At 35.2% G+C, this 144,179-nt stretch overlaps 1 protein-coding gene across 2 annotated transcripts; it reads right to left on the bottom strand.

Moving 5' to 3' along the window:
• Positions 1-22,558: 22,558 nt before the first annotated feature.
• Positions 22,559-91,428, bottom strand: LOC123559596 (phospholipid scramblase 3-like). Of its 2 annotated transcripts, none has more exons than XM_045351556.2 (7): positions 91,273-91,428; positions 82,363-82,530; positions 76,202-76,285; positions 72,710-72,908; positions 49,478-49,595; positions 38,465-38,558; positions 22,559-33,821 (listed from the first exon to the last, which is right to left on the bottom strand). In XM_045351556.2, exons 2-7 carry the CDS (start codon positions 82,496-82,498, stop codon positions 33,721-33,723), a joined length of 732 nt encoding a protein of 243 aa, XP_045207491.2. In that variant the 5' UTR covers positions 82,499-82,530; positions 91,273-91,428; the 3' UTR covers positions 22,559-33,720. The 2 variants fall into 2 exon arrangements, with proteins under 2 accessions (XP_045207491.2, XP_045207490.2); XM_045351555.2 differs by lacking the exon at positions 91,273-91,428 and adding an exon at positions 91,044-91,101.
• Between the last annotated feature and the right edge of the window lie 52,751 nt (positions 91,429-144,179).

Below are 144,179 nucleotides of genomic sequence, written 5' to 3' on the forward strand. Positions count from 1 at the left end.
CTCCAACATGTGAATTACCAATAGGCAGCTTACTTCAACACGTAAACAGTATAATAAAGACAGACTTACTATTCAGATCATTAGGCAGTTGTAGGAGACATGCACTTTTCTCAAAAGCACCTCTAGTTGTTAATCTGATTTAGAAAAATGGTTTTCAATCAATACTTTAGAATGAGTAGCTTTCAAAAAGACTGAAATTCAATTGCATTTGAGAGCTTTTTGCATGAGTAAGACAAGATTTATGGCCCTTTGTACATTACATGTATAGTTTTATTCCATTTTGTCCATCCAGAGTCATATCTCAGACGATGGTTGAAAGGATTTCAGTAAAAGATGGTAGAAATGTTTACTGCTATAGGGTAATGCAGCCGTGCAAGTTTCATTTAGATTAGTCGAGGAAGAACAGATTTATGGCCCTTTGAAATTATGTATAGTGTTTTATTTATAGAAATGTTAACTGCTACAGTGCAATGTGGCCCTACAAGTTTCATTCAGTTTGGTAGAGGAAGACTAGATTTATGACTCTTTGCAGTTATATATACATTGTTTTCATTCGAGTTTTTGTCCGTCTAGAGTCAGATCTCGGAACTGGTTTGTAGGATTTCAATAAAGCATGGTAGGATATTAACTGCTATTTAAGAAATGCAGCCCTGAAAGTTTAAATTTGATTGCTTGAGGAAGACAAGATTTATGGCCTTTGTACTTACATAATATTATATAGTACATAAATAGTCCATTTTCTGTCTGTCTGGCATGATTGGAAGGATTTCAATAAAACGTGTTTGCTATGGTTTTAGATGTATTTTGGGTTGCTAAGGTCAAGGTCAATATTATCATTACTAAAAATCAGTGGGGAGGATGTATGGTGGTATGCTGTAAGGATTAAGTGAGCGAAATGTATCGCTGTAACAAAAATGGGGGAAATTTAAACATAAAATACAGTTTGCAGACCTATTTTTGACAGGTAAGTGGGTTTTTGCTTCACATTTCACGAAATTAATACGCCAGTGCTGTGGCGCAAAGCCTATTCTTTAGCTATATTGTCTTTACAGTCAGATAAGTATAAAGACAAAAACATTTTTTGCAAGGTTTTGAGCTTTGGTGCAGTGTTCACAAATAAAAAAAAATGTCTTGATTTTTGACGTAATTTTGCCCTTTTCCCCTGTAAATATGACACTTTTTTGCACGTTATACGCATCCAATCATGTAGTTGTACCTATTTGCCAAAATTGATGGTTCTACTTAAACTATCCACATTTTTTGGCCATTTTGTTTTTACTGTAAGCCCTGTTTCGGTAGAGTGAAAACACATTAAGCACGTTTAATCTGACTGTAAACAAAATTATGTTTGTGAAAGCAGCTTTGTTTTTCAGATATTTCTGTCACTTCCAACAAGTATTTGAGGCACCGCATAGATATAATGGCTAGATCTTCTATTCCATGAAGCAATCAATCAACCTGGATATTTAGCATTTAGTTTAAAATTAAATGACATTGTCTTGATTAAATATGTATGTGGATAATGATCTTTCATAGTACTCCTGGTGAACTAATGTGGCCTCCCACCATCAGTCTGTTCCTTCCTATTTTCTAAAAATGATATTTCTGCATCCTCTAAACTAAGAAGGACTGTTCCACTAACAGATTGCTCCCTTGCACATAGAGACACAAGGGCTAAAGGTTAGAAAGTATTGAATGTCTCCGCTACTGCTTTCTATGTTAAAATAATTTTCATCAGCATTTCCAGCCTTTCACTTCTTGAGAGACTACCCTTGTCTTGAAGGTCTGTCTATATGCAATTTAAATGTACCCAAAAATATGGCTTTAGTCATGTGACTCAGACACGTGATAAAAACGCTAGGTAGACATCAGGAATGTCTTCAGGTGTCTCAGATTATCAGGGTAGATAACTCTGGACTGATTTTATTTCAAATTACCTCCCACTGTCTTTAATTAAAATGAAAATATTTTGGTAACTACTTGCATGATTGGTTCCAAATTCCATTTTTTTGATCAAGTGGACCTAGACAATCAGGGTAGACAACTCCAGAGTGAATGTTTGACAAATAACCTCCCTTTATTTTAATTTGAATGGATATTTCTCAGTAACTTCTGACAAGACTGATTAGAAATTTCATCAGTGTTATCAGGGTACTCAGATGATCAAGTTCATTGCCAACATTCCAATACACTGACCAGTAGTCTGGCAAAAGTAGTCTCCCTTGAATATACATGGATCGCGGACCCGATAACGTTTATCGATAAGCAGTTTTACTATAGATTTGTATAGGAAAATATATTTCAAACATTAAAAACGTATTTTTATCGTTATTTAACAAAATTTTATAACCTCGTGAAGTAATCTTCATGTTTTGCCCTTTATTTCAATATATTTTTTATCGATGTGATACAAAAACTTATTGCTTCCATTTTTGTTTGAAGTTGATGACTATGGTTTCTATGTACTTCTATATAGAAATTTTGAAAAGATCGGTTATGTCAGGATTTAAAAGGCTATAAAAACATTTTCTATCAAAATGACATTATTTTATAACCTCGTGAAGTATTCTCCATTGTCTGAACATTGTCTGGGTATTTTTTATTTTAAAATTGAATTATGACAAATTGCTTCCATTTTAATTTGAAAATGAAGTAATTGCAATCTTGAGCACGCTTTTCACAAATATTAATTGACTTAACGGTACGACAGCAGAAGGCAATGCTTATCAATGTGTTGCATATCTATTTGAGCATTTTATTTATTTATTTATTTATTTATTTATTTATTATGATTAAAAGTAAAACTTTTTTGAATTGGCAAACTTTAAGTCACATCTTTAATTGGAAATAAATTGATCTTAAAAAGTCCGCATTAAATTAAAAAGGCAATTAGAATTAATTCTGTGTAATTGCTTTACAAACTGTGTGCCGGTATAATTTTTGACGATATTACAATAAACTGTTCAATAATTGAAACATTTCGCGAAAATTTTGTTATGTATGGGCCTTAAATATTACATACAACCATGACTTATTTACGTTCACTGATCACTGCGTGAATGAAAAAGTATAAATTACAAATTTATGAATGATGGTCATATTAACTGTGGTGATGATTTGATCTTTTACCCATGCGAACATTTCAGTAGAAGATGAAAAAAGGTACACTTTACGAAACTTATTATTCAAATTGAAAAAAACAACAGATGTATATTTATCAAATACAATAATCACTTTCACCGGTATATGACCTTTTTCATTATCATGATATTGGCAGAAATCTTTTATGAAAACAAAGACATTTTTATAACTATATTATTATTCTACATTCCATAAAGAACAAGAGCTGTCTCTATAGGATGACACATGCCCCCGATGGCACTTTGAATGAATAGTTATGGCTGATGTTAGAGTTTAGGACCTTTGACCTACGGAGCTGGGTCTTGCGCGCGACACGACGTCTTACAGTGTCACACATTCATGCATAGTTATTTTAAAATCCATGCATGAATGACAAAGATATGGACCGGACAGGCCCATCAATGCACTATCATGAAAAATGACCTTTAATGTCTAAGTGTGACCTTGACCTTTGAGCTACGGACATGGGTCTTGCGAGCGACACGTCGTCTTACTGTGGTACACATTCATGCCAAGTTATTTGAAAATCCATCCATCGATGACAAAGATATGGACCGGACACGCCCATCAATGCACTATCATTTAACGTCTAAGTGTGACCTTGACCTTTGAGCTACGGACCTGGGTACTGCGCGCGACACGTCGTCTTACTGTGGTACACATTCATGCCAATTTATTTGAAAATCCATCAATGGATGACAAAGATATGGACCGGACACGCCCATCAATGCACTATCCTTTAACGTGTAAGTGTGACCTTGACCTTTGAGCTACGGACCTGGGTCTTGCGCGCAACACGTTGTCTTAATGCGGTACACATTTATGCCAAGTTATTTGAAAATCCATCCATCAATGACAAAGATATGGACCGGACACGCCCATCAATGCACTATCCTTTTATGTCTAAGTGTGACCTTGACCTTCGAGCTACGGACCTGGGTCTTGCGCGCGACACGTTGTCTTACTGTGGTACACATTCATGCCAAGTTATTTGAAAATCCATCCATCGATGACAAAGATATGGACTGGACACGCCCATCAATGCACTATCCTTTAATGTCTAAGTGTGACCTTGACCTTTGAGCTACGGACCTGGGTCTTGCGCGCGACACGTCGTCTTACTGTGGTACACATTCATGCCAAGTTATTTGAAAATCCATCAATCGATGACAAAGATATGGACCTGACACGAAAATTGCGGACAGACCGACAGACAGACGGTTCAAAAACTATATGCCACCCTTCGGGGGCATAAAAATTAATTCCTACTCCACAAATCTTCATGGTCCACGGGGACCCCTGTTGTGAAAAATTGCCCATCAATTAGCGACTATTACATAATTGCTGATAAGCAGCAGATAAGACGGGGGTTTTAGATTGGATTATCGTGGTGCACTACGACTTCACAAATGTTTTATGGTCTATTTGCGAATATTGTGAAACAGTGAAGTTTTATTGTAATACAATAATTTTTAATAGCAAATAGATACTTTAGGTTAATTGTAAAATGTAAGATAGTATGTGTTTTAGACAATTATAAAATGTGTTTTTTTTTAACAAATGTATGTATAATATAAATGTGCACAAAGATGACTCAAATGAAATGTTGAACTTATATAGTAGTGGATCTAGGCATTAACACACGACACTAGAAATTGCCAAAATTTATATATGTGTTTAATTCAGTTTAGGTAGTATTGTCCAGCTGTTCGAAACTATTCTGAAACAAACTGCTTAACCATCACCTAAATTTCTGTTATAATTTTCTACACCCATCTAAAATTTTATGCAAAAAGTATAACAAGTAAAAAAAAAAAGTACATCTATGATCAATTTTCCGATAAATAATTTAATAAATAAATATCTGTTATGAGAAGATATATATGGCAGAACATCTCTACTTTATGTCTCAGTTGATTATTTTTATTACAGACGTATTTTGGGGGTAATTAGCATAGCCTGGGGTGTTTAACTTATCTCCATCCGGTGTATTCACAAAGGTCCATAAAATGCGTAAAACACTTACAGTCAAATGCAGTAATTGCCAAAATCGAAATTTTCAGAGCGATAAATTAAAAAAAAAAATAACTCGAGAACATAATTTTATAACATTACATTTCACAGCAAAAAGGGGAAATGCTTTCAAAAGGGATTTGAAAGAAAAGGTATCGTTTAGTGTGATGTTTTATGTATATCCTTTACCACTGAAAAGTGGCATTTTTTATTTTTAAATTTTTGGTCCATGCATTCAACGAAACTTATAACTTCACTTAGCATATACAGGACAGAAAATCAATATTACATACGCATGATAAACAAGTATTTTTACTGTAAAATCGTACATTTTACTTATTGTTTAATATAATAGAATCATTTATAACTTGTGAAATAATGTCAGTATCTAGCAAAGTCCATAAAATACAATTAATTACAGTAGCTTAAAGATGTGTTATATTCTGCTTTAATTAGCATACTTCAATAATTCTGTCTAACCAAGATGCATTGCTCGAAAATGTAGAGCCGAGTTTACCTATAAATGCCAAACAGCAGGTTTATCGATATTTTAGTGTAAAGGGAAACAACTACAACGGCGCACAAGGCAAAAAATCAATACCGACAAGAGTTGTGGTTCTCGTATATTTCACGTTCAAAGTTGGGGATGAGAAACCTCTGGACTGATTTAGGTCAGATTATCTCCCTTTGTTTTTAGCTCACAATGATTATTGTAAAACCTTGATAACACTACACTCACCATTGCATTTCTATTCCCAGTTCGTTTGTTTTTATGTATGTCATATGATATACTTCCACTGACACAAATATCACTTGGCCCTCTTGTTCTATTATCAGCTATGGAGGCCACTAAAAGAAGCCGAGTTAAACCATTTGAACAAACTTGATAAAGATCCATGCCAGGATGCTACTGACCAAGTTTGGTGTAATTCTAACCAGATTATTCAAGATAACTACTGAAATCTGTACGAACAAGGAGCTGCGTTCAATAAACACTTGATGCCCCCGGTGGCATCCTTGTCGATACAAAGCAACCAAAGACGAAAACGAGGTCAAGGTCAAACTGAGGTCAGGTGATGTTTGAAGATGAGGAATGGTCACAGGTTACATCTGTATTAGTATCAATTCATTCTTGTAAGCAGTATTGATGCTAGACGAAACGGTCCCATTTGGTTAACCATTAGAGATGGCCCATATAAAGCAACCTAAGTCCAAAATGAGGTCAAGGTCAAGGTCAAACTGAGGTCAGGTGACGTCTGAAGATGAGGAATGGTCACAGGTTACATCTGCATTAGTATCAAGTCATTCTAGTAAGGGGTATTGATGCTAGACTAAACGGTTCCATTTGGATAACCTCGTACGGATGGACGAACGAACGGACGGACAGGACAATCACTATATGCCTCCCACATCAGTAGATGCCAGGGGCATAAAAATTATACATGTGGCCAAAATTACTTTGCTAAAGCTTCAAAAACACAAAAGTAGGTCAGTTGGTTTGGGTTTAGAATATCAAAGATGAGTATCAAAATATATCTACGCTTTACCTTCAAAAACAAGAAAGGAGGTCAGTAGGTCGACTATTCAAGACAAGTATTGAAATCTGTATCAAACATTATACATGTGGCCCAAATTTCTATGCTGTAACTTCAAAAACAAGAAAGTAGGTCAGTAGGTCACAATTAAGACTATTCAAGACAAGTATTGAAATCTGTATCAAAAATTATACATTTGGTCCAAATCTCTTTGCTGTAGCTTCAAAAACAAGAAAGTAAGTCAGTAGGTCAGGGTTTAGAATATTAAAGACGAGTATTAAAATCTGTATCAAACATTACACTTGTGGTCCAAATTTCTTTGCCATTGCTTCGAAAACAAATGTCTATGTACAACAAGGGACCACATGTGTGTGGCCTATATTGACCCAGAGTCATGATTTGAACCACTAGAGCATGCCACATACCAACTATCTAAGCTCTGGGCCTTATGGTTTCAGAAAAGAACTTTTTAAAAGTTTTTTCCCTATATAAGCCAATGTTAAAACTGTTGACCCCAGGGTGATGGAATCTTGCCAGTTTTCGACAGGAACCGAGATATTATGCCAATACAAGTTGTGTGCAAGTTTGATTAAAATTGATTGCAAAGTGTGGTCTCTATCGTGTTCACAAGAAATTGTGGACAGACGACGGACGGACGGACGATGGGTGATCACAAAAGCTCACCTTGTCACTACGTGACAGGTGAGCTAAAAAGGCTGATTTTGGGTTATTCAAGGGCCATAACTCTGAAGTGCCTCGGGTGATTTGGCTAGTTAATGAACTTGGCCGAGGAATTATGGTCAAAAACATTTGGTTCAAGTCTGGTGAACTTATCGGATGAAAACTGTTCAACTTAGAGCGCGGACAAGAGTAAAAAGGCTGATTTTCGGTAATTCAAGGACCATAATTCCGAAGTGCCTGGGCCGATTTGGCTAGTTATCGGACTTATAGATAAATACATTTTGTTCAAGTTTGGTGAAGATCGGATTAAAAATGTTTGACATTTGGTTCAAGTTTGGTGAAGATCGGATGAAAACTGTTCGACAAAAGTAAAAAGGCCGATTTTCATTAATTCAAGGGCCATAATTCTGAAGTGCCTGGGCCAATTTGACTAGTTATCGAACTTGGCAGAGGACTTATGGTCAAACACATTTTATTCAAGTTTAGTGAAGATTGGACTTAGAGCTCATGTACATAAAGGACCCCAAAATAACTCCTATACTACTAATGATTAGTAGTATATGGGTCCTTTTGGGGTGATTTATGTGCCAAAGACCTGAGCGTTTTTCGTTAATTCAAGGGCCATAACTCGGAAGTGCCTGGGCCGATTTGGCTGGTTATCGAACTTGGCCGAGGACTTATTGGCAAACACATTTTGTTCAAGTTTGGAGAAGATCGGATGAGAAATGTTCGACTTAGAGTGCAGACAAGCTTTGAGACAGACAGACAGACAGACAGACAGACAGACAGACAGACAGACAGACAGGAGTAAATCAATATGTCTACCACACCACTGTGTGGTGGGAGACATAATTATCCAGCTTTCAGACAGACGGACGGACGGACGGACGGACGGATGGACGGACGGACGGACGGACGGACAGACAGACAGACAGACAGACAGACAGGAGTAAATCAATATGTCTACCACACCACTGTGTGGTGGGAGACATAATTATCCAGCTTTCAGTCTAAAGGTGACTGTGACCATGGCATTTGACCTACTGCCCGACGCAGGCAATCATCCGATGAAGTTTGACACATGTAGGCCTAAGGTTTCTTCAGTTATCAATCGGAAACAGACAGATGGATGGATGGCCTGACAAATTTTAGGGGCATAAAAACAGCACATTTAGATAATGAACTCCATGAACACACACATTTTTTTAATCAGCACATTCAGGTGATGAACTCCGTGAACACACACAATTTTTTAAAGAAAAACATGACAAACACTGCAGTAAAAAAATTTTTTTCATTATACTAGTATATAATTAATATGTGGCTTTAATTATAATACAATATAAAATATCTAATTGACATAAATAAAACAGACAATAAAAAATACTACATTTTTTTAAACAATGTTCTGTACAATACAGTTATATATTTGAAATTGATTAGTCATTCGCTAGAATGACAGCATTTCAAAAAAAATCAAAAAAAAATCATCTGCTCTTATGTACAGAAAAAATCATCCAAATTTATCTTTTTTTGACTGAGTGACCAATCAATAATACTAGAATGTTCAGTAAACAGGTTTTAAATATTATTTCTGATCTCTTAAAATATTAGTTTGATGTTAATCATAATTTTACGGAAATGAACTTTATATAGGTAAACTTGTCACTTGATAAAAGCGTACAATCTAGAAAAATGACTATACTGGATAATGTCAAGACTGATTAGTTTAGTTAACTTTGAATCACTCTTCCAGTCACCTGTACATTTACTCTCCCAGTCACCTGTACAGTCACTCTGTCAGTCACCTGTACAGTCACTCTGTCAGTCACCTGTACAGTCACTCTGCCAGTCACCTGTACATTCACTCTGCCAGTCACCTGTACATTCACTCTGTCAGTCACCTGTACAGTCACTCTGCCAGTCACCTGTACAGTCACTCTGCCAGTCACCTGTACATTCACTCTCCCAGTCACCTGTACAGTCACTCTGCCAGTCACCTGTACAGTCACTCTGCCAGTCACCTGTACAGTCACTCTGCCAGTCACCTGTACAGTCACTCTGCCAGTCACCTGTACAGTCACTCTGCCAGTCACCTGTACAGTCACTCTGCCAGTCACCTGTACATTCACTCTGCCAGTCACCTGTACATTCACTCTGCCAGTCACCTGTACATTCACTCTGCCAGTCACCTGTACATTCACTCTGCCAGTCACCTGTACATTCACTCTGCCAGTCACCTGTACATTCACTCTGTCAGTCACCTGTACATTCACTCTGTCAGTCACCTGTACATTCACTCTCCCAGTCACCTGTACATTCAGAAAAAAAATATTTTAATATTCTTAATCTGCTGATATAACTACAACTCTATTTAGATGTTACATGGAAAAAAAGTAGCAACAAAACTTAATGAAGTATTTGTTAGAGAAAGAATAAGTGCACCAGAATATTCTGCCTAAGAGCGATTTAATAGGCAATGGCTTTATTGAAATACCCTGCTGGAACTTTATGTTTTGTGGTTTTAATTGTATCCATTCAAAAGACATGAAGTTTGATATTGTACATGTGTAGTTTACATAACCGAAGATTTGGCATTAGATTCAATCAGTATTAAAGTGAAGAATCATTGTACATGCATTTGTCAAAACGTCAGTTGCAAAATATTTGTTGTAAAAGAGAATAGTCACCAATAGTACTGGTAATAACAGGGGTGTGTGTGTGCGTGCATGCGTGTTTGCCATGGTTGTGACAGAATACTAAAGGGCAAGAAACTAAATGAAAAAAAAACCCAACTTTTTGACAAGGATGGAGGTGGGGTTGTAATGTAGATTGTTGCAGTCTCACCACCTGCCTATATTCGAAATTTCAAGTAAATATCTTTTAAATAATAGTTTTTAAGTTATGCTCTGGACAAGAAATGTACTGGGCAGATTTGATCTTGATGTAACCTTGACCTTTGACCTACCACTCTGGTTTATGCACTCTGCATATCCTCTCATCACCACCTACCTACATTCCAAGTTCGAAGTCAATACCTTGAACGGTTAATAACTTATGCTCCGGACAGACGAACCTTTGAGCTCAATTTGTGACCTTGACCTTAAACCTACAGACCAGTTTCATGTTCTCTGCACATTGTCTCATCACTACCTACCTACATCCCAAAGTTGAAGTCAATACCTTGAATGGTTAATATGTTATGCTCGGATCATAAAATATGACATACTGATTTGACCTTTGAGCTCAATTTGTGACCTTGACCTTTGACCTACAGACCCGGTTCACATGCTCTGCATATCATCTCATCGCCACCTACCTACATGTCATGGTTGAAGTCAATACCTTGCATGGTTATTTAGTTATGCTCCAAACTCAAAATATGATGGACAATTTTGACCTTTTAGCTCAATTTGTGATCTTGACCTTTGACCTACAGAGCCTTTTCAAGGTACCTGCACATTGTCTCATCGCCATCTACCTATATGCCAAGTTTAAAGTCAATACCTTTAATGGTTATAAAGTTATGGTTCGGAGATGAATTAAGATGGACAGACAGACGGACGAACATACGCGCCATCACATAATACGTCATGTTTTTCGGAAACTGGGCATATAAAATAACAAGAGGGTCACCTGTGTACAAGGCTTCAAGTGTGTTTGTATAAGTACAGAGTTTGGTTTCTTCTATGTTAGCCTATATTACATACATGTCAGACACATTTTTGAACCTAGGGCAATAATTTGGACAGTAACGGTAGACATTACAAATCTGATATCACACGCCAAATATCAAGGCTTCAACCGCCAAATATCAAGGCTCTAGCTATTATTGATTCAGAGAAGCCTATAGTAAGTACATGTCAGACATAGGGGCATGGCCATTTTTTGACCTTAGGGCAATAATTTGGACAAGTATGGTAGAGACTCAAACCCTTATATCACATGCCAAATATCAAAGCTCTAGAGAAAAGGATTTTAAAGTCTGATAGCTGAGAACCTATTTTTAACCAAAAAGACCTGTATGTTCAATGAACTGGAACCATCTGAACAAAGAGGGCTACCCAGCGATCAAATGTGTAAAGTTTCATCAAAATCCATTCAGTGGTTTTGGAGGGGGTGTCTTTTAAACACAATTGTCGATGACAGATGGAAGGACGGACAAATGGATGCACGACGGACACAGTGTGATCACAATAGCTCACCATGAGCATTGCTCAGGTGAGCTAAAAAAATATCCTGCTTGCTTCATTAAAAATGTACCTACCTCTCAAAAAGTCACAGTTAAGAAATATAAAATCATTTTTCAAAATATCCGACCCAAAAAGCACAAGTCAAACAGGAAATTGTAACAGAGTAACCAATTTTCACAAAATATATTGCCAATCTGTACAACATCTTCAAAGGATTGGGGGCGACATATCAAAATGTCTATAAATCATAACTGTATGTCATATAAATTCCTGAAGAGGTTCCTAGTTATTATCTATAATATATATAATATAAATATTACTATAAGAGATAAATAATCCAATTACTTTTATTTTTAATTGAACATGCTGCACCAAGAAACAGAAAATTGTTGACTTAATATTCTTAATATCCTGTTCTCACATTTATTTTTTTCATTTAAAGCATAATAAATTTCATCTTTTTTCACAAGAATGCTTATACCTGCTACACTAACTAGAAGATGCTTTTGTAGAAAAGCGAATATCTCCCCAAATGCATAGTCGTATAAGCAAGAAGTCAACAGGGGACATGAGCGGAAGTCAAAGCGGCAATGGTTGGCTACAAAAGGGATCATCTACTTGGCATGTCCAATCATCCCACTAAGTTTCAACATTCTGGGCCTAATGGTTCTCAAGTTATGTATTGGAAACTGTTTTCTATGTTCAGCCCCTGTAACCTTGACCTTTGATTGAGTGACACTAAAATCAGTAGGGGTCATCTACTCTGCATGTCCAATCATCCTATTAAGTTTCAATATTCTGGGTCAAGTGGTACTCAAGTTATTGATTGGAAAGCGTTTTCAATATTTAGCCCCCTGTGACCTTGACCTTTCATGGAGTGACCCCAAAAATAATAGAGGTCATCTACTCTGTATGTCCTATCACCCTATGAAGTTTGAAGGTTCTAGGTCAAATGGTTCTCAAGTTATTGACTGGAATTGGATTTCCATGTTCTGTCCACTGTGACCTTGACCTTCAATAGAGTGACCCAAAAATCAATAAGGGTCATATACTCTGCATGTCCAATAACTCCATGAAGTTTCAACATCCTGGGTCAGGTGGTTCTCAAGTTACTGACCGGAAGTGGTTTTCCATGTTCATGCCCCTGTGACCTTGAACTTCAATAGTGACCCTAAAATCAATAGGGGTCACCTGCTCTGCATGTCCAATCAAAGTATGAAGTTTCAACATTCTGGGTCAAGCAGTTATCAAGTTATTGATCGGAAATGGTTTTCCATATTCAAGCACCTTGACCTTTAACAGAGCGACCCTATAAAATCAATAGGGGTCATTTATTCTGCATGACCAACCATCCTATGAAGTTTCAACATTCTGGGTCAGGTGGTTCTCAAGTTACTAACCGGAAATGGTTTTCCATGTTCGGGCCCCTGTGACATTGACCTTTGTTTTCATCTGAGATGGCCATCCAGGTATTTGCTAGCGCCATTTATTTTCATTGTAGAGTGATCAGGATGGTTGGGACATTTTACATCAATACATTTTTTTGTGATTTTGAAGCATTATTACAAACCTTAACATCAACATAAACTCCAATTATTTTTTTAATTTTTGTATTATCTTCACACATTGTTGTGGCAACAACAGTGCCGGCTTGAAATGATGTGTTTTCACAGTTGATTATTGGGTTGTTACAATAAGAATCACCTTCAACATTTACTTTTGAACTCTCAGTGTAAACACATTTTTAATTTTTATACCTCAAGTTTTGTCTTATTTTTTGCATATTATCTGCATTTAGCTTTTCTACCCCTTTTTCTACTTTCTTTTTGGCCTTTTGCATTGAGTTTACAGTAGGAGGAATAATATTTGCATGGGCAAGAATTCTAGTCGCACCTGAATTACTAATTGGGGCCGACATCAGGCCGATGTAACAGTCAGTTTTTTCCCTAGTCAGTTTCTTCCCTGGGGGTAACAACTGACTAGTCAGTTTCCCCCCTCCCCCACCTAGTCAATTTGATCATTCTTATGGGGCAGAAAAAACTAAGTAGTCACTTCTTCCCCCCCCCCACCCTCATCAATCTTCCTGGCTAGTCAATTATTTCCCCTGTTAGTGAATTGGAACTGGTTATTCTTGGTTATTCTTAACTAGCCTGTTTTTTTATTTCTGATAGTTGGTTTTCATTTACATTTCATATAAAATAAGAAATATGTTTCATATTTTGTGTAAATTAAAAAAATGTTTTTAAATGAACTTATTTTAATTTCTATTATATTTTTTTAATTGATGGCCTTTTTCCTGTTTCAATTTCTTCTAAGGTAAGGAAATAACTGCTGGTCAGTTCTTTTCCCACCTAGCCAGTACTTGACCAGTAAGGTGGGGGAAGTAAATTGACTGGTCAGTTCTTTTCCCCCATAGCCAGTATTTGACCTGTAAGGTGGGGAGAAGAAATTGACCGGTCAGTTCTTTCCCCCCTAGCCAGTACTTGACCTGTCTGGTGGGAAAATGAAATTGACCGGTCAGTTCTTTTCCCCCTAGCCAGTACTTGCTCTGTTAGATAAGGGAAGAAACTGACCGGTCAGTTCTTTCCCCCTAGCCAGAACTTGACCTGTCGGTTGGGAAGAAGAAACTGACTAGTCAGTTTTTTCCCCCCATCATATATCAGGTGGGGGAAGAAATTGACTGGTCAGTCCCCTCTAGCCAGTTTTTGCTCTTTTAGGTGGGGGAAGAAAATGACTGATCAGTCCCCTCTAGCCAGTTTTTGCTCTTTTAGGTGGGGGGAGAAGAAATTGACCAGTCAGTTCTTTCACCCCCTAGCCTATACTTGACCTGTCAGGTGGGGGAAGAAATTGACCGGTCAGTTCTTTCACCCCTTGCATATACTTGACCTGTCAGGTGGGGGAAGAAATGGACCAGTCAGTTCTTTTCCCCCTAGCATATACCTGACCTGTCAGGCAGGGGAAGAAATTGACTGGTCAGTTCTTTCCCCCCTAGCCAGTACTTGACCTGTCAGGTGGGGGAAGAAATTAACCGGTCAGTTCTTTCCCCGCTAGCCAGTACTTGCTCTGTCAGGTGGGGGAAGAAATTGACCAGTCAGTTCTTTCCCCCCTAACCAGTACTTGACCTGTCAAGTGGGGAGAAGAAATTGACTGGTCAGTTCTTTCCCCCCTAGCCAGTACTGGACCTGTCGAGTGGGGAAATGAAATTGACCAGTCAGTTCTTTACCACCTAGTCAGTACTTGCTCTGTTAGGTGGGGGGAAGAAATTGACCGGTCATTTCTTTCCCCCCTAGCCGGTACTTGCTCTGTTAGGTGGGGGAAGAAAAGTCTGGTCAGTTCTTTCCCCCCTAGCCAGTACTTTACCTGTCAGGTGGGGGAAGAAATTAATCGGTCAGTTCTTTCCCCCCTAACCAGTACTTGACCTGTCAGGATGGGAAAACACTGACTAGTCAGTTCTTTCCCCCTAACCATTACTTGACCTGTCGGGTAGGGAAATGAAATTTACCAGTCAGTTTTTTCCCCTCTAGCCAGTACTTGCTCTGTTAGGAGGGGGAAGAAATTGACTGGTCAGTTCTTTCCCCCTAGCCTGTACTTGCTCTGTTAGGTGGCGGAAGAAACTGACTGGTCAGTTCTTTTCCCCCCTTGCCAGTACTTGCTCTATCAGGTGGGGGAGAAACTGACCAGTCAGTTCTTTCCCCACTAGCCAGTACTTGACCTATCAGGAGGGGGAAGAAATGGGTCGGTCAGTTCTTTTTTTTTTTTTTTTTTTTTTATTTGTCAACAGTGGGTTACAGCATATAGTATAAGAAATATTCTGTAAGTAGGTAATTACATACCGAGTTATTTGAAAAAGTTTGTATTATATAAAACTTGTATAAAGCCCTGACCCTTGCCATGTTAGATTTCTTTAAAGAAATTGTCTGTCCTTCAATTCGAACAGTACTATGGAGATTACAAGATGTTTACCGAAAAATACTGACCAATAGGCGTAAAAACAGCACAGATCTTGATCAAACTGCACTGCAGGCTAATCAAGATCTACACTGGTCTCAATAGCAGAAACCAATTGTGTTAAACAAAACAAGGGTCAAAGCAATACCATAGTATAATAAACAAAACAAGGGTCAAAGCAATACCATAGTATAACAAGCAAATTCAATGAATTGGTATCCCCCGCCGAAAGGGTTTGGGTGAGGAATGGCAAAAAGATATATCCGGCAAAAAATTAAGGATGTTAATCAGAAGAAAATAATTTCATTAGTCTAAATCAATTTAACAGAAAACAAATGTTTAATTAAAGAGTACATAATAAATGTATGATACTTTGATCCTGACTAAAGAATTTATTTTGAATGGGATATGCTTACTGTAATAAGCTTAGCTTTTAAAATTAAATGCAGTTAATTGAAATGTGAGCTTTAAGTTTAACTGGAATGAAATATTGTCTTTGAGTGGTTTGGCACCAGGTGTTGCTGTTTTACATGTACATTTGAACTTAAAAGATCAGATGTCCTTAAAGGCAAAGAAAATCTCCTATATAAGTGACCCCCCACCCCCCCGCCCCCAAATACCAGACTTTTTAATCCCCAATATACAAGATCCTGTCTGGTCCAGTCTGATAAGGGTCCATAACACAGGTAAGATATCTTGAACATGGCTGAGGGCAAGGTTTGCGCAGTCACAACTTAACATGTTGAAGGTTTGAACATTTAACAAAAAAAAAAAAGGAATGGAAATATATATATCTATATATAGATATATGTATATATTTATTTTTTAGGGGGTGGGGGTGCAGGGGAATGGGAGAGGAAACAAAATTTCACATGTTGATTATAAATATTGATTGAAAATTAACAAGAGTGCCAGAATGTCACAATATACGCCCGTCACAGCAAATTTCTTTACTCTAGCACCTGTATTTGCAAATGGAATTTTAATTTTGTGGTTGTTTAGTAATCATTGTAAGTCATTTGTTTTTCTAAGTCCACAAAAAAACTCCTTACCAGGTAGAGATACCTTAAAATACCTAAAATTTGAAAGTAACATCTATGTTGTACCACAGAAAAGTGGTCTTGTTTTTTCCCTACACTCAATTATAAAAAAGTTACAATATAAGTTATTGATAGTAACAACTAAGGGAAGATAATCTTTAAAAAAAAAAAAAAAAAAAAAAAAAATCCAAAAAAAAAATTGTAAGTCCACACAAAAATCTTTACCAGGTAGAGATTGGTCAAAATACACCTCATAATTGGATGTAGCATGCATGTTGTACTACAGAAAAGTGGTCTCGATTTTTCCTTACGACTAGTAATGAAAAAGTTACAATATAAGCTATTTATAGTAATAACAAAGGGAAGTAATTCTAAAGAAGGGAACTGCTCATGACACTTTGTCTCATGATGGTGTATAATTGTGCCAAGTTACATCAAAATCCCTCCATGCATGAAGAAGAAATGCTTCGGACAAAGTCATTCTTGTATCTGACCTTTGGCCTCTAAGTGTGACCTTGACCTTTGACTTAGGGACCTTGTTCTTGCGCATGACACTCCACCTCATAGTGGTGAACATTTGTGCAAAGTTATATCAAAATCCCTCTATTCATGAAGAAGAAATGCTCCGGACAAGGTTTTTATTCTTGTATCCTTTGACCTCTAAGTGTGACCTTGACCTTAGACCTAGGGACCTGGTTCTAGCGCATGACACTCCGCCTCGTGGTGGTGAACATTTATGCCAAGTTATATCAAAATCCCTCCATGCATGAAGAAGATATGCTCCAGACAAAGTTTTCTTTCTTGTATCCTTTGACCTCTAAGTGTGACCTTGACCTTAGACCTAGGGACCTGGTTCTTGCACATGACACTCCGTCTCATGATGATGAACAATTGTGCCAAGTTTCATCAAAATCCCCCCATGCATGAAGAAGATATGCTCCGGACAAAGTCATTCTTGAATTTGACCTCTAAGTGTGACCTTGACCTTAGACCTAGGGACCTGGTTTTTGCGCATGACACTCCGTCTCATGATGGTGAACAACTGTGCCAAGTTTCATCAAAATCCCTTCATGCATGTAGAAGATATGCTCTGGACAAAGTCTGTGGACGCTGCCCGCCCGCCAGGGGCGTTCCCATAATAGGGGGGGGGGGGGCAGAGGATGCATGATCAGTGGTGGGCATGACTGGGTGGAGAAGTGAGGTGGGGGAATGGTACAACTTGGAAGGTTTGAAAAAAATCTAAAATAAGAAATGAAAAAAAAAAAATTGGGGGGAGTGGGGGGGAGGGGGTTGGGAGGGGGAGTGGGTGTGACCAAGGCAAGTGGGTGACCAGGTGTGGGTGTGCAACTTCACATGTTTATAATAAATGTTCAAAGAAAAGAATGAAAGAAATTTAATGAAATTCTGCCAAATGGTAAGTTTGTTATGTACAAATATGTGGATTTTTAGACAATTAAAGGGCAATAACTCTGAAGTTACAAAAAGAAATCCGTACAAAACTGTCTGTGCACAACCACATTATAGTGCTCTAAATTCTGTTAAAGTTTCATAGTTCTAGGTCAAATATATCAAAAGTTATGATGCAGAAATTGGCATATCTATAGATCTATAGTACCCTATATAGTTAACACTAGAAACTTCTAAGGGCCATAACTCTGGTGTTACTTGGGCAATCTGTCTGAAACTTGATGAGCCCCATAACCTCATAGTGGTGAACATGTACATGTATATGAAGTTTGTTTGAAAGAAATCTAAAATAAGGAATGAATTTTTTTATATTTTTTGGGGGGGGGGGGGTGTGGGGGGGGGGTGTCGGGGGATAGGGGGGGGGGGAGGGGTGTGATCAAGGTAAGGGGGTGACCAGGTGTGGATACACAACTTCACATGTTTACAATAAATGTTCATGGAAAAGAATGAAAGAAATTTAATGAAATTCTACCAAATGGTAAATTTGTTATGTACAAATATGTGGATTTTTATACAATTAAAGGGCAATAACTCTTAATTTACAAATAAATCCAAATGAAATTGTGTGTACACAACCACATTGTGGTGATCTAAATTCTGTTTAAGTTTGATAGTTCTAGGTCAAATATATCAAAAGTTATGATGCAGAAATTGCCATATTTATAGTACCCTATATAGTTAACACTAGAAACTTCTAAGGGCCATAACTCTGGTGTTACTCGGGCAATCTGACTGAAACTTGACGGGCCGCAAGAATTCATTGTAGTGAACATGTACATGAAGTTTTAAATAAATATTCCCAACCATTTCCTAGATATGGCTCCGGACGGACGGATGGAAAGACGGAAAGACGGACGGAAGGACGGACAACGCCAAAACTATATCCCTCCGACTTTCGTCGGGGGATAATAAGTACTATTTGAGCTACATAAAGGGAAATAATTCCTACAAGTATAATAAGCTAATCAAAACACAGTTATTCATCTTTCTTGTTTGTAATACGTACTTCTTATAACCTTAATAAAGAACAAAAATAAAAGATACCAGATCGGCATGAGAGGCTATGCAAAATATCATGAGAAAAAAAAAGTGGGGGGGGGGGGGGGGAGGAAGGGACAGAAACAAAGTAGGGGTTGGTGGTGCAGCACTGGGGAGATTTCGAAATGAGCTGTACAAAAGAAAGATCAGTTGTCTGGTGAAAGCAGAGATAGACAATCACTCCATTTTACATTGAATTTGTTTAATTTGTTTTCTTTCTTAGCATTAAAAAGTTCAAGTTTCAATAGCATTTCCATTTGTGTTTTGAATAACTGAAAGCTTGGAAATATGTTTCTAGTTCGACATTGATATATAGTAAATTTCGCATTTAGTAATATGTTCATTAATGCAATGCTAAATTTTTCGTTACCTAGAATAATATCTGTCTTTGACCATTCAGTGGAAATATTCAGACAAGTTTCGTTTATCCATCTTTTGACCTCAGTCCAGTATAAGTTACTATAACGGCAATCATAAAATAAATGTTGGAAAGTTTCAGTTTCTGTATTATAGAAAGAACATAACGAATCATTTCTTAAACCCATTTTTTGGAGAGAGTAATTTGTTGCAATGACTCTATTATTCAGTCTGGATTGAAACCATTGCAACTTTGTATCTTTAGTTGCAATGAAAGGGAATTTATATATATATTTCCAGTTAAAAAGCGCATTTAAATTTAATTTATCAGTCCAATTTCTCCTTGAAGAGAGGAATATTTTTGGCCTGGCAAGTAGGGAAGCATAGATTTCTCTACATCCTTTTATTTGACTACTAATTATTTTTACTGCAAATGGTTGTAAAGGTGAGGCTTCCCTTCTTGCATAATGTGGAAATCTAACCTTGTCAATGAAATCTCTTATTGATGCGATGATACTTTGGTATTGTAAAAAATTTGTTCTGACTTCATATTTATCAATAAAATCATTATACAACAGAAAATTTCAATTTCTATCTAGAAAATCGTTGACTAATAAAACTCCTTTCCTTATGAACATGGGATAGTGAAATCTAACACCACCAGTTTTAAAATTACTGCTGTGCCATACTGGCAGTGCACAAAAATCACTCCAGCTTTTTGGGTATTGATCATTTACTCGTATGATTCCTTTAAAGACATCATTCCAAAAGTAATTTCATTTTCGTAGGACTGAATAATAGTACTTCTTTTTACCTTATCCTGACCATTCCATAAAAATGTATAAAAAGAATTTTGCAAAGTTTTTATGATGTCATTATTTGGATTTGGCAAACTGAAAATAAGGTGATTGGTTTTTGGTAAAGCTAGTGTTTTTATGACTATATTTCTACCTATTGGACTGATAACCCTTTTATTCCAGTGAGCCTTTTAATTTCTTCAATTTTTGGTAAATAGTTAGTATTTGCCATATTTTTGAGGTCATTTGTGAAAGTTACTCCTAGTAATTTAAAACTATGGGACTCCCACTGAAGTCCTAGTTCTGGACAAGGTAAAAACCTGCTATTTTTTAAAGATCCAATCAGAACAGCTTTTGTTTTATCTATGTTTATTTGTAATCCTGATATTCTTGCAAAGAAGTTTGTATTGTGTTTTTTAAGGACTTTTCAGTTCCGTCTAATAATACAGTTGTGTCATCCGCATACTGTGACAGGAGAAATTCTATATTATTTATTCTTATCCCTTTAATATTTTTGTTTTGTTTCAATATTGCCGCTAATACTTCCGCACACAGAACAAAGATATAAGGGGACAGGGGGTCCCCCTGACGGCAACCTCGCTGGACCCTAAACCAGTCTGACAGGTGACCATTTATACTGACACAAGACTGTATATCATTATAAAACAATTTAACCCAGTTTATAAAGTTTTCACCAAAATTACAATACTGTAACACCTTGTACATAAAAGACCATGAAAGGGAATCAAAAGCTGTTGCAAAATCCACTAACAATAACATTCCTGGTATTTGTTGTTCTTCTGTGTGGAACATTACATCATACACTAGTCTTATATTATCTGCAATAAATCTTCCAGGAAGAAAACCAGTTTGGTCTGGACTAATCCGATTTGGTAGGACATTTTTTAATCTTTGAACAATGCTAGCAGAAGCGATTTTGTATGAAACATTCAAAAGAGAAAGGGGATGCCAATTTTTAATGTAATGTTTATCCTTATCTCCCTTTGGGATACAGGTTATAACCCTTGTTTAAGAGAAACCGACAGATCCCCCGAATCAAAGGCATAGTTAATTGATCTTACTAAGAAATGGCCAATATCCGACCAGAAAAATTTAAAAAAGCAGTGGTAAACCCACTACTGCTAGGCGCTGTGTCATTTGACATTTTTTTAGACTGTTCAGCATCTCACTGTATGTAAGATGTCCTTCTAAACCTTGTTTCTCATTTTCACATAATTTTGGGATACTACCATTTTGTAATACTGTGAAATCATTTAATTTCGTGGGCATGAAATTTCGTGGTTTTGGTCAAAACGGCTATTTCGTGGGGATATGAATTCGTGGATTTCAACTTTTGAACATAAAATGAATGGGAATTTTACTTTTTCGTTCGGATTAAATTTCGTGGATTCACTCAACCACGAAATCCACGAAAATTAGTCCCCCACGAATATTAATGATTTCACAGTATATGGTCTAATTCTACTGTTTCAGTCTGTCTTACTGAATATAAGTTTTTATAATGGTTAACAACCTCATTCATAATTTCCTCTTGCTTTTGCAGGTGGGCTACTGATGTCGAGTACAAAGAGTTCATTAACTTAGAAACAAAATTCCTTTTTTCTAGACCGCAAAAGTATTTTGTGGGTTTTTCGCCCTCAGCGATCCACTTAGCTCTAGACCTTATATAGGCACCCTGCAATTTTTTTGATCTCAGATCTACCAATTCTGTTTTTTTACTCTGTAATAAATCAAAGTTAATATTATTTTGTTTTTCAAGGGTACTAATCTCAGTTGTAAGTCTCTTGTTTATTATCTTCTTGTTTTTTCTTAAAGGAGGGGAAAGCTATACTTTTTCCCCTAATCTCCATTAAAAGAACCTCAAAAAAAAGTTTATCATTTATGATCAATATTAATTCTTCATTACTTATATTTTCTACTGGTTCTTGTGAAGATTATTCTTCTGAAGTGTATTGTCTTTTAATCTGCATTATAAGTTGCTTAGTTTGTTCAACAAATTGAATATCCCTTAACAAAGAGTTGTTGAATTTCCAGTATGAGGTACCTTTCTTAAACTTTCTGAATTCAAAACTTAATAAAATCATTGAATGGTCTGTTCTATAGCCTGGTAAAATTGACGCATTACTCAAGTCTGTGTATAAATTACTGGAAATTAGGAAAAAATCTAGTCTTGCTTTTTTAACAGGATTTCTCTTAAACCATGTATACTGTTTTTCTTCAATGTTTTGTTCTTTCCATGCATCAATTAAGTTACATTTGATCATCATTTGAAGCACTGTTTCTCTTGCTTTAGGATTATTACATTTATATAATTAAAACAATCAATGTCTGGGTTTAACACTATATTATAATCTCCAACAATTAAACAATGATTTTCAGTTTCTACCACTTTTCTTTCAATATATTTATAACAACAGCTGTCTCCATAGGATGACACATGCCCCCGATGGCACTTTGAATGAATAGTTATGGCCGATGTTAGAGTTTAGGACCTTTGACCTACGGACCTGGGTCTTGCACGCGACACGTCGTCTTACTGTGCCACAAATTCATGCGTAGTTATTTTAAAATCCATGAATGAATGACAAAGATATGGACCGGACATGCCCATCATTGCACTTTCATGAAATATGACCTTTAACGTCTGTGACCTTGACTTTTGAGCTACGGACCTGGGTCTTGCGCGCGACATGTCGTCTTACTGTGGTACACATTCATGCCCAATTATTTTAAAATCCATGCATGAATGACAAAGATATGGACCGGACACGCCCATCAATGCACTATCATGAAATATGACCTTTAACGTCTAAGTGTGACCTTGACCGTTGAGCTACAGACCTGGGTCTTGCGCGCGACACGTCGTCTTACTGTGGTACACATTCATGCCAAGTTATTTGAAAATCCATCCATGGATGACAAAGATATGGACTGGACACAAAAATTGCGGACAGACCGACAGACGGTTCAAAAACTATATGCCTCCTTTTGGGGGCATAAAAATCAGGGTTATCTTTATTTGGGCCATATATACAAAACATCGAAAGATTAACATCTGCAATACAAGCATGAAGAACTAGAGCTATCACTAAGGGTGATGAATGTACCCCCCACATGCATTGACACAGTACATTGCAATTTGACGCACACAAGATTGCATAATTATGTGGACTGTATGTATATAGACTGTATGTATACAGTATAGTAACAAAAAACAAAGTCCCATAACTATGCAGAATATTTATCTAAAAGAATGTAACATGCACCATGCACCCCCCACATGCATTGACACAGTACATTGCAATTTGACGCACACAAGATTGCATAATTATGTGGACTGTATGTATATAGACTGTATGTATACAGTATAGTAACAAAAAACAAAGTCCCATAACTATGCAGAATATTTATCTAAAAGAATGTAACATGCACCATGCACAACTAGGGTTGGTACTGATCACTTGTGTGAAGTTTCATTAAATTGTGTGCAAGGGTTTGGTAGATTAGGCATGCACAAGATTGCATATGCAGACTGTATGTACATAGTATGTTAACAAGAAACAAAGTCCCATAACTCTGCAAAAAATTTTTCTGAAAGAACCTAACATGCCCCATGAACAACTACTGTTGTTACTGATCACTTGTGTGAAGTTTCATTAAATTGTGTCAAGGGGATGAGGAGAGATGGTGCGCACAAGATTGTGTCTATGTATATAGTATAGTAACAAAAAAACAAAGTCCCATAACTCTGCAAATTTTTTTTCTAAAAGAACCTAACATGCCCCATGCACAACTACTGTTAGTACTGATCACTTGTGTGAAGTTTCATTAAATTGTGTCAAGGGGATGAGGAGAGATGGTGCGCACAAGATTGTGTCTATGTATATAGTATAGTAACAAAAAAACAAAGTCCCATAACTCTGCAATTTTTTTTTTCTAAAAGAACCTAACATGCCCCATGCACAACTACTGTTGGTACTGATCACTTGTGTGAAGTTTCATTAAATTGTGTCAAGGGGATGAGGAGAGATGGTGCGCACAAGATTGCGTCTACGGACAGATGGACAGACGGACAGACAGACAGACAGACAGACAACCTGAAACCAGTATACTCCCCCTTACAACTTTGTTGTCGGGGGGTACAATAAGAAGGTTGCCATTCTGGTTGGTTTCCATACTAGAGAATTTATAGCTAAAGTTATTATTTATAAATATTGCTACCCCACTAGACTGACTATTAAAGTTACTAAAATAACATTCATAGCCCCATTGTGCGCGAATGTACTTAATTTCTCTATCTGTAAAATGTGTATCTTGGAGAAAATAAATATTATATTTTTTCTCTTTCAGGTAATTAATAACATCTTTTTCCCCTGTCACCTAGTCCATGTACATTCACTGAGACGAAAGTTATATTCTCAACCATAGAAAACTAGAGCTATCACTAAAGGTGATGAATGTACCCCCCGCATTGCAATCTGACGCACGCACACAAGATTGCATAATTTTGTGGACTGTATGTATATAGACTGTATATATACAGTATAGTAACAAAAAACAAAGTCCCATAACTATGCAGAATATTTATCTAAAAGAACGTAACATGCACCATGCACAACTAGGGTTGGTACTGATCACTTGTGTGAAGTTTCATTAAATTGTGTGCAAGGGTTCAGAAGATTAGGCGCGCACAAGATTGCATATGTAGACTGTATGTACATAGTATGTTAACGAAAAACAAAGTCCCATAACTTTGCAATTCTTTTTTTGAAAGAACCTAACATGCCCCATGCACAACTACTGTTGTTACTGATCACTTGTGTCTATGTATATAGTATAGTAACGAAAAACAAAGTCCTGTAACTCCGCAAAACATTTTTTTGAAAGAACCTAACATGCCCCATGCACAACTACTGTTGTTACTGATCACTTGTGTGAAGTTTCATTAAAATGTGTCAAGGGGATGAGGAGAGATGGTGCGCACAAGATTGTGTCTATGTATATAGTATAGTAACAAAAAACAAAGTCCCATAACTCTGCAATTTTATTTTCTGAAAGAACCTAACATGCCCCATGCACAACTACTGTTGTTACTGATCACTTGTGTGAAGTTTCATTAAATTGTGTCAAGGGGATGAGGAGAGATGGTGCGCACAAGATTGTGTCTATGTATATAGTATAGTAACAAAAAAACAAAGTCCCGCAACTCCGCAAAATATTTTTCTGAAAGAACCTAACATGCCCCATGCACAACTACTGTTGTTACTGATCACTTATGTGAAGTTTCATTAAACTGTGTCAAGGGGATGAGGAGAGATGGTGCGCACAAGATTGTGTCTATGTATATAGTATAGTCACAAAAAACAAAGTCCCGTAACTCTGCATTTTTTTTTTCTGAAAGAACCTAACATGCCCCATGCACAACTACTGTTGTTACTGATCACTTGTGTGAAGTTTCAATAAATTGTGTCAAGGGGATGAGGAGAGATGGTGCACACAAGATTGTGTCTACGGACAGACAGACAGATGGACAGACAGACGGACGGACGGACAAACAGACAGACAACCTGAAACCAGTATACCCCCCCTTACAACTTTGTTGTTCGAGGGGTACAAAAACTAAACAAATCATGGATGAAAAGAAAGAATAATAAAAATACTCTGCTTCTTATGTAACAGCAAAAAAACAAAACAAAAATAAACCACAGTGCTGCACCTGAATAATAGTAAAAAAAAAAATAATAAATTCAGTTTATTAAGGAACATACGAAAATGTAGTTCTGTTTTTGAAGTGAAAAACTGAGGGAAAGAACATAAATTTTTATTTTTGTACACAATATTTAGACATCAGCCTTAAACAAGAGGGCCATGATGGCCCTATATCGCTCACCTGTTATCATTGCACTTGAGGACAAGAAGGTCCTCAGAAAAAATATCTAAAACCAAAGGACAGGAACAACAAAGGGAAGAATTTAAACAAAAAGAAAAAAAAATTCTTACAAGGTATAGATGTGTCAAAATACACCTAAAAATTGGAGGTACCATTCATGTTGTACCACAGAAAAGTGGTCTCGGTTTTTCCCTACGGCCAATAATTAAAAAGTTACTAAAAATAAGCTATTTATAGTAACGAAAAAGGGAAGTAATTAAAAAAATATATATATATTGTAAGTGAACAAAAGAAAGATCTGCCAATAAATCTGTTGACATAAATGAAATTTAAGATCAGTATCTTCATTAGTTACGGAGATATACCCATTTTAGTTTGAAATAAAGGGAGGTAATTTGACATAAAATCAGTCCATAGTTATCTACCCCGATTGTCTCACTCCAACTAATAACAATAATGAAATTTCAAATACGTCCTATAAGTACTTACTGATATAAATCCATTCTGATTACAATCAGGGGAGGTAATCAGATATAAAATAACTCTGGAACCTACGATTGGATCTGATTTGTCATGGAATCCAAGATTTATTGTTGTTGAAGACATTTTGGAAGTCTGTATCAAATAAAACCATAAATGAAGTCTCTATATGGCTGCAAAAGCCAAAACAGCCAATTTTGGACCTTTAAGTTTGTTTGTTTGTTTTGGGTTTAACGCCGTTTTTCAACAGTATTTCAGGCATGCAACGGCGGGCAGTTAACCTAACCAGTGTTCCTGGATTCTGGACCAGTACAAACCTGTTCTCCGCAAGTAACTGCCAATTTCCCCACATGAATTATCAGAGGTGGAGGACGAATGATTTCAGACACAATGTCTTTTATCAAATCGTCACGGAGAACATACGCCCCGCCCGGGGATCGAACTCATGACCCCGCGATCCGTAGACCAACACTCTCCCTACTGAGCTAAGCGGGCGGGCTTTGGACCTTTAAGGGGCCATAACTCTGGAACCCATGATGGAATCTGGCCAGTTCAAATTAGGAACCAAGATCTTGTGGTGATACAAGTTGTGTGCAAGTTTGGTTAAAATCAAATAATAAATGAAACTGCTATTGTGAAGACAAGGTCAAAATAGCTAATTTTGGCCCTTTCAGGGGCCATAACTCTGGAACCCATTATGGGATCTGGCCGGTTCAAGAAAGGAACCGAGATCTTATGGTGACACAAGTTTTGTGCAAGTTTGATTAAATTCAAATCATAAATGAAGCTGCTATTGTGCAGACAAGGTCAAAATAGCTAATTCTGGCCCTTTCAGGGGCCATAACTCTGGAACCCATGAAGGAATCTGGCCAGTTCAAGAAAGGAACCGTGATCTTATGGTGATACAAGTTGTGTGCAAGTTTGGTTAAAATAAAATCATAAATGAAGCTGCTATTGTGCAGACAAGGTCAAAATAACTAATTTTGGCCCTTTCAGGGGCCATAACTCTGGAACCCATAATGGGATCTGGCCAGTTCAAGAAAGGAACCGTGATCTTATAGTGATACAAGTTGTGTGCAAGTTTGGTTAAAATAAAATCATAAATGAAACCACTATTGTGCAGACAAGAAGTTGTTGACGCACGCAAGCACGCACGGACAGACTTACGACGGATGAGGGGTGATCACAAAAGCTCACCTTGTCACTATGTGACAGGTGAGCTAAAAAGACAGTCTATCATAATAGTATATACAGTGAAACACCGCTCGCTCGAGCATCGAAGACTCGAGTACCCGGGCTCGCTCGAGCAATTCATGTGGTCCCGGCCGATTTCCTTCCATTTTCTATGTGAAATTACCATGGCTGGGTCGAGCATCGATAACTCAATCGCTCGAGCATGACATCTGGTCCCCGTGTATTAATTTACTCTTTGTTGTTTCTGGCAAACTCGAGCAATGGTGTCGAAATTTTTTAGTTTGGATTTACTGTCACAAGACTTTATGTACAGCAAGCTTATCTGAAGACTTAGCTTTGGATGGAATATAGCCTTTTCAAAAAATTGAGAAGATAATTTTGATATGCACTTGTTGATAAATAAAAATAAATAGTCCTTGTTGTTTTTCACAAGTCCCATTTACAAATTACGTATTGAAATGTCTATCTTAGATAACATTTTAAATACGTTTTTTTTGAAAATGTCACAAGTATGTTATTATTACGCATCACCGTTTACTCTGCCAATGGTCGCGATGACAACTGGTATTGGTAAAACAAACTTCAATTTTCTTCTTATGTTGGTCAATGTTCGGGTCGCTCGAAACCATGGATAATTCGAGCATTTTGCCCATCCCCTTGCGACCTCGAGCGGGCGGTGTTTTACTGTATAAAGACGGCTAATAATAATTCATTTTGACTTTTTACCTTAACCAATAAAAGCAAAAAAGTTCACAAAATACCTAAAAAACTAAGATACATGTAGGTGTTTGATGATATTTTCTAGAATTTATGCGCCAATGTTTAGACATTATCTTTTGAACAAGAAAAGGAACAGCCTTTCATAAAGTTGTATATAAAAATAACTATTGGTAGTCAATTTTGGATTTTCTTTTTCTTTGCCTCAACAAAGGAAACAAAAAACACGAAATATCCTGAAACTAAGATACCTGTAGGTTTCTGATGTTACTTTCTAGTGTTTAGACACAATTATAATCATTTTTGATTTTTTTTCTTTTTCTTCCCCAACAAAGAAAACCAATTCACAAAATACCTAGAAACTGAGATACATATAGGTTTCTCTGCAAAATGGGTATGTGCAGCTATATCTCTATTTTAATCCAACAATATCTTCTTTGTAAAAGAAAGGAATGACAAAAATCTAACGTTTTTGTTTTTTTTTTTTTTGTTTTCTTCTCTCTTCCCAATTTCACAATAACGGAAAAAAGAAACAAAACACCCTCTGCACGCAGAAAGAAAAAGTCACATGACTCTTCAAGAATACAAAATGCTGACACATAGAAAACTCTTACTGCAAAAGTGTCTTTAATAGAGTATTTGCGTGCATTTTGTGTGCCAGAAGAAAAAGTCACACGACTCCTTCAAGAATACAAATTTTTTTTTACTTAATTTCGTAAAAAAAGAAAAAAGATACGACACCCTCTGCACGCAGGAAGAAAAAGTCACATGACTCCTTCAAGAATACAAAAGAGAAAATTCTAAACATAGAAACGTCTTAATGCAAAAGTATTTTTAAACAAAGGACCATGATGGTCCTGAATCGCTCACCTCTTCCCACATGACCCAGTTTTGAGTATGACGTCGTTTTTTCTATTATTTGACATAGTGACCTAGTTTTTGAGCTCATGTGACCCAGTTTTGAACTTGACCTAGATATCATCAAGATAAAAATTCTGACCAATTTTCATGAAGATATGTTGAAAAATATGGCCTCTAGAGAGGTCACAAGGTTTTTCTATTTTAAGACCTACTGACCTAGTTTTTGATCACAGTTGACCCAGTTTCAAACTTGACCTAGATATCATCAAGATGAACATTCAGACCAACTTTCATACAGATCCCATGAAAAGTATGGCCTCTAGAGAGGTCACAAGTTTTTTTTTTATTATTTGACCTACTGACCTAGTTTTTGACGGCATGTGACCCAGTTTCAAACCCTAGATATCATCAAGGTGAACATTCTGACCAATTTTCATGAAGATCCATTCAAGGGTCACAAGGTTTTTTTCTATTATTTGACCTACTGACCTAGTTTTTGATGGCATGTGATCCAGTTTCAAACTTGACCTAGATATCATCAAGGTGAACATTCTGACCAATTTTCATGAAGATCCATTCAAGGGTATGGCCTCTAGAGAGGTCACAAGGTTTTTCTATTTTAAGACCTACTGACCTAGTTTTTGATCGCAGTTGACCCAGTTTCAAACTTGACCTATATATCATCAAGATAAACATTCAGACCAACTTTCATACAGATCCCATGAAAAATATGACCTCTAATGAGGTCACAAGGTTTTTTCATTATTTGACCTACTGACCTATTTTTTATGACACGTGACCCAGTTTCGAACTTGACCTAGATATCATCAAGATGAACATTCTGACCAATTTTTATGAAGATCCATTCACAAGTATGGCCTCTAGAGAGGTCACAAGGTTTTTCTATTTTTAGACCTACTGACCTAGTTTTTGACCGCACGTGACCCAGTTTCGAATCTGACCTAGATATCATCAAGATGAACATTCAGACCAACTTTCATACAGATCCCATGAAAAATATGGCCTTTAGAGAAGTCACAAGGTTTTTCTATTATTTGACCTACTGACCTAGTTTTTGATGGCACGTGACCTAGTTTCGAACTTGACCTAGATATCATCAAGGTGAACATTCTGACCAATTTTCATGAAGACCTTGTGAAATATGTATCAGGTCGAGGCTGATATAGGCTGGAAAGGGTGAGGGAACCGAACCCCTTCCACCCATATCAGCCGAGACCTGATAACATTGGTATCAAAATACAGTAGCCTGTTATTCTATTTATCATGAAACTCATACAACTGCATAGAACAACACATGTCCTCAACTCTTATTTCGTAAAAGATGACTTCTAAAGCAAAAAATTATTAGATCTAAATTTATATTTTACGGATTTGAAAATTCATCCGCCCCTGAAACATCTGAACGAAACAATATGGCAGCCATGTTGAATTCAACTTCGACAATGTTTTTTTTTGACTTTCTGCTATTCTTTCTTATAACAAGAGATCACAGAGTGATCTTGGCGCCCACCAATGTGCCATTTTTGAGTGTTCCAAATTTCAAGACTTACTGACTAGCTCAAGGTCAAATTTCATTTCAGTACACAACACAAATCTATGCAAGTGGTCCAAATTTGAAGGCTGTAGCTTGAGAAATGTAAAAGTAGGTCACTAGGTCAAAATCCAGGTCAAATTTTACTCCGAAATACAAAACTATGCATGTGGTCCAAATTTGAAGCCTGTACCTTCAAAAATGTGAAAGTAGATCACTAGGTCAATGTAAAGGTCAAAGTTTGTTTCGGTACACAAAACTATGCATGTGGTCCAAATCTGAAGGCTGTAGCTTGAGAAATGTAAAAGTAGGTCACTAGGTCAAAATCAAGGTCAAATTTTATTTCGGAATACAAAACTATGCATGTGGTCCAAATTTGAAGCCTGTACCTTAAAAATGTGAAAGTAGGTCACTAGGTCAATGTAAAGGTCAAAGGTCATTTCAGTACACAAAACTATGCAAGTGGTCCAAATTTGAAGGCTGTAGCTTGAGAAATGTAAAAGTAGGTCACTAGGTCAAAATCAATGTCAAATTTTATTTCAGAATACAGAACTATGCATGTGGTCCAAATTTGAAGCCTGTACCTTCAAAAATGTGAAAGTAGGTCACTAGGTCAATGTCAAGGTCAAAGTTTTTTTCGGTACACAAAACTATGCATGTAGTCCAAATTTGAAGGCTGTAGCTTGAGAAATGTGAAAGTAGGTCACTAGGTCAAAATCAATGTCAAATTTCATTTTGAAACACGAAACTATGCATATGGTCCAAATTTGATGCCTGTACCTTCAAAAATGTGAAAGTAGGTCACTAGGTCAAAATAAAGGTCAAAGTTTTTTCCAGTGCACAAAATTATGCATGTGGTCCAAATTTGAAGGCTGTAGCTACAGAAATGTGAAAGTAGGTCACTAGGTCAAAATCAAGGTCAACTCATGTCAAGGTTCATCTTGCCACTCAAAAATATACATGTGGTCCAAGTTTGAATGTTGTAGTTACTGACAAGAACATTTAAAAGCTTTTCCCTATATAAGTCTATATGAACCATGTGACCCCCGGGGCGGGGCCATATTTAACCCTAGGAGGATAATTTGAACAAACTTGGTAGAGAACCACTAGATGATGCTACATTACAAGTATCAAAGCCCTAGGCTTTGTGGTTCGGACAAGAAGATTTTCAAAGTTTTTCCCTATATAAGTCTATGTAAACCATATGACCCCCAGGGCGGGGCCATATTTGACCCTAGGGGTATAATTTGAACAATCTTAGTTGAAGACCACTAGATGATGTCACATACAAAATATCAAAGCCCTAGGCGCTGTGGTTTTGGACAAGAGGTTATTCAAAGTTTTTCCCTATATAAGTCTATATAAACCATGTGACCCCCAGGGCGGGGCCATATTTGACCCCAGAGAAATAATTTGAATCATCTTGGTAGAGGACCACTAGATGATGCTTCATACCAAATATCAAAGCCCTAGGCTCTGTGGTTTTGGACAAGAAGGTTTTCAAAGTTTTTCCCTATATAAATTATAGAAATAAACAAAGGGCCATAACTCACTCATAAATTGTTGAACCAGTCTGATTTTCAGGGGGACACAACTAGGGTACCAATACATCATTCTGACAAAGTTTGGTCAAAATCCCCCCAGTAGTTTCTGAGGAGATGCGATAACGAGAAATTGTTAATGGACGGACGGACGGACGGACGGACGGACAGACGGAATGACGGACGGACGGACCACGGACGCAGAGTGATTTTAATAGCCCACCATCATCATGATGGTGGGCTAAAAATAACAATGAAATAAACTCTTACCTGCGTAAAAATCAAAAACCATTCTCTCGAATTAACCAGAACATGCTTTATTGACTCAGACAACTACATGTCCAAAGCGCTCAGTAAAAATTTCACTTCCAGTTCCAGACTGAAGTCACAGACACAGATCTATACTTTAAAGTTTAATCACTAAATTTACACTAATCCAAGAGTTATAATTAACTGATCCAAGAGTAATAATTAACACAAATACTTTTGCTAATAATTAATAAAATGTGCATGCCTTAAATAAGTCATAAATCAAGAATAAATTATACATTGTCAAATGTATTGTAAACCTTTTCAAGAATCGATCCATGTTAACATTTTGATGTCATGATGAACGTTTCACAATGACGTTATTCAGTGCTATTGTCTGTGTGATAAATGTAGAGACAACCTTATTCAAGGAAATTTGTTGAGATTACAGAATCTATTTAGAAAAAAGTTGTGCATCATCAAAACTGCACTTTGTAATGAAATTCAATCTGGAAAGAAGCTGGTGTAAAAACTAGTCCGTCAATACGGGAGGAGCTTAATTTTGATATCAGGTCAATGACTTGATATCAAAATAAAATATCAGGCAAGTGATATCAGGCACTTTGCATAGTAGTTGCATGATAAAAAGGAAACAATAGAAGGCATTGAGGTATCTATCTAGTGCAGTTACCTAAGTGATTCTAACCAAATTAACATTAGAACTTTGTGTATCTATTCAATAATCATGAAAGAAGAAACATAATAATGCATTTAGAAACAAATTTAGTGCAGCTATCTAAGTGATCTTACAGTGTAAATTTGTCTTGTTGAAGGGGCTCTTTCACAAAAAGGGTATGATAACTAAAAGAAACACATTAACATGACTTGCACAAAATTACAAAATATCATCACAGGCATTCACCATTTTGGTTACAATAAAACAGATGTCACAGTTAAAAAGAATAAAGCAAAAAAAGGCACAAAAAACAAGGATTTCAGTAGCACTCAGCAACAGCATCTGTTTTGTCTCTCAAAGTGGTGAAAGTCAAGCAGAAACATTGCTCCAAGTAATATCACTTTCTCCATCAATCTCATATCTTCTATATCTAAAAAACAAGAGGTTTATTTTACTGGGATTTAGTTTCAACAGTATTTCAAACATGTACATTGGTTAGTTGTTCCAGAATTTCTTACCAATACTAACCTGTTCCCTGCTAATAACAGACAACTTCCCTACATGAATAAGAGATGATGGAAGAATTACCATCAGTCTATCTCCATGGAGAACATGATAATTATACCTTGCTTGGGATTCAAACCTATGACCCTAGCTTTATGCAATTTTTGAACTAACTGGGCAGTTTAAGCTAATGGTTGTAAAATGTATTTCTTGACAATGTCTTGGACTGCAGAGCTACTTCAAAAAGAAAGGTTGTGAGCTAAAGCCTGCTAGAAGGTAAAATGCTTTCCTTGACAATCTAACAGGTGTTATGGCTGAATTCTATGTTTCATATGGAAAAGACTTCAAGCACATGCTGCCAACTAGTTAATGACTGTAAGAAAATAATTACACTGAAAGGTTAAAGAATTCCATTCAACCATTGTATTAACAACAACAAGTCAGTACTAGATACCCATGGGCAAGCTGTCAAAAGGAGTCCCCGACTAACATTTATGATACTATTTGGCAGCAACAGAACTGACTGCAGCAAACATTTCTGCCTAGTTATTTAAGAACATCTCCATCCATTGCTAAGATACAGCCCAGACAAAAAAACTGCATCAACTTTTGACCTTTGACCCCTAAGTGTGACCTTGATCTTTCAACTAGTTACGCCTGACAGACTGTCTCATTTCGGCAAACAATTGTACCAAGTTATTTAAGAAATACTCAATTCATGGCTGAGTTCCAGCCCGGACAAGGGAAACTGCATCAACTTTTGACCTCTGACCTTTAAGTATGACCTCAACCTTTAAGCTACCAATCTGGTTGTTGCACTTGACTCATCATCTTATCAAGGCAAACATTTTTGCCAAAGTATTTAAGAATCCATGGCTGAGTAACAGCCCGGACAAGCAAAACAACACCAAGTTTTGACCTTTGACCTCAAAGTATGACCTTGACCTTGAAACTACCAATCTGCTCTTGCATGCAACACACCATATCATTGAGGCAAACATAAGTGCCAAGTTATTTAAGAATCCTTTGATCCATGGATTAGTTACAGCCTGGGCAAACTTGGACAGATGCACGCACATACACCGAACACCATTGTGACAACTATGTCGAGCTCACCTCTAGCGGGCTCGACAATAAAAATCCTTGGTGAGGTTTCATGGAGATCAAGAATAAAATGTGGCCTCTAGTATATGAACAAGATTTTTCTATGACCTAGTGACCTTGTTTTTTTATCTCAGCTGACTGAATTTCATACTAAGCAAGGTTTCTTAACTAGATGCCCACCGGCAACATATTGAGCCCTTTGACCCCTAACTGTGACCTTGACCTTTGAGATCAAGTCCATCTCATTGAGTTAACATTCATGCCAAACATAAACAAGATTCCTCAATGCATGTCAAAGTTATGGGCCAGAAAAGACCTGACATGACCTTTGACCTCCAACTGTTACAACAACCTTTGAGATAGGCACCTGGGGTTTGCGCATGATACTCTGTCTCACTGAGGTTAACATTCATGCCAAATATAAACAAGATTCCTCAATGCATGTCAAAGTTATGGGCCGGACAAGATCTAACATGACCTCTGACCTCCAACTTTGACCTTGACCTTTGAGATAGGAACCTGGGGATTGTGCATGACACTCCGCCATGCCAAATATAAACAAGATTGCTCCATGTATGTCAAAGTTATGGTCCTGACAAACAAATCTAGACTGACGCACGCATGCACGCATGCACGCATACACACAAGCACATGCACCAAACAGCCATTTGGACAACTATGTCTTCGCTTCTGCAAGTGGGCTCAACAAAAACAAAAGGTGTCATAAAGTTTTATGAAGAACAGGTAGAAAAATGGCTTTATGGGAGGTAAACATGATTTTTCTACAAAGTACCCTTGTGACCTAGTTTCTGACCCCGGAACACCCATTTTGGTACCTGACCTAGACTTTATACAGACAAACATTCTGACCATGTTTCATATAAGTCAAGTAGAAAATGTGACCTGAAGTGTGTGAACAATTAGAGTTTCTATGATTTGATCTAGTTTTGATCCCAGGTGACCTAGTTTAAAACTTATCCAAGATTTTAAAGAGACCAACATTTTGCCATAGTTTCTTCAATCAAGTAGAAAATGTGGCCTTGAGAGCGTAAACAAGATTTTCCTACAATTTGACCAAGTGCACTAGTTTTTGACCCCAGGTTATCTAGTTTTAAACAGGACATACCTAGATTTCATACAGACAAACATTCTGACCAGGTTTTATATAGATAAGAAAGAAAATAAGGCCTACAGGGTTTTAACAAGGTTTTCTTTGATTTAACCTAGTGACATAGGTTTGGGCCCCAGATGACCTAGTTTCTGAATTCACCTTAACTTCATGGAGACAAATATTCTTGTAATGTTTCATACAAATTTTTAGGATCTGACCTAGTGACCTATGTTTTTATCCCAGAGAAACTGGTTTCAAACTTATTTAAGGCAACCGTTCTGACCAAGTTTTATGAAGATTGCTCCAAAACTATGACCGAAAGAATGTTCACATTAAAACTATTGACAGACAACACATGACAAATAATAACAGACACAGGGGTATCACAATAGCTCGCTCATCTTGAGCACATTTTGCTTATGTAAGATAAAAACAACAAGAGATGTTTGTAAAACATGTATGCCTCCATGATTGGTTGTCCCACTTTCAGTCCCATGTTCACTATGACCTTGACCTTTGACCTACTAACCCCCAAAACAAAAGGGGTTATCAACTTTATAACCCCAATCATGCTATCAAGTTTGAAGATACTGGGTCAAGTGCTTCTCAAGTTGTTGAGCAGAAACAGGTTTCAAGGTTCTGGTCCCTGTGACCTTGACATTCGACTTACTGACCACAAAAACAATAGGGGTCTTCTACTTCAGCCCAATCATGCTATCACCGGTGAGGGTACGAAATTTCACATGTTGATAATATTGATGAAAAATAAAAAATGAATATTTTTTTTTTTGTGGGGTGGGGTGGGGTGGGGGGGCAAGATGCACCCTGGATCGCTCACCTGAGTAATATGAGCTACATGTTTCAAATGTCAAACTGATGCTAAAATACTAAGAAAGTAGGTCAGTAGGTCACATTCATGGTCACTGAAAGTCAGTGTCAAGATCGGTGTGCAAAACTGTATATGTCATCAACATTTCAAGACGGTATCTTAAAAAACAAGAAAGTATGTCAGTAGGTCAAGGTCACAGTCAAGTGACCCCTAATTACTTGTGGTCATCAAGTAATTATAATTAAACAGTCTAGGAAATATGATCAGATAATTTTTGAAGTATTTTTTTCCTATATAACTCATATACAAGTGACCCCCGGGGCAGGGCCTCTTTACACCTCAGGGTCATAATTTGAATAATCTTGTTAGAGAACCACCTGGCAATGCTATATACCAAATATCAAAGGCCTAGGCCTTGAACTTTCAGACAAGAAGATTTTTAAAGTTTTTTCCTATATAAGTCTATGTAAAACTTGGAACCCCCAGAGCAGGGCCTCTTTTCAACCAAGGGGCATAATTTGAACAATTTTGGTACAGGACCACTAGGCAATGCAACATACCAAATATCAAAAGCCTAGACCTTGCAGTTTCAGGCAAGAAGATTTTTAAAGTTTTTTCCTATACAAGTCTAGGTAAAACTTTGGATCCCCCGGGCGGGGCTTCTTTTCACCCCAGGGGCGTAATTTGAACAATTTAAATGATGTCCACATGCTAAATATTGAGGCTCTATGCCTTGCGGTTTTGGACAAGAAGATTTTTTAAGTTTTTCCTTGCGGTTGCCATGACAACCACAGTTCTGTGTGGAATTCAATTCTTTGGACAACTTTGGAAGGGGACCACACAAGGAACATTCAGGCCAAATTTCATCAATTTCCACCAAATGGTTTCAGAGGAGATGTTGTTTAACGGGAAAGTGTGGATGCACAGACGCTGAGCGATCACAATTGAGTAGAAATAGTTTTCAAGATTCAGGTCCTAGTAACCTTGACCTTTGACTTACTGATCCCAAAAACAATAGCAGTTATCTACTTCATAAGCCAGTCAGGTTCTGGGCTGATGGGTTCTCAAGTTACTGGGAAGAAACTGTTTTAAACTGTTTTCAAAATTCAGGATCCTGTTACCTTGACCTTTGACCTACTGACCCAAAAAACAATAGGGGTCATCTACTTCATAAGTCCAATCCTGCTATCAAGTCTGAAAGTCCTGAGTCATGTGGTTCTCAATTTATTGAGCAGAAACAGCTTTCAAGGTTCAGGCCCCTGTGACCTTGACCTTTAAACTAGTGACCCAAAAAAACAAGAGGGGTCATCTACTTCATGAGCCCAATCATGCTAGCAAGTTTAAATGTTCTGGGTCAGGTGGTTCTCAACTTATTAGGCTAAAACAGTTCACTCTACAGACAGACTGTTCGGCCGGCGAGACTGACAGGTGCAAAGTAATATACCCCCACTTCTTTGAAGGGGGGCATAAAAATCAAGAATGATGCAAGATGTTTTTCCAATTTTCAGAATTCCCATCTACTTACATTTTATGGTAAAGTTATTTCTCAGGCCAATACATTCTCCACAATTTGCCTGTTTTACTAACTCAGCAACTTTGTGTCCATTTGTATCTCTAATCTGAAACAAGAAATATCAGTAAAACCAATGAATGAAGAACAAAAGTGAAATTCAGCAACAGGGCACATATCGTTTACTAATGTTAAATAACCAAAGGGCAATATCTCATTGAAAAATCATCCGACAGGAACAGGAAGATAATATGTGCATGTCATCTTCAGAGTAAAGCTTTGCATGAAGTTTCGATGAATTCCAGCCAGTGGTTGCTGAGGAGTACTCTGGACAAGAAATGATACAACATTATACTATATTTAGTACTCAGTGAAAAATGATCTGAACGAATCAAGAGGACAATATGGGCATCTCCTCTAGAGAGTGAAGCTTCCTATGAAGCTTGGCTAAATTCTAACCAGTAGTTGCTGAGAAATACTCTGGATAAGAATTGTACACTATAGTATACTAATATTAAATAATCAAAGGGCAATAACTCATTGAAACAAGAGGGCCATGATGGCCCTATATCGCTCACCTGAGTTTAGTTGCTTGCTTGAACAAATTTCTTTGCTAAAGCTTCAAAAACAAAAGAGTAGGCGAGTAGGTGACAGTAAAGATAATTCAAGATAACCACTGAAATCTGTATGAAAAATTATAAAGGTGGTCCAAATTTCTTTGCTGTAGCTTCAAAAACAAGAAAGTAGGTCAGTAGGTCAGGGTTCAGAAATTAAAGATGAGTATTGAAATCTGTATAAAAAATTATACACATGGTCCAAATTTCTATGCTGTAACTTCAAACAAGAGGGCCAAGATGGCCCTTGGTTGCTCACCTGTGTAACACACCATAACAGTGTAAACATGTTTTACCTAGTGATTTCATGGAGACAAATATTCTGACTAATTTTCATTAAGATTGGACCAAAAACTGTGGCCTCTTGAATGTAAAGAAGCATTTTCTTTGATTTGACAAAGTTACCTAGTTTTTTACCCCACATGACCCAGATGCGAACTTGTCCAAAATTTCACGAAAACAAACATTCTGACAAAGTTTCCGGAAGACTGGAGCAAAAAAGTGGCCTCTACAGTGTATACAAGCTTTTCTTATGATCTGACCTAGTGACCTAGTTTTTGACCCCACAAGACCCAGATTTGAAATCGTCCAAGACTTCATGAAACATTCTGACCAAATTTTATGTAGATATAATCAAAAATGTGCCCCCTATGGTGTAAACAAGCTTATTCTTTGATTTGACCTGGTGACCTAGTTTTTGACCCCACATGACCCAGATAAAAATTCATGCGATATTTCATGCAGACAAAATTCTGACCAAGTTTCATGCACATCAAATGAATACGAGTGTTAACAAGCTTTTCCTTTGATTTGACAGGGTGACCTAGTTTTTGACCCCATATGACCCAGTTTCAAACTTGGCCTAGGAATCATCAAGATAAACATTCTGACCAAGTTTCATGAAGAAAGGGTCATAAATGTGGCCTCTAGATTGTTAACAAGCTTTTCCTTTGATTTGACCCGATGACCCTAGTTTTTGACCCGACATGACCCAGTTTCGATCCAGGCCTAGAGATCATCAAGATAATTATTTTGTGCAAGCTTGTATCAAATCAAAGCATAAATGAAACCTCTATATGGCTGAAAGGGCCAAAATAGAAAATTTGGCCTGAAGAGTGTTAACAAGCGTTTCCTTTGATTTGACCTGATGACCTAGTTTCTGACCCCATATGACCCAGTTTCAAATTTGGCCTAGAAATCATCAAGATAAACATTCTGACCAAGTTTCAAGAAGATAGGGTCATACATGTGGCCTCTAGATTGTTAACAAGCTTTTCCTTTGATTTGACCCGATGACCCTAGTTTTTGACCCGACATGACCCAGTTTCGATCCAGGCCTAGAGATCATCAAGATAACATTTTGTGCAAGCTTGTATCAAATCAAAGCATAAATGAAACCTCTATATGGCTGAAAGGGCCAAAATAGAAAATTTTGCCCCTTTCAGGGGCATCAACTCTAGGACCCATGAAGGAATCTAGCTGGTTTTCGAAAGGAACTGAGATCTTATTGTGACTTAAGTTGTGTGTAAGTGGGGTTAAAATCAAATAAACAAGAGGGCCATGATGGCCCTATATATCGCTCACCAGAGTTGATCTGGCCTAATGACCTAGTTTTTGATACCACATGACCAAGAGTTGAACTTGACCTAAAGATCATCAAGAGAAACACTCTGACTAAATTTCATAAAGATTTGGTTACAACTAGTCACCTCAGTGCAAGAAGTGGATAACTGCATTGATCTAAAGAAGGACTTATTGACTTCTTGCACTAAGGTGATGTTAATTATTTTATTTATAATTTTAAATTTAATTTATTATTTTACTGTAGCCTCTAGAGTGTTCACAAGCTTTTCCTTTGATTTGACCGGTGACCTAGTTTTTGACCCCACATGACCCAGATTCGAACTTGACCTATAGATTATCAACAAGAGGGTCATGATGACCCTAGATCGCTCACCAGAGTAATATGAGCTACATGTTTCAAATGTCAAACTGATGATTTTTAGAAATATTTTGGAAGATTTTCCAATGTACAATCAAGTAACCCCTGGGGCGGCGCCAATTTTACCCCAGGGGTCATGATTTGAATAAAGTTTTTAGAAGTCTACTAGGCAATGTTACATATCAAATATTTAAGATCTAGGCCTTCTGGTTTATTTTTAGAAAATTTTTGAAGATTTTCTATGTAAAATCAAGTGACCCCTGGGGCGGGGTCAATTTTGACCCCGGGGTCATGATCTGAACAAATTTTGTAGAGGTCCACTAGGCAATGCTATATGTCAAATATCTAAGCTCTAGGCATTCTGGTTTATTTTTAGAAAATTTTAAAGATTTTTCTATGTACAATCAAGTAACCCCATGGGGCTGGGTCAATTTGATCCCAGGCGTCATGATTTGAACAAATTTTGTAGAGGTCCACTAGGCAATGCTACACGTGAAATATCTAAGCTCTAGTCCTTCTGGTTTATTTTTAGATTTTTTTTAAAGATTTTATATGTAAAATCAAGTGACCCCTAAGGCGGGGTCAATTTTGACCCCAGGGTCATGATTTGAATAAATTTTGTAGAGGTCCACTAGGCAATGCTACATGTCAAATATCTAAGCCCTAGGCCTTCTAGTTTATTTTTAGAAAATTTTGAAGATTTTTCTATGTACAATCAAGTAACCCCATGGGGCGGAGTCAATTTGACCCTAGGGGTCATGATTTAAATTTTTTTGTAGAAGTCTACTAGGAAATGCTACATGTCAAATATCTAAGATCTAGGCCTTCTGGTTTATTTTTAGAAATTTTTTGAAGATTTTCTATGTAAAATCAAGTGACCCCTGGGGCTGGGTCAATTTGACATCGGGGGTCATGATTTGAATAAATTTTGCAGAGGTCCACTAGGCAATGCTACATGTGAAATATCTAAGCTCTAGGCCTCCTGGTTTATGTTTAGAAATTTTTTGAAGATTTTCCTATGTAAAATAAAGTGACCTCTGGGGTGGGGTCAATTTTGACCCAGGAGGTCATGATTCAAACAAATTTTGTAGAGGTCCACTAGGCAATGCTCCATGTCAAATATCTAAGCTCTAGGCCTTCTGGTTTATTTTTTAAAAAAATTTGAAGATTTTCCTATAGAAATCTATGTTAAATCAAGTGACCCCTGGGGCGGGGTCAATTTTGACCCCGGGGTCATGATTTGAACAATTTTAGTAGAGGTCCACTAGGCAATGCTACATGCCAAATATCTAAGTTCTAGGGCTTCCGGTTTTTGAGAAGAAGATTTTTTAAGATTTTCCTATGTAAAATCAAGTGACCCCTGGGGCGGGGTAAATTTTGACCCCGGGGTCATGATTTGAACAAAATTGGTAGAGGTCCACTAGGGAATGCTTCACACCAAATATCTAAGCTCTAGGGCTTCTGGTTTTTGAGAAGAAGATTTTTAAAGTTTTTCCTTTCGGTTGCCATGGCAACCAAAGTTCTACATGGAATTCAATTCTTTGAACAATTTTTGTAGAGCTTCACCCAAGGAACATTCCTGTGAAGTTTGGATGAAATTGGCCTAGCGGTTTATGAGGAGATGTTGTTTAAAGTAAAAGTTTACGAACGCCAGACATCGGACGCCGGACGGTGAGTGATCAAAATAGCTCACCCTGAGCCTTTGGCTCTGGTGAGCTAAAAAAAACATTCTGACTAATTCTCATGAGTTTCAAACTTAAATTGTGGTCTCTAGAGTGTTGAAAAGATTTTCCTTTCAACTGACCTAGTGATATAGGTTTTGACCCCACATGACCCAGATTCATATTTGACCTAGAAATGAATAAGACAAACATTTTGACCCAGTTTCATAAAGATTGAGTCACAAATGTGGCCTCTAAAGTGTTCACAAGCTTTTCCTTTGATTTGACCAGGTGACCTAGTTTTTGACCCCACATGACCCAGATTCAAACTTGACCTAGAAATCATCAAGCCAAACTTTCTGACTAAGTTTCATAAATATTGGGTCACAACTGTGGCCTCTAGAGTGTTCACAAGCTTTTCCTTTGATTTGACCAGGTGACCTAGTTTTTAATCCAACATGACCCAGTTTCAAACTTGACCTAGAGATCATCAAGACTAACATTCTGACCAAGTTTCATAAAGATTGGTCACAAATGTGGTCTCTAGAGTGTTCACAAGCTTTTCCATTGATCTGACCTACTGACCTAGTTTTTGACCCAACATGACCCACTTTCAAACGTGACCTAGAGATCATCAATACTAACATTCTGATCAAGTTTCATAAAGATTGGGTCAAAAATGTGGTCCCTAGAGTTTTCACAAGCTTTTCCTTTGATCTGATTTACTGACCTAGTTTTTGATCCCACATGACCCAGTTTCAAACTTGATCTAAAGATCATCAAGACTAACATTCTGACCAAGTTTCATAAAGACTGGGTCACAAATGTGGTCTCTAGCATGTTCACAAGCTTTTCCTTTGATCTGACCTACTGACCTACTTTTTGACCCCACATGACCCAGTTTCAAATTTGACCTAGAGATCATCAAGACTAACATTCTGCCGAAGTTTCATAAAGATTGGGTCAATAATGTGGTCTCTAGAGTGTTCATAAGCTTTTCCTTTGATCTGACCTACTGACCTAGTTTTTGACAAACATGACCCAGTTTAAAACTTGACCTAGAGATCATCAAGACTAACATTCTGACCAAGTTACAAAAAGATTGGGTCAAAAATGTGGTCTCTAGAGTGTTCACAAGCTTTTCCTTTGATCTAACCTACTGACCTAGTTTTTGACCACACATGACCCAGTTTCAAATGTGACCTAGAGATCACCAAGACAAACGTTCTGACCAAGTTTCATAAAACTTGGGTCAAAAATATGGTCTCTAGAGTGTTCACAAGCTTTTCCTTTGATCTGACCTACTGACCTAGTTTTTGACCCCACATGACCCAGTTTCCAACTTGACCTAGAGACCATCAAGATTAACATTCTGACCAAGTTTCATAAAGATTAGGTCTAAAATGTGATCTCTAGAGTGTTCACAAGCTTTTCCTTTGATCTGACCTACCGACCTAGTTTTTGACCCAACATGACCCAGTTTCAAACTTGACCTAAAGATCATCAAGACTAACATTCTGACCAAGTTTCATAAAGACTGGGTCACAAATGTGGTCTCTAGCATGTTCACAAGCTTTTCCTTGGATCTGATCTACTGACCTAGTTTTTGACCCAACATGACCCAGTTTCGAACTTGACCTAAAGATCATCAAGACTCACATTCTGACCAAGTTTCATAAAGACTGGGTCACAAATGTGGTCTCTAGCATGTTCACAAGCTTTTCCTTGCGCCTGACCTACTGACCTAGTTTTTGACCCCACATGACCCAGTTTCAAACTTGACCTATAGATCATCAAGGATTAACATTCTGACCATTTCATAAAAAGAATGGGTAAAAAATGTTGTCTCTAGATTGTTCACAAGCTTTTTTCCTTTAATCTGACCTACTGACCTAGTTTCTGACCCAACATGACCAAGTTTTGAACTTGACCTAGAGATCATTAAGACTAACATTCTTACCAGTTTCATAAAGATTGGGTCACAAATGTGGTCTCTAGAGTGTTCACAAGCTTTTCATTTGATCTGACCTACTGACCTAGTTTTTGACCCAACATGACCCAGTTTCGAAACTTGACCCAGAGATCATCAAGACTAACATTCTGACCAAGTTGAACAAATTCTGTAGAGGTCCACTAGGCAATGCTACATGTCAAAGATTTCCCTATGTACAATCAAGTAACCCCTGGGCCTGGGTCAATTTGACCCTGGGGGTCAAGATTTGAACAAATTTTATAGAGGTCCACTAGCCAATGCTACATGTCAAATATCTAAGCTCTAGGTCTTCTGGTTTATTTTTAGAAAAGTTTGAAGGTTTTTCTATGTACAATTAAGTTACCCCATGGGGCGGGGTCAATTTGACCCCGGGGTTCATGATTTGAATAAATTTTGTAGAAGTCTACTAGGCAATGCTACATGTCAAATATCTAAGATCTAGGCATTCTGGTTTATTTTTAGAATTTTTTTGAAGATTTTCTATGTAAAATCAAGTGACCCCTGGGGCAGGGTAAATTTTGATCCAGGGGGTCATAATTTGAACAAATTTTGTAGAGGTCCACTAGGCAATGCTACATGTCAAATATCTAAGCTCTAGGCCTTCTGGTTTATTTTTAGAAAATTTTGAAGATTTTTCTATGTACAATCAAGTAACCCCATGGGGCGGGGTCAATTTGACCCCAGGGGTCATGATTTGAATAAATTTTGTAGAAGTCCACTAGGCAATGCTACATGTCAAATATCTAAGTTCTAGGCATTCTGGTTTACTTTTTACAAAAATTTTGAAGATTTTCCTATGTAAAATCAAGTGACCCCTGGGGCGGGGTCAATTTTGACCCCAGAGGTCATGATTTGAACAAATTCTGTAGAGGTCCACTAGGCAATGCTACATGTCAAATATCTAAGCTCTAGGACTTCTGGTTTTATAATTTTTTTTAATTTTTTTGAAGATTTTCCTATAGAAATCTATGTAAAATCAAGTGACCCCTGGGGCGGGGTCATGATTTGAACAACTTTAGTAGAGGTCCACTAGGCAATGCTACATGTCAAATATCTAAGCTCTAGGGCTTCTGGTTTTTGAGGAGAAGATTTTTTAGTATTTTCCTATGTAAAATCAAGTGACCCCTGGGGCCGGGTCAATTTTGACCCCAGGGTCATGATTTAAAAACAAGAGGACCATGATGGTCCTGAATCGCTCACCTCTTCTTTTTTCTATTATTTGACATAGTAACCTAGTTTATGAGCTAATGTGACCCAGTTTTGAACTTGACCTAGATATTATCAAGATAAAAATTCTGACTAATTTTCATGAAAATAAATTGAAATTTATGGTCTCTAGAGAGGTCACAAGGTTTTTCTATTATTTGACCTATGGACCTAGTTTTCAAAGGTACGTGACCCTGTTTTGAACTTTACCTAGATATCATCAAGGTGAACATTCTCACTAATTTTCATGAAGATCTCATGAAAAATATGGCCTCTAGAGAGGTCACTAGGTTTTTCTATTTTTATATCTACTGGCCTAGTTTTTGACCGCACGTGACCCGAAACTAACCTGGATATCATCAAGGTGAAGATACAGATCAATTTTCATGAAGATCCATTGAAAAATATGGCCTCTAGAGAGGTCAAAAGATTTTTCTAATTTTAGACCTACTGACCATGTTTTTTACTGCAGTTGACCCAGTTTCAAACTAGACCTAGATATCATCAAGATGAACATTCAGACCAACTTTCATACAGATCCCATGAAAAGTATGGCCTCTAGAGAGGTCACAAGGTTTTTTTATTATTTGACCTACTGACCTAGTTTTTTAGTGACCCAGTTTCAAACTTGACCTAGATATCATCAAGGTGAACATTCTGACCAATTTTCATGAAGATCCATTCAAGGGTATGGCTTCTATAGAGGTCACAAGGTTTTTCTATTTCAAGACCTACTGACCTAGTTTTTGATCGCAGTTGACCCAGTTTCAAATTTGACCTAAATATCATCAAGATAAACATTCAGACCAACTTTCATACAGATCCCATGAAAAATATGGCCTCTAGAGAGGTCACAAGGTTTTTTCATTATTTGACCTACTGACCTACTTTTTGATGGCACATGACCCACTTTCGAACTTGACCTAGATATCATCAATATGAACATTCTGACCAATTTTTATGGAGATCCATTCACAAGTATGGCCTCTAGAGAGGTCACAAGGTTTTTCTATTTTTAGACCTACTGACCTACTTTTTGACCGCACATGACCTTGTTTCAAACTTGACCTAGATATCATCAAGATGAACATTCAGACCAACTTTCATACAGATCCCATGAAAAATATGGCCTTTAGAGAGGTCACAAGGTTTTTTTTATTATTTGACCTACTGACCTAGTTTTTGAAGGCACATGACCCCCTTTCGAACTTGACCTAAATATCATCAAGATGAACATTCAGACCAACTTTCATACAGATCCCATGAAAAATATGGCCTTTAGAGAGGTCACAAGGTTTTTTTTATTATTTGACCTACTGACCTAGTTTTTGAAGGCACATGACCCACTTTCGAACTTGACTTAAATATCAGACCAACTTTCATACAGATCCCATGAAAAATATGGCCTCTAGAGAGGTCACAAGGTTTTTCTATTATTTGACCTACTGACCTAGTTTTTGACGGCACGTGACCCACTTTCGAACTTGACCTAGATATCATCAAGGTGAACATTCTGACCAATTTTCATGAAGATCTCATGAAATATATGGCCTCTAGAGAGGTCACAAGGTTTTTTCTATTTTTAGACCTACTGAACTAGTTTTTGACTGCACGTGACCCAGTTTCGAAACTGACCTAGATATCATCAAGATGAACATTCAGACCAACTTTCATACAGATCCCATGAAAAATATGGCCTCTAGAGAGGTCACAAGGTTTTTCTATTATTTGACCTACTGACCTAGTTTTTGATGGCACGTGACCCAGTTTCGAACTTGACCTAGATATCATCAAGGTGTACGTTCTGACCGATTTTCATGAAGATCTTGTGAAATATATGGCCTCTAGAGAGGTCACAAAGTTTTTCTATTTTTAGACCTACTGTCCTAGTTTTTGAAGGCACGTGACCCAGTTTCGAACTTGTCTTAGATATCATCAAAGTGAACATTCTGACCAATTTTCATGAAGATCCATTGAAAATTATGGCCTCTAGAGTAGTCACAAGGTTTTTCTTTTTTTAGACCTACTGACCTACTTTTTGGCCGCATGTGACCCAGTTTCGAACTTGACCTAGAATTTACCAAGATGAACATTCTGACCCATTTTCATAAAGATCCCATGAAAACTGTGACCTCTAGAGATGTCACAAGGAAAAGTTTACGCACGGACAACGGACGCTGCGCGATCACAAAAGCTCACCTTGTCACTTCGTGACAGGTGAGCTAAAAATTGGTAGAAGTCCACTAGGGAATGCTTCACACCAAATATCTAAGCTCTAGGTCTTCTGGTTTTTGAGTAGAAGATTTTTAAAGTTTTTCCTTTCGGTTGCCATGGCAACCAGAGTTCTGCATGGAATTCAATTCTTTGAATAATTTTTGTAGAGCTTCATCCAAGGAACAATCCTGTGAAGTTTGGATGAAACTGGCCTAGCGGTTTATGAGGAGATGTCGTTTAAAGTAAAAGTTTACGGACGGACAACGGACACCGGACGGTGACTGATCAGAATAGCTCACCCTGAGCCTTTGGCTCTGGTGAGCTAAAAATTAATAAATTATTATCCAATTCAAAACCATGAAACAAACATGATGAGATTCATCCTTTTTCAGTTCATAAAAATGTTCAGCAAATTTTAACAAGAGCTGTCCGTAAGACAGCGCGCTCGACTTTTCTCAGTGATTGACTCTGAATTAGAGCTTTGCCAGTAAAAAAAATTCTATGTTAAAAAGGGACATAACTCTGTCAAAATTCAAATCAGAGTTATGGGAATTGTGTCTCCTGGTGTAGACTTTGATAGTAAGTAACTATTTTGGGTTTCAAGTCAAAAGCTTTAACAGTAACAGAGATATTTGACTTTTAACAAAAAATTCTAAGTTAAAAAGGGGCATAATTCTGTCAAAATTTAAATCAGAGTTATGGATATTGTTTTTCCTGGTGTAGACTTTGATGGTAAATAAGTATTTTAAGTTTGAAGTCAAAAGCTTTGACAGTATCAGAGATATTTGACTTTATCAAAAACTTTAACCAAAATTCTCAGTTAAAAAGGGGCATAATTCTGTCAATATTCAAACCAGAGTTATGGAAATTGTGTCTTTTGGTGCAGACTTTGATTGTATATAACTATTTTGAGTTTCAAGTCAAAAGCTTTAATAGTAACAGAGATATTTGACGTTATCAAATTTAAAAAAAAAAATCTAAGTTAAAAAGGGGCATTATTCTGTCAAAATTCAAAGCAGAGTTATGGGGATTGTTTTTTCTGGTGTAGACTTTCATGGTAAATAAGTATTTTAAGTTTCAAGTCAATAGCTTTGATAGTAACAGAGATATTTGACTTTATCAAAAACTTTAACCAAAAATTCTAAGTTAAAAAGGGGCATTATTCTGTCAAAATTCAAAATCAAGTTATGGGGATTGTTTCTCCTGGTGTAGACTTTGATAGTAAATAACTATTTTAAGTTTCAAGTCAATAGCTTTGATAGTAACAGAGATATTTGAATTGATCAAAAACTTTAACCAATGGCGACGCCGATGTTGGGGCGAGTGCAGCAGCTCTACTTTTTCTTCGAGCTAAAAATGTTATAACTATAAAAATACATGTTTTTCAATATTACTTACATCAATATGATTATCACAGCAAAGCACAGATTTACAGGTTTGACAGACTAAACTAAGAGAAAATATCACTTGACTGTCAGCACTCATAATATCATAGGTGGGCAAACAACATGTTCTCCTGAAATATAAAGCAGAAAACTTATAATAAAGAGTGAACAGTAAAAATAAAAGGCAAACAACATGTTCTCTCAAATATTTCACAGAAAATTGACTGTCAACACTCATAATAATGGACAAACAGTTTTCAAAATAATGAGGCAAAAGTGTGACATAAGGGTTGAAATTTCAAATCTTATTCCTAATGTGGTCACCTATTTTATATGATATCAAATACTTCAAATTACAAGGAAACAAGTGAATGAAGTATTGCCATGCAATACAAAGTCCCCAACTGGAAGGCGCCTAATTTTACAGTAACAACAAAGGGAAATTAATCCTAGACAGGAGGGTCATGATGACCCTGAATCGCTCACCTGAGTAATATGAGCCACATGTTTAACCCTTTTCCAATCATATCGCCCCAATCCGCCCTTATCGCTTATCCAATGAAACGCCTCAATCCGCCCGTGCTGTCTACAAACGATTCGCCTGAAACCGCCCGGATAATGCACTGTTTAATATTTGTCTTTTTCCGATTGAAAACGACGAAAACTTATTGGTTTAAAAGTTTAAATCGGTTAGGAAAGTTCATTTTACGATCATGCCAGAGTCTTGCTTTCAAAACGTTACTATTTATACAGCAAATTTTGGAAATCCCCAACTCATTTTCAGAAAATAAAATTGTACATGTACCAAAATGGTGGATAGCGATAGAGATTTCGGACAATTTTGTCACGACGATATTTTCGAAATTCTACGTCGGGATCCAGATTCAGATGTGAATATTAGTGATATTTGGTCGGAGAAATTATCAAGGGACTCCGATACGTCTGAAATAGTAGAATTATACTCGTGACAAATAGAAAATAACTCGGAATGTGACACCCCTTTGGAAGACCTACGACCGTTGATGAATTATTGAAATCTGACTCGAATATTTCATCGAGGTATGTTAGGACTTTATTCGTGATGGCGAACAAAATTTTACTGAAATATCAAATAGATTTTACAATTTTTTTGACACAAAGTTCGATTCATTTTTTTTAATGATTGCTGAAGAAACCAAATTTTTTATGGTACTGGTACAAGGCAAGAAAATCATTATAAACAACAACAGTTTTACTGAAGGGATGATGATGTTTGGGAGGCTCAGGGAAAAACAACAGCAAATGAAATATGGACTTTCTTCTTTGGTTATGATAATCGTCAGAAAACGTAACATTATGTGAAATATTTCTGGAGCTCCGATGACCGACTTTGAGTAGAGGGTTTTACCAAAACATACCTATTCAACGTTGGTGTAAGTTGAAAAATCATCTCAAATAACCGTGATCAGCCTGATCCAGCTGATAATATCGTGACAGGTTATTCAAAGTCTGGCCACTTATACACCTTTATAACAGAAATTTCAAGAGTGATATTACCCATCCAAGTCGTAATCTGTCAGTTGATGAAGCAGTGATTGGTTTCAAAGGCCGGTTTTTGCTGAAACAGTAAATACCTAACAAGCCGACAAAATGGGGACTCAAATCACAAATGTCAGCAGACTCTATTTATTCATTTATTAAATTTTATTTATCTATTTATTTATCATAGTTTTCGTTCAGGCAATCTCATAGCTTTTCAAAGAAACATTTGGTCAGGTGTCAAATTGAACTACTTGCATATGAATAAAATCTGTATTAATTTTGTTGATCTTTTTTTTAATTTAATAGAAAGTACAAAAAAACAAGTGAATGAAGTATTGCCATGCAATACAAAGTCCCCTACTGGAAGGCACCTAATTTTCTCTACTGCAGTATAACATAATGAACTGATATCTGTCAATGATATATAAACAATATTGTACTACATATACAATATCTTATAACAACACACTTGGATTAAAATGTGCATATATAAAAACCCACAGTTGTTTTCATATTGAATTTTTTTGGCTGATTATAAAAATGTTATCATGTAAGTTATTTATAGTAACAACAAAGGGAAATTAATATTTAAAAAAAAAAAAAAAAAAAAAAAAATCTATATAATATAAGTCCACAAGAAACTCTTTACCAGGTAGAGATAGGTCAAAATACACCTAAAAATTGGATGTAACATGCATGCTGTACCACAGAAAAGTGGTCTCGATTTTTCTCTACCGCCAGTAATAAAAAAAAAACAATAAAATCTATTTATAGTAACAACAAGAGATCACAGAGTGATCTTGGCGCCCACCAATGTGCCATTTTTGGGTATTCCAAATTTCAAGACTTATTGACTAGCTCAAGGTCAAATTTCATTTCTGTACACAACACTGTGCATATGGTCCAAATTCGAAAGCTGTAGCTTGAGAAATGTGAAAGTAGGTCACTAGGTCAATGTCAAGGTCAAAGTTTGTTTCGGTACACAATCCTATGCATGTGGTCTAAATTTGAAGCCTGTAGCTACAGAAATGTGAAAGTAGGTCACTAGGTCAATCTTAAGGTCAAAGTTCATTTCGGTATACAAAACTATGCAAGTGGTCCAAATTTGAAGGCTGTAGCTTGAGAAATGTAAAAGTAGGTCACTAGGTCAAAATCAAGGTCAAATTCTATTTCGGAATACAAAACTACGCATGTGGTCCAAATTTGAAGCCTGTACCTTCAAAAATGTGAAAGTAGGTCACTAGGTCAATGTTAAGGTCAAAGTTCATTCCAGTACACAAAATTATGCATGTGGTCCAAATCTGAAGGGTATAGCTTGAGAAATGTAAAAGTAGGTCACTAGGTCAAAATCAAGGTCAAATTTTATTTTGGAATACAAAACTATGCATGTGGTCCAAATTTGAAGCCTGTACCTTAAAATTGTGAAAGTAGGTCACTAGGTCAATGTAAAGGTCAAAGTTCATTTCGGTACACAAAACTATGCAAGTGGTCCAAATTTGAAGGCTGCAGCTTGAGAAATGTAAAAGTAGGTCACTAGGTCAAAATCAAGGTCAAATTTTATTTCGGAATACAAAACTATGCATGGGGTCCAAATTTGAAGCCTGTATCTTCAAAAATGGGAAAGTAGGTCACTAGGTCAACGTGAAGGACAAAGTTTTTTTCAGTACACAAACCTATGCATGTTGTCCAAATTTGAAGGCTGCAGCTTGAGAAATGTGAAAGTAGGTCACTAGGTCAAAATCAATGTCAAATTTCATTTTGAAACACGGAACTATGCATATGGTCCAAATTTGACGCCTGTACCTTCAAAAATGTGAAAGTAGGTCACTAGGTCAAAATCAAGGTCAAAGTTTTTCCAGTGCACAAAACTATGCATGTGGTCCAAATTTGAAGGCTGTAGCTACAGAAATGTGAAAGTAGGTCACTAGGTCAAAATCAAGGTCAACTCATGTCAAGGTTCATCTTGCCACTTAAAAATATACATGTGGTCCAAATTTGAATGTTGTAGTTTTTGGCAAGAACATTTTAAAAGCTTTTCCCTATGTAAGTCTATATGAACCATGTGACCCCCGGGGCAGGGCCATTTTTGACCCTAGGGGGATAATTTGAACAAACTTGGTAGAGAACCACTAGATGATGCTACATTACAAGTATCAAAGCCTTAGGCTTTGTGGTTTGGACAAGAAGATTTTCAAAGTTTTTCCTTATATAAGTCTATGTAAACCATATGACCCCCAGGGCGGGGCCATTTTTGACCCTAGGGGTATAATTTGAACAATCTTAGTAGAAGACTACTAGATGATGTCACATACAAAATAGCAAAGCCCTAGGCCCTGTGGTTTTGGACAAGAGGTTATTCAAAGTTTTTCCCTATATAAGTCTATATAAACCATGTGACCTCCAGGGCGGGGCCATATTTGACCCCAGAGAAATAATTTGAATCATCTTGGTAGAAGACCACTAGATAATGCTTTAAACCAAATATCAAAGCCCTAGGCTCTGTAGTTTTGGACAAGAAGGTTTTCAAAGTTTTTCCCTATATAAATCTATGTAAAATATAGAAATAAACAGAGGGCCATAACTCACTCATAAATTGTTGGACCAGTCTGATTTTCAGGGGGACACAACTAGGGTACCAACACATCATTCTGACAAAGTTTGGTCAAAATCCCCCCAGTAGTTTCTGAGGAGATGCGATAACGAGAAATTGTTAACGGACGGACGGACGGACGGACGGAATGACGGACGGACGGACCACGGACGCAGAGTGATTTTAATAGCCCACCATCTGATGATGGTGGGCTAACAAAGGGACGTAATTCTTAAAACAAGGGTGCCTCATGGTGGTGAACATTTGTTCCAAGTTACATCAAAATCCCTCCATGCATGAAGAAGAAATGTTCCGTACAAAGTCATTCTTGAATTTGACCTTTGACCTCTAAATATGACCTTGACCTTAGACCTAGGGACCTGGTTCTTGCGCACGACAAGTTGTCTCATCCAGGGGAATATTTGTGCCAACTGATATCTAAATCCTGCTTTGCATGACAAAGTTATAGATCGGACAGGAAAAAAATCCTCTTGACCTTTGATCTCAGTGTGACCTTGACCTTTAAGCTAGGGTACTGGGTGTTGCGCATGACACGTCGTCTCATCATGGGAAACATTTGTGCCAAGTAATATTAAAATCCTTTCATGGATGGCACAGTTATGGACGGGACAGGAAAAAAACTCTGTTGACCTTTGACCCCCAATTGTGACCTTGACCTTTGAGCTAGGGGTCCGGGATTTGCGCATGACACTTCGTCTCATCATGGGGAACACTTGTGCTGAGTGATATTAAAATCCCTTAATGAATGTCAGAGTTATGAACCGGACACGAAACAGACCCTGTTCATGCTATGTTAACATTTGACTGCTTAGTGTGACCTTGACCTTTGAGCTAAGGGTCTGAAAGTTGTGCATGACACATCGTCTTATTATGAGGTACATTTCTGCCAAGTAATATTAAAATCCCTTCATAGATGGGAGAGTTATGGACCGGACAGGAAAAAAGCCTTGTTGACCTTTGACCTCCAATTGTGACCTTGACCTTTAAGCTAGGGGTCCAGGTTTTGCGCATGACACGTCGTCTCCTCATGGGGAACATTTGTGCCAGGTAATATTAAAATCTCTTCATGGATGGGAGAGTTATGGACCGGACAGGAAAAAAGCCCTGTTGACCTTTGACCTCCAATTGTGACCTTGACCTTTGAGCTAGGGGTCCGGGATTTGCGCATGACATATCATCTCATCATGGGGAACATTTGTGCCAAGTAATACTAAAATCCCTTCAAGGATGGAAGAGTTGTGGACCGGACAGGAAAAAAGCCCTGTTGACCTTTGACCTCCAATTGTGACCTTGACCTTTGAGCTAGGGGTCCGGGTTTTGCGCATGACACGTCGTCTCATCATGGGGAACATTTGTGCCAAATAATATTAAAATCCCTTCATGGATGACAGAGTTATGGACCAGACACGAAATTGCGGACGGACAGACAGACGGACGGACGGACGGACGGAATGACGGAAAAGTGCATTCCTATAGTCCCCGAAACTGGTTTTCAACCAGTAGGGGACTAATAAAACAGTAAACAAATCAAGGAAGTGTTAAATGTAAATATCAATGGGAGGTATTGTTTAGTCATGTATATAGACAAATATTTCAACTATGATATATATAATACAATTTCATTTACAGTATATAGTATATATTTTATGTGTTTATATATAATTATGAATGTATTGCAAGTTTGTACATAATCAGAATTTAATTGTGCATAAATAATGTCAGTGTAAGATGTGATAAAATGGAAAATAAAGCAATAAAAAAGGAATTTATATCAGAGGAAATCAGCAAATATCAACTAAGTGTCAATGACTGGAAATTATCAGTGTTAATTGAGTGGGGATTAAATAGACATACTCCCTACTAAGATCTTAGCAAGTGTCATCTACTGTAAATTTATTTAATTATCTCCCATCCTGTGCATGTGTTGTTATGTTTTTTGCATGGCCTTTGTTACTTTGAATAGTTTAAAGTGAAACACCCCCTCATTTTTATGTGAATAACTGGCAAAATATTATCATAGGCAAATATCTCTGTTCAGACAGGCTTATCAGATCACACAGATCTATGTTCCCAGTAGGTATAGGTTTCCGGTGGAGTACTGATTGGAAAAGGGTTAAAATGTCAAACTGATGCTAAAATATTACAATGTAGGTCAGTAGGTCATATTCATGGTCACTGAAAGTCAGTTTTAAGATCAGAGAGCAAAACTGTACATGTCATCCAAATTTCAAGGCTGTATCTTAAAGAACAATAAAGTAGGTCAGTAGGTTAAGGTCACAGTCAGGTGATCCTTAATCATTTGGGGTCATCAGGTAATTATATTAAAACAGTCTAGGAAATATGATCTGATAATTTTTTAAGTATTTATTCCTATATAACTCGTATATCAAGTGACCCTCAGGGCGGGTCCTCTTTTCACCCCAGTGGAATAATTTGAACAATCTTGTTAGACATCCACTAGGCAATGCTACATAACAAATATCAAAGGCCTAGGCCTTGATCTTTCAGATAAGAAGATTTCTTTTTCCCTGTATAAGTCTATGTTAAACTTGGGACCCCCAGGGCAGGGCCTCTTTTCACCCCAGGGGCATAATTTGAACAATTTTGGTAGAGGACCTCAAGGCAATGCTACATACCAAATATCAAAAGCCTAAGTCTTCTGATTTTAGGCAAGAAGATTTTTAAAGTTTTTCCCTATATAAGTCTATGATAAACTTAGGACCCCCACTGTCCCAGGGGTATAATTTGAACAATTTTGGTAGAGGACCTCAAGGCAATGCAGCATACCAAATATCAAAAGCCTAGGCCTTGCAGTTTCAGACAAGAAGATTCTTAAAGTTTTTTCTATATAAGTCTATGTAAAAATTGAGAACCTGCGGGGCAGGGCCTCTTTTCACCCCAGGGGCATAATTTGAACAATTTTGGCAGAGGACCATAAGGCAATGCTACATAACAAATATCAAAAGCCTATGCCTTGCAGTTTAAGGCAAGACGATTTTAAAAGTTTTTTCCAAAATAAGTCTATGTAAAACTTGTGACCCCCGGGGTGGGGCCTCATTTTACCCCAGGGGCACAATTTGAACAACCTTCATAGAGAACCATTAGATGATGTCACATGCCAAATATTAAGGCTCTACGCCTTGCGGTTTTGGAAAAGAAGATTTTTTAAGTTTTTCCTTTTGGTTGCCATGGCAACCAGAGTTCTGCATGGAATTCAATTCTTTGAACAATTTTGAAAGGGCCACCCAAGGATCATTCCTGTGAAGTTTGGTGTAATTCTGCCCAGTGGTTTTCAAGAAGAAGATTTTTTTGGAAAATGTTGACAGATGCACGACGGACGACGGACAATGAGCGGTCACAAAAGCTCACCATGAAAAACCCTATTGACCTCTGACCTTCAACTGTGACCTTGACCTTTGAGCTAGATGTACGGGTTTTGCACATGACACCTCGTCTCATCATAGGAAATATTTGTGCCAAGTAATATTAAAATCCTTTAATGAATGACAGAGTTGTGGACGGGGCACGAAACACCCTGTTCATGCCATGTAAACATTTGACTGCCAAGTATGACCTTGGCCTTTGAGCTAGGGGTCTGAAAGTTGTGCATGGCACATCGTCTTAATATGAGGTACAATAAGATTGTGCTAAGTAATATCAAAATCCCTTCATGGAGTGCAGAGTTATGGACCGGATAGGAAACAAGAGGGTCATGATGACCTTGGATCGCTCACCTGATAATATGAGCTACATGTTTCAAATGTCAAACTGATGCTAAGATATTAAGAAAGTCAGTAGGTCATATTCATGGTAAATGAAAGTCAGTTTTAAGATCGGTTTGCAAAACTGTGCATGTCATCCAAATCTCAAGGCTGTATCTTAAACAAGAGGGCCATGATGGCCCTATATCGCTCACCTGTTATCATTGCACTTAAGGACAAGTCTTCAAGGTCAAAAGATCATAATAGAAATCAATCAAAAGAATTATGAGAAAATATAGTTGAAATTTTCTTTAAGTAACTTTAAAAACAAGATTTGAAAACTTTTTGTAGAGGTCCACTAGGCAATGCTACATGTCAAATATCTAAGCTCTTCTGGTTTATTTTTAGAAAATTTTGAAGATTTTTCTATGTACAATCAAGTAACCCCATGGGGCAGGGTCAATTTGACCCCAGGGGTCATGATTTGAATAAACTTTGTAAAAGTCTAATAGGCAATGCTACATGTCAAATATCTAAGATCTAGGCCTTCTGGTTTATTTTTAGAATTTTTTTTTAAGATTTTCCTATGTAAAATCAGGTGACCCCTAGGGCGGAGTCAATTTTGACCCCGGGGGACAAGGTTTGAACAAATTTTGTAGAGGTCCACTAGGCAATGCTACATGTCAAATATCTAGTCTCTAGGCCTTCTAGTTTATTTTTAGAAAATTTTTGAAGATTTTCCTATGTAAAATCAAGTGACCCCTGGGGCTGGGTCAATTTTGACCCAGGGGGTCATGATATGAACAAATTTTGTAGAGGTCCACTAGGCAATGCTACATGTGAAATATCTAAGCTCTAGGCCTTCTGGTTTATTTTTAGAAAACTTTTGAAGATTTTCCTATGTAAAGTCAAGTGACCCCTAGGGCGGGGTCAATTTTGACCCCCGGGTCATAATTTGAACAACTTTAGTAGAGGTCCAATAGGCAATGCTACATGTCAAATATCTAAGCTCTAGGGCTTCTGGTTTTTGAGAAGAAGATTTTTTTAAATATTTCCTATGTAAAATCAAGTGACCCCTGGGATGGGGTCAATTTTGACACCGGGGGCCATGATTTGAACAAATTTTGTAGAGGTCCACTAGGCAATGCTACATGTGAAATATCTAAGCTCTAGGCCTTCTGGTTTATTTTTAGAAATTTTTTGAAGATTTTCCTATGTAAAATCAAGTGACCCCTGGGGCGGGATCAATTTTGACCCCGGGGTCATGATTTGAACAATTTTAGTAGAGGTCCACTAGGCAATGCTAGATGTCAAATATCTAAGCTCTAAGGCTTCTGGTTTTTGAGAAGAAGATTTTTTAAGATTTTCTTATGTAAAATCAAGTGACCCCTGGGGCGGGGTCAATTTTGACCCCGGGGTCATGATTTGAACAAAATTGGTAGAGGTCCACTAGGCAATGCTTCACACCAAATATCTAAGCTCTAGGGCTTCTGGTTTTTGAGAAGAAGATTTTTAAAGTTTTTCCTTTCGGTTGCCATGGCAACCAGTGTTCTGCATGGAATTCAATTCTTTGAACAATTTTGAAAGGGGGCCATCCAAGGAACATCCCTGTGAAGTTTCATCAAAATTGGCCTGTTGGTTTAGGAGGAGATGTTGTTTAAAGGAAAGTGTGGACGGACGTACAACGGACGGACGTACAACGGACGGACGTACAACGGACGGACGGACGGACAGACGCCGGACGGTGAGCGATCACAATACCTCACCCTGAGCACTTTGTGCTCAGGTGAGCTAAAAACAAGAAAGTATGTCAGCAGGTAAAGGTCACAGTCAAGTGACATCATATTACTTGGGGTCATCAGGTAATTATAACTAAACAGTCTAGGAAATAGGATCAGATAATTTTTTAAGTATTTTTCCTATATAGCTCATATAATAACTAAGTGACCCCGGGCTGGGCCTCTTTTCTCCCCGGGGGCATAATTTGAACAATTTTAGTAGTGGACTACTAGGCAATGCATCATACCAAATATCAAAAGCCTATGCCTTGCAGTTTCAGGCAAGAAGATTTTTAAAAAAAATTATGTATAAGTCTGTGTAAAACTTGGGACCCCCTGGTTGGGGCCTCTTTTCATCCCAGGATAATAATTTGAACAATCTTGGTAGAGGACCACAAGGCAATGCTACATACTTAATATCAAAGGCCTAGGTCTTGTGGTTTCAGACAAGAAGATTTTTAAAGTCTTTTACTATATAAGTTTACGTAAAACTTGGGACCCCGGGGGATAATTTGAACAATCTTGGTAGAGGACCACTAGATGATGCTACAAACCAGATATCAAAGCCCTAGGCCATATGGTTTTGTACAAGAAGATTTTCAAAGTTTTTCCCTATGTAAGTCTATATAAACCATGTGACACCCGTGGCGGGGCCATATTTGATCGTAGGGGGATAATTTGAACAATCTTGGTAGAGGACCACTAGATGATGCTACATACCAGATATCAAAGCCCTAGGCCTTGTGGTTTTGGACAAGAAGATTTTTTAAGTTTTTCCTTTCAGTTGCCATGGCAACCAGAGTTCTGCATGGAATTCAATTCTTTGAATAAGTTTTAAAGGGGGCCACCCAAGGATCATTCCTGTGAAGTTTGGTGTAATTCTGCCCAGTGGTTTTCAAGAAGAAGATTTTTTTAGAAAATGTTGATGGTCACACAACACATGTGTAACAAAAATGTGTGGGGCAATAAGTTTTTCTATAGATATGCACAGATATTAAATTCTAGTGTATTATCATTATTTGTACTGAATAAAGTTCAACAAGAGTGTTCACACGGTACGCAGATGCGATAATAGTCACATGTTACATAAAGAAATAGTGTGTAAATTCGTATTTACGGCCAAAGTGAAACTGGACACGAAAATTATAGGTTTGTTGTAAGGAAAAATTTAATCCTGTATACTAATATTTGCGGAAAGGTGGCTTCCAGGAGTATAGCAAAAATAAATTGGGTGTGAATATTAATTGGTTACAGTATATGATACCGTATAACGGGTACTTTTTACTTGATGCTTTTGATGATTTTTTGGAAAATTTTAAGATGTACAATCAAGTAACTCCTGGGGCGGGGCCAATTTTACCCCGGGGGTCATAATTTGAACAAAGTTTGTAGAAATCTACTAGGCAATATTACATATAAAATATCTAAGATCTAAGCCTTCTGGTTTATTTTAAGCAAATTTATGAAGATTTCCCTATGTACAATCAAGTAAACCCTGGGGCTGGGTCAATTTGACCCTCGGGGGGGGGGGGGGGGGGGGGGGGGGGCGGGGGGTCAAGATTTGAACAAGTTTTGTAGAGGTCCACTAGGCAATGCTACATGTCAAATATATAACCTCTAGGCCTTCTGGTTTATGTTTAGAAAATTTTGAAGATTTTTCTATGTACAATCAAGTAACCCCATTAGGCGGGGTCAATTTGATCCCGGGGGTCATGATTTGAATAAATTTTGTAGAAGTCTATCAGGCAATGCTACATGTCAAATATCTAAGATCTAGGCCTTCTGATTTATTTTTAGAAATTTTTTGAAGATTTTCTATGTAAAATCAAGTGACCCCTGGGGTAGGGCCAATTCTGACCCCGGGGGGTCATGATTTGAAATTTTTTTGTAGAGGTCCACTAGGCAATGCTACATGTCATATATCTAAGCTCTAGGCCTTCTTCTGGTTTATTTTTAGAAAATTTTGAAGATTTTTCTACGTACAATCAAGTAACCCCATGGGGCGGGGTCAATTTGACCCCGGGAGTCATGATTTGAACAAATTTTGTAGAAGTCTACTAGGCAATGCTACATGTCAAATATCTAAGATCTAGGCCTTCTGGTTTATTTTTAGAACAATTTTGAAGATTTTCCTATGTAAAATAAAGTGACCCCTGGGGCGGGGTCAATTTTGACCCCGGGGGTCATGATTTGAACAAATTTTGTAGAGGTCTACTAGGCAATGCTACATTTTTAGAAAATTTTGAAGATTTTTCTACGTACAATCAAGTAACCCCATGGGGCGGGGTCAATTTGACCCCGGGGGTCATGATTTGAACAAATTTTGTAGAAGTCTACTAGGCAATGCTACATGTCAAATATCTAAGATCTAGGCCTTCTGGTTTATTTTTAGAAAAATTTTGAAGATTTTCCTATGTAAAATCAAGTGTCCCCTGGGGCAGGGTCAATTTTGACCCCGGGGTCATGATTTGAACAATTTTAGTAGAGGTCCATTAGGCAATGCCACAGGTCAAATATCTAAGCTCTAGGGCTTCTGGTTTTTGAGAAGAAGATTTTTTAAGATTTTCCTATTTAAAATCAAGTGACCCCTGGGGCGGGGTCAATTTTAACCCCGGGGTCATGATTTGAACAAATCTGCTAGGGGTCCACCTGGCAATGCTTCAGACCAAATATCTAAGCTCTAGGGCTTTTGGTTTTTGAGAAGAAGATTTTTAAAGTTTATCCTTTCTGTTGCAATGGCAACCAGAGTTCTGCATGGAATTCAATTCTTTGAAAATTTTTGAAAGGGGGCCACCCAAGGATCATTCTTGTGAAGTTTGGTGTAATTCTGCCCAGTGGTTTTCAAGAAGATTTTTTTAGAAAATGTTGACGGACACACGATGCACGACTGACGACGGACGACAGACATTGAGCGGTCACAATAGCTCTACATGAGCCTTTGGCTCAGGTGAGCTAAAAAAATTATTGTAAGTGAACCAAAGAAGGATCTGCCAAATAAAAACAAGAGCACTGCAATGCAACGCAAATGCAGCGCAATATACATACAAAACAAAGTCATATGACCTTTGACCCCTAAGTGTGACCTTGACCTTGAATTGAGCCATCTGAAAATGCCGCTCTGCACATCATTTCAATGAGGTGAACATTTGTGTCTGGTTTCTTTGAAATCCTTCAATGGGTTCAAGAGTTACAGAGCGGAAGGGAAATTGCTAACCAACAGACAGACAGACAGATGGACACCGAGGCAATAACATAATACATCACTTAGGGCGTATAAAAAGGAATCAAGTTCTTATGGTGATACAAGTTGTGTGCAAGTTTGGTTAAAATCAAATCATAAATGAAGCTGCTATACGGGATCTGGCCAGTTTAAGAAAGGAACCAAGATCTTATGGTGACACAAGTTTTGTGCAAGTTTGATTAAATTCAAATCATAAATGAAGCTGCTATTGTGCAGACAAGGTCAAAATAGCTCATTCTGGCCCTTTCAGGGGCCATCACTCTGGAACCCATAATAGCATTTGGCCAGTTCAAGAAAGGAAACAAGATCTTGTGTTGATACAATTTGTGTGCAATTTTGGTAAAAATCAAATCATAAATAAAGGTGCTATTGTGCAGACAAGGTCAAAATAGCTAATTTTGGCCCTTTCTGGGGCCATAACTCTGGAACCCATAACGGAATCGCTCGCCTGACCCCACATGAACTGAGTATGACATCGTTTATTCTGACCAATTTTCATGAAGATCCATTAAAAAATATGGCCTCTAGAGAGGTCAAAAGGTATTTCTATTATTTGACATAATGACCTAGTTTTTGAAGGCATGTGACCCAGTTTTGTACTTGACCTAGGTATCATCAAGGTGAACATTCTTACCAATGTTCATGAAGATCTCATGAAAAATATGGCCTCCAGAGAGGTCACAAGGTTTTTCCATTTATAGACCTACTGACCTTGTTTTTGACCACATGTGACCCAGTTTTGAAAATGACCTAGATATCATCAAGGTGAACATTCTCACCAATTTTCATGAAGATCCATTGAAAAATATGGCCTCTAGAGAGGTCTATGTTTAGACCTAGTGACCTAGTTTTTGACCGCAGTTGACCCGGTTCCAAACTTGACCTAGATATCATCAAGATGAACATTCAGACCAACTTTCATACAAATCCCATGAAAGATATGGCCTCTAGAGAGGTCACAAAGTTTTTCTATTATTTGACCTACTGACTTAGTTTTTCACTGCATGTGACCCAGTTTCAAAATTGACCTAGATATTATCAAGATGAACATTCTGACCAATTTTCATGCAGATCCCATGAAAAATATGGCCTCTACAGAGGTCACAAGGTTTTTCTATTATTTGACCTACTGACCTAGTTTTTGACCGCACGTGACCTAGTTTCGTACTTGACCTAGATATCATAAAGATGAACATTCTGACCAATTTTAAAAAAATATGACCTCTAGAGAGGTCACAAGGTTTTTGTATTATTTGACCTAATGACCTAGTTTTGGACCGCACGTGATCCAGTTTCAAACTTGATTTAGATATCATCAAGTTGAACATTCTTACCAATTTTCATGAAGATCCGTTGAAAAATGTGGCCTCTAGGGAAATCACAAGGATTTTCTATTTTTAGACCTACTGACTTAGTTTTGGACCCCAGTTGACCCAGTTTCGAACTTGACCTAGATATCATCAAGATGAACATCCTTACCAATTTTCATGCAGATCCCATGAATAATATGGCCTTTACCAAGGTCACAGATTATTTAACCTACTGACCTAGTTTTGGATCGGACATGACCCAGTTTCAAACTTGACCTAGATATCATCAAGATAAACATTCTGACCAATTTTCATGCAGATCCCATGAAAAATATGACCTCTAGAGAGGTCACAAGGATTTTCTATTATTTGACCTACTGACCTAGTTTTTGACTGCAGTTGACCCAGTTTCAAACTTGACCTAGATATCATCAAGATGAACATTTTGACCAATTTTCATGCAGATCCCATGAAAAATACGGCCTCTACAAAGGTCACAAGGTTTTTCTATTATTTGACCTACTGACCTAGTTTTTGACTGCATGTGACCCAGTTTCGAACTTGACCTAGATATCATCAAGATGAACATTCAGACCAAATTTCATACAGATCCCATGAAAAATATGGCCTTTAAAGAGGTCACAAGGTTTTTCTATTATTTGACCTAGTGACCTAGTTTTTGATGGCACGTGACCCAGTTTCAAATTTGACCTAGTTATCATCAAGGTAAACATTCTGACCAATTTTCATGAAGATCTTGTGAAATATATGGCCACTAGAGAGGTCACAAGGTTTTTCTATTTTTAGACCTACTGACCTAGTTTTTGACCGCACGTGACCCAGTTTCAAACCTGACCTAGATATCATCAAGATGAACATTCTGACCCATTTTCATAAAGACCCCATGAAAAATGTGACCTCTAGAGTGGTCACAAGCAAAAGTTTACGCACGCACGCACGAACGCACGCACGCACACACGGACGGACGATGGACGACGAACGCTGCGCGATCACAAAAGCTCACCTTGTCACTTTGTGACAGGTGAGCTAAAAATCAAATCATAAATAAAGCTGCTATTGTACAGACAAGGTCAAAATAGCTAATTTTGGCCCTTTCAGGGCCCATAACTCTGGAACCCATAATGGCCAATTCAATGGAACCAAGATCTTATGGTGATACAAGTTGTGTGCAAGTTTGGTAAAAATCAAATCATAAATAATGCTGTTATTGTGCAGACAAGGTCAAAATAGCTAATTTTGGCCCTTTCAGGGGCCATAACTCTGGAACCCATACTGGGATCTGACCAGTTCAAGAAAGAAACCGAGATCTTATGGTGATACAAGTTGTGTGCAAGTTTGGTTAAAATCAAATTATAAATGAAGCTGCTATCGTGCAGACAAGAAATTGTGGACGGACGACGGACGGACGGACTATAAATGAAGCTGCTATTGGTCAAAATAGCTAATTCTGGCCCTTTCAGGGGCCATAACTCTGGAACCCATAATGGAATCTGGCCAGTTCAAAAAAAGGAACCTAGATCTTATGGTGATACAAGTTGTGTGCAAGTTTGGTAAAAATCAAATAAATAAAGCTGTTATTGTGCAGACAAGGTCAAAATAGCTAATTTTGGCTCTTTCAGGGGCCATAACTCTGGAACCCATAATGGGATCTGGCCAGTTCAAGAAAGGAACCAACATCTTATGGTGATACAAGTTGTGTGCAAGTTTGGTTAAAATAAAAGTATAAATGAAACCACTATCGTGCAGACAAGAAATTGTGGACGGACGACGGACGGACGGACTACGTGACAGGTGAGCTAATAAAAAGGGGAATCCGATATAACTCATAAAATATTTGTGCCAGAGTTACTGACCTTGTGTCATATGATGAGGATGATGTCTGGAAAAAACTACTGTGAAATCATTAATATTCGTGGGGGACTAATTTTTCGAGGATTTCCCGGTTGAGTCAATCCATGAAATTTGATCCCAACGAACAAGTAAAATTCCCATTCATTTTATGTTGTAAAGTTGAAATCAACGAATTCATATCCCCACGAAATTTCTGTTTAGACCAAAACCATGAAATTTTATGCCCATGAAATTAAATGATTTTACAGTAATTTAAGTTCTAATCAAATTCATTAAGTAATGACAAAGATATAGTGCAAGTGCACCACAATCAACCTGATTCTAAGTAAAAAGGGGGATAATTCATGAAATACTGGTGCGAGAGTTATGATCCTTGTGCCATATGATGTAGGTGATGATAAGGAATAACTATTTTAAGCTTGAAGCAAATCCATCAATAACAAAGATAAAGAGAAAGTGCATTAAAACTTTAATCAAGGTACAGACTATATTATCCATTTTTCAAAACTAGAGACTACTTTTGTAAAAGTGCATGCCCTCCCATACTGCTTTTTTAATGGAAGTGGTAACTAATATGTAATTTTGGGGTAATTTTTAGGTTAAGGTTTGGTCAAGATAGTATATTATGGACTGGACAGGGAAAAAACACTATTGAACTTTCTTTGTGTGTGACCTTGACCTTTAAGTTTGGGATCTCGGTGTTGTACATGATATATCATCTCATTATGGGAAACATTTGTGCCAAACAACATTAAAATCTCTTGATGGATGACAGAGCTATAGACCAGAGAGGAAAAAAAACTATTGACCTTTGACCTTCGTCTGTGAACTTGATCTTTGGACCAGGCATCTGGGTAATGCCCATGACAAGTTGTCTCATTATCAGAAAAACATTTGTGCCAAAAAATGATAAAATCCCATAATGGATGTCAGAGTTATGGACCAAACTGGAAAAAAATACTATTGATCTTTGACCTCCAAGTGTAACCTTGAACTTTGACTTAGGAATCTGGGTTTCATGCATAATATATTATCCCATTATGAGAACTATTTGAACAAATTTAAAAAATCATGTATGTGAAAATTGGACCAGTAGTTTCATACAAAAGTTTTAAAGTTTCTACTACATACATACAGGGGAAAGTGCCAATTCCCTCTGGTTACCATGTTTGTTTTTTTAATAATTTGAATAATCTTGGTAGAGGAACATACAAGGATCATTTGTGTGAAATGATTTTAAATTCAGGCCAGCAGTTTCATACAAGGGGATTTTTTAGAATTCTGCTATTCACATATATGGAAAATAGACCACACCCTGTGGTGGCCATGTTTTTTTGTGTGATTTTTTATGAATCAGAATAATTTGAACACTCTTGGTAGAAGGTTACCTTTTTGTAGAAAAGTGTGAATTGACAGACAGACTGACGATGAGTTATCATAAATGCTCAATTTGAGCACTTTGTACTTTGGTGAGCTAAAAATTTGAATATTCAAGGGCCATAACACTGCTGAAAAACACCAAAGCTGAACATGCACTCAATATCTAGGTTTGGCAATGATCAATTTTAAAAAGTGTTATGTAATTCTTCCTGGTGGTATTGGAGCAGTTGACAACACAAGGTAAAATGCAACAAATATAGGGCCATCACTCCACTGAAAATCACTGAACTAGAACATGCCGAAAATATACACAGTGAGACTTGGCCCTAGGCACTCCTGTAAGGTTTGGTGGAAATCTGCCCAATAACATGAGAAGTGGCCAAAACATCATAAAATTTGATGAATCAAGGGCCATAACTCTGCAGCTAATCATCAAACCAGAAATGCCCATGATATGCACAACTAAGCCTGGCAATTATCATTCTTGTGAAATTTGATGTAAATCTGTCCAGTGGTGTCAGAGTTGTCTGGTCAAACTTTGTGATAGACAGACAGACTGACTGACAGACATACATCACTAAATCAATAAATCCCATTAAATGGGGATAAAAAATTCATGAAAAAATTGGTGTAAAAATTATGGACCTTATGTTATATGATCTGAGTGATGATGTGGAATAACTATTTTAAGTTTGATTCAAATCCATTTAGTAACAACAGAAGTAAAGTGAAAGTGCACCAAAACTTTAACCTGAAATTCTAAGTAACAAGAGGGTCATTGACTCTAAAGCGCTCACCTGTGTACAAGGCTTCAAGTGTGTTTGTATAAGTACAGTCTCAGTTAGGTTTCTCTTATGTTAGCCTATATTATATACATGTCACACACACTTTTGAACCTAGGACAATAATTTGAACAATTACGGTAGACATTACAAATCTGATATCACACGCCAAATATCAAGGCTCTAGCTATTATTGATTCGGAGAACAAGATTTTCAAAGTGTCTTATATAAAAGCCTATAATAAGTACATGTCAGACACAGGGGCGTGGCCATCTCTTTTTACCTTAGGGCAATAATTTGGACAAGTATGGTATACATAAAGGGAAAAGTGACCACGCCCCCTAGGGCAGCCATGTTTTTTGACGAATCAGAATAATTTGGACAATCTTGGTAGAGGGTCACACAAGAACCATTTGCGTAAAATTATTTTAAAATCATGCTAGCAGTTTCAAACAAGAAGATTTTTAAAGTTTCCACTATATACATATAGCGAAAAGTGACCATGCCCTCTGGCGGCCATGTTTTTTGACAAATCAAAATAATTTGAACAATCTTGGTAGAGGGTCACACAAGGACCATTTGTGTAAAATTATTCTAAAATCGGGCCAGCAGTTATAACATAAGAAGGTTTTTAAAGTTTCCACTATATACATATAGGGAAAAGTGACCTCTGGCGGCCATTTTTTTTTGCGAATCAAAATAATTTGAACAATCTTGGTAGAGGGTCACACAAGGACCATTTGTGTAACATTATTTTAAAATTGGGCAAGCAGTTTCACAAAAGAAGATTTTCAAAGTTTCCATTATATACATTGCTCCGTTGCATACATGCAATATACCTGTATATGGTGATTGTGGCAGGTTCCCATTACATATTTATTCATCTAAATGTTGCTTCGAATGTTACGAATGCCCATCGTTATGTTAAAAAATGTTATGGAATACTAAGAGTGTATGATGAATTAGGTTATGACAATTGGGTTACCCGACTTCATAAAAACTTGTTTGAGAATGGTTTTGGGTATGTTCGGGAGAATCAGTTTGTAAGCAATGAAAAGCTTTTTGTCGTACAATATTTACAACGTATTAAAGATCAGTACTTACAATTATGGTGGTCCAAATGTGAAATAAGTTCAAAAATGACAACATACAGAATATTTAAACAATCTATTGCTTATGAACCGTATCTTAGTATTTTAAATTATAGAAAGTTTAGAAGAGCTTATTTATGTTTTGGAGCATCTGCTCAAATTCTTGAAATCGAAAGAGGTCGTTACAAAAATATAGATCGAAATTTACTTTTTTGCCCTTCATGCACCTGTACTGTTGAGACTGATTTTCATTTTTTATTAGTTTGTCCATACTATGTTGAATTAAGATGTAATTATCTACCACAAAAGTATATTGATAATCCAACATTGATCAAGTTTCAAGCAATTATGACTAGTAAAGATGAACAATTGGTTAGGAATGTGGCAATGTATATATCTTTATATGCATCTGAAAAATGTGAATGTTTAATGTAAGTTGGTTTTTTAATAACTGCTGCTAAACAAGTTTACTGTACTGTACTGTTTATTGTATTGTTTGATTGTATGTTTAGTATATATTACCTGTACCAGGGCCGGTGGCCATATAGTAATAAAATGTTTGAGTTTGACTATATACATATAGGGAAAAAGGACCATGCCCTCTGGTGGCCATGTTTTTGACGAATCGGTATAATCTGAACAATCTTGGTCGACCGAACACCGAAAATATCATCTGAAATAAACTCATTTCTAGACTACCTAAAAAAACATAAATTATTACCTACAGAATCGATTAATTTCTTAAAACCGAAGAACTGCAGAACCCCAGTGTTCTATATGCTCCCAAAAATACACAAAGCTAATAACCCAGGCAGGCCCATAGTCTCGGCATGCGACAGTCCGACGGAAAGACTATCTCAATTCATTGATTATCATATCAAACCCTTAGCACAGTCTGTTAAGTCATACATTAAGGATACAAATGACTTCCTTCTCAAAATTCATAAACTGAGCAACGTCCCTAAAGACTCTCACTTAGTCACAATCGATGTTTCAGCGCTCTATACATCTATCCCTCACCGAGATGGAATAATAGCTCTCAAAGAAGCACTGAATAGACGTCCAACTCAGGAACCTAAAACATGGATCATTCTAAGACTAATGTTGTTTGTTTTACGGAAGACATGCTTTAAGTTCAATGGAAGATTCTACGAACAGATCTCGGGCAAAACTATGGGAACGAAATGTGCACCCAGTTACGCCATTATTTTCATGGGATATCTGGAGTCAAGATTTATACTTACTCAAATGTTGAAACCTTTAGTCTGGTGGAGATTTATTGATGATATCTTTATGATATGGCCTCACAGCAGACAGGAATTGTATTCCTTCATGGCCTGCCTTAACAACTTTCACGACTCAATTAAGTTTACACATGAGATCGACTCAGTTTCTGCAAACTTCTTAGACACACACATTACGAAAGACAGTACGGGCCTACTTCACACAAGCCTATACACAAAACCGACGGATGCTCATATGTACTTACACTACACAAGTTTTCATCCGGAACACCAGAAAAGAAGCATTCCCTACAGCCAGGCGGTACGTATACGTCGCATTTGTAGTGATAACCAGTCATTCAAAACTTGTACTGAATATTTGTTCCAGAACTTAACAGCACGTGGATATCCTGCCAGTCTTGTACAACGAGCTATAAATAAAGCCGGCCAATTAGACCGATATACTTTACTGTCTAAACAGAATAAGATAAGAGATAAAGGGAATGTGATACCTTTCATTACCACATACAGCCCATTTATCCACCAGCACAACGGATCCTCAACGTACATTTACCGATCCTTAGGGCAAATATTTCTACAACCTTCATCAATAATACAAAAATTTTATCCGTACACCAAAGATCCAAAAACGTAAGAGATATGTTGGTTAGGTCCGACGTAATACATAATAAACTTAAACGGGGCAGCTATACATGTGGCAGAAATTGTATAATTTGCAAGCACATGTCTAACTCTACTGATTTCACAAGTACAGTAACTCAAGAAACGTTCAATATTAATGGACATCATACATGCACAACGGTCAGCGTGATCTACTTAATTACATGTAAGCTATGTAAGTTACAGTACGTTGGCCAAACAGGCAATACACTGAGGGAAAGATTCTATGGACATCTCGCCGATATTAGAATGCAGAACGACGTAAAACCGGTTTCCCGCCACTTTAATAGCGCGGGTCATAACGCTAACGCAATCGACGTCATAATCATCCAACAAACAGGACGTGATGTCAATAAACGATTAAGAACCGAGGAAGTTTGGATAAAAAAGCTTAGGACTAAATCACCAGAAGGTCTTAATTTGCAACAATGACAGATCCAATATATTTCGCTACAAAATTAGAAGATTTAGAAAGGAAAAACAATGACAAGCCAGAATACGTATACCTATGTGAAATCTGTGGAAAAGAATGCACAACTAAACATCAAAAATACAAACACAAAAAAACCCATGAAGACCCACAACATAAAATACAAATGCTCATGGTGTGAGAAATTATATGTCAGGAGAGACACCCTTAAGCACCATTCCACCAGGATACATGGTTTTGAGGAAAAAGAATTTGTGAAAGTCACAGTGATGAAACACGACAAAGTGGTAACCTTTCCCAGATTACAAAACCCTACTCACAAAACTCTAATGAAGACACCTAAATTTAGGATCATGCTGGGAAAAACTGGAATGCCGTATGTCAAGATGACACCCAAGATGAAACTTAAACGTAGCAGGAAGTCCGAGGAAGAACCACCAGTCGGAACACTTACATTCAATATACCATCGCCCTTGTCGCCAATCCAACCAACACCCTGTTCCAGCACGGATACCTTATGCCAGGACGAGTACGGAATGTTCAGTAATGAGAATGAACAATTAATTAGTGTCAACAGAGTTTACGGAATATTTAATTAAGTTAAAATTATTTCTTCTTGTACAAAAACTCTAAAAACAGACTCCTTTTACATTTGGACCGATGCCAACAATTTTTGGACAGTTGCCAGAACCAATCTATTTATAGTAACAATTAGTCATCAAAGTCGTCCACATTTTATATACTTCAGTGTAGAAATTTCTTTATATTTTATCCTGATGAAGGTCATTATATGACCGAAACCGGTAGATTTTATTAAATTTGTTAACTACACCCGGTGTTTGATGTGTTGTTCCTCTTAACTCTCTTTTATTATTAGTTCAATCTTGGTAGAGGATGACATAAGGACCATTTGTGTGAAATTATTTCTAAATCAGACCATCGGTTTAGAAGGAGATGTTGTTTGAAGATTTTTATATTTTTAGCTCTGGCGGGCCCTTATGTGCAACCAAGTGGAACCATTTGAACAACTTTAGTAGAGGACCATCCAAGGAACATCCATGCCAAGTTTCATCAAAATCCATTCAGTGGTTATGAAGGAGATGTCTTTTAAACAAAATGTTGACGAAGGACACAGAGATGCATGACGGACACAACGTGATCACAACAGCTCACCATGAGCATTGCTCAGGTGAGCTAAAATGGGGGAATACTTCATGAAATATTAGTGTAAGAGTTATGACTCATGTGTCATATGATGTGGGAGATGATGAGGAATAGCTATTTTAAGTTTGGAGCAAATCCATGAAGTAAAGTGCATTAAAACTTCAATTAAGGTGTGGATGTGAATCCAGTGCCAACACCTAGTCGAGTAGGATAGTTCTCCATATACTTCGCATAGTTGAGCTAAAAATCTCTTGATGGCTTATTGAGTTACAGACCATACAGGTCTTGCTGACTTCTGACTTCCAAGCGTGACCTTGACTTTTAAGCTAGGGGTCCAGATTTTGCACATGACATGTCATCTCATTATGAAGAACATTTGCGCAATCCTCTAGTCCCCAAAACTGTTTTTAACCAGTACGGGACAAATAACATTTCAAGTTAACAGCAAAATGAATATACCTTTCTATAATTGTTCCAACTGTGCTGCCTGGAGGGGTTTGAACATCAAGTGTAGGAAGTGTGCAACAGATGCCACATGAACCTCTTGAACATGTCTGAGGTCGCACCACTTTTATAATGTCTATCATTTCATCATCACTAAATTTCAGGGAAAAACCTCGTGCTGCACCCATTATTTGTCTTGCATAACATTCTGATACTGAAAAAATAAGTCAACATCACCATCTACATAGGCATTGGACCACCAAGGCAAGTTAAACAACACAGAATTACCTTCCTGTATTTTAGCAGAGCTCTGCACTTTTCTGCCATCTATATAGGCTTTGTACCACCAAGGCAACTTAAACAACACAGAATTACCTTCCTGTATTTTAGCACAGATCTGTACTTTTCTGTCATCTATGTAGGCTTTGTACCACCAATGCAACTTAAACAACACAGAATTACCTTCCTGTATTTTAGCAGAGCTCTGCACTTTTCTGTCATCTATGTAGGCTTTGTACCACCAAGGCAACTTAAACAACACAGAATTACCTTCCTGTATTTTAGCAGAGCTCTGTACTTTTCTGCTATCTATAAAGGCTTTGTACCACCAAGGCAAGTTAAACAACACAGAATTACCTTCCTGTATTTTAGCAGAGCTCTGCACTTTTCTGTCGTCTATATAGGCTTAGTACCACCAAGGCACATAAACAACACAGAATTACCTTCCTGTACTTTAGCAGAGCTCTGCACTTTTCTGTCATCTATATAGGCTTTGTACCACCAAGGCAACTTAAACAACACAGAATTACCTTCCTGTATTTTAGCAGAGCTCTGCACTTTTCTGTCATCTATATAGGCTTTGTACCACCAAGGCAACTTAAACAACACAGAATTACCTTCCTGTATTTTAGCAGAGCTCTGCACTTTTCTGTCATCTATATAGGCTTTGTACCACCAAGGCAACTTAAACAACACAGAATTACCTTCCTGTATTTTAGCAGTGGTCTGCACTTTTCTGTCATCTATGTAGGCATTGTATTCCTAGTAGACAAGGTTCGAGATCATCTGAAAATTCTGAATGTCGTTATGTTGTTCCATACAACAAGTGCACAACGTTCAATGATAGAAGTTTCTGTACTATTGGTCCAAAACTGTGGAATGAACTGCCGTTAGAACTACGCAAAAGTAAATCACTCGATACATTAAAAAAAAAATCTTAAGACACTGTATTTCAGAGATTTTGTGGCATTGTTTTAAATTTTTTGATAACTGTTTATTATGCAAAAACAGCAGGTGATAGTTCTTAAATTTTTGTAAAAGGTTTTACAGTTCAACATTTATATTTCCAAGGATTGTTTAATTAAACACACTTGTTGGTAAGACTCTATGGGTAGGGTAGTGTGTAGTATTTCTTTCTTAAATAGTATATGATGGCACCATTAACTGGGGGATTTGAACCTCTATATGCAGCCCGTCTGGGTGTACCATGTGATGCTTTAAGCACTGGTATTCACAATAGGGGTAAAATTACCACAAGGGGTGGGATGCGTTCATGACTGTTTGTTACAATAAGGCTGTTATTATTATTATTGTCATTATTAATATTATTATAATAATTATTATTATTACTATGTACAACACCATTGAATATATTACTGTATAAAAATAGGCGTTTAATCAAATTATTCAGTTTCAGTTTCAGTTTGTACCACCAAGGCAACTTAAACAACACAGAATTACCTTCCTGTATCTAAACCAGCTGCACTCTTCTGCCATCTATATTGGCAATGTTACACCATGACAAATTAAACAACACAGTATTACCATCCTGTATTTTAGCAGCTGCACTTTTCTGCCATCTATATAGGCACTGTACCAACACGGCCTGTTTAACAACACAGTATTACCTTCCTGTATTTTAGCAGCTGCACTTTTCTGCCATCTATATAGGCACTGTACCAACACGGCCTGTTTAAACAGCACACTATTACCTTCCTGTATTTTAGCAGCTGCACTTTTCTGCCATCTATATAGGCACTGTACCAACATGGCCTGTTTAAACAACACAGTATTACCTTCCTGTATTTTAGCAGCTGCACTTTTCTGCCATCTATATAAGCACTGTACCAACATGGCCTGTTTAAACAACACAGAATTACCATCCTGTATTTTAGCAGCTGCACTTTTCTGCCATCTATATAGGCACTGTACCAACACGGCCTGTTTAAACAACACACAAGGCAACTTAAACAACACAGTATTACCTTCCTGTATTTTAGCAGCTGCACTTTTCTGCCATCTATATAAGCACTGTACCAACACGGCCTGTTTAAACAACACAGTATTACCTTCCAATATGCAAAGCATCTACTTTTTTCTACTACTTTCACAGACACGGTACTTACATGGCCAGTTAACACAGAATTACTTTCCTGTATGTAAAGTGCTATCTACACAGATATTGTACCAACATGGCCAGTTAAAAAAACATGGTACTGTAAATTCAGTGATATTTGTGGGGAGCCAATTTTCATGGTTTTCAAGGTTGAATCAAGCCATGAAATTTAACCTCAACAAACAAGTCAAAGTTTCATTCATTTTATGTTCCAAAGTTAAATTCCACAAGTTCATATCCCCAAGGAATACTGGTTGGCGACCCAGATTCAGACAATTTTACAGCCTTTTCAGTTGTCATAGTCTCATTTTTAATGCAAGATCCATGAAATGTTACCTGAATCAAGTTCAGTTCTTCCGTGTTACAAAACGCGAATTTGTTTGTATCTAAAAATAAATTGAACACGTCACTGAGGCCCGAAAGAGGGTACATGAATTTAATGCTTTTAGCGTGTTGCAGGACCCAGAAATCGGACAGTAGGAAAACACTAATTATCGTCATTTCTGTCTCACAGAATCACTTTTAGGTCGGTGTTAATGATAAAAAGACATGTTTACCTTGTTTACATTCAACTATTAATGTTTGATATAAGGCTGCCAAGAGTTAAGAAAATTCAGCTGGCCTATATACAACACATTTTTTTAAATAATGGTCATAATGATTATCTTCTGGAAAATTTAGTTCAAGCCTGGCACTATCTACCCATTGTGGTCATTTTTAAACACACAATTTTCTTGTCTGCGTTTAGCAGATTGTAGATGAGTACCCCTTGAATATATGTTAAGGCCTTAAAACAAGTATGCGCATGCGCACTGAAAGCACATGCAACTTCCCCCAGCAAGAGTTGTCAACATTTCATGAAAAAATGTAAATATTCCAGTTTTGTAAGTTTTACTGACCGCTTTGCAATTGTTGCAGTTGATGTTGCACCTAAAGCAAGCTTCTGTATACTTGTCAACAAATGATCAAAAAGAACGCTGAAATAAGCATTTACGCAACTGTCCCGGACTGGTTTCTGGGTTGTCCGAAATTTTGGGTCACCAACCAGTAGTTGTGTTAAACAAAACCAGGAAATTGAATGCACACAAAAATGAATGATTTCACAGCAATACCTTCCTGTACATACAGCAGCTGCTCTACCCTGCCATCAGCATAAACACTGTACCGGCATGGCCGGTTAAAACAACACAACACCACTGAAATTATAAAATACAAATAATCTTCTGATAAAAAATGGAATGCATAAAGCCATTTACATTTTTCAAATAATGATGTTTGACTTATGGATGTTCAGTTGTATTAATATAGATTTACATAATGCTGTTGGCTAGATTCACAAAGGGAGAAATTCACAAGGGAGGTTGGCTAGATTCACAAAGGGAGGTTGACTATATTCACAAAGGGAGGTTGGATAGATTCACAAAGGGAGGTTGGCTAGATTCAAAAAGGGAGGTTGGCTAGATTCACAAAGGGAGGTTGGATAGATTCACAAAGGGCGGTTGGCTAGATTCACAAAGGGAGGTTGCCTATATTCACAAAGGGAGGTTGGCTAGATTCACAAAGGGAGGTTGACTATATTAACAAAGGGAGGTTGGCTAGATTCACAAAGGGAGTTGACTATATACACAAAGGGAGGTTGACTATATTCACAAAGGGCGGTTGGCTAGATCCACAAAGGGAGGTTGGCTAGATTCACAAAGGGAGGTTGACTATATTCACAAAGGGCGGTTGGCTAGATCCACAATAGGGAGGTTGGCTAGATTCACAAAGGGAGGTTGGCTAGATTCACAAAGGGAGGTTGACTATGTTCACAAAGGGAGGTTGGCTAGATTCACAAAGGGAGGTTGGCTAGATTCACAAAGGGAGGTTGACTATATTCACAAAGGGAGGTTGACTATATTCACAAAGGGAGGTTGGCTAGATTCACAAAGGGAGGTTGGCTAGATTCACAAAGGGAGGTTGACTATATTCACAAAGGGAGGTTGGCTAGATTCACAAAGGGAGGTTGACTATATTCACAAAGGGAGGTTGACTATATTCACAAAGGGCGGTTGGCTAGATCCACAAAGGGAGGTTGGCTATATTCACAAAGGGAGGTTGGCTAGATCCACAATAGGGAGGTTGGATAGATTCACAAAGGGTAGTTGGCTAGATCCACAAAGGGATGTTGGATAGATCCACAAAGGGAGGTTGGATAGATCCACAAAGGGAGGTTGACTAGATCCACAAAGGGAGATTGACTAGATTCACAAAGGGCGGTTGGCTAGATTCATAAAGGGAATGTGTGTTGGCTAGATTCACAAAGGGAGGTTAGAAATATAATCAAGAGGGCCATGATGGCCCTATATCGCTCACCTGAATACCATTGCTCTTAATAATAAGATCAAGTTTTGACATAGATCACACAGGTATACACATTAGGTATCATCAGGATAAATATTTTCTTTAACAGTCCCTTTTGACCTATTGGTCACATACTAGTCAGGGCCAAGCTCCATACCAAGTTTGAGGGTCCTTGGCTCAAATGCTGCATTTTTGTACTAGCACTACTATTCCTTACCCTGGAAGATTTAAATAACATTTAAAACCAATCTCTAATGCATAAAATAAAGGGAGGTAATTTGTCATAAATTCAGTCAAAAGTTATCTACCCTGATTGTACGAGTCCATCTGATAGCATAAATGACATTTCAAATCAGTATTTTCATTGGTTACTGATATACACCCATTTTAATTTGAAACAAAGGGAGGTAATTTGACATAAAATCAGTCCATAGTTATCTACACTGATTATCTCAGTCCAACTAATGACAATAATGAAATTTCAAATGAGTCCTATAATATTTACTGAGATAAATCCATTTTTATTAAAATCAGGGGAGGTAATCATGCATTGGTATATGCATGTAGAAGATACAGAGTACAAGCCTTTACAACAATATATTAGAAAAGTAAGTAAAAGTAGAAATTTCATACCATTGAAGACATAAATAACGTTTCAAACCAATCTCATTAGAAGCTGCTAGGTTTATTCATTTACATAAACAAGAGGGCCATGAAGGCCCTGTATCGCTCACCTGACCTATTGACCTAAAGATCATCAAGATCAACATTCTGACCAAGTTTCATTAAGATATGGTCATAAATGTAGCCTCTAAAGTGTTAACTAGCTTTTCCTCTGATTTGACCCGGTTACCTAGTTTTTGCCCCCACATGACCCAGATTCAAAACTGACTTAAAGATCATCAAGATTAACATTCTGGTTAAGTTTCATGAAGATACAGTCACAAATGTGGCCTCTAGAGTGTTAACAAGCTTTTCCATTGATCTGACCTAGTGACCTAGTTTTTAAACCCACCTGACCCAGATTTAAACTCGACCTATAGATGATCAAGATTAACATTCTGACCAAGTTTCATTAAGATATGGTCATAAATGTGGCCACTACAGTGTTAACAAGCTTTTCATTTGATTTGACCTAGTGACCTAGTTTTTGACCCCAGATGATTCAATATCAATCTTGTCCAAGATTTTATTGAGGGTAACACTCTCACCAAGTTTCATCAAGATTGGGCCAAAATTGTGACCTCTATAGTGTTAACAAGCTTTTCCTTTGATTTAACCTGGTGACCTAGTTTTTGACCCCACCTGACCCAGATTCAAACTTGACCTATGGATCATCAAGATTAACATTCTGACCAAGTTTCATTAAGATATGGTCATAAATGTGGCCTCTAGAGTGTTAACTAGCTTTTCCTTTGATTTGACCTAGTGACCTAGTTTTTGACCCTACATGAACCAGATTCAATGGACCTTGAGATCATCAAGATTAACATTCTGACCAAGTTTCATGAAGATATAGTCATAAATGTGACCTCTACAGTGTTAACAAGCTTTTCCTTTGATTTGACCTGGTGACCTAGTTTTTGACCCCAGATGACCCAATATCAAATTCGTCCAAGATTTCATTGACGGTAACATTCTGACCAAGTTTCACTAAGACTGGGCCAAAATTGTTACATGTACCTCTAGAGTGTTAACAAGCTTTTCCTTTGATCTGACCTGTTGACCTAGTTTTTGACCCCAGATGACCCAATATCAAATTCGTCCAAGATTTTATTGAGGGTAACATTCTGACCAAGTTTCATTTAGACTGGGCCAAAATTGTGACCTCTAGAGTGTTAACAAGGTTTTCCTTTGATTTGACCTGGTGACCTAGTTTTTGAACCCAGATGACCCAATATTGAATTCTTCCAAGATTTTATTGAGGGTAACATTCCGATCAAGTTTCATTAAGTTTAGGCCAAAATTGTGACCTCTAGAGTGTCAACAAGCTTTTCATTTGATTTGACCTGGTGACCTAGTTTTTGACCCCAGATGACCCAGTATCGAACTCGTCCAAGATTTTATTGAGGGTAACATTCTGACCAAGTTTTATTAAGATTGGGCCAAAATTGTGACCTCTAGAGTGTTAACAAGGTTTTCCTTTGATTTGACCTGGTGACCTAGTTTTTGACCCCAGATGACCCAATATCGAACTCGTCCAAGACTTTATTGATGTTAACATTCTGACCAAGTTTCATTAAGACTGGGCCAAAATTGTGACCTCTAGAGTGTTAACAAGCTTTCAGTCAAATTGTTGACGACGGACAAAGGGCGATCACAAAAGCTCACCTTTGAGCACTTTGTGCTCAGGTGAGCTAAAAATAAATGGAGGTAATTTGTCATAAATTCAGTCAATATGTATCTTCACTGATTGTCCAAGTCCATCTGATGGCTTAAATGAAATTTCAGAGCAGTATCTTCATTAATTATCAAGATATACCCATTTTAATTTGAAATAAAGGGAGATAATTTGACATAAATCAGTCCATAGTTATCTACCCTGATTGTCTGTCCAACTAATGACAATAATGAAATTTCAAATGAGTCCTATAAGTACTTACTGATATAAATCCATTTTGATTAAAATCAGGGAAGGTAATCAGATATAAAATAACTCCAGAACCTATGATTGGATCTGACAGATTCATCACGGAATCCAAAATAAATTTATTGTTGTTGAAGATATTTAAGTTTGTATCAAATCAAACCATAAATGAAGTCTTTATTTGGCCAGTACAAGTTGAGTGGAAGTTTGATTAAAGTTGACTGCAAAATGTGGTATCTATCATGTTCACAAGCCAAAAATAGCACATTTTGGCCCTTTAAGGGGCCATAACTCTTGAACCCTTGATGGGATCTGGCCAGTTTTCGAAAGGAACCAAGATATTATGCCAAAAAAAGTTGTGTGCAAGTTTTATTAAAGTTGATTGCAAAATGTGGTCTCTATCATGTTCACATGCCAACAAGAGGACCATGATGGTCCTGATTCGCTCACCTGTTCCCACACGACCCAGTTTTGAGTATGACATCGTTTTTTCTATTATTTGACTTAGTGACCTAGTTTTTGAGCTCATGTGGACCAGTTTTGAACTTGACCTAGATATCATCAAGATAAAAATTCTGACCAATATTCATGAAGATCCATTGAAAAATATGGCCTCTAGGGAGGTCACAAGGTTTTTCTATTATTTGACCTATTGACCTGGTTTATAAAGGTATGTGACCAAGTTTTGAATTTGACCTAGATATCATCAAGGTGAACATTCTCACTAATTTTCATGAAGATCTCAAGAAAAATATGGCCTCTAGAGAGGTCACAAGGTTTTTCTATTTTTATAACTACTGGCCTAGTTTTTGACTGCACGTGACCCAGTTTCAATCTTTACCTAGATATCATCAAGGTGAACATTCAGACCAATTTTCATGAAGATCCATTGAAAAATATGGCCTCTAGAGAGGTCAAAAGGTTTTATATTTTTAGACCTACTGACCTAGTTTTTGACCACAGTTGACCCAGTTTCAAACTTGGCCTAGATATCATCAAGATGAACATTCAGACCAACTTTCATACAGATCCCATGAAAAATATGGCCTCAAGAGAGGTCACAAGGTTTTTTCATTATGTGACCTACTGACCTAGTTTTTGATGGCACGTGACCCAGTTTCGGACTTAACCTAGATATCATTAAGGTGAACATTCTGACCAATTTTCATGAAGATCCATTGAAAGTATGGTCTAGAGAGGTCACAAGGTTTTTCTATGTTTAGACCTACTGACCTAGTTTTGGAACGCATGTGACCCAGTTTCGAACTTTACCTAGATATCATCAAGATGAACATTCTGACCAACTTTCATAAAGATCCCATGAAAAATGTGACCTCTAGAGTGGTCACAAGCAAAAGTTTACGCACGCACAAACGCACGGACGGACGACGGACGCTGCGCGATCACAAAAGCTCACCTTGTCACTTTGTGACAGGTGAGCTAAAAATAGCAAATTTTGGCCCTTTAAGGGGCCATAACTCTGGAACCCATGATGGGATCTGGCCAGTTTTTTGAAGGAACCATGATATTATGCCAATACAAGTTGTGTGCAAGTTTGATTAAATTTGATTGCAAAATGTGGTCTCTATCATGTTCACAACCCAAAATAGCAAATTTTGGCCCTTTAAGGGGCCATAACTCTGGAACCCATGATGGGATCTGGCCAGTTTTCGAAAGGAATTGAGATATTATGCCCATACAAGTTGAGTGCAAATTTGATTAAAATCAAATACAAAATGTGGTCTCTATCGTGTTCACATGGAAATTGTGGACGGATGGACGGTCCACTATTATAGGTCAGTGGGCCAACAGCCAAAGAGCCATTTTTTAATCATCAATGACGAACAATGGCCCCAAATCACCTGCTGGTCAACCAAAATGGCCTCCCCTGAGGCCCTGTGAGTCATTTACAGCAATTAACAAAGGGCCATGCCACCCCCCACCCCCAACCCCCCAGTCAAAAACAGCCCCCTATTCACATCTGGGCTACTAAAATGGCCTGTAAACCCAGTTTAACCACAAGGACGGACGGACAACAGGCGATCACAAAAGCTCACCCTGTCACTACAGGTGAGCTAAAAATGGTCGCCAGGTAGCATGGTCTCTTTTCATATATAGGGAAAAGAGACCATGCCACCTGGCGGCCATTTTTTGATGAATAAGAAAAATTTGTACAATCATGGTAGAGGGTATTTTTACAACTGTTTGTTTAATCATCTTTAACTTACCGTTGAAGAGTTCTGTGGTGCTATGGTGGTTTGGGCCATTTTTTGCTGTTTCGGTGGACTGTATTTTTACTACACAAGCTCTGCTTATTCTAGAACAGTTATTCTAGTTCCTTACCTTCAGCAGAATCAATATGTTGTTTGATGGTGACTTCTGCTGCAGCTGCTAGAAGCTGTAAACTGGCTGGAATAGTTGAAGTTACAGGAGTTTTATCTCCTTTGGAAGGTGAAGGTTGTTCTACAACTACATCCATTCTCTATTTGTTTGAGATTTCCACACCACCAGCTGCAGAAAATAGAAGTACTATCACTACAAGTTTTAGTTTTTGGCTTGATTGTGTGTTTGACTGAATTCTTTTACATGCATTTTCATACATTTAGTACTGACAATGTTTATCTGTGGAATGTAGGTAATTCATACTCATTTAAACTAGAACTGTGTTATTGGACAAGGATGCCCCTACATATTGTGCCATCCTCTAAACAGCAAAGTTTTCAATAAAGACCATCTTCACATCAAGGATCTTCGACTTAACGTCCCAAACAAATTGTATTCAGATAAGGTTGTGCATCTGAGCAACTTTGAATCCATTCCTTCAAAAAGTATGTGAGGAGTTGAACACACCAAATTTCTTCACTATAGTCTATTTTGTGAAATCAAGAAAGGGCCATCATTCTAGAAACAAGGGGGTCATGATGACCCTGAATCGCTCACCTGAGTAATATGAGCCACATGTTTCAAATGGCAAACTGATCCTAAAATATTAAGAAAGTAGGTCACATTCATGGTCACTGAAAGTCAGTTTTAAGGTCGGTGTGCAAAACTGGTACATGTCATTCAAATTTCAAGGCTGTATCTTAAAAAACAAGAAAGTAGGTAAGTAGGTCAAGTTCATAGTCAAGTGACCCCTAATCACTTGGTGGTCATCAGGAAATTGTAATTAAACAGTCTAGGAAATATGATCTGATAATTTTTGAAGTACTTTTTCCTATTTAACTCATATAAGAAGTGACCCCAGGGCGGGGCCTCTTTTCACCCCAGGGTTACAATCTGAACAATCTTGTTAGAGATCCACTAGGCAATGCTACATACCAAATATCAAAGACCTAGGTTTTGAACTTTCAGATAAGAAGATTTTTTTTTTTTATTCCTATATAAGTATATTTTAAACTTGGGGCCCCCGGAGCAGGGCCTCTTTTCACCCCTGGGGCATAATTTGAACAATTTTGGTAGAGTATCTCTAGGCAAGGCAACATACAAAATATCAAAAACTTATACCTTGCAGTTTCATGCAAGAAGATTTTCAAAGTTTTTCTTATAAATTAAGTCTATGCAAAACCCTAGACCCTCGGCAGGGCCTCCTTTCACCCCAGGGGCATAATTAAAAAAATTTTGGTAGAGAACCACAAGGCAATGCAACATACCAAATATCAAAAGCCTAGGCCTTGCAGTTTCAGACAAGAAGATTTTAAAAAGTTTTTTTTCCTATATAAGTCTATGTAAAACTTGAGACCCCTGGGGCAGGGCCTCTTTTCACCCCAGGGTTATAATTTGAACAATTTTGGTAGAGGACCACAAGTCAATGCTACAAACCAAATATCAAAGGCCTAGGCCAGATTTTTAAAGTTTTTCTTTTCTCTTCACACGAAACAGGACGGACGATGGAAGTAAAATTATTTCAAAATCTGGCAAGCAGTTTCACACAAGAAGATTTTTAGAGTTTCTGTTATATACATATAGGGAAAAGTGACTATGTCCTCTGGCAGCCATGTTTTTTTGACAAATTGGTATAATTTGAGCAATTTTGGTAGAGGGTCACACAAGGACCATTTGTGTAAAATTATTCTAAAATCAGGCCAGCAGTTTCACATAAGAAGATTTTTAAAGTTTCCACTATATACATATAAGGAAAAGTGACCACGCCCTCTGGCGACCATGTTTTTTGACGAATGTTGGTAGAAGGTTACATAAGAATATTTGTATGGCATTATTTCAAAATTGGACCAGCACTTAGGCAGAGATGTCGTTTGAAGATTTTTCTATTTTTAGCTCTTGTGGCCCCTATGTGCAACCAAGCGGAACAATCTAAACAACTTTGGTAGAGGACTGTCAAAGAAATTGTTGACAGACCAATGCACGACAGGCACAGCGTGATCACAATAGCTCACCATGAGCACTAATGTCTTCATGCTCAGGTGAGCTACAGATGTTGATGCAGGACTAAGGATGACGGATACTGGACCATCCACCTATACTTACAGCCCACCCTAAAGAGGAGGAAAGAGTAAAAGATGAGCTAAAAGAATAGTCATGTTGGCTTTTACCATCAACTATTTAGAAAACTTGCGCCATACAATTTTTTTATCTAACAATTACTTCCCTCAGTTATTTATAGCTATACCCATTGGAAGAAAAATGTTTCACTTTAGTAACAATACATGTACATGTACAATGTTTTCCAAGCTGGAAGTATAATGAAATTGGGTTGGCATGTATATAATTATTATCTTAGGCAATACCTCTCATAATGCTTAGGCTGATTTTCACAACATCTGCAGAGAGGCAGCTATGAGTACCACCATTACAAAGATATGACATTTGATAGAACAAACTGCAGTTTCTAATTAATCTATTGGCAAAACCTCCAGTAGCTTAGTTTAGATTTTAGCTGTATTTGCTGGAGAACATTCTAATACAAGTATTTACTTAAAATACAAAGATTTGTATACATGACAGAATTAACAGCCAAAGAAACTCTATTTAACCTTTAGCCTGCTGGAGGCAAGTGATTTTGTCTTTGCGACCTGTGCAGACCAAGATCAGCCTGCACATCCGTCAGTCAGTCAGTATCTTTTTGGAAAGCATCCCTTTTAACAGATAATGGTACTGTCCAAATTGAAAGATGGACAAGTTCATTATAGAAATTAAGCATAGTAAGGTGTTAAAAAAAATTCTTTGTTTCTGGTACCCCGAACTACCCTAAATTTTTGGCCCGACCCTAAATGTTTTTATGGCCATGGAGAATAATTTTTTCAACTTTTTAACAAAAAGTTGCAAAACTGCACTTTTTGTGCTTTCAACATGGTCAGTGATGTTAATAATCAACTTAATGATGCTCTAAAGGCATAACCCCGGTATTTGTATTCATTTTTGACACAAAAATAATTTCTGAAAAGTCTCACTTAATAAAACAAGAGGGCCCTATATCGCTCACCTGAGTACCATTGCTCAAAATGATATGATCTGAGTTGAAGTTTCTGACATAGAGCACATAGGCAAACACATTAAATATCATCAGGATAAACATTTTCTTGTAACAGTCTCTTTTTACCTAGTCAGGGCCAACTTCCATACCAAGTTTAAGGGTCCTAGGCTCAAATGCTGCACTTTTGTACTAACATGACTATTCCTCACCCTTGAAGACTTAAATAACATTTAAAACCAATCTCATTAGATGCTGATGAGATATATTCATTTACATAAAATAAAGGGAAGTAATCTGTCACGAATTCAGTCAAAAGTTATCTACCCTGATTGTCCGAGTCCATTTGATGGCAAAAATGACATTTCAAATCATTATCTTCATTGGTTACTGAGATACACCCATTTTAATTTGAAACAAAGGGAGGTAATATGACATAAAATCAGTCCATAGCTATCTACCCTGATTGCCTTAGTCAAACTAAAGACAATAATGAAATTTCAAATGAATTCTATAAACATGTACCGAGATAAATCCATTTTTATTAAAATCAGGGGAGGGGTATATGCATGTAGAAGAGTACAAGCCTATTATATACAACAATATATTACTGAAGTATTCATATTGATAAATGTTCAATCAAGAGTTATCTAATATGACCATTTCTTACCATGGAAGACATAAATAACGTTTCAAACCAATCTCATTAGAAGCTGATGTGTATTCATTTAGATAAAATTTAAAGGGAGGTAATTTGTCATAAATTCAGTCAATATGTATCTTCACTGATTGTCCAAGTCCAGCTGTTGACATAAATGAAATTTCAGATCAGTATCTTCATTAGTTACGGAGATATACCCATTTTAATTTGAAACAAAGGGAGGTAATTTGACATAAAATCAGTCCATAGTTATCTACCCTGATTGTCTCAGTCCTACATAATGACAATAATGAAATTTCAAATAAGTCCTATAAGTACTTACTGAAATAAATCCATTTTGATTACAATCAGGGGAGGTAATCAGATATAACATAACTCTGGAACCTATGATTGGATCTGACAGATTCGCCATGGAATCCAAGATTTATTGTTGTTGAAGATATTTTGGAAGTTTGTATCAAAACAAACCATAAATGAAGTCTCTATATGTCTGCGAAAGCCAAAATAGCAAATTTTGGACCTTTCAGGGGCCATAACTCTGGAACCCATGAAGACATCTGGCCAGTTCAAGAAAGGAACCAAGATCTTGTGGTGATACAAGTTGTGTGCATGTTTGGTTAAAATCAAATCATAAATGAAGCTGCTATTGTGCAGACAAGGTCAAAATAGTTAATTTTGGCCCTTTCAGGGGCCATAACTCTGGAATCCATTAAGGGATCTAGTCGGTTCAAGAAAGGAACTGAGATCTTATGGTGACACAAGTTTTGTGCAAGTTTGATTATATTCAAATCATAAATGAAGCTGCTATTGTGCAGACAAGGTCAAAATAGCTAATTTTGGCCCTTTCAGGGGCCATCACTCTGGAACTCGTAACGGAATCTGGCCAGTTAAAGAAAGGAACCAAGATCTTATGATGATACAAGTTGTGTGCAAGTCTGGTTAAAATAAAATCATAAATGAAGCTGCTATTGTGCAGACAAGGTCAAAATAGCTAATTCTGGCCTTTCAGGGGCCCTTACTCTGGAACCCATAATGGAATTTGGCCAGTTCAAGAAAGGAACCAAGATCTTTTGGTGATACAAGTTGTGTGCAAGTTTGGTAAAAATCAAATCAAAAATGAAGCTGCTATTGTGCAGACAAGGTCAAAATAGCTAGTTTTGGCCCTTTCAGGGGCCATAACTCTGGAACCCATAAAGGGAACTGGCCAGTTCAAGAAAGGAACCGAGACCTTATGGTGATACAAGTTGTGTGCAAGTTTGATTAAATTCAAATCATAAATGAAGCTGCTATTGTGCAGACAAGGTCAAAATAGCTAATTCTGGCCCTATCAGGGCCTATGTGTATGCCTATGTGCTCTATGTCAAAACTTTATCACATCATTTTGAGCAATGGAACTCAGGTAAGCGATACAGGGCCATCATGGCCCTCTTGTTTCATTGTATGGTTACTCAATATATATATAGTATATATGTATAATATGATGGGTGGGGTAGCACTGATGTCATGATTTCGTTTTGGACCGATTGAGTTTTCAAAATTTCCGCAGCCCTGTACACCCACCTTGTTGTACTATTTTTGCATTTTTCCATTAAAATTTTGGTGTTCTTCAATGCAGTATATATTTTTCTTCACAATGTTAAAATATGCGAGAAATTTTACAATTCTTAAAAACTTCACTCCATTTACAAAATCTTTCGACTACATAAGCTGTGGCTTCCAGCATTCACTGTGCGAAAAAATATTTACCGTACGAAGCTGGCAGCCACAGCTTGACGTAGTTGAAAGGTTTTGTAAATGGAGCAAATTTTTTTGACAACTGCAGATTTCCTCGTGCATTCTGTTGACAACACTGAAGATCCAGTACTATTGGGAAATTTCATCGTAAAGAAAAATATGTACTGCATAGAAGAACACCAAAATTCTATTGGGAAGTTGCAAAAATAGTACAACATGAAATGATTTTCAAGGTGGGTGTATGAGAATTTTTCGGCAAACATTCATATCTTGTGTGTATTTAAAGACGTGCCACAAAGTAACTGTATTCTTTTGTATTTCCATGATGGCAATTATACATGATTTGCATGAAAAATATGAGATATACAAGTATTTAGTTTCAAACTGACAGTGACATATATTAGGCCAAGACAATGTGTTTAATGTCTTTACATTTTATTGAATAAATGTAGCAATATGTACAGAAATCAGTGTATTTAGTTAAATTTCAATCACATTTTGTTTCTACTGGGTAAGATAGTTATTCATCTATATTCTTAAAACTATGCTGAAAAGACTGACTGAATAAGTTTGCAGATGAAGTTGTGAAAACAAATTTATTCAGGAAGGACCTAAATTGTCTACCTGAAAACTTGTAGTATACATGTAGCTGTACATTACCTGTATTATAAGAATGATTTTCATGATTTTTTTTGGGTGAAAAAGGTAGGTCACTACATCGTGGTGGGTCTTTAAGCCATTTAGTCCAAATAATAGGACATTTCGGGACAGTATGATAACTTTTGACTGTCCCTGTCCCGTCACGTCCAAACTTATTCTGTTAGGAAATCCCCAATGAAATCCGTTTGGAACGTTTTCTGGTACTTGTACAAAGTATTTGTAACGATAACATCTCCGATAATGAATTTATGTTGAAATTAATGCATAAACTTGCCTTGCTGACATTTTATGAATGTATATTTTGTGTTTTGTTTTGTTTCTGCAATTTAGTGTCATCAGCAGTCTGCTGTGTATTGAAACCGTTGCCAGGGTAGATATCTCCTCGCACCTGTCATGTCATATCTTCATAGATTTAAGTCTCTTATTTAAAATTATGAGTTATATTCAACTCATTTGAAGTTTCTACATGAATATTAATGTTTAATTTATTAGTGCAAGTAAGTCTGACCAGTATTATGACTTTTTTGGATTTTTTAATGTCTACGTTTTCTTAACAGTAAAATGCAGATACAGGTAAGGTTTAGACGGATGACAACTACAAAATATCAGTATACAATAAGTCATCCTGATAAGCCAAATGAGTAAGGCTATAAGCCATTGAGAGATGACTTATTTTAAAAACTAGCTTTATTATAAAGGACCATTTAAAGCCTTTGAGACCACCCCTCAGATAAATTTATACCTGACAGACTCTTTATATTCATAACATACATATACAGAATTGTTCAGAATGGGTAGAAAATACTTTCTTATATTTCTTATATAAAGTGTGGACATTGGGTGCATTTAAGTTTCTGTACCCCTGTGAAGGTTGTTAGAAGTGGGGATATGTTTTTATGTAAACACTGTACTACTGAAGAGTAAATGAACAGTAAAATAAGTTAACATAGTTAAATCATGTACATGTTTGTATATCTATGTTGTGAATATGATTAAACATAGAAATAAAATTTAGAAAACCCATTTATTTATGTGTTTACAAACTGCAGAGGCAGGTTGCAGATACTGGTGGATAACGTAAGTATCACATTTATCTTGTACTTATTCCAACACTGTGTTATAAAGATATAATTCGGTAGCCGATCAGAGGCGTCGTTTCAGTTCTCTCTGAACAAATATGGCTGCTCTCATGCATGGCTTGATATGACAGCACAATGAAAAATAAATAGAAAATTTGGCTAGATTGTAATATTTTTCCTTAGTTCACAGTTTATTAAATCTGGATAAGACATTTATTAATTGAAATTAGGTATTAGCATTATAAGGTGACAAATAATTCTGTTTTCTCGAAAATAAAACCAGTAAAATATTGTTTAACATATTTGTTGTTTTTTCTTTTTTAATTAAATATTTTGAATCAATAGAAAGCAACTGTTTCAATATTTCAATATTTCGGAATGGTATCTTTCAAACTGACATGAGCTTCTCAATTCAAACCGATAACAAAAGGTGTGGTAGTCTTTTTGTTACGATCAAATGGCTAGTAATTACCAGCAATTAGCATGTCACCTAATGTCAGTTTTGTTGTTCACAGTTTGATCTCCGTTTAAGATAATACTCGATCTTTAATTAGTATACTACTTTTTGTGATTTTTAAATATTTCTTTCATCAAAATACATTTAAATCTATATGAAATTAATTCTGTTTGAAAGAAAAATAAACCACTCGATCTTTTACGTAACGTAACGGCAATCTTAGATTTTAGCAGTGACAGTTGGTGTGGAGAGTAGTTTCCCTTTACCAAAATGACGAAAATCAGAAACAAAACTTGTTTTAAGTTGGAAAATCGTCTATACCTGTTTATAATGCGCACCCACGATTCGGGGGTGGTCCCAGGGGTCAAAAAACTGCGCATTATAGATGGGTACCTACGGTAGTTACTAAACAGAAAATATTGGAACATCCCGATCCCAGTATCGGACTATTCCGGCTGTTTATTGGGTCTCACTCGATAAACTCCGTAAGGAGCAACATGATATGTGATTAACACCTAATTGCTACTGATGGACAGGTACTTATCAGAGGGTAACAAAGCCGCGGTGCCACACAGTGTACCTTTGAAGTGCTTTCATCCGCACTCCATCTCTGTATTACCTCCATGAAAATACTAAGACAAAAATTCACCTGAGGGCCGAGGGGTGGTTTCATAGGGCTTTACAAGAACCTTAAACAAGTTTTACCTCTGTTGTATTATAAATCTCTGCATCGGAATATACAATGATGAAGAAAAAATGTTACACAGTCAGGCACGTTTGTTTGTGGGGGTGTGGGTGGAGTGGGGGGCACCACTAGTGTCTGTGTGACTGTACAACTTTAGTAAAAATTGACAGTGATTTTCAACATTTACAATCGTTTCCATTAGTTTTTATACTGACTAAAATTGACAGCATTTCTGTTTAGTGTTACTTTCAGGAAAGGAATTCATGGCCAAGAGTTAAAGACGTCACGCTTACCAAACAGATCAGGAGGATACAGGCTACCTGTAATACCATCTAGGTCTGGGCGATCACAACAAAATATGAATGACGTATAAATGGCGTTAGTCTATAAAGGGAGGTAACTATCGGCACATTACATTTTGATATCAGGTGTACCCGCTACTCGGAAGGAATTTTCCGATGAAATTTTCATCACTGCCGACGCTTTATATGCTATAAGTTTAAATGCCAATTATGTCATGAATTGGCCATAAATTCAAATAAAACTTACATGTATCGAAAGAGGATTCAATTCCTCATTGATTCATGTAAAAACTATCAAATAATATCCAAAAATGTACAAACTTTATGGTGATTTAAACCTATGTATGGACTGTACACGATTGGCGTTTACCGTGTCTCTGCACGCCCAATATGCGCAAGCGGTAAAACCAGTAACTTTACATGATTAATCCTCCATTATTTTGGTCCTTCTAGATTGTCCGCTTGGCTCGTGGTTTCAAGTTTTATTTACAACTTGGCCAATATTGGCATCAGCATGTTTAGTAACATTTAGCAAATTATCATAGCAATTCACATGAACTATACACATGTATGGGCGGCGGTTACCGCCAAAATTAGTAAATATACAATCCATTCATAAACAAGTCAGTCAGTGCATTTCAACGCCGTCTAGTCTAAAACTCCATCCTGTCCAATAAATTTGCATTCAACGCATTGTATTTTGAAACCATTTAACACAAAACTTCATTCCGTTCATCTAAACATGGAACGATGCATTGAAAAACTTGTTGCGATGCACCGTACTATGAAATCATCCAACAAAACATGATACCATCCAGCTCAATGTGAAGCCGTTTAACACAACATGACCCTTACCAAAATATTAGGCTTCCGGCGAACGTTGCGGCAAATTTGCCGCAAACAATTTATGCAAATGAATATGCAAATGAAGTTTGCAGCAAATTTGCGGCAAACCTAATGTGCATGGTAAAAGTTTGCCGCAAATTCGCCAAAACCTTTCTGGCGAACTTCTGGCAATGTTCTGGCGAGCTTTTGGCAAACTATTTATGCAAATTAGTTTGCGGCGACTTTGCAGCAAACAATTATGCAAATTTGTTTGCCGCAAATTTTCTGCAAACTTTTGGCGCTAAAGTAACAGACCTTTTATTTTGAAGAACAAAGGATATATTTTCAAGAAAAGTAAGAAAGGTCTATTAAATTAGCAAAATATCATCTGCTAATAATGATTTATCTTTTCTAAATAATTATAAAGAAAAAAATACAAATACACGAGATCATTATGATAAAGTATGTCGTTAGTAAATATATATTATGCTTACATGGGTTTGAAACTCTTTAAATATTTTAAAGGAACCGTTGTGAAAGCTGATAACTGATTTGCAAAAATTTCCTCTGTGTGCAAATGTCTTAATAATTTTGCAGATTCACTAAATTATTAATTGCAATCTATTGTATCTAATGGTCTTTAGGTGACACATGTCTGAAATAAACAAAGGCTAACCGTATAAAAATCATTCTGCTTTTGCATGCGTAATAATGTGAAAACTAACCTTACATCGCAACATTTATCCACGGAATTAAACACAGTATACTTCGGTGATTTATCCATCTTTTTGTGGAAGTTTTTGTTTAGTAAAGAAACATAAATAATTCATGTTAATACATCGATGTTAGTTTGAAAATGGAGCCAAACTCTATGCAGCCAATAAAAACAAAAATGAAGTCATGTGATACTGTTCTGGCAATCCTCTGGCGAACTTTCACATCTGGTCAGATAATTAAAAGATCATATGGCGAATGTTTTGGAGAAGAAAAATATATAGATAAAAGATTCTGGTGACGTTTTGGGGAACAAAATCATGTGATAAAGTTTCTGGCGATGTTATGGCAAACTCTTAATTCAGTAAAGTCTGGTATAAGTGACTAAACTGTTTCCAGCAATATTTCGTAATCAATCACACCATTATTTTTTAAATTGTAACTATTCTTGAATTTATTCAAGTTTTGACGGAGATTTTCCACACGTTTTGCTCTAAAAGAATACAGAAATGAACATACGAATAAGTATAAAATCAGTAAAATCCTCTGGATTGTGAAAATCGTCTGGTAACCGAAAGATAACTAAAAAAAAAAGAGGGTGTCGTCAAATACCTTCATTTATTATGTACCTATATAAATTCTTTCGAAAAACTGCTGATATTTCACAAGTAAATATGAACAGGCAGAAAACAAATTCCGCATTGTACCCTTGTATTATATGTTGCCGGACTATTTTCATTTAAAATTTATGACCTGACACAGTTCTTCAAAACTTCAGTCATTTCTATTTAATCCTCGACAAACAATAAAGTTTTCGTTCGATAACAAAACAACATACATGTACAAGAAGGTGGAGGTATATAATAAAAGGGTCATCTTGATCTGAGATTTTGTATTCGGTTATATTTTTAAACTTAAGAAGTCAACACCGTCATATATGATATATGGTGAACTTGGTATTTTTCCAGTATGTATTGATATCTATAGAAGAGTTATGTCGTTTTGGACAAAACTTATTAAATGTTCTAATGAAAATACTGAAAAATTATCTTGCAAAGTTTACAGAATGATATATGAAATGAATATTTCAGGTACTGTAATGTCCCAGTGGATCGACAATATTAAATATTTATTATGTTCATCCGGATTTTCGGGTGTATGGTATAGTCAGAGTTTTTTAAATGACAAATGGTTGATTGAGTCAATTTGTCAAAAATTTAGAGACAACTTTATACAGAAATGGAATTCTGATATACAAATTACATCAAGCACTAATATTTACAAAGCTATTAAAACTAATTTTCATAGAAGCGCTTACATCAATCTTTTGTCATCTAGACGTAGTCTATCGATTATGCGTTTTTTTTTTACTAGAAACCATATATTACCTGTGGAAATGGGAAGATGGCAGGGAATACCATCTTCTGAAAGAAAATGTATTTTTTGCAATAATGATGTAGGAGATGAATTTCACTATCTTTTTATTTGCCAAAAATTTGTTAATGAAAGAAAAAAGTATTTGAAACGCTATTTCTATGTTAATCCGAACTTTTTCAAATTGGAAGAATTGTTTTCTAGCACAAATATAACTGTACTGAACAAATTAAGTATATTTGTCGATGTAATTATTAAGAACTTTTTACGCTAATATATTTATTGGAACATTGCTAGAACACATACATTATCATCATTTAATATGCTTTGTAGTATCACAAACATTTATCAGACTGCTATATATATATTATGTTTGTCGTTCTCCATTGAACTGCAATTTGTTCATATGATATGCCGCCATTACCCACTGTATAACTATGAAAATGATGCTTATGTTGTTTACTTGATGTAAACCTAAGTTGGAAAATAAAGTTTGAAAGGTTCTCGTGGATTTTGCAAGGACGGATCATACTCGGCGCTTGCGCGCCTCGTGAGATCCGATCTAGCAAAATCCACGCGAGCCGAATACAGCATCCCAGATCGAGTTACTAATATAATAATTCTATTATATCTATATTTGATGGGTTTGAACAATGGGTTTCTTTTGCGAATAAATGTCACTTTACGTGTTGGGTTTCTTTTGTTAGTAAATGTCATTTTACGTGTATATATAGTCGACGTAGTTTAACCACTGCAGTACACATTTAACATTGAAAAGGTGTGAAATAAGCATACCAGTGGTTAGTGCCTATGTTTTACTAAAATTATGTATTTTTTTAAAATATTTACTTGGTACAAAACAAAATACAAACAATAGTTTCAGAATGCGACTAAATCATGATTAAAATGATCAGAAAATATTAGGGATGGGAACGAATATTTGAATATTCGAAAATCGGTCGAATAAAACTGAAACTGAAACTGTTTCATTTGATTAAACGCTTATTTTTACGCAAAACATATTCAATGGCGTTTTACAAATACAAAAAAAATACGAAAAAATTAAGATATTTAATGACAATAACATAAAATGAGCATAAATACCATTGTGAAAAAACTATTTAGTAAGCATTAAAAAAAGATCAGACATCAGATAAGATAAAAATTAGAATATTAAGATACAGAAAAGGGACAGCTGTTTTTTATTGAGTAAGAATAAGTGGGTTATTGCGCCTGTCCAAAGTTATTACAAACAACTGATTTTGTATTTGTTATAATATAGTTCCATTTTCCGAATGTATTTACACAATAAAATCATCCGTTCACGTTACTTCAGTTTCTTAAAAATATCAGTCACATGTCTCTAAAAGAGTGCAAAGTAATCTCCAAATAATGAGTTTTCAACTCTTTTTGAAAACATCCATTGAGTCCGAGTCCTTATTTCGAGAGGCAATTCTTTCCCAGTGTTTAGGTCCAAACAGTACCAAAACTTCTGTCGCTGAACGTTTGCGCTTGTTGAAAGGAACAACGAAACACCCAGTAACGGAGTTTGAAAAAAACGAAAGTTTCTTGTCTGTGTTTGTTTTATGAGAAGTTCAGAAAGATATTCTGGAGAGTTTCCAACTGAACAATTATACATGTAGGGGGAGCATTTTGAATGTGATTCTGGCTTTGATTGGTAGCCAGTAAAGGTCATACAGCGCTTGCTTGGAACTGCCATATTTTTTCGATTTAGGACAGTTTTCACACATGTTCTGAATTCGTTGCATTTTGTTTTCTTCGCTTTGAGCAATACCATACAGAATGACATTAAAAATAATCTAAAGGGGATATCACCAATGATAGGACAAGGGTTTCGGTAGCCTCTTTGTAAGATATTTCCGGATACATTTTTTCTAAAGTAGTTGAGCATTGCTGTTCTACACTTTCGTTTTACATGCTCTTTTAGATTCAAGTTTTCATCCAGGAATGCACCTAGATATCGAATAAAGCTCACTGTTTCACTTCATTCACCTACAATGCATACTTTGTCAGTTGAACACTTAGAGAGCTGTTGCCTACTACCAAACATGATGAACTGGGTTTTTGGAAGTGTTCATTTAAGCTTATTTTCATTAATCCAGTTGTTGTTTGTTTTAGCACATTGTTCAAGTTCTCGTATTGCCTGGGATTCTACTGTTGGAGATGATGGTTTAAAGCGTTATTAGCAGTGTGGTCATCCCCCAAAGCCGAAAAACTAAAATCGACGGCGGAATAACATCAAACAGTGTCCCCGCATATGTCAAAATATAGCCAAGGTCCTAAGCAGCCCCCTTGTGGAACCCTACAATTTAATTGGCGGGGAAAAATGACATGGCTGAATTGCCCACTTCCACGACAACTTGGGGGGCGCAAATAGGAATCAACCCAGCTCAGTGCTGTTTCCACGAACGCCATCTGCTTGTTTAACACATCAACAAGAATGTCATGATCTACAGTATCAAAAGCGGCACTGAGATCGATGGCAATTAGCCCCGTCACTTCTTTCTTCTCATAGCATCCAGTAAATCATTTACAAGACGTAACAGTGCTGATTCGCAAGAATGGTTTTTCCTGTAAGCAGATTGGTTTTTTTGGTAGAAGATTGTGTTTGTTTACATGATTTATTGAGTCTGAACCAGAGCTGCTTTTTCAATTAATTTTGACAGAAACGATAGATTACTGACAGGCCTGTAGTTTGCGAATTCAAGTTCCCGTCCCCTTTTCTTCAACAAAGGTCTTTTCAATTGCCTGTTTTCCATTTTGTTGGAAAGATGCCGTCGCGCAACGGGCAAATTAACCAATTTGGTAATAACAGGCAACAGCTCATCCAAGTATGATTTTTTGTACTTTTGTTGGTAGAATATCAGTTCACATGAATTTTTCTGTAGTTGGTTTATAAGTTTTCTACTTCTTCCTCGCCCCCAGATCTTTAAAACTGTCAAAAAAAGGAATACTTTTTCGCATGGTTGAAACTTATCGAAATGTTTCAACGATTGTCGAATTTTTCGATTTTATTCATGAAATGATCTGCAAATTTCTCAGCCAGTGTACTGTCATGTCCCGTTGGCATTGGGTCTAAGACCTAGTGCCTGTTGTTTCAGATACAAATCGATAAAGGGTTTTTCGAGTCACCTTTTTCATTAAGAACTTTTTCACTCAGAGATGATTTTTTCTCATGTTTGAGTTCTTTTTCGTAGTTTTTACGTTTCTGTTTTGAAGGCTTCATGCAGATGGATTGTCTATTGGGTTTTTTTCCCCAAACGTTCAGATTTGCGAGCCACTCTTTTAAGGTGAAGAAGTTTTTCTGTGAACCGGTTTGAAGCGCGATGGATGATTGTTTTTTCTATAAATGGTGCGTGTGAAATTCACAAATTTTCTTCTGCTGTCTGAAATTCTTCAAAAAAAGGTCGACATTATCACTTCGACTGTCATTTTTCTCAGATCGCTTGAAAATGTGTTCGTATCCATGTCTTTGAAATTTCTAAAGAGCACCACCTCACTTGTTATATTTTCCTTTCTAACATTTGTCACAATTTTGACTGCACAGTGATCAGAAATATATGGGACCCTGTTCACAAGAAACTACGTCAACAACCATTTACGACTTCCGTAAGGACCAAATCAAGAATGTTACCACCAGTGTGTGTACTAAATTGTACATGTTGTTGTAGACCCTGGCGTACAAAGAATTATTGAATTCTGTTACTGCATTTGTGTCATCGTGGATGTGAAGATTAAAGTCACCCATGACCATTACATTTGAGTACTGTGATAGTAAATCCCTCCTTATAAATTTAAAGAAGTCTGTGACAACTGGGAACAAGTGGATAAAGACGGAGGTCTGTAAATCCCAACTACATGCTAGTAATGTTCTTGAAAATCAACTGCCAAATACCAAAATTCAAAACTGTGAGAATTTCCTGCCGAAAGTTTGCGCATGTTTACAGCAAAATCTACACGTCAGTGCAACCCACCACCCACCCTATTTTGCCTGTTCGTACCACTCAGTTTGTAGCCATTTTGATTTAGATCAGACGTTTCATATTGGTGTTGGGTTTTTCGGTTTCCCAAAACCAAGTCTCTGTAAGAAGAGCAAAATCTATCTTTTCCTCGCGTATTTAATTTACCAATAAAAAACATCCTTGTTTACTGCCGAGCGACATTTAGCGTCAAACATGTAAGCTGTTCATTTTGTCCATTCAATTTATTTCCATTTTTCTTAGGGTATATAAGGTTTTCTTAAGTTTACACCTCTGAAAACCACTGGGTTTTCCGTAACCACTTTTGGGTATTTTTCAAGGATTGTGCCTTCAGGCGACCACTCTTTTTCCTCTACTGTTTCAATATTCTCAAATCTTTTAACCTTGATAACACAATAGGATTAAGTCTACACCTTGCTGCTTGTCCAATTTTGTGTAAGAAATTGCTGTCATACATAATAAAATCCATGATTGAAAACTACAATGGTGAACGAAAGTTCACAAAGTGTTTATCAATAATAAATATTTCAAGTTTATATATTATGTGATTGTTTCTGATGCTGATTCTGGATCAACACATGCAGCAATCCAAAATATAATGACACAAACACATCAAGCACACATTCACAAAACTACACTCCAAAAATCACGTCTCTACTCCCACTATTAACGACAACAAAATTCAATCAAATCAGAGCTCAAAAAGTGCAGCCTAACAATATGGCGCATATATATATATATATATAATATTCGTAAATTATTGTATTTTTTTTTTTCAAAATAAGTATCATTGATTTTTGGGCAAAGAGCTATGAAAATAAATTATTTTATACTTCTTTGTTTTGGGCAACATGAGCATGCTAATTCTACAGAATAAAACCAAGTCATGTTTGTTTATCGCGTATCAAAAGATGTCCAATTAACAAGAAAATAGCAATGCATAATTGGCAGGGGCCATCGTTACGGATTAACAGTTTGCAACAGGCGTCAATGTGTCAGATGCATGTCAAAAGATTTCCAATTAACAAGAAAATTGCAATGCATAATTACCTGGGGTCATCGCTACGGATTAACAGTTTGTATTAGGCGTAGATGTGATATCTTTTTATCTTTTGTTCATTTTTATTGGCGCCTGTTTTATGTAAAAAGTTGTAGAATTATTTTTTTTCGAAAACAATACCAAACTTGTAGATATTGTCGATCTTTTCACAATATTTTGTACGACGTTTCAGACCATCAGCAGAATCGGTTTTCATCCGCCATCGGCCGTAGGCCTATTCGAATTAAATTTTGAAGTACTTTCTAATAAAATCAAGAAATAACATATGAGTGATGCATAAGTTCATGTTGAAGGAGGTTTAAGTCTGCCTTACTTGCTTTTTACACGCCGATTGAAAATTTTCAAAATGGTGGCGGTAATACAACAGTGCGTCACGTGTTTAAATGGGACAACCTGCTATTTTTAGATAAAATTGCGACGGTCTTATTTATAATCGTTTTGATTTTTTGTATCATTTTGAAGCTAAAACACTGAATTAGTTAAACCTGTTCATGATTATACTGACAGAACCGAAAAATAAAACGCTAGGATCGGCGGGTTTTGCTAGGTAGGATCGGAATACCCGAAACAAACATTTTTTTGGCATTATTACGTACGATGATCCACACTGTAAAGAAATGAATACGTTGTGCCAATCACTTAATAAGAATTTAAAGCTTCCATTAAAACAAACCGAATATTCAAATATATTCGAATATGGCAAACCGAATATTCGAATATTGATTTCAGTATTCGTTCCCATCCCTAGAAAATATAGATCTACATTTATGATTGTGTGATTACTAAAAAATATTAAGTACAATTGCTTTTGATGTTTAACCCGTGTCTGCGAGACACATAATAAAGAGGATCAATTCACGCAGAAGAACGGTTTTATGGAGTGTCATGTCTGTGAGACCGGGTGAATTCACGCAGATGAACGGTTTTATGGAATGTCATGTCAGTTTCTGTGCCACATAATAAACAGGATGCATTCACGCAGAAGAACGTTTAAATGGGGTATCATTAATAATAAAGAGATCAATTCACGCAGAAGAATTGTTGAGTATCATGTCTACGTCGCTAACAATTAGAGTAAATTTGCCATCAGCATATATACAGATTGAAATCTCATTTTGCCTTTTAGAACTTTGAACAGCTATTTAGAAGTCAATGCGTCGTAACTTAAAGAGTGACAATAATAACGAGTGCGTTTCGTTGTTTTTTGAAATCTCGGCACGTTTCAGTCGTCTTTAACCTTTAACAACAACGCATACTAAATTTGTATTCTACCTAAGGTAGGCAATTTGACGGGCCCGAAAAGTATTTGTTACTGATGTTTAGTATGGAAGGTAAGAACATTGTTAATTTTAAAGTTAATTGCGTTTTTTATATGTTTTCACAGACATGACACTCCTAAAACCGTTCTTCTGGTAAATTGACCCTTTTAAATTTGTGTTTCACAGACATACACTCATAAAACCGTTCTTCTGGTGAATTGACCCTTTTATTTGTTTTCTACATTTGTTCCGTGGTGATTTTCTTTTGTAAGCGGTTGGATATGATGAATTTAGAATTTTTCCCCTTAAAATTTGTGTTTTCTTACTTTTTTTTCACCGCGTGAAGTAAGCAGTAGAGCGTAAGAGCGTATTGTACTTTTTCTGGTAAACTTTTGTAGAGTGGGCAGTATTACATTTTTTGGTAAAATTTGTGCGTAAGAGCAGTTTTTTAGTACTATTAGGGAAAAAACGTTGTAGCAGTAAAAAGCGATTAGCATTTTAACTGATAAAACGTTTAGCAGTAACAGCAGTTTAGACTTTTACTGGAAACGTTGTAGCAGTAACAGCGTTTGCACTATTACTGGTAAAACTTTTGTAAGAAAACAGCAGTTTTTAGCCATTACTGGTAAAACTTTGGTAGCTAACATCGTTTTACTCTTCTTCTTCTGCAAGTGTGAAATAACAATTTTATTACTGCTGTTTGTGGCAATTTTAGCGCAGTAGTTTTATTACGGGGCCATTAAAAGTTATAGCATAAAAAAAAGTTAAAAAATTGTACGAATCAAATAAAAATCAGTTTTAGAAAATTCTGCTTTTTTTGCCGTCGAAAAATTTCAAATCGTTTTAAATGGAATTTGTCTTTTTTGTTTTCAGGAAAAGGACTAAAAAACCCCATACTGCGGTATTCACAAACTTTATAGGGCTTCTTGAGGAGGGTTTTTACGAAAAAAAATTTGTTGTAGGGTTTGTTAAAAGGATTTACACTTACTTTTCCCGAGGTTTTTTTATTTTTTTCTTTGCCCCGGAAATAGGCTCGAATACAGTTATGCTGTTTTTTTCACAGCGTCCAGGAGGATTTGAGGAAAAAATTAAACCGGGGAAATTTTTTTTCTGGTTTTATGTTCCAAATAATGTGCATTTTATTTTCCGGGGGATTTTCAGATGTGACGGCATCGTCCAACTGGACCACACAAAATTGGAATTTTGAGCTTAGAAAATGCTGTTTTTGTGCCGAAAGATGCATTTGACCCAAGATTTGGTCCCCCTTAGGTCATCGTTGGTAAATTTATGAAATATGTAATGTAATAAGTTTTAGCAGTTTATTCATTATGTGCCGACGAAGAACGGTAAAATGTGTTGAAAATCGTTTTTTTTGTCATTTTAGGTGTCCCAAAATGGGCTCGAATCCTTGTACGCCCTAATTACAGGTCCGGGCCGTTGTTTCGAAACTTTACCGGCTGTTAACTAAACGGCGGTTAACTTTTTTATTCAAAGAAAAGTTTTTGGTGGGAAAACATTAGTTTAATGTTTTAATTCTACGTTAAAGACTTTTCAGTTTATAATATTTAACCTTTTTCTTTGTTTTATCAAGTCTTCTAAATTGTTGAAATAAACCCTAAAAGTTAATCGACCGTTAGCTAAATTTACCGTTTAAAATTTCGAACAACGGGCCCAGGACCCTTGAGGATAAATAAAAATTATAAAATCATTGGTTTTGTTGTGATATTATGTCCAAATTTTGTACATTAGCATTGTCACGGATTTTCAGACGCCCCGGTATACTCAAAAAAAATCCCCAACAAAATTGGGAAAAGTTTTAGCTTGTCTGCTGTTTCTGCATCGGAACGAGGGCTTGGTCCTTTGGTTCCTTAGGTCACTGTTGGGCCTTTTGAATAACATGTAATACGTGTTAGTGTTTTTTCATTATGTGCGAGAATTTTCGGTTTTTTAAAAAAAGGGGTTTAAAATCGTAATTTTGTCATTTTTCGGAGGGGTTGAGGAGCATTGATCCTGTGGATTTAAATTTCTGGGGATGTTTGTCAAAAAATGTAAATTCATTGCCGCGGATTTTTAGGATGCAGGGCGGATACGCCAAAGAAAGGCCCCCTCACGAATTCGAACATGTTTTGGCGCTCGGTTTTCTGCGTTTTCTCGCCGAAAACGTGCATGGAGCCAGATTTGGTTCCCTTTGGTTTTTCGTTGGGGGGTTTTTGGGGGAAAAAAAAGAAATAAATTAATTTCTAACAATTTATGCTATTTGGGCCCACGAAGAACGGTGAAAATTGGGGAAAAACGTTTTTTGTCTTTTTAAAGTATCGAAAATGGGGTTTTCATTTTTTAATTCTTTAATTCACAGGACGACTTGAATTAACCCTGTGGATATTGGGGTGGTATTTTCCCTAAAAAATACATTCACGTGCCGCCCCTTTTGGATCCCGACACATCTCCCAGAAGGCCCATCTAAAATTGGAACTGTGCTTCCGAAAAATCCCCCCTTATTATTTCTTTGGTGCCCCTTACGTTGATTTCTGGCCAAAACAATAACTGGCCAAAAAATTGGCCCACCGTTGCTATAACTTCCTAGTACATAATTTCCTGTTACTGCTGAAGTTCCAATTTACAGCATTTAAAAAGAAAATAAGCTAAACTGAATAATTTGTTAACGCCTTTTTTAAAACAATGAATATTAGGGCGTTGCCAATAATAATATAATGATGATGATGATGTGTTGAAATTTTTAAAAAAATAATAATTAATAATCCTCAGACCGCCCCCCTCCCCTTGGGTTTTTATCCCCATTGCGTACCAGTGTTTTAAAGTCACGGGTACGCCCAAAGGGACGAAATTGAGGTTCAAACCCCAGGGGTTAATGGACCGTCATAACCTATTTAAAAAAAAATATACACCCTCCCCACCCAAGGCCTGTACAACAAGTGTTTTTTTAAAAAAAAACCCTTTGGGAAATTTTAAAAGTTTGAAAAGTTAAACCCTTTTCAAAAAATTTAAAAATATCCCTTCTGTTTTCGATTTAAAAAAAAATTATCAAAAAATTTAAAACAATGCACAAAAAACCCGAAATCAGTTCTTTTGTTTTTTTTTTTGTGTGGAAATGATTTACTTTGCGTGTTCTAAGGAGTTCTTCAAAGTTTTTGCCGTGTACAGAAATCTATCTTAATTTTTTGCATTTGTGTATGGAACCTAACGCATTTAGAATTGTTGACGTCTCAAACCTTGTCTCTAGGAATTTCCTCTGTAAGGAATTCTGTTTATACTGGTGTCTGCCGTGTGACAGCGAACATGAAAAAAGTATCTTAACTCAAATTTAGCTTTCACCGGCAACCAATGTAAGTGATACAATGCTTGTTTAGAAGTTTTGCGCACAGGTTTTGAATACGCTGCATCTTACGCACCTCACAGTTAGCTACACCATACAGTCACAGCTACACCATACAGTCACAGCTACCCATACAGTCAGCTACACATACAGTCACAGCTACACCTACAGTACAGCTACCCCAATACAGTCACAACTACCCATACAGTCACAGCTACACCATACAGTCACAGCTACACCATACGTCACAGCTACACCATACAGTCACAGCTACACCATACAGTCACAACTACACCATACAGTCACAGCTACACCATACAGTCACAGCTACACCATACAGTCACAACTACACCATACAGTCACAGCTACACCATACAGTATGACATTGTAATAAATAACTAGAGACAAAACTAAGATTTTAGTGGCTGCTTTTGTTAAATATTTTTGGATTTCTTAATTCGTAGGTAATTCAACATGGTTGACGACATTTGCGATTTACATGATCTTTAAAGTTCATGGTTTCGTCAAGAAATGCACCGAGATATCTAATTGTGCTTTCACGTTTGACATCATCACCAGCAATGTTAATGGAATTTGTAAAACATTTGTTCAATTGAGGTCTGCTACCAAAACATAATAAATTCAGTTTTGGAAGTTTTCATTTTCAGTTTGTTTCTATTCATCCAGTCATTGATTATAACTGCGCACCTTGCAAGGTCTCCGATCGCTTGTGATTCTACGGAAAAAAGATGTAGGACGAAAGCTTTTATTTGCTATTTGATAATCAGCAAAACCGTAGATTGATATGGATTTTGGAATGACATCAAAAAGAGTTCCAACAAAGGTGAGATACAGCCACGGGCCCAAGGCAACTGCCTTGGGGCATACTGCGTTCAAGATGGAAGTCTGGTGAATATACATTGTTGATATTAATCTTACAAGTACGAGTCCTTAAACAGGAGTCTACCCATTGAAGGGCTGTATCACAGACGCCATATTGTGCTTTTAGGACATCTAGAAGAATGTCGTGCAATAAGGGCCGTGACTTCCTTTTTCTCCATATCACTAAGAACAATTGATAATTGGAAAGTTCTAGTTCAAGACCTGCTTTTTTAGCAAAGGTCTAACAACTGCTTGTTTGTAAAACACCTTGTTGTAATGAGAAATTCACCAATTTAGTGATACTAGAGAGAAGTTCATCTACATGTGATTTCAGAATACATGTTTTTGAGATTTTTTGCAATGAAAAAGTCAGCAAATTTTTCGGCCAATGAATTATTAGACACTCCTTGAGGCAATGGGTTTTCAGATTTGGTACCAGTTAGTTCAGATTCCAATTCATACAGAGTCTTGGAATCACCGTTAGCGTTCTTTTCACTGAGTGTGTTTCTCTTTCGACGTTTGATTTTAAAATTGTATTCTTTTTTCGCCCCATGTACGCTCGGACTTTCTAACTTGTTGTTTAAGATGTTGCAATTTTTTATTGAACCACGGTTTGGGAGCTCTCTGAATTTTTTCTTTTAGTAATACTGCTGTTACTACTCTTTTGCTAACTTCACGTAGGTCATTTTTTATACGTCCGAAGGGACGTATTATGTTATGACGCCGGTGAACGTCCGTCCGTCCGTCTGTCCGAGCAAACGATTGATACCTTAGGTGGTAGGGGGTGTGGTCTAGGACAATAGAAAGCCTTTGTTTTAATTCCGAAACCACTTAAGTCTTTTGTCCCTTAAGTGGTCATTCAAATAATGGAATGACCACCTAATACCAAATCTTATGGGTGTGCGTCCGTCCGTTAGCAATTTCATGTTCGCTCTGTAACTCTTGAAGGATTTCAAAGAAATTTGACACACATGTTCACCACATCGAGACGACGTGCAGAGTACAAGTTCTGGATGGCTCGCTTCAAGGTCAAGTTCACACTTAGGGGTCAAAGGTCATATGCATGTATCATGGCCCTTGAAATACAGTGATCAAAATTGTGATAAATCTCGCGTAGCATGTATCAAGGTCATGAATTATATTAGTCAAGATCTCGTGTAGCTTATATTTACAGTGGTTGTCATGCATCTTGTATAGCATGTATTATGTCCCTTGAAATACAGTGGTCAGAATTGTCGTACATCTCGTGGCCCTTGAAATACAGTGTTCAAAATTGTCATACATCTCGTGTAGCATATATCATGGCCCTTGAATTACAGTGGTCAAAATGTCATACATCGCTGTGGTCAAAATTTCCATACATCTCGTGTAGCATATATTATGGTCCTTGAATTACAGTGGTCAGAATTGTCATACATCTCGTGTAGCATATATTATGGTCCTTGAATTACAGTGGTCAGAATTGTCATACATCTCGTGTAGCATATTTTTATGGTCCTTGAATTACTGTGGTCAGAATTGTTCAACATTCGTGGCATTTTTTTGGCCCTTAAATTTCGTGGTTGAATTGTCATATTCTTTTGTGTTTTGAATTATGCTCCTTGAATTCAGGGTCAGAATTGCCATACATTCTGTAGATTTTTATGGTCCTTAAATGACAGTGGTCAAAAAATGTCATTCACTTTTGTAGCATATTTATGGCCCTTGAATGACGGGTTGAATTGTATCTAATTGTGCATGCATTGATTTTTTAATGTATGGTATGTTTCCCAAATTAAATGTGTATCTTATTAAAGTGTTTCATTTTGTAAATGTGGCTATTATGCTTCGTTCATTAATTTTTTAAATTCTGTCGGTTTTTTCTGTTTCCTTAGAAAATCTGTTTTGGTAAAATATGAAAATTTTTTTGTTAAATCCGTCACAAAAATTTTATATATGTTCTAATTTGTTCTCACGTGGCGCTCTTTTAGGTTTTTTTAAATATGGTTTGATTTCGATGCTGTAAAGGGGACTTTTACAGTTTGTGGCAGTTTTTAAGTAACGCGTTACGAAGTTAATTTATCTTTCCTTCCCCTTTGAAAAGGATTTTTACGTTATTAAAATGAAATCAGTTTTTTATATTCCTTATTTGGACTTTCATTTAAATTTTTTATTTTATTGTAACGTATGAAAAGGGAAATTACATTTGACCTGTCCATTACAGCGTAAGACTGTCCAATGTTTTTTAAATGGTTTTAAATAGAGTATATAAATATTTTATCTTCACATTTTGTATTATTCTCGAGTTAGAACTGTAATAACACTTTTAAAATAAAGAGCTTGAGAAAGTTGATCTTAGGGAAATTAAATTGCGTGGTGTGTGCGTGTGCGGGTGCGTGATACGGTGCGTGTGTGTGTGGTGTGTGTGTGTGTGTGGTGTGGGTGTGGGGGTGTGTGTGTGTTGTCTGTGCGTGCGTGGTGTGTGTGGTGTGTTCGGGTTTAAAGTCTTTTTCAAAAATTTTTTCGTCATCGCGGGGTTTATTGTAGCAGTGAGCACAAGGCCCAAATTTTAAGTGCTCCCTCACTTGAATTAAAGCCGAGCCTGCCTTTTGATCCCCAAACCAGCTTATTCGAACCGGGGAACCAGCCCTAGACTATTTCTTAATATGTGAGCGCCAAGAAGGAAGCTCTGTTTTTTCCTCTTGGTTGCGCGGCCGGGGATCAAACCCACGCCCTCCCGCATGAGAGCGCTTCCTTTTGCTGGGAAAGCGTGGGAAATTAGTAGGTAACGTAAAGTCATCGCTGCAGATTTCAACTTTTTAAAAATTGGCAAACATTTTTGAAAAATTTACTTTGGTTTGTTTTCAAAATTAAAATTGAACAAAAATCCTGGGGGTGAGGGGATCTTATTCCCCGGTGACTGTTTGGCGCCCCGACAAACGCGCCCCGCCAAACGCACCTTTAAATCCCCCAGTTTATTTAAACACTTCATTCAATTCAAAAGGAGTGGAGGGCTCCAGTATGTATTAGTGTTTTCCTACTGTTTTTGGAAAGTTCAAAGGAAAGTTCGACAGAGAGTTTTTTTCTTTTGTTTTGTTTTTTTTTAATCATATTTTACGCTTTATACAAAAAGACATGATGGTAAAATACTAAGACAATTATTAAGTTACTTGTTTTATCAACAGCAACTACATTCATGAAGACATAAAATACTTGTCAGTGCATTAAGATAACTTTGCAAAGGTGTGATAATAAAAAAAGGGGTTGGCCAAAAGTTTTCCAACATTAGAAATGGGGTCCGCCCTGAACAAGGTTAGACAAAGAAAAAAAAATAGAGAAATCGGCATTAATGAAAGTGCCCAAAAAATATAAAAAATCGGTTTAAGAAAGTGCCCATAATTAGAAATAGGGCTTTAAATAAAGGCACCTCTATAGAAATGGGCATTTAATGAATATAGAAATAGGTTTAAATGAAAGTGCAATACTATAAAAAATACGGCATTAAGAAAGTCCCCACTACATTTAAAAAATACGGATTAAGAAAGCTGCCCATAATAGAGAAATAGGGCTTATGAAAGCTGCCATCTAGGAAATACGGCTTTAAATGAAAGCTGCCCACTAATAGGAAATACGGCTTTAAAGGAAAGTCCCCACTACATAGGAAATACGGCTTTAAATGAAAGCTGCCATCTGGGAAAAATAGGGGCATTGTAAGTGCCAAAATTTTTTAGCATAATTTCCCTGGGGGACGTACGTATGTTCCTCAAATACTCCTACAGTAGATTTGAATGAATCATATTTAATAAAAATCATTTTTCGATCTCCGTTAAGGGATGACGAGCTCCACCTGCGCCAAGTATGAAATTTAATTTAGGTTGTATTTTATTAAATTACCCGGGATCTTTTTTTCTTGTAAAGAAAAAGTAAAATTTTATTTTAATAAAAAAAGTGGTACTGTGTGCGTGGGACAGCCTTTGGTAGAGGCCCATCAATTAAAATGGAAGGTTTGGTCGCTTGTTGGTCAGTCATGTAAAAAACCCCCATGAGTGTTTATTTTCGAAACTGACTTTTGTTAGGATTTGAGTTTTTTATTTTTCATTCGAAAAAAAGTGTACATCTGTGTGTATTGAAATGTTTCTGAACGGTTTTTGGTGAGTAAACAGGAAAACGATGCAAATATCTGAAATAAAGTATCATTTATTCATATATTTTGGGTTCTGATTTTGTTGAAACTGATGTTCTTGAATAAATGTGATAGATATATATGATTCGATGTATGGAAGTTTTGTAACCCCCAAAATGTTAATATGGAGTCCGTGGAAAAACGGTATTAGTTCTCCTTTGATTTATAGACATGCCTAAGTGGGGGTTAAAAGACTGAAAAACAGAAATTGTGATTTTTTAAAAAAAGGTTGGATTTTTATTGAACTTTTCTATTATTTAACAAAACATTTTAATGTAAAACCCCACTACTACCCTTCTTATGGGAAAATTAAAAGGGTCGAGTTTTGTCCCTTGAAAACATTAAAAAAAAGGCATGATACAAAACCCCCTTACTTATTTATGTTTTAAAATGTCCCCCCATTTTGTGCGAAATGAAGGGCGGAGGAAATTATAAATCAGTTTGGTGCTCAGAAATGAAAAAAAAAAACCCAAAAAACCATGGTTATATGAGAGTTACGGCCTTGTTTGGGCAAATTTTAAAGAAAAATTGGACAACACTTTTAATGGTACATTTTAAATTTGGTTTTTGGGGTTTTTTTGTTCAGTCCTTTTGAAAACGATGTTAAGTGAAAGGCGTGCTCTGGGTGTGAAACTTTTTTTAGCCCCCCCTTCCCCACCCCCCCCCCCCCGAGAAGGAAAGGGTTTTTTGTTTTGCCGATGAAGTCTGTCTGTCGGTCGGTGTTTACCAAAAAGGGTTTTCCCGGGTGATAATTTAAGAACGTTTTGGGGGGTGTCTGAAAGTTTGATAAGAAGTTGGCTTACCCCGCAAATGACCCCCATAGATTTTGGATCAGTAGGTCAAAGGGCAAAGGGCACAAAAGCCGGAACAGTTTTAAACAGTTTCCCGGGCGTAACTTGGAATGCTTGGCCCCGGATCCCAAATTGATGTATTGTTGATTATGACCAAAAAGGATCTATTTATTTGAGATCGTAGGTCAAAGGGCAAAGTGACGTGACCCGGAACAGTTGAACCCTTTCCGGGTGATAACTTGAGAACGCTTGGGCCTTGGGTACAAAAACGTGATTGGGGGTTGATCTGTTGCAGGACTCCTATTGATTTTGGGTCGTTGTCAAAGGTCAAGGTCACGTGACCCCGGGAAAATTTTGAACCCTTTCCGGGGGTCTTGAGAAAAGCTTGGGCCTAGGACACGAAAAAGAGGGGGGTGTCACAAAACTAATAGGGGCTGACATGACCGCGTTGCCTTACTCATTTTGGTTTAGTGGGCACAGTGACCCAGAATTTTAAACGTTTTGGCGTCTTGAAAAGTTTTTGGGCTGGGTCAGAAACTTACGAAATGTATCTGACCAGCAAATGACCTATTGAATTTAAAGTCAGTAGGTCAAAGGTCAAGGTCACATTGATTAAGAACAGGTCTACAGTTTCCAGAGGTAATAAGAATGTTGGGGTTAGGATTTTCCCACACGTGTACGGGGTTGGTTTACCAGCAGATGGGGGCCCCTTTTTATTTGAGATTAAAGATTAGGTAAAAGGTCAAGTCACGTGACCGGAACGTTAAACAGTTTTCGGACGATAACTTGAAGGGTTGGGCCCGGAACCGAAACTTGATGGGCGGTTGATCATGACCCGAAATGATTCCTGTTGTTTTTTGGTTGTGGTCAAAAATAAAGTCACAGTGACCCCCCCCCGTTAAACGGTTTCCCGGGCGATACTTGAGACGTTTGACCCGGATCACGAAATTGATGGATTGTTGATTTGCCCGGAATGACTCCTTTGATTTTGAGTCGTAGGGCAAAGGTAAAAAATGACGTGACCCGGGAAAAGTTGAACCGTTTCCGGGTGATACTTTGGGGAACCTTGGGGGGCCTAGGATACAAAACGTGTTGGGGGGTTTTATATGATATGCAGATGATCCTTTATTTTGAGGTCAGAGGGCAAGGTCAAAGGGGAATTGACCCAAAATAGTGTGTTTAGCCAAAAAACTTAAAAAAATTTTTGGGTTTAAAATTTTACGTTTTATCGGAGGTCATTAGGGCTGAAATATCTGTTTTTTTATTGAGTTCAGTACGCCAAACACCCCGTGACAGTGACCAAAATTATTCCCGGTCCCCGGAAATTATGAAAGTATCAAGGGGGCTTTCGGGGTTCTGCGAGCTCTTTTAATATTTCAGTCGTTGCCTGCCCGTCTCTATCCTTCAAAGTCCAAAACTTTATCAATTCTTGCCTTCCCCCCGTTTTTTTAGATTTGTTTAAAATTTTCGGAAATATCATTTCTTTTGCGTAAAAAATTTTCCAACAGTTTTTTCCCCGGGTCAAAAACAGATTTTAATCCCTTTTGAACAGATTTAAACCTTTGATCAAGGTCAGTTTTGATTAAAGGGCCAAAAATTTTTTAAAAAAATAAAATTAGCCCAAACTTGTACATCACAAAAGCTTTTGATGTTTCCCTTAAATTAGTTTCGTTTTTCGGCTGATTTTTTTTAGTCGGCTTTCAAACTTAAATGCCGTTTTTTCTATTTTTTTTTTTTAGATGCGGTTTTAGAGTTTTGGCCCGGCCCACTATGAAACCATACCAAAATAAAAAGTCGTCCAACTTTTTCATCGCAAACGTAGTCAAACCGAATTTGAACGAAAAAAAGTAGGGTATCTTGGAAAAAGTAATTATTCTACATCAGTTAAACCATTTACCAACTTATTTGCAAAACAAAAACTTCAAAAAAATGTCGAATTTTTCAGTCACCTTTAGATCTGCATTTTTCGGCGGCCGTTTTGAAAAGTACGCGAGATTTTCGCATGACGTCACCCCGCGAACCCCTAAAAAAATATACAGTGAGACCTTATAAACAAAAAAAAATATACATTCCAGTTTTCTTAAGGTTTTATCTTAAAAAAAATTAAATTTAAATCATTTTCAATAAAAAAATTACCTTTTTCCCAACTTTTTTTTCAACGGGACGCTATGCAACTTCAAAACGAAGCGAACATGTTTGTGCTCTCTTAGCGGTTCGCGGGGTGAAAGGTCAGTCTCGATTTCAAAAGGCAAGATGGCGGGTAAAAATAAAAGTTTCGCCAGTTTTGGAATTGTGGTTTTTCTACCCTTTTGTTTGGGTTTTGTGCGTTAATATGGCCAAAGGTAGATTTTAAATACTTTTAAGTATAAAAAAATGCGCTGCAATTTTTTTAAATGTACAACGCGGGTGTCGATTTTGGCACGATTATAGGTACACTAAAACTTCTTTACCAAGTTTTCCCCGGGTACAATAACAACAAAAAGAAAAAAGTAACTCTAAGTGAGGTCAAAATTTTCTCCCCCTTTTTCACCCGTCTGCCCAAGGCAAAAAAATTGGAGTGTTTTTGGGAAAATAGCTTATTTACATAAATTATGCGCAGAAAAAGTTCTACGTGAAAATTTTTTCGTTATTTTCCTATGAATGCATGAAAAATTTATCCAGTTGAAGCTTTGCAAAGGGGAAAATAGCCAGGAAAGTTTCGGGGGGGGTGAGAGAAGCCCCAACTTTCCCAGTGCAGGTAGTGATTATTCGAATTTTGTCCATAAATGTCAAAATTTTTCTGGAATCTTGGGAGAATTCCGCGCGTATTAATATACGGTTGCTATGGGGGACATGATCTTCTATTCTGGGAACAAGACCGATTTCTAAACCGAAAGTGAATGTTGAAGAACAGCCGACGAAATTTACGAAATCCAAACAAACAACAAATCAAGGGTTCGATATATTCTGTTGTTCTTAAAGACGTGAATGTCAATTAATACAGGTAATATTGTGGTATGACTATGTGTATTTAATCGAGAAAATGCACTACATGTGAATATTAAGGCATTTCCCCCCCTAGCAACCACGTTTTAAACGAGAGCGGGACTTAACGCGAGATGTTCAATACGCCTGCGCGCGCACTGACTTCCGCCGGCTCGAAAGTATGCAAGAGCGTATAGTAAATGTTTGTTTGTGAGGTATGATTTCCCTACGGAGTACACTTCAGCGCTCCCGTCCAAACCCAGCATATAAACCGGGTGCGCTGAAGTATCTTAAGCTAGATTTTAATAAGATTTAACCATTAATTCCAACACGACCATATTTGTTTTCTTATTAAACAAAGAAGGTTGAAAACTGTATGTTATTATTCAACAATTCATTTTCCTGATGTCACAATTATTACGTCAAAGCGTTAGGCGGCATAAAACAATATTATACACTTGACGTTTCAAATTTAACAAAACCTTTCTATATCGATCTATATGGCATGTCAAACGTTGCTATATTATATATGTATATGTTATTATGATTGTATGTTTAAATTATTATTCAATGTCGTGTCATTCATATTCTAAAATTTGCTATTGTTATTGTATATGTCGTTATTCTTATGGTATGTTCTATATTCTTATGGTAAAAGTCATTATTTTTGTTCTATGTTTCGTTATTGTTATTGTATCTTTGATATTGTTATTCAATGTCGTGTCATTCATGGCAAATAACGTCACGGTGTAATCGGCTCTCTAGAGCATATTTAGCAGATTACTACCATCGTACCTGTTAGAAATTCAAAGGTTTAAAACTCATTAAAATTTTGGTTACAATAAATTTTTCAACATAAGTCGATTGTCATCAGTTTTGCAGAAGTTTGATAGAACGGTTATTATTATGTCTCCCTCATACATGGGGGAGACATATTGTTTTCGCCTTTGCCGTCCGTCTGTCCGTCCGTCCGTCTGTTCGTCCATCCGCATTAAGCTTGTCCGGCTTTCAAAGGCCAAACTGCTGGCCGGTTTTCGACGAAACATCATAGGAGTGGTCAGTACCAAGCCTAGTTATGCATATCACGGCATGTTCTGCTTCGCTGCACAGAATGGCCGCCAGAGCTCAAAATAGAAAAATCTTGTCCGGCTTTCACAGGTCAAACTGCTGGTTAGAATTTGACAAAACTTAACAGGAGTGATTAGTACCAAGCCTAGTTGTGCATATCGCCGGCATGTCCCACTTCGCGCCAGAGCTAAAAATAGAAAATCTTGTCCTGCTTACACAGGTCAAACTGCTGGCTGGATTTGGACGAAACATCACAGGAGTGGTCAGTACCAAGCCTAGTTATGCATATCACGGCATGTTCTGCTTCGCTGCACAGAATGGCCGCCAGAGCTCAAAATAGAAAAATCTTGTCCGGATTTCACAGGTCAGACTGCTGGTTAGAATTTGACAAAACTTAACAGGAGTGATTAGTACCAAGCCTAGTTGTGCATATCGCCTGCATGTCCCACTTCGCGCCAGAGCTAAAAATAGAAAATCTTGTCCTGCTTACACAGGTCAAACTGCTGGCTGGATTTGGACGAAACATCACAGGAGTGATCAGTACCAAGCCTAGTTGTGCACATCGCCGGCACGTTCCGCTTCCCTGCACAAAATGGCCGCCAGAGCTCAAAATAGAAAAATCTTGTCCGGCTTTCACAGGTCAAACTGTTGGCCGGATTTCGACGAAACTTCACAGGAGTGATCAGTACAAAGCCTAGTTGTAGACACGTTCCACTTCGCTGCACAAAATGACCGCCAGAGCAAAAGGTATACATAGGGGGAGACAAACGTTTTTGTGAAAACAAAACAAAACAAAAAAACACCTAGTTTCTATTACTTTTCAAGAGACAGCTGTAAGTACTCGAAAAGCCGTCAATTTCTTAAATAATGTCCCTGATGTGAAACCAAGGTGGGGGAACACATTAAAAATCAGGATTAAGCTTAATTTCTGAAAAAAAATCTCAATTTTGAATTAAATGTGAAAATGATATACCATGTTTTACTTAAAATGGTGTTCATAATAAAATTCTGATAAGAAAATGCGATGTTCACGGAATGCGAGTTTTTCTTTATAGGTTAGCATGTACTGAATGTCTCCGCTACTAATTTCAATGTAAAATGTATGGTGGCTGATTCCTGCCATTTCGTGTGTTCGTGTCGGCGGGTCAAAATGTCAAAGACACGAAAACACGAATCGTCGAAAACTGCTTATTTGTCGTGTGTTCGCCTTTTGAATTTTGAGGCGAACATACGACGACACAAAACATTGAAGGCGAAATAACGAAAATTCAAGGTCGAACACACGAACTTTTGTATCTTTCACTTTTCGTGTCGGCGGGTACTAAAACTTCGTGTTATCGCCCTTCTTTTGTCGTGTCTTCGTGTATTCGCCTCGAAAGTCGAAAGGCGAACACACGACAAATGTGCAATTTCGTCCTTTCGTGTATTCTGCTTCCGGTAGCTATACGCATTAATTATCATAGTAAGACTAATGAAACATATAATCGGTATATAAACAGCCGCGTTTGATTTATTTCATGTAACCTTTTAAGATTTTTGGGAAAATTTCACAGATATTTTTAACTTAGTTCATTATTCAAAGTCAAATGCATATGTAATTAAAATGTCGAATACGTAAGAAAACTCTACAGCGTTAGTCACACATAAAATATCAACTACTTATGAAAGTTAGATAACATTGATCTAAGATTCTCAATATTTTATAGACCTTGCGTTTTACCTTAGAATTAGTAAATAAATATTGCGATCATTTCATTGCTTATGCTTGAACACATAAATGCTGTGGGGAAAAAAGAATGCCTACATATAGTACGCCTCTATAAACTAATTTGTCAGCATCATTACTGCGAGTGCTATGTCGATAATGCGTTTTGCCACACATAAAATAATTATGTAATATCAATTAACCATAGAAAATCTTTTATACCCGATCAAACGTGTCACTCAGCGTGTATTTTAGCCTTTGGTGTAAAATTTATACGTATACATTACACCTCTACAAGCTTTACTGATGATCATTACTTAGCGCTGAGTAAAATATAAAATGTTTTCAGCGCATATGAAATAATATTTCTCATTAATTTATGAATTCCATCTGCTGGGATTTCTTTAATCATTTAAAGAAGTAAAAGAATTTTCAGAATCGACTTAAAAATGAGAAAGTTATGAGCATCTGAATATTTGATCAAAATGGCGGCCGTTTTGTTTCCATGGCAACAAAAAACAAAATGGCGGATTTATTAAATTTATAGAAACATATTTGAATTGTATTTACTTATTTTTGTAAAATAATTTCTCTATTTTTTCCAGCTATAATGAAAGAAATTACCATGTTTTACAACTTACACTCTAGAAACATATGAAATTAATCTATTTAAAAGGTTAGTGGCTATCAATGTTGTGAACCTTTGTCTAAATAACTTGTTTCATTTTCTTCCTGTAATAGCCACAGACCTCCGCCGAACAGAAGGTATATTGCAACCTTTTCTAAATAATCACTTAAAGGGAGGTAATTCATCTGAAGTACAGAAGACGGCCGTTCAATTAAACCGAGGTTGCAGTTTCACTGTCTGGTCTGGTCTCTCTTAGTGCTTTCGAAGGAAGCATTGAAGTGTTACATCGAAGTGAATTACTTTTGTCCAAATACGTTCTCATCCGAATTATTACAACACTCATGTTTCACAATTTTTAATTAAACATGCCATTCCTAGAGCAGAAGAATTTGACAAGTATGTATGAGTTTGGAATTAAAAATGATTACTTACATCTAGACTACTGCAATGTGGGAACTTGAGAATTTATATGCAATTTTACTTCTTGATTTGATTCATTCTTCAGCCATTTTATAAATATAACGTGACTTAATAGGAGCAATCCATTGGTTATAACGCAGATAGAACATTTTGGTTCTCAGGAAAACATGAAAATTGCAGATAGAAATCAAAGGCCTGAAGGGCCTGAGTCGGCTAATGATTGATGTACTGACAGTATAGTCTACCAGTTTCAGTTTGTTTTTAGTTTTTTTCTTAAAATTTCATAACACAGCTCGATATTTACCCAAAATATTATATCCGGATACGATTATACTTTTCTCCAGTTTCAACAATATATTTTACAAATTGTGATGATACGAAGACATTTAGCAGCAATTGGCAGTATCTGACATTGAAGTGTACGGTTAAATTACCTCTTACTTAAATCTTTTCATAAAAAAGTTGTTTCGTTTCGTGAAAGCAGCCAAACATAGACGATCTACTTTCGATTTCAAAAACTACAAGAAAATACAATTTAATGTTTCGCCGATTTGTTTATTTCTCGAAAAATAAGAATTAAAATCATTTTTAATATCAGTAGTAACAAACAAACCAGTAAGAGCTTCTTCTTCCGATAATTTATCCGTTTATTGACTGCAAAATTCAACCCACGCAAAGTTTATAGAAATCATACGATGCGTGTTTACGTTCAATGTGGGAGAATTAAGGCTGATCGGCTATGTTACCTAACGCATCCAGACGATTCAGATTTTGTTTTTAAAAAAGCATTGTGTGCGTTTCTGTAATTTTATATACGTTTGTATACGCTTAGAAATTATTAGACATGCGTATTTGCATTATTTCTATACGTAATTTACGCTAATACGCATCTTATCTGGAGCCCTGTGGATGAAATATTTTTCAAAAAAATCTTGATCGTTCTTAAAACCGACCTTCTATCTTTTCTCGCAGTTGCAAAAGGAAGTAGCAAGGCGGTGTTCCCATAAATTCCACCCGGTCCAATGATCTCACAGAATTTAATCGAACTCCAATAACAAACGGTTATTCACTAAAGGAATAACCGCAACTATTTTTTGTCTTTCGCTGGATGTTACCCAAGCTTTGTAAGCCTGTGCAATTCTTAAAATGCACATTTATGCTTAATGAGTTACATTCGAGTATTGCATAATTACAAGTCATAAATATGACAGATTACATCGTATATTGGTCATAGCAAAGGGAATTGACACAACTTAACTTCATTCATGCAGTGAACTGTTTGAAGTTTGAGAAATCTAATGGAACTACATCCCTTCACGTGTTATTCGGTCCATTTAGATAATCGCTGAACAGCAAGGACCCGTCAAAAGGCTTTCAGCCTTTAGTCGACTCAAAAAAGGGTCTGTCGATATCTAAAAATAGAAATGCCCCCGAAAGAGGAACCAGGTCACTGTGACCTAGATCTCACCGAGATCTTTCAAATGGTATAAAATACTCATTTTTGGCCAAGATGACAGATAGAACATAATGGTTCTCGGGCGACGATATGTATCTCGTCGACATTTAAAAGACAAATACTTGTACAAAATATTTTTAGAATTAAGCAGAAAAATAAAAAATGTTATGACAAATACAATGAAAATCTCCACTAGTAAAGTTTCATCAAAATTGGTCTATATTTTGTTAAATACTTCATGCAGCGATTGGTTCTACATCAGAATTGTATATTATGATATAATACGCAAGAGTCATACAAAACAAAAGCTCTTCTACTGCTCTTGAACATATACGTCTCACAAAACTAAAGAGAATACAGAGAACATATTATTATACAAAACTTCAATTTTGCAAGAATAAGACCTGTTGTTAGCGAAAAACTAGGTTTACATGTTAGCAGTAGATTTGATATTTAGACTTTAAAAGTAAACAAGAATATCTATACATTTATATTTGATGAGGTGAAGGTCAAACGCACTTTTCTTTAAACAAATTATTATCTGATTCTCTGTTGATTTTTTTTTGTAATATAAGACATATTTTTTATTATATACATATATAAATTCTGTCAAAAGTACGGGTTGTATTTCACAAGTAAATACGAACAGGCAGAAAACAAGAAATATCTCTAAAAATGATGGTCGGCGAATTGTAATAAGGAAAGAAGTTTATGAATTTTTCATCTAACATTCATCTTTCATCTAACATTTTTCAAATTGCAAAACTAAACACCGCACTTTAATAATTTAAAGGGTTTCTCTTTTAATTTTTCGCAAAGGTTTCGTAGGGTTGCAATTTTGTTTCGTTTATCCTTAGACGAATAATTACAGCAGTAGTTTGATGAAGATCCATGAAATGGTTCATGAGAAGAGGTCATTAAACGTGTTTATATTTTTAGCTAAATTGGTCCCTATCCCTTTTTGTACAAAATAGCAGGAGACCTTACAATATTGTTACACATCGAGTTTGATAAAAATCCATTAATTTTAGTAGTAAATGCGAAGAAAGGCATATTCTACTTTTAGCTATAGTGGTCCCTAATAGGGCCCAAGTTCCTATATAAATAAATTTTGAAGAGGACCTTATAATGATGCTCCAGGCCAAGTATGACAAAGATCCACCAAGCTGTTCATGAGACGCTGTATAAAGGCATTTCTAGTTTTAGCTCTAGCGCCCCTAAAAAGGGGGTTAAATGTTTCCCCGCTGAACAAAGTTGGCTGCGGGCCTAATAAAGAGCTACAAAATCAGTTGATTAGAATACATGAGAAAAATTAATTAAAGGCTAGTTTTATTTATTATTTTTTTATTCTAAAATGGCCAACTGATCCCGCTTTAACAAATGCATATTCGCTATTCATGAATCTTTGGACAATGACGTCCACACCTATAAAGAAGTGAAGGTCAAGCAAAACATACAATTGTAATTATTTCAATATTTCTGTTTCATAAGCAAGGTTTGACCGTAGTCATATCACATAGGTAAACTTTATGCAGCGTACCTTCATTTCAGTGTAATGGGATTCAGTCATTATATAGCATATATATTATAAAACAGATTTCAATGAGTTCAAAATTTGCATACCCTACTAAAGAAAATATTCATATAAATAAATCAGTTAATGATTTAAACAAATAATCAAAGCAAACAAGTATCATTTTTTAATATGCAATCTGAATAATCACAAAAGCAAGAAACCTTTTCATATACAGACGAAAACTGAAACAAGGAAAATCTTTTAAAAAGCACTTCTCTACAAAAAAGACTTTTATCACCCCCTTATTCATTGATACGCAGCCGAATCAGCTTTTTCTTTAGTTTGTATATTTTTGTATTTGAACATTTTTTTTATCATATTTATTAAACTTATTTCTTTGAAATACAAATTTTGAAAATATACGAGCCAAAGTTACTTTAAAACTGGAACAGCGTCGTTTAGGTAAACGCTTTTCCATTTCATCAGGCGCAAAATTCAACAGAGTGAAAGAAATGACACTCTCGCCCAATCAGGCAGATGTTGAAAAATTTTTCCATTTTGAAAAATTTATCTATAATGCGTTATAAAGTAGTTGATTTTGACCCGCTAAATTCGTTTTCGTTACCTATGCCCGTGACTTCAGTTTGCAGTAAATTTGGGGTTCGGCTATCTCCGCTTATCGTTCCCGGGGGGTCCGATCTAAAAAGAAAAGGTTTATGATAAGGATCCCCTGTAAAAACGTGCGGGAAGGGTGTTTATTTTACACCAATTTTTAAGTACGGTAAAAAACAACAAAAAATATAGCATAATTTGGGTTAAATTTCTGTTTTTCAATTAAAAAAAAATAGGAAGGGAAAAAAAGAAGACACTACGTTATTTTTTTTTTTTATTTTGCAGTCAAAGAGCTATAAAAAAGTGTTTTATACTTTTTTGGCATGTTATGAAAATATGATCAACACTTTTTATCTTCTTTATTTTTACTTTAAAAAGAAACTGGAAAAAAAACAAAATAAATAAAAAAATCATGTATCTTGGCGAGAAAAATACATGTACATGAAAACATTTCTTAAAAAAATAAAAAGCGGGAAAAAATTTTTTTTTTTTTAAAAGAGCTTAAAAACTTGACAATTTCTTTTTCAGTTTTAAAATAGTGTGAAATGGTTTTTATTATTATTATTAAATATATTTACTTGTTAAAATTAATTTTGCTTGTAATAAAATTTGAAAAAACATATTGCACACACTGATGAAAAAAACAGAAAAACAAATTTCCAAACATACTTGACATGAAAAGGATTTTTATGACACTAGAGCCTGTTAATTGGAATGTGCCCTATTTCCCCCCCGGGCCAGTCATTGTGTAATAAAGTATGGCGATTATGACTTCCAAGGTTTCTCAAAAGGGACGGGACTGATGTTTTAATAAATGTCAGATTTTTAAAAAAAAAAGTGAAAAACCAAAAATAAAACAAGACACAAGAAAAAGTCTTTTAGAAAGATTAGGAAAAAATGACACTAATGTAGTGAAAAGGGTTTATTCTTAACTATCACGAATATTTTTGAAAGGGGATTACAGTTTTTTCTTTCTTTTAGCGCGGCTTTTACCATCTTGAATTAGCTGTGCGTACATTCGTTAAAATTAAATTTCGATTTATTGCATAAATACAATCCACAGCAAGGGGTAAAAGAAATCCCGCTTTTGGGACACTTTTTTAAATTTTTAATTACCCCCCCCTCTTTTTTGAAATCCAAAGGGGCCCAATTAAAAAACCAGATTTTAAAAAAAATTATTTTAAAGCATTTAGTAAAATATGTTTAAAAACGTTTTAAATTATTTTTTTTGATAAAATGTAAAAGCCTTTGGGGTCTTTGATCTTATTTTAAATTAGAAGTATTTTATCGGGGTAAACATGTAATTAAAAATTTAAAATTAAACTTTTAATTCAAAAGTTTGCTTATTCGGCCGCCATCGGATATTTTCATCCTATGTGAATCAATGTAAAAATCCCCCAAAAGTGAAAATTTTACTTCTGTAGTGTTAATCGTTAAAGGATAATGTAAACATTGTCTTGTTTAAATAAATTTTTAAATTTTTTTTCTTATACATAAAATTTTAACTGATCAGTGCAAAGCCCAGCTGCCTCGCTGCTAATTTTATATTACTGCTAAATTTACCAAAAAAATAGATCATAAATCCTCCCAAAACCCTATCTTTCCCACCCCCTAAAATAAATGTGATTTTGGGTTTTTAATGGGTTTATCGGTTCACCTAGGGGGTCTGGCCCCGTTAAAAAAATTTTAAAAATCTATTAATTTCCTTTTTTTTGGCTAAAAACACCCCCTTCAAATCAATCTAGTAATCTATTTTATATTCTTGGTTTTGTGTTTTAAAAAATCTTTATAATCTAGAAAATTTCCCGGGTCTTAATTGAATTTTTTTTAAAATAGCCAGACGCCCAGTCTATATGTTGAATAATCCGGCCCCATGACGATTAAAATACTTTTTCTTTTTTTACTAAATAAAATTTTTTTAAAGTATTCAAAGAGAAACCCTCTGTTTTACTTTTTCAGTTTTTCTTCTTTTTTTTTGTTTTTCTTTTTTAAAGTTTAAAATTATTTCACTAATCATAAACTCGTTTTGTTTTGGCAACTTCAGAAACAGATAAATTGTCAACAGTACCCTTTGTTTGCTAATTGTGTTTCTTGTTTTAAAAAAACTTTTTTTTACTTTTGTAATTTTGGGGTATAGGGGAAATTTCTTCGACATAGGGGTTATTGCTTTAGATTAGCAGTAATTACTTGGGTATTAGCATGATTGATTCCCCTTTGTTTGTGATTTTAAACTAAGAGTCCAAAATCTTTTTTGTTATTTTTTTATTTTATCTTTAAAATTTTATCTTTAAAATTTTTTAAATTGCTTTTCTTGTTAGTGATATTTAAACACAGGCCCAAAATCTTTGTTATTTTTTTAATTTGATCTTAAAATTATTAATTCTTCTTGTAATTTTTTTTGTAATATTATTAATTCCATTTTAAATTGTGACGGTTTCAAAAATATAACCAAATTTCGAATTTTTTTTTTTAAGTCATCTATTTAGAAATTAATTTTTTTAAGGTTTTAATGCTGTATCATAAATCATCACCTCTTGTGAAGTGCCTTTTCCTTAGATTTATTTCTAAAAATTTTTTTAAAAAATGTATCGGTAAATCTTGTTCCCCTTTTGGTCATTTCGATTTAGTTTATTTTTTTTCTTTCTGATTTCTAACTATACTTTTTTTGAAACTTTTTCTCAGCTTCAATAATCTGTCTTTTAGTTCTTCAGTTTAACATAATCTTTTAATTTTTGAACTTGAGTGAAAAAAATTTTTTAAAATTGATCAAATACTTCTTTTATTTGTCATCTGTCAAATCAGATTTCCCTTTTCAAGTTTTTTAAATAGAATCATCATAGCTTTAAATTTCTTCTTCAATTTTACCTTGTAATTGATTAATTAATAATAATTCTTTTTAAAATCCTTTTTTAATTTTTCAATTCTTTACTTCTTCTTCTAGTGTTTTTTTTATTCTTTTGTGCTTCAAATTTTTTTGTCATCTATTACACTTTGAATTTTTTTAACAAAAAACCGTCTGAAACTGCATCGTGGGTTTTTTGGATTTCCTAGGTTGTTATTTCATTACCCCCCATTCTAATGCTTGTTCATTGGTTATCAAGTCCTTATTTTTGTGAAGTACTTTCCCGTTTCCTTTTTAAGCTTTTTGAATTTTTTTTTTAGAGCATAACCCTTAAATCAATATCAAATTTAACTTTACTTAACTGTCAGGTGTTAATTTTTTTTTACTCATTAAAAATCCATTATTTAATTATATATTACCAGTTAAGTTTTTCTTAAAAAACTTCCTTGGTTGCAAAATATAAAAATCAAATTTTTGATTTGTTGTTAGCAAAAGTTTTAGATCTAATTTTGTTCATCACAAATCCTATTATTTCCTTTTTCCCGGATTTTTAAAATAAAATAAAATGTGAACAGTTAATCCGAAATCCTTTGGTTTTTTATGTAAGTGACTTAAATAAATAACCAACTTTTTTGTGACGCCCTTTAAAATTAAAAAAGTATTTGTTATTTCATTTTGAACTTTTTTACTTACATAAAAAATCATCAAATTTTTACTCTTTTTGTTTTTCTATTCAAGATTCTAAAAGGTTCATTTGGTCGGGTCAGCTGAAATTCAAGTATTTATTTGGATTTTTTAATTTTTTTTGCAATTTCATTTAAGTGTTTTTTAAATCCTGAATTTGTTTGGGAAAAGTTTTGCAATAATTAAATTTTTAAAAAAGGGTTTTCGAAGAATATCCCTTAATGTTTTTGTTTTTCCAGACTGACGATCCCAATTAAAATTAAAAAACGAATCTGGCATGGGGGAAAAAATTGTTTAAAGTTTTTGAATTTATATTTTTGTATCATAATTTGGAATTTCCTTTATAAAAATTTTATTATTTTACAATACTTCATTATCTTACTTTATTTTAAATTTTTTTCCCTTATCTTACATTATTATATAAATGCAATCAAAACTTAAAAAATGATAAAAAGAAAAAAAATTGGGCAAAAAGAGACCTTAGAGAAGAAAAATGGAGAAAAAAAAAGAAAAGTCAAATGGGAATGTATCTGAAATTTTAACCCAATTTCTGAAAAATTTGGAAAGTAAAAAAGAACAATTATCAAGTCATTTTAAAAGCATTACCGGGAATTAAGGAGAAAATAGCGTTTTTCCAAAAGTTTTGTTGATAAAAAAAAAAGAAGAGAAAACAACAAAAATTGCGAATAACGGAAGAACAACCACCCCCGGGGATACAACAACCATTTAAAAACGTTACCCCGGAAGAACTAGGGGTTTTTTAAGAGCTTTTCCCCGAGAACCAATGCGTTAATACCCCCAAAAAGACTTTGGGTTTGGAGTGAAGATGATTGTTTAAAGACAGATGTACAACAAGAATGGGGCCCAAAAATTTAATTTGTTTTTAAAAAAAAAAAAAGTTTTAAAAAATTTTAGATACAGAAAAATATAACACACCACAAAAAATTGTTTAATTTTTTTCACGCAAATCTGAAAAACCCCTGATGAAAAATGACAAGGAAAGAAGTGGGGATATCATAAAAAAGATCGGATGAAATAAAAAAAATTGGGTAAGAAATCTTGTGCAATACCAATGAAAAAATCCCACAGATCTTTTTTTTAAAGCACAGAAGAAATTATAGCTAATGGTAATTAAAAAAAAATATAGGGGCTTAATCTTTGATATTTTTGCCCCGGAAAAAAGTATATAAAAGGGTATCAAAACCCCATATAAAGTTTTCCCCAAAGGAAAATACGGAAATTTTTAATTTTTAAATTTAAAATAAACTTTAGGGTCAAATAAGTTAATTGCAAAGGAAGAAAAACTGGAAAAGAAGAATAAACACTAAAGTGATGAGTTTTAATTGATTTGTTAAAAAAAAATATAACAATAAAAAAAAAGATTAAATTCATTCAATAAAAATATTTAAAGAATTAACAGAAAAAGTCAGGATTCCCTATCAATAAAAGATCATGAAATTTAAAAAAGTAATAGGGGACGGGTTTAAAGACGTTTGCCCATGAATCAAAAGAATTGGTTAATGATTTGGATTTAAATTTTGTGGTTAAAATTAAATGCTGGAAATAATAATGAAAACTAAAAAATGAGTTTTAGAAAATTGATAAACTTTTAAAAAATGAATTTTCCTTTTACCAGAACAACTGAAAAGTTAAAAAAAATTATTTTTTTGAATTTTTTTTTAAATTAAAGTTTTTTAATTAATAAAAATGGAAAAAAAAATGTTTTAAGTTTGAAACGTTAAAAAAAATAAAAATACTCGAGTGATTTTACATCAGATTTAGTCGTTTTTAAAATTTTAGATAAAAAAAAACTTACGTTGTTGGTTTGGTTATTAAATATGCCACTTTTGGCAAAATTAGGATGAAATGCCATAAAAAATTCGTTATCATAATTTTGGAAAAGGATTGGAAAAATATTTATTTACAAATGGTTCTTACAGTTAAAAGACAAAATTTTAATTGGGGAACATTAAAAAGAAATATGATTATAAATTTTGAAAAATCAGAAATTGCTCCAAAATTTTTGGAATTTGTTTTAAAGTGTTTAAGATTTTGTTTTAAAAATAAGATAATTTTTAAGTTGGTTTTGGGAAAAATACAAATTTTAAAACATTGCTTGGATTTGAGAAAAAAAATTAGAAAAAAATGAAGGGGGAACTAAAACCCAAATTAAAACTCTGTGGAACAATTTTATTCATTTGACTTATTGAAAATTTTCATTTGTTGTGGTAATTTCAGTGAATTACTGTTTTAAGTACTGCTTTTAAAAAAGGTTACCTTTTACAAAAGAACCAAAGAGTTGGATATTCGAAATTAATAAATTATTAAATTCAATTAAAAATTTATATTAAGATGATTTGGTAGAAAAATTTAAATTTTAAATGGGTTTGAAAAAAAGTTTTAATTTAAATATTAAAGAAATTAATTAAAATAAAGTTTTAAAACTTTTATTATGAAATTATAAATTTTATTTTTTATATAATGTAAAAAAAAGGTTTTGCAAAAAAAAAGGAATATTTATTTATTTGATGCCAAAGGAGAAGAAATAACACGGAACAGGTATCTTTGACATTTTAAACGAAATTAATTCAATTTTAAAATCCACAGCGGGAAAAAAGTTTGGGAAAAAGCGGAAAAGCCCCCTTGAAAAGTGGAACAAAAAGGTTGGAACAGAAGTTGAAATTTAGCTGCACCCAAAAAATTGTTAAAAAAACTTAAAAAGAAACCTCCCCAGCATTGGAAATTTTAATTTCCCAAAGGAATTACAAAAAAGAAAAACAGAAAAAAATAAAAAGAAAAATGAAATGGGGGGATATTATTTAAAAAAAAAGAATTTTGTCAGGATCTGGGACTTTGAAACAAAAACCGTTTTAAAACAGTTTAAATTTTAAAAAAAAAAATAAAAACAAAGTTTTAATTTTAATAAAAACTAAAAAAAAAAAAATAAAATAAAACTAAAATAAAAAAAATAAAAAAATATAAAATTTATATACATGTTTAAAACAAAAAATTGTGAAAGTAGAATTAACCCCCTATTCAATTAGATACGTTTTAATTCTGTTTTGGGGAAAAATTTAAAAACAAAAAAACGGTTCACTTACAATTAATAAGTTCATATTTTGTTTGGGTTTTAAAGGTTATTTTGAAGTAGTTTTAAAGTAAATAAGCTTGCTGGGGTAATAAATTAGAGGGTTGAGATAAAATTGTTTTAAATTAAAATGCATTTCATTAATTGTCGTTGTGGTTAAAAAAAATGGAAAAATTGTTTTGATTTAATAATTTTTACAAGAATAAATGAAAAGGTTGGGTTTGAACTATCTGAAGATTTTGTAAAAAAGGAAAAAATAATTTTTCTTTTAGTTTAAAATGATAATGCGAAAACAAAAAAAACCAAAGAAAAAATAAAATTTCGGGGTTTGCATCAAGAAAAACATTAATGAAGGTGGTAAAAGGGGAAAAAACACAAAAATTTCCCTTTAAAATTTATTATTCTTTTTTGGGGTTTAGAAACAAATATTTTACTCCAAGTCAAATCAAATAACACTCAGCTGAAGATGATGATGAAAAATTTTTAGAGCTAATGCTGCTGATGCGGTAAGAATTGTAACAAAATTATTTAGGGGTTCCACGTTTGGGTTTTTTTAATGAATTTGGGTTTGTTCTAATTGATAAAAAGTTTAAAAAAGAAAGATGGTTACTTGGGAAAATGAAACCAATCAAGTACACGCGCGGCAAACTTTTAGAATAACAGCTGGTATAACAAAACCAAACATTATTTGTTTATTTAAACGCCTGATAAAAGTAATGCCAAAGACAAACCCACATTTTTTAGATACTTTAAATTTGATGCAGCAGATGAAATACTTGATTTTGACTCTTTCGTTTGAAGTGGTAATGGTTTTTTTTTTTATCCAGAACAGAATACACAAGTATACAAGTTATGATGATGTAATTAATTTTATTATAAACAAAATAATAAGACATGGAAGTCTGCTAAATAGATAAATTTCAAAGTTTGTTTGGATTTTTTCTTTTTTAACTTAAAAAATTAAAAGGAAGTAAATACAGAAGATCCCAAGCAATTCATTAACAGCTAAATTTTAAAATTTTGGCCGGCAGCACATGTCCGTGTTTTTCGCAATTGTATTGTAGAAGAAAAAGTTGAAATAAATACTATTGGAATGAACTTGTTATTGTTTAAATAAAATAAATATAAAATTAAATAAAATAAGTATATAATGTTAAAAAATTTATTGAAAATAAATTAACCTTCGATGACAAAAGAAAAATTAGCCGACCTACAACAACAAAACTCCTACTTTGTTAAAACATGAACAATTACTGGGAAATTCCCTTTACTTTTAACAAAACAAAATTTAAACAAATTTAAAAAAACTGTTTCAAATAAAAGGGGTTGAAATTACAATTTTAAAGAAAAAAAGTCAGTCAAAATCAAAAAAGGTGGATTTTTAGGAGCTTTGGTTTTTTAAAAAAAAATTTTTTCCAAAGGGAGCAAAAAAAAGCTCAAAAAAAAATTTGCCCCTTTTGGCTTGGAGCCCTTTTGGATGGCCAGACTGGTGTTAGAAAAATTTTTGGAAAGGTATGATTTCGGGAAAAGAAGGAAAAATTATATCGCCATATTACCCCTAATCAAAAAAAGCAACTAAGGAGGAGTGATTAAATTAAAAAAAAAAACAAAAAAAGACGGTGGGTTTTAGGTATGTTGGGTGTAGTCTAGGAATACCCTTTTATTACATTTTGTTTTAATGGGAAAGGCCCACAATTGATTTAACGGAGACCTTACAGACGAATTCCCTTTTAAAAAAAAAAAAATTTAAACAAAACCCAAAATCTAACTTTGAATTTTCCCCCAAAGGGAAAACAATTAAAAATTAAAAACTTTAGGGGTGTTTTTGTAGAAATAATTTATTAAAATTTAAAAAAAAAGGTTGAATGTGGGAAATTTTAAATTTTTTCGACTCTGTTGGTCCTGGAACACATTGGGGTTTGTTACTTAAAAAAATATGTATTTCGATCCCTTGGACTTCCTCCACCCAAAAAAAGTAATTTAAAATATCCAAATGTAAAATACAACAATGCAATTCCAAAAAAAGTAGCTTTGTGGATATTTTGTTTTTTTTCATTAAAATTTAAAGATAAAATACCATTGAAGATTTTTGTATAAAATCTAAAAATTTAATAAAAAGGGAAAAAAACAAACTATTATAAATTTTTTAAAAAAAAAAGGATTTTTTAAGAAAATTTTTTCTGAAAAATTTAAAAAAAAAGGGAAAAAAATTCATATTAAAATAAAAATAATAAAATGAAAACAAAGGCAAATTTAAAAAGAAAACCCCCATTGTTTTTAAAAGTTTTACCCAGATCGATAGTGGATTTTTTTCAATGGCAAACGTAAATGTGTCCCGGTTTGGTTCAAAAAAAGGGAATAAAGTAAGAATTAAATTTTTGCATCTTAATTATTCTTTTTGATGCAATAAATTAATAAAGGGGAAAATAAATTACAATTAAAAAAAAAAGAAAATGTAATTCTTCAAAGTTACGATTAAAAAAATAATAGAAAAAATGAATCTATTTCTATTAATTATGCAAATGAAATTAAAAAAGGATGAGTTTTTTATTTAATTCTTTAACGTAGTTTCGTTAACAATTTAGGTTCTAAATTTTAAAAAAACTTTAATAAAAACTTTAATTAATTTAAGAATAAGCAATTATCAATCCATTATAAGAAAATATCTTTTACCATAAAATGATAAAGATGTTTATTTATAAATAATGGAAAAGATTGTGTTTTTAGAACGAATAACTTTAAAGGTGTGATTCTTTGGGGTTTAATTAAAAAAGTATCTTTATAATTTTATGAACTATTGTTTTCTTAAAAAACAAGTTTTTTAATTCCTTTACATTTTTTAAAGTTAAATCTTTTTTAATAAATATTTAATACATTTTATTTTAATCCAAAAAATTCAACAATTACTCACCGGGAGTTCATTTTAAATTTTCCAATTCTTTTTTATTATTTTCGAAAAAAATTTTGAGTTTATCGTAATCATATTTCAAAAAAAATCTTTTTCCCCTTTTAAAAAAACTCAGATGATCTTTAGTTTTTATTTCATAACATAATGAATCGGCAGTAAAAAATAATTTACAATTCCCCCGTATTTTCCTTTAAAATTTAAATTTTAGAAAATATACATTAAAAATTTTTTAAATCTAGAAGCACATTCCCCCCCAAAAAAGGTCTGTTTAATAACAAACTTTCTTTTATTCTATGATTTCCAAAAAGGTTTTTGAGTTAAACATCGTTTTTAACTAACAAATGAAGGTTTTGGTATGTATTTTAATAAAATATTTCATCATGGTTAATTTTATATTAACCCCCTTTTCGTAAATTTCCATCGTTTACCGAATACGAGTTTGTTCATTAATTAAAAAAAATCCTTTTCAAAAGAATTTTTTTGCTTTTGTCTTTTTTTGGTTTTTAAAACAAAAATACTTTTTTTTAAACCCAAAGGGCTTTCGTCAAAAGTTAATATTTTTTGTATTTTTTTTACTTTTAACCCTAATTGTGTTTTTAGTTCAAGATTTTTATAATGAACTCTTTAAATTTTTTTTTTTTCATTAAAGTTGGAAACCAACTTCTTTACATTACTTTTTCCCATTTCAAATTTTGTTTTTTAATATTTTTACTATAAACGAAAGCCATTGATTTGGTATTTAATTTTTTCAGGAGTAAAGGATAATCATTGTGGGTTTTTTGTAATTTTTTTTGGTATTAGTCAATTCAATTTTTAAAATTAGTTTTACCTTTTGTAATTAAATTTTTTTATTGTTTTTCGGTTAAAATTTAAAATTTCCCGAGGGTAAAGGTTTACACATAGCCCAACCGTAAGGGTTTTTGGGTCGAGGTACATAAGTTTTGCTTCTTCTTTTTAATTATAATCTTTCATAATTTTTGTTCTTTACGTTCTTTTGAAAATATAACTTTTTCCTCCTCTCAGTCCTTTTCAAAAAAAAAAAAACTTCAAATCAGTTATAAATTTCTTAATTCCAGTCTTTTTAAATTGCATCCCAAGCTAACCCAGGCTTCTAAAATGACAAAGGTTTTTTTGTAGACTCTAAAAATAATTTTCTAAATTTTTCAAATACTCACTAAAAAGAATACTCAGTTTTTAAATATAGATCATGATATTTCCTATTGTTTTAATTTTAAATTTTTTCCAAAAAATTTTATCGTTTATATTCTTGCGAAATATTAGTTTTTTTTAAAAAATTTAATAAAAATTTCTTTAGAAAGGGAATTTTGTTTTTTTAAAAATTTTTTTAAAGAATCCTGTAAATCTATGGATAAAAACCTTTTTTTTAATAATTTTTTATTTTTTTTCAAATTTTGAGAAAAGTATTAAATTTGAAAATTTTTTATGGTTTCAATGATTGAGACAAATTGGAATAATCAATAAAGACAAGTCAGAAATCATAAAAAGCCAAAATTTTTTTCATATTGTTAGGAAAAACATTAATTTTTTTTTTTTTTAATTTTCTATTTGTGCTTTAAAAAGACCGTCATAACCCCTTAAATTATGAAAAAAAAACGGGGGAATTTATGTTAGTTAAAATTAATATTCTTTGAGTGGGCACTTCCCCTGAATTTTCCCGTTATTGCAGGGTCGCGTACTGGCATTCACCTTCTAATTTTTTTTTTTCACAGATTGACAAAACTTTTGTTTTTTTTAAATTTGCTTCATCTTTTTTGACTTTTAGTTCTTTGTTAAAATTATCTCTAAATATTTTTTTACAATATTCCTTCTCAAAAATTTTTCAATAAACTTACAAAAATGCATTAGGACCTCTAAATCTGGGGTTGGGTTTTTTGTATTTTATCGTCATAACAAAAAAAAATTTATACCGTAACCACAAACTAATGTTTTGATATGGTTAGTAAAGAAGATTCAGTTTATGGTAAAGCAGTTTTAAAATTTTTTGTTATTGATTCAAAAAACAGCATAAATTTCCCCCCAAAGGGACTGCAACCTTTTTTGTAATTTTTTTAAAATTTTATTTACTTTCCCCCTTTTGGGATTTTTTTAAACCCTTTGGGTACCCTTAATAGCAAACCCCCTTTTTTTTCATTTAATATTCTTTTTTGTGAAAAATTCTGTAAAAATGATTTACAAAAATGTTTTTTTAGTTGACTTTGGGTTTTATTTAAACTTAAACTATTAAAGTCTTTTATCCAAACATAATTTGGGGCTGGGGGGTTTTGGTGATTTACAGCGCCCTTTATTTTATCTTAGTAATTGAACTGTCATAGTGTTCTTCGTATTGATATTTTGTATGTACAATGGTAAAACTTTTTTTCATATCCAAAAATTTTAAATGATATTCATTTAAAACTTCTTTTTTAGGTATTTGATTTAAGTAACAGGAATTTAATTCCAAATAATAGATCGTTTATATGTTTTTTATAATTTTTAAAATCTTTCGAAAGTTTTTTTCAGGAAATTTGTAAGCTAAATGACACATCTAAAACATTCATTTTCATCATTCTTTATATTTATTTAAACCTTTCATTGGATGTTTTAATGGTTTTGGTAATTTTAAATAACTTGAAGCGCCAATGGACTATATTATATCTATTTATAAATGAGCATCAATGATTTATTCTCCAGCCCCTTCCCTTTTGAAACCAATTACAATTTATTTATTTTTTCATCAAAAATTGATTAAAGTTTTTTTTTTCATTTTTGGGTTTAAAATTTTTTAAAGCTTTTATTGAAAATAAGTGTTTTTTTATTTATCGTTTTATCCATTTTTTCAAAAATTATTTTTAAAACAAAGTTTATTTTTATGCCTTTTAAAATTTTAAGTTCAGATTTAAGTTTTCATAAAGTCGTTTTAAATTAATAAATTGATTCTTTTTGGGTTTGTTATATGTAATTTTAATTTAATTTTTTAATATTGTTTTTAAGATCCTCGATTTCATCTAATATTTATTTGAAAAAAAAATCAAAAAGGAAAAAGGATTAAAAAATAATTAAAAAATAATAAATAAAAAAAGTTTTAAAAATTTTAAGATGAATTAAAATATTTAAATTTTTTTTCTTTTTCCCCTGGTTTTTTAATTCCCCTTTTTTCTTGGGTTTTTTTCCTTTTTCACACATTGTATTAAAACCCGAATTAATATTTAAAGGGCTTTGGATGCGAAAGTGCTTTTATTGTTTTTTCCTTATTAGTGTCACAAACGGTTTCAATAATTTTTTTTGGGTTGTTTCAATATTAAATTTTGGGCTGGGCAACACATAATTTTTAGATTTTTCTTCAGTTAATAACAACCCAGTTCCCTTCAAATTAAAATTTTTTTTTAAAGATTAGGGTCTATAAATTTTGTAATTTATCAATGAATGATTTTTATATTCTCGTAACTATTTGTTTTAAGTTTTGTTTAATAAATTTCTTCTTTTAAGAAATTTTTTTTAGAATTTTTGTCTGGATTCTTATTTCCCTAAAGTGCTAGATAATTTTGGGGTTCATTTATCTACCTTTCTATTAACCATTATATATAATATCTTTGAAAAAAAATCTTTAAAAACGCACCCAATGAAATTTATTGATTTGAAAATTTTTTTATTATCTACATCTTTGAATAAGATTTTTTTAAAATCATTTTTTTAAATTGTTTCAACTGTTAAAATTTTAATACCTTCTTGAAACTTCTTTTAAAAACCCTTCTTCGGTTAATTTTGTGTAGTTTTTCTAAATATTAAACAACTTTGTTTTCTTTCCCTTCTGTTTCTTTTTTGAGTTTTTTAAAAAAATTTTGGGGGGTTTTAAAAATAAACAAAACCCTCAATTGGGTTTTTCCCCTATGGTTTTTTTAATATGATCAGTTAAAAAGATTTTATTGCCCACCGGGGATTATAAAACCCTTTTTGTGATGTTTTTTTGTAAAACGTTTCTGTTAGTTAAAAAACAAGTTTAAGGACAGAAACCCCATCAAAGTTTAGCGAAGATAAAATTTTTATATGACTATTTTTAAAATTGTTGCTGAAAAGGAAATTTAAAATTTTGGGAAGGTTTTTGAGCGCAATTTAAAAAGATTAATGAAATTTTTCCCCTTGGATCCCTAACTTTTGCATTCTGAATTGGTTTGGAAATTTTAATTTAAAAATTTGGAAATTTTTTTCTTTAATAATACTAAAAAGTACTTTTTCTGAGCAAATTACCTTCAATGAAATAATTTTTTTTTTTATAAAATACTTTAGAAAAAAACTTTAATAATCTTTAAACAACTCTTCTTTTTTTCTTTTTATCCCTTAAATTTTTAAAATTTCCTTTTATCTTTCAGAGGTGTTTAATAATTTTTTTCTTTCTGCATTTTTTAAAAGATTTTAAAAAATCCCGAATAACTTTATTTGGTCTTTTTATTTATTTTTCCCAAACCTGCTTTTGTTAAAGTTGTTTTATTTTGTGGTGATGTATTTTAAAAAAATTTTTTGTCGTCAAGTTTTTGTCTTTTATAAATATGGTAATTCTGATGGAACAGGAGCAACTGTCAAAATATAGGAAAAGTGGAAAAAGTGCTAAGCAGTGAACAACCAAAAAAACTGCTTAATATATAACCCAGTATACTCTCCCCAAAAAATTTTTAACTTTTTTGAAAACGCAGTTAGTTTTTAAGTGAATAAATTAAATTTATTATTGTTTTTTCCATTATTTATTAGAAATTAAAATTTTTTTTGTCATTTATATAATTAAACTTTTTTTTTCTAAATTAAATTTTTTCAAGACGCTAATGGTACCAAAAAATTAAAATTTTTTGCTTAAAAACCCCCCATTTTTACTAAAGCTTGTTTTTTTTTTTGTCTCGCTAATAAATTTTTTTAATTCTAAAAACTTTTGTGTAGTAGGTTTTAAAAATTCTTGTCCGTAAAAAGAACTTGAACTATTTCATATTTAAAACTTTAATGAGTATGTTTGGGGTTTGTATTTTTAAATTTTTTAAATTTTAAATATTTCCCCTTTTCCAATTTGGGGGTATATCCTTTTTCAAAATGTCTTTTAAAGTTTGCTTAAACGAATCGTACCCAATTTTTTAAATTTTGCTTTTTTTTGGTATTTTAAATCCCCTTAAATTAAAGTAAAAAGTACCCTTTATTTTAAATTTTTATAGCTTCGGTTTGGTGTATTTTTTACTAGAATGTTTTGTTTTTTTATTTATCAACCCTATCTGCAAATTATCAAATAATTAGTATTTTTTTGTGTAAAATATTTCCACTTTTTTTTTTAAATTTTATTAAATCTTTCAATAATACGCTTTCCTTCATTAAATGTTGGACATATTAATTTTTTTTTTATCAAAAATGATTTTAAATTTTTATTATAAATTTTTTCCTTCATTACCCCTAAATTTTGTGGGAAACCCTTTCAGTCTTCGGGATTTTGCCCCGAATTTTATCTTTAGAAATTTTTTTTCAAATGTTCAGTAACCGATTCTCCAGTTTTTTCTTAATGGAAAACCCCGCATTTTACTAAAAATTAAACGGTTACAAGTTTTTACTCCTTTATTATATTTTGAAAAAGCTTGCATGTCCTTAAAACAGCTACCAAGTTCATCAATACATTAACTTTCCCCTTCGTTTCCTAAATTTTCTTTTAATTGGTTTGTGTAATTTTTGCTAATATCGTCAATTTATTTCGGGGTTACTTACCCCTTTCCCCCTTTTTTTTTTTTTGTCCCAGCCCAAGTTGGGATTTTGTTTTAAATTTTGGTTTTCAACAAAAGTTTGCAAATCTTTCTCCAAATGTTTTTGATTTAGTTTTATTTAAGTTGGAAAGCATTTTTTTGTCACATTCACTTTTACTTAGTTCTGAGTCATAGCAAAAATCATGGTCCATACATACTGCATCCAGTTCGTTGACAGGAGGTCCATTATCTAAAGGATTTCCTGGTCCACAATAATTATATCCTGGAAGTGTTAAACCTTTCTTAGGTAATAAAGGTAACATTGCTTTGTGAATATCTAAATTACCCCCTGTACTTTTAACAAACTTTGATTTCATTTTTCCACAAGATGAACAAGTAGCCCTTATCATTTTTCTCCCGTTTTTTGTTGTAACATAATGAGGATTTATATTATCAGTAAATCTTCTTTCTTTCAAACAATATATTTTATTTTGTAAACTCATCTATATCAAATGTATTTAAAATTATTTAAAGACTAATAATGTAGTTATTAATTCAAAATAAGATCAAAGACCAGAGGCTTTGTACATTTTATCAATAAAAATAATTTATAAACGTTTAATCATATTTTACTAAATGCTTTAACAATAATTTGTTAAAATCTGGTTTTTTTAATTGGCCAGCTTTGGATTTCTAAAAAGAGAGCGGCTAATTAAAATTGAAAAAAGTGTCCCAAAAGCGGTATTTCTTATACTACTCAAGTGAAAGCATTATATAATATGGAGCAGAGAAAGTACATAATAATTTTCAGGAGAGACAATAAACCAAAGAGCTATAAAAAATTAAAAATGTATTTTATACTTCTTTGAATAAACTAATAAATTAATAAACGACAATTTTTCACAATGTTGTCACAAAACTTCTATACTATAATATTTTCACTCTTAGGCGAACTTTTAACACGTGTTCTATATATATATATATATATATATATATATATATATACTTTAATATCGAACAATTAACCTGTATTCAGGAAAAAGTACTGTTAATCAAATACAAGTAAAATACTCAATCACTGTCCCATTATCTTATGTATCTAACATTTGTTGTTGAAAATGAAACAATATATTTATTGTGTATTTAAGTCTCGTTCATTAAACATGTTACAATTTTCAAAATGCTCTTACGCAGTCACCGAGAAGATTATTATCTGTGTAATAAAAAGACCTGATCGTCCCTAATCCCATAATAAAAAGGGGATGATAAGCAATAAACTTGCAAAAAGCTGTTAATTGGTAATAAACAACTATCGAAAAGCGCTTTGATATATGGCTGTTTCAGAGGCTCCGAAAACAATTTACTAAAATGTTGCAGTCAGCTGGGACATTTGACCCCTGTTAGGGGCTGCTAGAGCTAAAACTAGAAATGCCTTTATACAGCGTCTCATGAACAGGAATGTAGGACGTTTTGGCCAGCGGACGTTTTGGCCCGGACGTTTCGGCCTAGGATCGTTCGGCCTAGGACGTTTTGGCCAGGCATTTTTTGGGGGTAGGACGTTTTGGCCAAAAATAAATTTTGGTTCCATAGAATGCAAAATATATTTTCTGGAGATTATTTCTTTGATGTTTATGATCAAAAACAAACTTTATAATTATCAAGTGAAACAACAAACATAATAAAATTGCTGTTGATCAATACAATACAAGTGTTACAATAAAGACACAATAAATTAATGTGTTAATCTTATTAATTATTTCTTTTTGAACTTTATCAGTACTACAAGTGTGACAATAAATAAAATAATTGCACTGATTAAAACAATTAGAAAAAATATCACAATCACAATTTTTCTTTAAAAAATGATCAATTATACTATAACGATAAAATAGTAATATCAAAATCAGAATTTGCATATTTTGAAAAAAAAAATTGGCCAAAACATCCTATTTCAACAATTTTTTTGGCCAAAACGTCCTAGGCCGAAAGATCCTAGGCCGAAACGTCCGGGCCAAAACGTCCGTGGCCAAAACGTCCGTCCTCCCATGAACAGCTTGGTGGATCTTTGTCATACTTGGTCTGGAGCATCATTATAAGGTCCTCTTCCAAATTTATTTATATAGTAACTTGGGCCCTATTAGGGACCACTATAGCTAAAAGTAGATATGCCTTTCTTGGCGTTAACCACTAAAATGTAATGGATTTTTATCAAACTCGATGTGTAACAATATCATATGTTCTCCTGCTATTTTGTTACAAATGGGGACCAATTTAGCTAAAAATATAAACACGTTTAATGACCTCTTCTCATGAACCGCTTCATGAATCTTCATCAAACTACTGCTGTAATTATTCGTCTAAGGATAAACGAAACAAATTTGCAACCCTACGAAACCTTTGCGAAAAATTAAAAGAGAACCATTTAAATTGTTAAAGTGCGGTGTTTAGTTTTGCAATTAGGAAAATGTTAGATGAAAGATGAATGTTAGATGAAAAATTCATAAACTTCTTTCCTTATTACAATTCGCCGACCATCATTTTTAAAGATATTTCTTGTTTATTGCATGTTTCCGAACTACTTTCATTAATTAATATGCATGACCTGACACAGTTCTATAGATAGCGCACACCAACATTGATAGACTTTGAAAGAAAACTTTTTATCCTTTTACGTTATTATTCCGTTAATAAAATATTATCTTTTTGAAACTATGATAGGAAATAAAATTTATTTATCGACAAATTTATATCTTCTTCTACTTTACATGAAAAAATCTACTAGTACCGTAGACATACGAAGATATAAATCGGACGCTACATACGGTAAAAATATAAAGGTCCTTAGTATTTAGGAGTGGGGATATTATGATTTAAATTGTCAGCGTTTAACGGTTGTCAACCAATGGATGGAAAGTCTGCTGTGAGTAAAAAGACGTTTAAATCTTAAAGTAATTAAAGTTGAAATTTAATTTTTAATTTCAAAAATATTTTGAACGGGTGGCAATTTATGCTTTCACGGTTTCGAACGGGTGACAATCAATACTTGCGGTATGTTGCGCATCTTTTGCTAAAAGACAACTTACAAATAGTAGAAGGTATATAATAAAAGTGTCATTTTATAACAGTAGCTCGAGTCGAGTCGAATACACATCTTAGATCAAGCTACTGTTATAATAACCCTGGTATTATTATTATCACATTAACAATTTATATAAGAACAAACAACATGTCTTATATTTTAATGTTCAAAGGCAAACGGTGAAATTCAAATTATACTTGGAAGTATAAATTACATAGTTTGGAAACGTATTTCATATAAAAGATATTAGTAGAAATATCAAAATAAATATCAAAATATATATGCAAAATGTTAAGCAGTTATTTTATTGATAAAATTTTAATTATTTTGAGTAATAAAGTAATAAAATAAACAATTCATAAACAACTGAAAATTAGTGCTTGGAATTGATTTATTCAAAAGCAATATCCCATGTTTAAAAGTAACATTATGCGCGATAGTCACGTGAAATTCAATGTTCAGATATAATAAATTTGGCTGAAGTCTGGGGTCTTACTTCTTGAGCACTTGTTGCTTTTAATTAAACATTATGTGATAACATATATTACAAATTTTTACAAACAAATGTTAGCTTTATTTTTTTAAAAACTTTATTAGTAAAATACCTTACACATGTTACGTTACGTTACCATTTTGATAATCTTATTTCATTGTATCATTTGGTTAGAAAGTATTCTAGCAACATAATTTATATCATATTATTTGCATTTTAAGAAAGTGGTATGTTTCCTTAGTTGTCAGACAGTGAGATTGTTTCCGTGACACACTTTAAAATACGTTAACTTCATGCGCGGATCCAGTCAATTTTCTCAGGGGGTGGGGGTCCGATGACCCCTTACTGGGACAAACATGTATCTTTATACACAAAATATTTCGATGTTTTTTTGTGGATTTTAGCCGTTTACGAGTACAATAAGTTTTTGTTGAACATGCTGAAATAGAAAAGTAGCCGACCAGGTAGGGATATATATTTCTTTATTTCCTCCATTGATGAAGAGCATATGAATCATACAATACAATTAGATACAAATAAGACAACAATATATACAAAATATATGTACATGTGAACAACAAATTTCCATAATTACATGCAGAAAAAGATCTATATATAAATCTATAACAATTTCGTCATCAAAATTAAGTTTCTTATTCACTCAGTTTATGAAATTGAGCATACATGAATGAAAAGAAAAAAAATCTTGTAGAATGGAGAAGACATGTTTACAAGTATTAAACTAAGGTTTGTCTAATACTAGAACGATATTGATATATAAATCAATTTTGATGTAAACAACATTGAGCGATCCACCTCAGCCGAAAATATAACACACCATATTGGTCCGAGAGCTCACGGACTTTTATTGCAACAATTGAGGCCAAAAGAAGTTTATACATTTTTGAAAACAATATTTCATATCCTGCATGAAAACCCATTTCTTAAGTGTCAAAGCCGTGCCTATCTATATTTTGTTCACTTATGTTTGTGATAGGGGAGGTAAAACTCACTTGTAAAATTATTAGGGGGTAGGGTAAAGTTTTCGCCTACTAGTTTTTTCACTGATTAATTACAGTAACAATCTGATTGTCAGTAAATGTATATATGTCCAACAATGACAGCAATAAGAAATTCATCAAAAAGGACTGAAGGGCAAACTGGATATTCAAGGTCAAAGGTCAAATTTATGTAAAAATCACAAAAATTGGCATATTTGAAATTCATTTTTATTCTTAATAAAAAGTTTGTAATCATAAGTCACTCATCTTTATTTATGTAATGTGTGTATATCAGCCAAAATTAGAAATGCAAATTTTATTGCAAAAAGTCAAGGTCAACCCTGATAATTGAAGGTCAAAGTTCATTTTAATGCAAAAAATGTGAAAATTATTACCTTAACTTTTTCTAATCTGTTTAATATGTTTTCACTTTGTTAGTCAGTGAAGTTAATTCGTTTTAATGTCTGTATGTCAGGCAAAGTCAGCAGTGCAAATGTAACCCTAAAAATGCCAGGAGTAAAGCTAATATCAAGGGTCAAAGGTCAAATTTGTGTGAAAAATCGCATGAATAGCTTCCTGTTTGAAAAACAACAGATATGTATTAATCATTATAAGTAATTGCTCGTGATTTATTTAAATGTATATTTGTCTCACAATATCAGTAATACAGATATCGTCTAAAATCAGACAAGTTCAAATGTAATATTAAGGGTCAAAGGTCATTTTCAAGTAAAAGAATGAAAAAATAGCTCTTTAACTTTTCTCTTTTTTAACAATATCTTGTCGATATTAGTCAATGATATCAGTTCATTTTAATGTATAAATGTTAGGCCATGTCTGGTATGCACATATAATTTCAAAACATTCAAGTTCAATCATAATATGAAAGGTCAAAGGTCAAAAAGTGAGTAAAATGTTGCAATAATATCACCTATTTGTATATATTTTTATTGTTTAAAAGTATTTGTTTTGTCATTTCAGTACATGATCGTTGTTCATTTTACAGTATATATGTCAGACGATGTCATAGAGGAGACAATAAGTCAAGGTCAAACTTGGTATTAAGGGCAGGGGTCATTTTTTGTGTAAAAGATCAAAATGTAGCATACTTACTCATTACTTTGTTAAAAATAGCTTGTTGTTATTATTCACTGTTAGAAATTTATTTTAATGTATACATGTCAAGCAAGGTCAGCAATGTAGGTTTTATCCTAATAAGTCAAAGCCAGCCCTTTTTATCCAAGATCAAAGGTCAAATTTGTGTGAAAATTCGCAAAAATAGCATTTTTGCAATGATTTTTCTTTATTGTTTTAGGGTATTTTTGTCAACACTAGTAACTGATCATTATTCATTTTCAAGTATATATAACAGGTGATATCATTCTTCCTTGATTATGAAAAATCAGTCATTGTCAAACCTGACATTAAAGGTCAAAGGAGAGGGTCTTCAAGAAACTTGCCATTATGAAAAAATGGCTTGAACAAGATGAAGAGCAAATGAAAAATCCTACGGCAAGTCTACACAGGCACCGTTCGGCCCATAGCAGAGTACGCATAGAGTACCCTTCCTGGGTAACTGCTTCCAAAACCAGTACAGATAAACTGGACGAGGTTCAAAATTCAGGCCTGAAGATAATTCTCGGAGCAATGAAAACAACTCCAATAAAAGAATTGTAAAAGACATCCAACTTTGAGCCATTAGAGACAAGACGAGAGTACAAAGCTCTTGTGCAGGCAGCGAAGGCTAAGAGACTTCCTTCACACCCACTCCTTTCAAAACTCGAGAGCAGAACTGAAAAAACATACTGAAACGACAGAATCTCAACGATATCGTCAAAGTACTGCAGAAATGAAAAACAGAAGCACTGGACACAGAGGCAGAGCCGCTTGTGCACGATGAATGGGTTCCTAGGCAATGTGCTCCAAATATCAGATTGGAGGTACCAGGAGTAGAAGAAAAGGGAGAACAACATCAGGCCCACCAACAATCTTTTACGCTAGAAATGATCAATGACCGCTATCCAGCACACTCTTGGATCCAAGCATATACCGATGGATCAGCGGAAAAAGCAGTTCAGAATGCTGGAAGTGGTGCCTACATCAAATTTTCTCTCACTCTCTCATCCAGTCGGCAAGAGATTCTAAGACTTTAGAGCCGAAACACAAGCCCCCACTTCGGCCACACCCCAACTGTATGAGCGAGGAGAAGATGGACAAAATATTGTTTTCCTGACAGACTCCAAGTGAGCTCTTCAGACTCTCAGCAGGTCCATCAGACATCTTAACGAGACAGCTGCTGGAAATGTAGGCATAGCCGGAGATGAAGCTACGGACAAACTTGCAAAGGAAGCAACCAAGGAAATACAGTTCCAAACCTCCAACTTCATACAGAGAATCTCAGATTCTGCAGAAAAACAGATTTTCGTAAGAATGGAAGAACATAAATGATGGAGGCTACCTGTCAAATCATGACAGTCTGCACAAGCTAATCAGGCACAGCCAAACAACTATCCTCCGTCAGCGCACTTGACACTGTGGCCTGAGAAAACATATGAAGAAGTGGGGTGATGCAAAGACACCAAAATGCCAGTGCGGATCAGAGGAACAAATACCATTCCACATCCTGCAGAGCGGTTTCTATTTGGAAGAAGTACGCCAGGCTGTTTAGCCCATAGACATCCAAAATGAGACCAAGCTGTGGGGAGATGCCAGCGACATGCAGAAGCGGTGAAATTCACTGCCGCATCTAGTGGAAAAGCAATGCCTATCTATATTTTGTTCTGGAAATTTGATGTAGGCCCCACTTGCAGCATTATGAACTGCTTTTTCCACTGTTCCATCGGTATATGCTTGGATCCAAGAGTGTGCTGGATAGCGGTCATCGATCATTTCTAGCGTAAAAGATTGTTGGTGGGCCTGATGTTGTTTTCCCTTTTCTTCTACTCCTGGTACCTCCAGTCTGATCTTTGGAGCGCATTGTCTAGGAACCCATTCATCGGGTACAAGCCTCTGTGTCTAGTGCTGCTGCCTTTCCTTTCTGCAGTTTTTTGACGATATCGTTGAGACTTTGTCGTTTCAGTATGTTCTTAGTTCTGCTCTGGACTTTTGAGTGGAGTGGGCATGATGGTAGTCTCTTTGCTTTCTTTGCCTGCACAAGGGCTTTGTACTCTCGTCTTGTCTCTAATGGCTCAAGGTTGGCTGTCTTTTCCATTTTTTCTATTGGAGTTGTTTTCATTGCATTGAGAATTATCCTCAGACCTGAATTTTGAACCTTGTCCAGTTTATCTGTACTGGTTTTGGAAGAAGTTACTCATGAGGTGGATGCGTACTATGCTATGGGCCGTACGGTGCCTGTGTAGACTTAACGTAGGATCTATTCATTTGCTCCCCAACTTGTTAAAGCCTTTTTTTCATAATGGCGAGTTTCTTGAAGACCCTCTCCTTTGACCTTTAGTGTCAGGTTTGACCTTGACTAATTTTTCATAATCAAGGAAGAATGATATCATCTGTTATATATACTTGAAAATGAATAATGATCAGTTACTAGTGTTGACAAAAAAACCCTAAAACAATAAAGAAAAATCATTGCAAAATGCTGTTTTTTTTTGCGAATTTTCACACAAATTTGACCTTTGACCTTGGATAAAAAGGGCTGGCTTTGACTTATTAGGATAAAATCTACATTGCTGACCTTGGTTGACATGTATACATTAAAACAAATTGTTAAAGTGAATAATAACAACAAGCTATTTTTAACAAAGTAATGAGTAAGTATGCTACATTTTGATCTTTTACACAAAAATGACCCCTGATCTTTAATACCAGGTTTGACCTTGACATAATTTCTCTCCCATGACATTGTCTGACATATATACAGTAAAATGAACAACGATAGGTTTCTGAAATAACAAAATAAATACTTTTAAACAATAAAAATATATTACAAATAGGTGATATTATTGCAACAGTTTACTCACTTTTTGACCTTTGACCTTTCATATTATGACTGAACTTGAATGTTTTGAAATTATATGTGCAAACCAGACATGGCCTAACATTTATACATTAAAATAAACTGATACCATTGACTAATATCGACAAGATATTGTTAACAAAGAGAAAAGTTAAAGAGCTATTTTTTTTTCATTCTTTATTGAAAAGGACCTTTGACCCTTAATATTACATTTGAACTTGTCTGATTTTAGACGATATCTTTATTACTGACATTGTGAGACATATATACATTTAAATAAATCACGAGCAATTACTTATAATGATTAATACATATCTGTTATTTTTCAAACAGGAAGCTATTCATGCGATTTTTCACACAAATTTGACCTTTGACCCTTGATATTAGCTTTACTCCTGGCATTTTTAGGGTTACATTTGCACTGCTGTCTTTGCCTGACATACAAACATCAAAACGAATTAACTTCAGTGACTAATAATGTAAAAACATACTAAACAGAATAGAAAAAGTTAAGGTAATAATTTTCACATTTTTTGCATTAAAATGAACTTTGACCTTCAATTATCAGGGGTGACCTTGACTTTTTGCAATAAAATTTGCATTTCTAATT

This window comes from Mercenaria mercenaria, chromosome 10 (genome assembly GCF_021730395.1).
Source record: "Mercenaria mercenaria strain notata chromosome 10, MADL_Memer_1, whole genome shotgun sequence".
In the NCBI taxonomy this organism is placed as follows: Eukaryota; Metazoa; Mollusca; class Bivalvia; order Venerida; family Veneridae; genus Mercenaria; species Mercenaria mercenaria.

Excerpts from the sequence above, each read along its gene's own strand:
- LOC123559596 (XM_045351556.2), bottom strand. The coding sequence starts at position 82,498 with ATGGATGTAGTTGTAGAACAACCTTCACCTTCCAAAGGAGATAAAACT. Across the intron at positions 76,286-82,362 it reads ACATATTGATTCTGCTGAAG|TGGTGTTGTGTTGTTTTAAC; the intron begins GTAAGGAACTAG and ends TTATAATTTCAG. Across the intron at positions 33,822-38,464 it reads AAATAACTTTACCATAAAAT|ATATAGAAGATATGAGATTG; the intron begins GTAAGTAGATGG and ends CTTGTTTTTTAG.